Below are 121,896 nucleotides of genomic sequence, written 5' to 3'. Positions count from 1 at the left end.
CAACGATATGCGTAACTATATCAATAATGATGACAACAATATATATCGTCGATAATAACCGCGATATAAATCGCATGAATATTGACAAAATCCGGCGTTCGATATATCACACATTGAGACAACACAAAGTGATTGATACCTGCTGATATTGCATCGTCGAATTTCAAAGTAACAAGCAATCTGATTAAAATTCGATGTAGGTATGAGGCTCCAAAATCGACATATTTAAACTAAAATAAAAAAATTAAAAAAATTGAGCCGAATACCTACTCCGGATTTTAATCAGATTGAGTAACAAGGTGTCTATGTGGGCTTCTCTGTGACGGTGTTCACTTGCATCCAAATTGCACAATACTTTCATAGATCACTCTTCGTTTTGTTAAAATAATATAATGTTGGTGTTAATACACGCACCGCAACAACCTGGAGTCATTAATCGTAATTTGAACAAGGAAAGTTGCCGCCAAATTATTGTAACGTTATTATCTCTTTATACACCAACGTAATCAGTTATCATGGCAACGTGTTGAATCAGGCATCAAATCAAACCTCGCATCAAATGGTATAGTCAGTGCCAGGCGCGGAGAGTGTTCGACATAGGTTCCATGATGCTACGTATACAACGCGTGTAAATCACATTCACATAAAATTTGAACGCGCTCTTTGTCAAATATTTGCCTGTACTGGTTCACATTTGAGCTCGGAAATAACGCCCGACACTGCGACATGAGGCGATAAGTTATAATCATGTAGCCCACAGTGTGATATGGCAATATATTGCAGTCAGTGCTCAACAGCTTGAAGTTAAATTATCGAGTTAAAATTTATCAAAAGTTACGAGATCAAGTTGAACATTGAGATTTTTTTTTTTAAAATTGTGCACTATATTCTCGTGCAATATTATGAAAATGCCATTTTATTTTTTTCCTCAAATTAGAACGATTAAAATTAAAATTAGTTGAATTTGTGATCAGTCTTAGACTATATATATATATATATATATATATATATATATATATATATATATATATATATATATATATATATATATATATATATATATATATATATATATATATATATATATATATATATAAGAGTATATATATATATAATATATATATATATATATATATTATGTATAATATATTGAAATTGTGCCCTTTACCGTGAAGGGCATGCTATCAACATTTCTATTTCCGTTATTTTGCATGCGTGTCTCTTGAGATTCGGTAGTTTTTCTGTTTCAACAAACACAAAACATTCACCATATATTGAAAACAGAATATATATATATATATAGATTGATCTATGTCAATATTGACGGTATATGTATAGTTATCACGTTGCTAGGGGGATCCATAACTGATACCCCGTTAACATACCCAGACGAGTAAGATAACTAGTCATCTAGCGGCTGGATGATTACCCCCTTTGACGAATAATATATTTTGCAACAATCGACTTAATTTCATATTGTGTCATCATTTCCAGCAGTTGAACGATTCATTATAAAATTCATAACTCCTGACAGTCGTCTGAGTCACTGCTGCAACAGGTTCACATGTACTACTATACTGAGTGGGTGAACATATGAAGTCAGGCACGCAGAATATATTAAACCTATTCACACTTGTCTGTTTTGGCGCGTTTTGCTCTCAGTGCAGCAAAGGCATTCCTTTCATCTTTATGAATATTTATACATTTCAATGGCAGGTGAATTCAACCTGCACAGTGCATAAAAACGTCAAGTTCATGTAATTTCAGGGAACAGATGAACGCTGAGATATGATTTTGTTTGTTATGAGCGTGTTTTTGTCACTAGATTTGTTCTTAAATGGAACTATTCAGAATCTCCATTGGCTGAGATGAGATGAGATGAGATGAGATGAGAAGAGGTGAGATGAGATGAGATGAGATTCATCCATACACACATGAAATGAATTATTTGTTCTAACTATCGTTATAATTATGAATTAATTAATCAATTAATAATATTGAGCCAAGTATTCAACAGATTCTAGCTGGATTTAATGTAACCACAGTGTGGGTATATTTACTAACTATTATCACGCTAGCACAGTAAAATTGAGGGTAGTTACCATTCAAAGTCTGTCTATAGTTAGAAGGAATTCCAGCAACAGCAAAAGCAGCAACAGCAACGATCACAACAACATTTCAACATCAGCAGCAACATTAACAGAAATTTATTGTCGTGAAGGAATATATAACGATTAGATGGGATCGGCACAGCCAGACATAGCTAATACAGAATTTCTTTATATATATACAATCTTGTGATTAGAAGTAAATTACGTCGCCCCTACTGCGATGACGTTGTCAATTGTATTTAAAGATCCCCAAGATCAGCCGGAAATCTCTAAGCAATTTCGATGTTAATTCACCCATCAAAATAGCCAATCACGCGTGCCCATTCGTTCAGCTTAATTTCTAGAAATACTGCGTCGAGCGATCCCGTTTCGGCTCTGGGCAATTCGTGGCGCTGTTTAATATCAAGACTGTGAAGACTGGACACCCACGCCTCCACCTTTTCTGTTTCAGTCCCGTACTGGCAGTCGAGAACCCGTAGACAAAGTGGAGCTAATGTGGGCATGTGCTCGTCGCAAGCAACGGTCGATTGATATGTGGAGAAATGTCTGCACGGTGACACCGCTGTATTTTCCAAAGGTAAGGAATCATGAATTTATCAAAATTCACTTGTCGTCACTTCGTGTATTCCTTCAATGTGGAACTAGGCTACAACAACACCAATATATTCATGCACAAACGGCTCGCGGAATACTGAGGGAATAATCGACTGATTGCGTCTTACTTTCGATTCCGAGCGAACGTACTTTTTATTGTATTACAATTATAGCAGCAGCGGCAGTGTCAGGTTGGTTAAAACGTCATTCTGTTTTTTAGCTTTAAAGAAATACATCTGTGTTAACGGACATCGCAAATCGAACATATGAGTTAATGGGAAATTTAGATTTCTGCTGGTACACGTGAATAAATTGCTTCTTCACGCCCTGTACGGATGACGGTCGATATATTGAAATTACAAACACACAAAATTAATCAGTGAACCTTTGATATTTTATTGTGTTCGATATTATAATATTCGTGATGATTTATCATCGTATTCATTTTTTAGGCAATGAAGAATAATTCTACAGAATATATTTTTTTATTAGTAGTAGTACTAGTATATTGACTTGTAAGGCTACACACGCAATGTTCGACTCAATGTTGACGTAGTCAATAACGGGGCTTAGTGTGTCTGATTTGTATTTTAAAAACGGATTCTTTGGTTAATAGGATCACTATGATCTGGCGGCTTTTGCAGTATAACCCCATCTTCTTAGTATTAACCGATGAAATGTGTTGTATCGTGTATATTAGTATCCTCGATTTGTGACGTGCTGACTGCATTTACTATTTTAATTGTATAAATGCAATTTGATACATGTTTTAGCTCTACATGTATAATGGTATTACTTGAAGACATTACATTCACCATTCAAACCCACTTGATAAATAAAACGAATAGTTCATGTTACTGTGATCAGAGTGAGAAAAAAAACGTGGCCAGACAGTGGTATCGTCAACACCAATGTACTACGATAGGTAAAATGAAAACGCAATGTTTCGGCTCGGATCCTTTACTGATCAGTCTAATTTCACAAATTACTCAGTCGAGGCGGTGTGTGTTCACTTTAATGTTCGATTTCAGACTATGAACGATATTGTTCGGTCATCGGAAAGTACATCCGCGTCGTATGTGACAGTTCTTGGATTGCATGGACCATAATGCAATTCGAAATTATAGTGCATTATATGGGGTGGTTATGTCAGGTTGCATGAGCTGACGCGCTTTGTGATTGGCGGAGTTGTCTTCGATTCGATAACTTATCCCATAACTCACTATGATTTGGAATTGTGATATGGTCTCATCTTATTGGCTGGGGAATCGAAGAAATTATTCAGGTCTCGATTTCATTGGTTGTCAAGGTAACAACGCAAAATGTGCTTTTAATAATTGACTACACATTATTGGTCATGTTATTATCAAGCATTATTTTATTTTTTTCTTCAAATATGCTTTTCATGATATAAATTTGAGATGTTGTCCAGAGTTCAATATTTAATTCCAATATATAACAAACTTCATATTTTATCTGTTTGTTTCGATCGAGGTTGAAAAGATATATATAAATATTAGCATCTTTATGTTAGCGGGGTGAGAGTGAGAGTGCTCAGTTGTTTTCTTCTCGTTATGTTTACAAACATGGCCACCTTTCCCTACTCATTTGACCGCAATGTTTTGTGGGTAACTACGGGTTGTCCAATACCACAAGGGTTTCCACAAAAAAGAGGCATTTCGCTATCGTACGCACGTGAGTGTAATTCATCGCGACTGTTTGTATAAAACTACAAACAGAGTTGACAAGAAATTATAAATTGAATTTCAGAATAAACCCCATCACTGTTTTATTTTATCAACAACAAAAAGTCAATAGGAAGTATATATTTCTGGCAAAAATAAACAAAGACTTTTTATAAAATACTTGATTGTGCACACTGCATGGTTGTTGTTGTTCTCGGTGGGAGGTTTAATTATGTTTAAATATTTTTAATTAATCTACATTTTGAATTTGATTACAAATCATGCTTACTAAGTAGTGTCGGATATCATGTTAAAGTGGGAGGGTCGTCACCTGCGCACGCGCGGGAATTGAGTCCCAAGCGACGATAACAACGCACGCTAAAAACGCAAAGGCTCATGGGTGGACGCTTGTTCGTAAACAATGACACGCTATGGCCATCTGACGCATGCACAGGTGACGACTCCTCCGCTTTAATATTACTTCGTCTTAGACTACCCGATTTACTGTCACGTGGCAACGGTGCTCTCTGAGGGAATTGTGTGTGTTTCTTCCTTCCCATTTGGAACAAGTTCGTAATCTGCTTCTGGATCTACTGTTGCGATATCGAAAGAATCATAGTTTCGTTAAAGATCTTCGCGTTGAAATGTGGCGTGTACTCTCGTGTAATAAGGAAATCTAAACTATGATGAGACCATCTCTCTGCTCAGTATGCGATTGTATCTGTGGCTGTAATAGGTATCTGTGGCTGTAATGTATATCTGTGGCTGTAATAATACCCAATCTCGCCCTCCAGCAGTATTCGTGCATATTTTTCAAACTAATTATTTCCGGGTATGTTAATGCCTGGCCTTTGAAATATACATGTCCTTATAATAAAAACAATAACTGTTGTCAGATGCGACATGCGACTTAAAACAGTCGCCTTACTAAACTTAGAGGGTGGTGGTCGTCGCGCAGCGCGTGTTCGAATTTCATGTAAATAAACAATGTATTTTACACGCGTTGTATACGTCGCTATGAGTCCCATATCGAACAGGACGCGGCACGACGACTGCCGCCCTTTAAGATTAACTGGACTGTGTTTTCTGTTTTTATAAATATGGTTCATTTTCGTAATCATGTCATGGGGGGGGGGGGTTCAAACTTTCAAATCGACAGACTAAGTTAATGATTTTTTTTATATCATACAAAAACTGAATTGAATAAAATTTTCAACGGGGGAGGGGGGTTCTTGGGGTCTAGATCCGCCACTGCATGTGTTGGATCTGGATGTAGTTGTCATGAATGAAGTATCGGCGATGTATACCGTCACGGTTCTTCTAGTAACCGTGATACCGTATGCTTATAACACTCAAATCCATACTCATTTACTATATTCTTTAAGTAGGCAATTCAACCGGCATGTACATTGTCATACGTTAAATGATGTGCCAGGATTACGAGCTCATTGCGATGATTGCCCACATTATCCTTCTCATAAACAGTTATCGGTCACCACATGGCCATTACTGTGACGAAAACCGAAAACAAACAATCGCAAATCCGCGTTGAAGCACTTTTGCGACGTCTATGATTGATGAAATTGTATTTGTCCTCGAATGTGGGGTTTCGCTGATTGGTTAGGTATTATCGACGGATGGCCAATGCCGCGGAGCCAATTGTTGAGTCGTTATTTGTGGATATTTGTATAGCGCCACAGTCATTGTGCGCTGAGCTCGAGCATTCGAATTTCGTGAAAACAAGCAATTTGTTTTACACGCGCTGTGTACGTGGCATGGCACCCGTTTCGTACGCAACGCGTCACGACGAACGACCACTGCCCTAGTGTGTTTTGGTCACAGGCTGCACGTCAACTCACGGAAAAGCTCCTAGAGTAAGCACGCAACACGTTTCAACACGTTTATTTACAAATCATTGCATGATTCAAATGTGGATGTGGTACCCCACCCCCAGCCTTCGAGTTGTAGTGAGCTGACAGGCCTACGTAGTAAGTAAAATCTGTTGACGTACCAACATTCTGCAGAGCTCCGGCGTGTGTTTCTGTCTGCACATTTGTTATGCGATGCAGTATCGCGGTGTTTGCACTTTCTGGTCACTCGGGCGTTATATCAACATTATAACGGCCGTCGTCATTTATTTCAGTTTATTCTTGCATAATTATATCACACGCTCTAGTTATTTCGTAATGGAATAATAACTTTCAGTAGAACCTAGCTGCATTATTGGTGATTTAAAGCGGGAGGGTCTTCACCTGCGCACGCGCGGGAATTGAGTCCCCAGTGACGATAACAACGCACGCTAAAAACGCAAAGGCTCATGGGTGGACGCTTGTTTGTAAACAATGACACGCTATGGCCATCTGACGCATGCACAGGTGACGACTCCCCAGCTTTAACGCTGCTTTTCGACAATACCACACATCACGCTATATTTTAATTTGGAATAGAACCGACGAGATCTCGTTAGAAAAATAACGAGAGCCGCGAGACTGCTAATGCTTTACAATCATCGCGTCAACTGTTTCCCCGACCTATAATCATGGTATCTGGGGGTCACGTGACATTGCTCTCGCTTAGGCCGACATTTCGGCAGCCGTTTGCGAATAAGGGATAGCACAGATCACACGTGTTGTCTTCGTGAACTCCCGTTCGGCATCGTTTACGATAAAATACTTTATTTTAGCTGGAATTAATTTTCATTGAATAGACTTTCTGGTTGTTTTGTGTGGAATTCATTTTCACTGATTTTTGACGAGTTGAATGTAAAATATATGAACAACGATATATTCGCTGGATTTTATTTTCACTGAATCATTCCTTCAGCAAAAATAGCGAAAATTAATTCCGATCAAAAATAAAGTATCCTACAGTAGTTGATGCTATGAGTTAAGTGTCGTACACACTCAACCGGTCTCTATGTTATTTAGGAGGCAACGTTCTGCAAATTCCATCGACAGTCTAGGCTAAGTGAAGGCTCATTTTTTCCCAATCATGAACAAAAACGCTATGTATACTACGGTTACTATAGTAACCGTATGTAAACATAATAGTAACAAATGCACGCACTGTTGCGAATCGTCTTATTAGTCAATCCACGCCGCAGTCACAATTACACACGCTGGGGGCGTGCTGCTTTATTAGTAGAATGCTCTGGAGTTCACGCATAATCCAAGCGTTATTGAACTACTTAATGGATAATATATCGTCATGAATCCTAACTGTGGATTCCCATGAGTTATGAACAGGATTTTCAACAAATTTTAAATTTAAACGTTCCACGTCCTCAGCTGGCTGATCATGCAATGTTAGTTGCGCGTGTGTGTGAAAGGGGCGTAGTCATGTGTAAATGATGAGTATTTGGGGAGCAGTTGGCTACGGGAATTTGATCAATCTGTGCGGGTCGATTGTGGGATGCACTTTACATTAAAATTGAACATATTTTCCTCTGATATAAATATATAACATACAACACAACTGTGTGACCTTTCCACGTACCGTTCAAAATACCATTGCGCAAAAATCAGTCAGCGGAATTGTAATTAAGTTTTTACGTTCTCGGACCGTTAGAAGCACGAAGCATTTCGTTGATTTGAGTAAATTACTGCACAATTGCGGTGGCTGAGGTCAAATCTCGGAGAATCTGTAACCTAATTACGCAAATCGGTACGCGTGTGTATCTAGCAAACATGGTGCTGACCGCGTTAAACACAATTTACAATTAGCGTAAATTGCCAGGTAACGCGATACGATATAGTGCCTCGGGCATGTTACTTTTTTTTCTTTCTTTTTTTTTCATTTACGCTAATCACAGTGAGCCAAATCTCGAGGGATTACCAACGCCCCAAATCTCATTAGCAAAACCAGTTATATATTGCGAACAAGTACGCTCATCGAAACATCTAAGCGTCTTTTATCCCCTCATGCAACCTAATGAGAATCTTATTTTCTCTGCGCCAACGACACACCGGGGCTGTTTTTCTTAGTAACGCATGCTGATTGGGGTTGGATAAGAATCATTAAACTATCAAATGCATCAACTATTTTTTCTTGAAATCACGTTCTGAACATATGTAGAAAAGTGAAGATTACACCAAATCGCGCCCTCTGTCGACGAAGCGCTTCCGTGACGTAAACATGTCGCAGATGAGTGGCAGCAATGCTGTTCAACATATTGAACCTTTTAGAAACACTATTTTACGTTGCGTCGCCAGAGGGCGCGATTCATGAGGCAGGGATGACGTAGCATTGACATGCCCATTTAGATTCTGTAATTAAATACGTAGTCTAAAAATATGCGGCTTACTTTATATATATTTAAGGGACAATAAAATAACTATATGAATAACTTTATTTTTAGTATTTTACAAACTTTGGTCCATGTTGCACTATATATAGTATTCTGTCATATGAACTACGCAAATAGACCATTTTCCGTACACTGCGAGAATCACGCGTTATGCGTGAAATCGAACGTAAAAACAGGACAAACAAAGGTCATAGCGTCGTAGTCGCGTCAAACATCGCGTGGGATTCGACAAACGCGAAAGTATTTCGGGGACATTTCCATGCTTAATAATGTGCTGTCCACATTTGATGATAGGCAATTTCGATCAAGTAAGGGTATTCGGAAGCAATATTCCTCTGTCGAAGATCGGCCGGTCAATGTAAGCTGCGAAATAAAGAAATTCTAGTTCAAAATCAAATCGTTCGATTTTTGCGGCAGACGTTCGACGCGCGTCTTTCATGCATCTCGCGAGATCTCGCAATTGTTCGGAAAATCACCTATTGGAGTATACTTGCAATTAAAAGTACCTACCAATAACGCAAAACGCATGTTCACTTGCGTACTTCACACCCTCGTTCCCAGTTTCATAGTTAATATATCGATTATTCTACTAAATATGATCGTTTATGCATATTTCGTTATTTACTTTTGTTCAGGGCTATGTTAGAACGCCAGACATAGTAATCATTTAAAACATGTCCGTCTAATTCAATAAGCAAACAATTTTGCATTGGATTTGCCGTAATCAATCTCGTTCCAGTAAGTTAGTAGTATTGTGGAGTAAACATGCGGTGACGCTAAAATCCGGAGAACAACATTTTTTTATGTATCCTGGCATCAAATGTTACTTCACTGACTCTTAATTAAAAAAAAAAAAAAAAAAAACGTTCAAAGGAAACAATTAATTAGCTTACATCAACGCTTAACCATCTGACTTACCGTGACGTTTCAAGGAACTTATTTGAAATATATTTATTTTAAGAGTGATACATGTAAACCAAAAGAAACACATATCATGTTTTATTTGCCCTTTTCCTTGGCATTTCTCGTATTCTGAATTAATAGCGAAAGCAAAACGCGTTCCATGGTTGTATATTTTGTTTATGCTGACATGAATATACTGGCAAATGCGTCATATGCTATCAATCTTATCAGGCCGTATTTATCTATAATTAGTCATATTTTAGTATAATTGTTATAATATTATCTCTAGTTCGGGTGGTGAAAGTCGCCGCGGCTGCGAATGATTTCGGTGACTGGAAGCCGTCGTAAATGTAAGTATAGCAAAAACATCAAAATCTATCTGTAAATGCATCCATCATAATTCCCCCACAGTCGTCATAGAAGGTTCGGATAGCGTTTACCATAACTACAAACTCTTACTAAACATAGAACTGACGTAATCTTAGGACACGGCACAGCACGTAAATGGGGACAATCTGAGCAGACGGTAAAGACACTTTCAGCGGCAACTGCGTTGCTTTTCTGTCACTGACCTTTCACTGATTTGTCGTGAATCCCAGGGAACTTGAGTATATTGTAGAATATTCCTTGCGGAATTATTTCAACACCAAGATAGTCATAAATACGTATGTCGCTATTTTTGTTTTCGTTTTCTCATTTGTTTGTTTCGAAACGAACGTCTTGATGAATAATTAATCACATGACGTAATGCCTACTGACGTCAGTTGATGTAAATAGACAGTTCATTTTACATGCGCTGTAATCTTAGAACACATGGCGTTACCCACACCATTATTACATGATTTATATTCAATTTCATCATGGTAATCTTGCAATATGAAATGATACTTTTCGGAGAGCCGACGTCTATCTGAAAATAGTCGAACACTCCTACTGATTAGTTACGCCCCGAAGAACAGAACTCTTCTGTTGAAGGAATGCTCACAGTTCCACTGGCAAGTAAGCTATCCTCCGGGAGAACGATTAATCAATCCATGCAACGCTAATCTCGATTAAATCGTTCAATAATTGCTAATCTCATAATATATAGTGCCCATTAATGTTGCGGATCACTGTCTGTAGAACTCATTTCTTCATTCACTTGCTCGCACACCCACACTGGTAGTACTCATGCGTTCGCTCGCTCGCCCTAGTTCGTCCACACGTTATTTTTCGCCACTGTTCATTCATTCATTCATTCATTCATTCATTCATTCATTCATTCATTCATTCATTCATTCATTCATTCATTCATTCATTCATTCATTCATTGGGTGTATTGACCACAGTTTGTTCTATATTACTAGGCGGCTGACCCTACATTCACATATGCTTTTGTCACGTTCTACATAAAAGCCACCAATTGGAAACCGCAATTGTATCGAGGGTATAGTAAGAATACGATAATACCTTACTGACCTTCTCATGCAAACTGAATTCCAAAACTCATTTATTATTTAATATTATCAGTAGTGGCTTATACTTTTACAAAAGCCGATGAAATGAACTACAATTATGGTACAAGAAGGAAGTTAGATGATGTATAAAATTGAAATTACGGATCTTGTTATCAAAAAGGTCTTCAATTCGATCTTTTTTGATCGGCTTAAAGCTAACACTACACATTGTTCCTGTAGAGACCGTGCTACCTACAACATTAAGTTATTAAATTTAGTTTTCCGGAAAACATGTTGGGTCGACGTTAAATTCCTGTCACAAAAAACATACAATCCTAATGCATCTTAACCTAGTAGCCAGATGCATTCAACAACAACAGTGCATAAAATATACATCACACATATCGTTTTTAGAACAAAGATTCGTGGGTAGGCTGTTACACAGCTTAAAGGGCGGTAATCGTATCGCAGTGTGTGTTCAAATTCCATGTATACAAACAATGTATTTTACACGCGTTGTGTACGTCGCTATGAGTCCCACATCGAGCAGAACGCGGCGCGACGACCGCCCTATAAAGCGCTATAGTTGTCGCGTATCTCTACGCGTGTTGTATACGTCCCAAGTCTAACACGGCGCAAATCGACGACTATCGCCCTTTAAGGCATGAATACAACATATCTCATCCTTAAATACAAATAGGTCTGGTACATTCAACGTTCGTAGTGTGGATTTATTGTGAAAAAAATTATTCAATGGAAATACTACAAGCTTTTGTTCTATAATCGTAGTGTACATATGTTTTAAACAAGTCAAACTGCCATTCGATAAACCTGTGCGTTCGGAAGTTAAATAGTTTTAAACACAATTTAACTAAAAACGGACATTTTCAACCCATTTTCGATACCGCTAGCAACCACAATAAATGCATCATACAGGCTATGTGTTTGAAAACAAGACATAATGTTAATGCCGGAAGAACCTGAAAAAAGACCATTTTAACATTATTAAAGCGAGAGGGTCGTCACCTGCGCACGCGCGAGAATTGAGTCCCAAACGATGATAACAACAAATGATAAAACACAAAGGCTAATTGGTATTCGCTTGTTTGTAAACAATGACACGTTATGGCCATATCACGCATGCGTAGGTGACGACTCCCCTGCTTTAAATATATCGAAATCGACTTTTTCTAGTGGGTGCGCGTTAACCGGTTACCAGATTGACATAGAACACAACACATTGCTCAGCGCGTGGTGTCCGTGTGGTTGATTTAACTGAAAGCATTCATGCACTTATCTTCTACGTGACTACTACTGCTATTACTTCGTTAAGCGCACATGCCTGAAATTCGAATTTCTCGAATTCAATTGGCGTGTCAGGGAGACACTTCGGTAATTTGTTTTATTACATCCTGTATGGTGTTTATCATTGCATGGTATACTACTACCTGTCACGCTTTAATAAGGAAACACACTTGAATAAAGCCCAATACTGACATAGTCGCCTTAATTATATTTGAGAAAGATCTGTTAGTGAACAACTCACCGCGTATTACATAATTACCATCTTGAAATATGTAGTTGTTATAAGTGGATTTCACCTTGGACATTATCATACCCTTAAGACTCATGGTGACGGCCGTGTTGGATAAGAAAACAGTTGGATTACCACGAGTACGATGGTGCAGACTGAATAAAAAATCATGATGACCCCCTAAGTAGGCACTATGTTTTTAATGCGAACAACCATAGCACATTTTTGTTTGTTTACCAAATCTAATTTAAGGTCAATTATTAATAAATCTCTATACGTTTGTATGAAAGCCAATTTACTACCCCTCATGTAGTACCCCCACGTTCCCAAATATGAAACAACACATGTACAGAAACAGTATGGCAATTCTCGAGTCCCCCCCCACAAAGTGCACCAAAAGCCAACACAAAAATCAAATTTGTAATGAGATCAAAACACCTGACCGTGATAATTGAATCGTATGATGATGATAAATAGGTTTAGAAATCCCAACAGTGTTTGAAAGCCAAGAACATTCGCAGATTATATCAACTTGAAGACATATAAATAACCGCTTTTAAAATCACGTTTTGTGGAAATTCAGAAGTCACATCTATCAATGAAACACACTTGTATAACATTGCGAGTATGGTGATTAAAATTGAAGTAAAAGAAACGTGTGTTATGAAAAGTCGAAGAATTCGTACGCTAGGTGTAAACATAAACTAAGCCGTGTATATGTTGTCATCGTATATAGTACAGAACGACGAAAAACGTGAGCGATGTAAGTTCGTACAGTTACATGAACACCGATATCACCTTGTTCACGTTTTTCAAGTAAACTGAATTATACCGAAATAACTCTCCGAAGGTTTTCCTAATGACCAGTCACCGTCTCATTTCCGTCGGCATTCTTTGATGTCTTATTTCCTAGCTCGTTTCGTATACTTGTTCTATAAATAGACACGATGGCAAGCGAGTTTGTTAATTGAATAACGGCGGTGTAACATTGCTGTTACAAATAAAACCTGCATGAACGCATTATAGTGGCGGGGATTGGGGAGGCAAATCACCGTGAACGATTGGATAACATACCAGTAAACAATGTAATTGAGTGACGAATATTTTTTTCTGCAGCATTAGTCTCAATATTCAGTGCTTTGTAATCGCAACGGTCAGAGTAAGGGATCAACCATTATGCATCGCCAGGGAGGTCTGGGGCCTGTTGGACGTCTTGGCCAAAATATCCCAGCAGTTCAGTAATCTGTATCGCCCCCATGAACAGCAATGTAGATGGGCAATAGCACACGCACGTGTACAAAATCCAATATGTTACGATGAAGCTATAAAAATTGCATTATTTGTATTAAATTACCACAAGCCAATTTACGAAATTAATCCAAAATGAAAAAAATCATATTCAAATAATAAAATAGTAGTGCTCATATTCGCGTTCACCTCTATTTGTACCATACTTTCCAGAAGAGCTGTTCAAATTCCGGCTCTATGGCGTTTTTACACTATATACTGCATATATCACAGGGAGCCCAGGAACTATGATCAACTGTACGCACTCCCTATGAGCGGGGGGGGGGTATCGGCTGGTATCTAGTGTAAGAATTGGACAAGGGATGAAGGCTCCAGCCAGCTCACATTTTTTAAACTCGAAAAAACAGACGAAAAAAATAAAAAAATAAAATCTAAAAAAAATACCACGTTGAAGAATATTAGTTGCTCTTCGAATTTCGCCAAAGCCTTACCTACATTTACCGATATCTGCAGAATAAATCAAGAAAACTACACAAATTGACTCCAATTAGGAATTTCTACCGGTAAACCCGATCGCATGGCACAGTTGGAAGCGTGGCCTGTTCAGTATTTGTCAACAACCAATCACAAGACTGGTTACGAACCACATCGAGGTCACGACTCGGTTAGCCTTGCCCTCAGCGACCGACCGAAAAATATGAGATATCGGGTCGCGGTTTTTTTTTAAGGCCCAAATATCAAAAACTCACCATTTTAAGCAGTAAAAAAAGTGTTTCCTCTAAAAATTAACAATCCCGGACCGTTGTTCGATCCCCAGGGTCCCCGGGGGATAAGTGGCGACTTTGAACCTCGCGTTGATCTGTATTTCTTTCAACAACAAAAAAGTCCGACCGACCCAATTTGTTGGCCTTATATTGTGTCGTATACATAAACAAAATAAAAAAAGGACACCTCGTTCTCGTCGAATGATTTAACAGTATATACACTAACAATGTATTATATAACATGGTAACGCGGCTGAAGCATTTTGACCAAATAACATTCGTATTTTTTATTTGACCCCAAAATAAATGGTTGAATTGCCTGTTGTGTTATATATGAATGATGTATGCCACAATTATTATTCCGTATAGTTTTAATATCTTATGTTGCGCTCCAATACTGTAAAACCATTTATTTTCACTAACATTTAATTTGAATATTTTGAGCATATTCATTGTGTTTTAATTTGTCAACTTGAAGCAAACAATGATTTCCATTGTTATTCTACATGTTCATGTAGATTTAAGTTAGCAGATTTTACTTATCAGCGAAATTGAAACCCAGTGAATAATTAATGCATTTACAGTACTTCAGAATTAATAACCCTAGATATGTAATTCCAATTATAAATACCTTGTTTAAAGGGTCGATCATTTGAAACAATTTAATTCCTCGGTTCTCTCAATGGACTCTGCGACAATGCCCTAAAAGTTATAACTAGTCTGAAACAAAGAAACTGCATTTCTTCATGTCACGCTGATAAGGATGTTATTGATTTGAAATGCGCTACAAAATTGAGCTCCACCACAGCAAAAAAAAAATGGTCTGACCACTCTCTGAGTTGCACTTGACACGGTTGTTTGTGTGTAGCTTATGGAGTCGTTATCCATACAAGCAAACACTCTCAGTTAATCAATTAACAACTCTGAAATGTGTTGATTGCAGATTGAAGTACTCCGAAGTTTCGCTGAGCTTACAAAGTGATTAAATACTTCGGTATTTAATGTTTTGAGAAAAGGGTAATTTGTACGTATACGTGTAGCTTGTGGCAATTAAAGCGGGAGGGTCGTCACCTGCACACGCGCGAATTGAGTCCCAAGCGACGATAACAACACACGCTAAAAACGCAAAGGCTCATGGGTAGACACTTGTTTGTAAACAATGACACGCTATGGCCATCTGGCGCATGCGCAGTGACGATTCCCCGCTTTAAACGAAAGTGTTTTTTTTTACACTGATACCACACATTCCTGTATTCGAGCAACTGATTTAAGCACGGTGTATTGAAAAAAAAAGAAAAGAAACTCAAAGGGTTTCAGGTCGTTCATCAGTTCATGACAAGTTTGTTGAGGCTAATTTTAGTACATCTGGGGAAAATGCAATAAGTTAATTTGTTGTTGCGCTAATTAAAAAAAGACGTATACCCAAACCTATTGACATTGAAACCCATTGGGAGCACTTACATATACAAATACGAGGCCTGGTTATAATAATACAGGTCCTCGTGATACTAATACGAGATCTCAGGAAAACAATGCAATATATCGAATCATATTCACACACAAGATGTCGTATTAATTTATTTTAATGTTTTTAAATGATAGATAGTCCAACTTACAAAATAGCGCTGTATGGTCGTTAGGCGGATGCTTTTTTGACGTAAGTATATCTGCCTGATTATTTTGATAACAGCAAGGCTTTTATATACAATGCTATATACTGATAGTCGAAAGAAAAGAAAAAACGTTTTGCTTGACGTATACGAGAGATCGCTGAGTGATCTGACAGGAATACGAAACGCGCAAACCATTACACATATCGCATTTGCAGATATACTATCAGTAATGAACTATAGACCATGTATTCTTGTCCAATTAATGTCTAGACACCGTGGCGCTCTTACCTTTGAAGTAGACAGCTTATGTCATAAGAAACCCCATCGGCACCGCTGTATATCAAATTTCCTTCAAGTTTGGGACTTTAACGGATATTGGTAAAATACAGATATTAAAAATGAGCGCGTATAGCATTAACTGTGTTGGTTAACGTATAAGAGTATCATCACGATGTTGTTGATTACAATACGGGTATGGGTCACGCATCGATGTCCAAAGCTTCCCTTTACCCTTTTTAACGCCATATTTTCTCCTATCAAAATCAGGAAGCAATATATTGAACATATTTTTATAATTTCTCTGTTATTTTTGACCCGCTCTAAGAATGTTAGTTGCAAATTTAGGCTATTAAATCAGACCTGGATCGGTTCAAGACCTATTTCTATGTATTAAATGGTCGTCAAATTAGCATATAACTTCAAATTCGAAAACATTAGCTCGCTGAACTCAACCAGATTGCTGCAGGGAGATATTAATATAGGATATAAGTATGACCGCCAGCCTATATTTGTATTGATATGGCAAATAGCAGAGCATGATTGTGTTACCTCTCTAGACAGAATAAGAACATCTTAGAGATGCTTCATTTTGTCTCAGTCTACTTTATCAACAATGGCGATGCGTTTTCCATGGTGCCGATAAAGTAATGTAATCTAAAAGCCATCTAACAATGTAGTTTGCGTTGGGGAAGGTCTTTTCGTTTTTAAGTTTGTCTGTCGCACGCGAAAGTAAATTGGGGATATACTAAAGAACACATATATTTTATTAAAAGTATTTTTGTTTCTATTATTATATTTTATTAATATGTTTTATCAGACAAAAAACAACAACAAACAAACTCTGAAGTGAACATTTACTCGAATGCAAATGTCCTCTTAATTGTTATGAGCATGCGCATACTATATTTCATTATGTGCTATTGAAAACGTCATATGTCACGGTAATTACAAACCAGGTATATATCAAAAAGTACGCATATAATTATTCAAACATCGATGGGACTAAACAAAGGCGTTCACGTACTGGAAAGTCACTGTATTTTATCCTTTGATTTTCCATGGTGCTCATCGAACGCGCCGAGATGCAATTCAAACGAGATAAATTGCCAGAAAATGAATTCCCTCGATTATTTGTGTATAACTGTGTATGGTACATCTCCGGTAATGTATTGAAAAGGAACTTATATAGAAATATAATTACACTGCACGGTAAATACTAGTATTATTGATTGAAATGTCACATGCTCTCCAGTGTATGAACACTGTTACTTTTGACATAATATCATGGCCTGGAAGCGAACAAAATAAAGCGCAACCCTCGTATCCGATGGAAAGTGGCAGTTTTTTGAAGACATGCACATGGCCAATAAGGGGCAATAGGTAGAGAATGTTTACTCGTGCTCTTTGACATTTTGATATCTTGACAAATTCGAAGAAAACATACCATTATACCGAGGCAAATGGTAATTACGTTGGCAGGTAATCTTCTTTGAGGTTGTAGTAACCCGTGGTGGCGTCCCGTGAGGATCTTTCCCTTAATAACAGCGCGTTGCAGGGGGTGGCGAATCATACTTATTAACGGGGACGCAACAAACTGCGACAAGTTCGATAAAGCCATTTCAAATTTGGAATGGATTCCGTAATTAAAATACGAATGCAATGGTGATCCTTATCCCCCAGCGTTGGCGTATTAATTACTATATTGAAATTGAGTTTGTATCTCTTGGCAACTTGGAACTGTATCTGTGTGCCGACTACTGAACAATTCATTGAAATATTGATCAAACCACGGATGTCAATTTTTTAAAGTTACTGGTGAAACCTGGTCGCTCTCGGCGACTTGAGATTAATCAACACTATAATTGAGTCCGAGTCGGACTATTGCATATATGTTTTCTTTTATAAGGGTGGAAAAAAAACATCGTGTTTTTTTGTGTTTATATATTTTAAAGTTGAAAAAAATGTTATTTATTAACTTGCATCAGAAATCATTCCTATAGATTTTTGAGGCGCATTGGGACGACCGGGGTTTGAGTTTGTACAAACTGTGAATGATGAATTTTCTCTGATTACAATAAAAATCACGAGTATTTAAAGCTATTCTATGAGTCCGTGAAACGAGAATCAGTGTGCGTGGTAATTGCATGTTGTATACAGTCTATTAACCAGAAGGAGCGAAAATATACATTATTTTTTACCTTGTCCAATCTATCAACAATTGCGTAATTAGTGTGAGTACGTGATTTGAAATGTGATTGACGTCATGCAGCTGGGGTATGGCGAGGTACGTAACGTTCACATAATGACAGTTATTAGACATCGTGGAGAGTGTAACAAAAAAAAGGTAAATATGTCAATATTCTTTGCATAAGATTTAAATTATATCACAATTACGTTACCTGGGCGGTAACTGTGTATTTGTAAATACCATAATTACGAATGTTATCGTCATCCATGGTCTACTGAACTGGGGTGTTTCATTTATACCCTATAATCTCTAGCGATCTCACTCTCGAGAAAGCAATATACCTCAAGAAAAAAGCGCATGCAACTTTGAAGTTTTAGTGCGTACCATCAACGTAACACGCATGCGCATTAGCGTAACTCATTAAAATACTGGTTTGTGCATAACCAATACAGACGTTGTCAGCTAACGGTAATCACGCTATATAAATTAAAAAAAACACAAAAACGTCTCAAAGTTATCTACCGTACTCAACCGCGTTAGCGCCCAGGGGCCTCAACTCAGAAAATCACGATTTTTTAGGGGTGGGCGCATACCCGAGTACCCCCCTCGAAAAAGAGTGCAAATGAAAATGTTGATTCATCATGTGACAGATTGAGATGGATATTACGTCTTTGAGGGAAAATCAAATTACGAAATTAGTTGCGTCGTCATTGATTTTTACAATGAAGAAACAGAAACATGATCACAATATATATATATATATATATATATATATATATATATATATATATATATATATATATATATATATATATGTATAATATATTGAAATTGTGTCCTTTACCGTGAAGGGCATGCTATCAACATTTCTATTTCCGTTATTTTGCATGCGTGTCTCTTGAGATTCGGTAGTTTTTCTGTTTCAACAAACACAAAACATTCACGGTATATTGAAAACAGAATCCCCAGCGCACACTCCTCTCTCTCGTCCGGATAATCGATAACACTACATCCAATTTGAAATTATATAGCAGTTGGAAATTGTCTTTGTGCGAATGATGAACCAATTTATTTATTTTATTAATATACGTGTGATTTTGAACAATGTTATTGTGTTAGTCACAGTACGGATTTGTTATATCTTGCTTAAGACGCACAAGTTACACGCCCATATTGAACACGAAACGGTGCGATGACTGTGGTGAAGTCAAAAGTCAAACTTGAAAACTAAATAGTTAAACTAAAGTGAGTTATCATGTTATTATTCCTGGAAAAGCGTGATGATATCACACCGACTTGATATTCAAAACGTGCTAAATAAGAAACCCATTTAACGGTGAGGAAATAAGTGTTGAGTTATTTACATATTAACCAGGAATGATGGCATTTGCATTGAGTGACATACTTTCTAACCAAGGTGTATGAATGAAAATGGCAAAATTCCCCGTGTAGACGTCGTTCTTCCTTGTCTCATAGTACTTCTCAACTAATAAAATATCACCTGTCTACCTGCGGGAATTTTACACTGCATGCCTTATAGTGTCAGTTGTTGTCTGGATATGTGTGCCGGTGTCGATTGCCCCCCCCCCTCGTGGAATTTGCAATTATGGGAGTTGGCGACTATAATGTCACCACATTTCCTTGACTTTTACAATGTGGATTTATTTTATGCTGATAAATCCAGAAATGAAAAGAAAGTCACTGAACTAGTTTCCCCCACTTAAAATGTGCCAAACAGCCATGACAATTTGCAATATTCGATTTTTTTGCTTATCTTTTTTTAATATTTTCTGATTATTGAATTTAGTAACTTTATTTTTTGTTGAACTTCGAGAGAACTTGTGATCAAACACCGCACGCATTTTTAAAAAAACCGTTCACCCTTCTTCTGCTTTCATGAATATAAATTACATTGTTAAAACTGCCTCAAAACACATTGGAGGAAATGAATGTTCGGAAAGTAGTCTAAATTTACATGTCAGCCACACGTCGGAGAGAGAAGAGAGAAGAACCATTTTACATCTTGGGGGGGGGGGGGTAGTTAGATGTGCAGGGAATAGACCTACATACGTCAAGTTGCTTTAAAACGACAACAGGGAAAAATACGAACACATCACGTTGTAACAAATGAAAGAAGACTCCACTAATCAGACTCATTCTAGGCTCCCTCAAATTAGCCCCCCCCCACTAACTAGAACACTGACAAATTCGACTATTTGACTAACGAGGTTGCAAATTCCGTCAATATTTGAATATTATGTGCCATCGTCATGAGAAGTATTTCCCTTACCCTACAACGATTATTTTCTTGTATACGTCATACTAGTACACACACAATAGCTTCGATTAACATATATAATCGCGTTATTAGTGGCGCGACGACTACCGCCCTTCAACGCATGCAGTTACATCATTGTTTCCGAAGGTTTTATAAGTGTGATTAGAACTTGCGTCTGTGTTCAAAATCGACCATTTCCGGTACGCAGCATTTAATACGGCTTTTGCGCTACGATAAGACAACACATAACTTACGATTATTTTCACTACGTACAGTCCCAAAACGCATCATAAAAACATTGATTTTGCTTTGCATTATTTAGTTGTTATCACACTAAGTTATTTATGTGGAAATATGTTGTCATGGAAACGCGCAAATTCGTTTACACGATGCTTGTGTCGTTTATTTTTTCTATAGAACTTGTACTGCATTACTGGAAACACTAGTTATTGTTCATGCTCTGAGTAGACAGGCTGCAAAACAACATCATAACATTTCCCTGAAAAGGTGTCGTTTTATTTTGTGCCTTCATATACAAAATCCAGATGACCATTGAACTAATTATAAGGGCGCCCTGTTTCGAGGCGCACCAAATCAGATCTCACTGCTTAAGATACGCAATTAGCCTATGCGATCCCGCACGGTGTCGTGTAGAAGCCTATAGGTCGAAGACACGGGGCCGTGCGATTCGGACGATGGTGACACGATTGGGCTGGAATTGTTGTTTTATTTGCTATGACGAGATATATTTACATTTTTGTTTTGTTGCCATTTTACAACAAGTGAATACATGTAGGTCCCTTTCCTGTCTCTCGTGCCCCTCCACGATTTATACTGAAACTTCAATAAATACTTTTCTGGCACGCGACCATCAATAAAATTCCTGTCGGCATTTTCGTTAAATCAACCCCTGCTTTTGCTTGTATAGTCGATCGTTGTCTACAATATACTATTAGTCAAATCTTTAAATATTCAATCTTCATTGACTGATTGACGCCTACATATCAATGCGATGCCCATGCTTTCTAAGTTGAAAGACCCCCGCCGGTGTAACTCATCACGTCATAGAAACCTTTCGTCACTAGAGGGCGCATTTTATCTGAAGACCATGTAATTCACAAGTAACCCGTCACTTTTATTCGTGTAACTTTCTTCATGACAAAATTGGATGCTTGTTTTTTTGGACTCCGAATTTTTGTTATTCCTATTTTTGTCCAGGGTAAGCGCGATCAAGATCACATTAAAGCAGATGCGTTAACAACACTTGCTAAAGACTCAAAGGCCCATATGTAGACTCTAGTTTGAAAACAACGACACGCTATAGCCGCCTGCCGCATGCGCAGACGACGACTCCTCCCACTTAAAACTAATTAATATACATGTATATGACGTCAAACATTGAATTTGATATAAACCACTGTTGTGTACTTGGATTATAAAGATTGTATAAATATGGGAATACAATTTGAACCAAGTCCACAAGTCCACATGTACGAGGGTTCGGTGGCGCCCCTTATTCAGCTATAATTCATCAAGTAATAATATGATCAAATTCTAGTCATTTCAAGAAAAGCCCCCTCACCCGAAACAGAGTTGAAGTCTTATTTTTTTTATGAGGAATTAGTTGGCCGCTATGCGCATTCGCGTTATCGTAACCCCTGGGCAAAGACATCCCAAGTAAAAATCTCACCTCTCAAGGACAGAGACAGAATAATATGATTAATAAAACGCCTTGCCAAAGGGTGGTGGCAGGGGCTTATGTCATCACATGACACTTTCTGGGATAATTTGATTTTGAAAGTGAATAATGGGGATTTCTTCAATGATCTCAATTATTGATGGTCGAATTTTCGTAAACTATATATGCTGTGATATCCTTGAATCGATCATGTACGCTCTGGGCATATTAATCGCATCTTCTGAAGGATATTATCGAAGCTCACGCACGTAAACAACAGTTTAAAGGGCGACGGTCGTCGTGCCGCGTCCTGTTCGATATGGGACTCATAGCGACGTATACAAATACGTGTAAAATACATTGTTTATTTACATGAAATTCGAACACGCGCTGCGCGACGACCACGGCGCTTTAAGTATGTAAGCAAGCAGCTCAAAAAATCTACTAACGATTCACAAAATAGTGATTATTTTGTTGTAACAGTGTGTCAAAGAGGTCGCTTATCACGTTACCAAACCTATTCAAATATTTAACACCGCTGAAAAACATCGAGAAACACATTCGCTGTAAAGTGCGAACATTTCAAATGACATGGACATTTCTGCAACTGAATAACAACCACGTAGATAACACCCATTTTAAAACATAAACTTGGCATGTTTGCCATTTTAACACATTTGTAATGTTACAGTAGCTCATAGGGAAATTTCGGGGATTACTCGCTTCTACAGTGTAGGGATACCATAAGACCTTATAACGGAACACTGAAGTCATTCACACACCCATGTAGTCAGACACAGTCAGTTTCTGGAGTTGAGCTTCCGAATCGATGTTCTTTAATATTAAGACACGTGAGACACCCCTTGCTAGGTTATCGTAACAATCCGTCAAGACCTGTACCTGGTATGACGTCCCAACGTCCCCCCTAATTCCCTTTCCCCCCTCCCCATTTAAGCGTTGGCGAGAAGTCAGTTCACACCTGCTGGCACATGAATTCACACTACGTGGACAAATTGTAACGCAGGAACAAAGAAATTTGAGTCGGCGTGAGTTCCCACGCCTGCTTCCGTTTTCGCAGTGTGGTGTTATAAAATGCCAGCATGAAGCAAACATGACATATTTTTTAAAACCTGTTCTACTTGTGCTGGAGTACCGAGATGCTGAAGCGGGGGAGTAGTCACCTGCTTATGCGTCAGAAGGCCATGGCATGTCATTGTTTACAAACAAGCGACTACCCATGAGCCTTCGCGTTTTTAGCGTGCGTTGTTATCGTCGCTTGGGACTCAATTCCCGCGCGTGCGCAGGTGACGACCCTGCCGCTTTTAGAAACGAAACACGATTTTCAGAGTGTATTAATTCTGCTGTCCTGTATATAGTGCGTACTACTGCATATATAATGATACTACTATTGTACTTTTGGGCCAGTTGCCTAGAGTATGGAATAAACGTATTATTATAATGTTGATCGGTCGTCGCATGATTCTCCGAAGGACGCCACCATCAACGTAGATAGTAACCATATATCCAATACTGGCAAAACAGAAGACATTTAATGCGATTCCACTTAATTTATAGAATCGTTCATTTTTTTCACGGGAAACTGAAATGTTATAGTTGTAATATACTTCTAATTAAGGAATAGCATTTTTGAAAAATCAACAAATATTAGTTGATGGTTTTGGATGTCTTAATGATGCAAAAGGTAATTGCCCATTCACTACTGTCGCTAAATGTCGCCCTGGTGCACGAATCGCGCAACAATCCGTGACCAATCATGACGGAAGTCTGTAATGCGAAAAATAATAATTCAACCTTCAGAAGGAATTCCCCAGAAGCATTCTAGTGTGCACTCGGGGGTAAAATCGAATAACGAGTCAGTATTACGTCGCAATGATTCGACTTGTATCATATCAGTGTTATATCTAGTTGCAGTACATTCTGGCACGATGCTCAACCGAGAACCTGTCACAGTGAATCACGTCAGTCGCGCGAGAATATGTCATATCTGTCGGGGGGAAAATACTGCTAGTCGAAGAGACTAGAATTATTATAGAAGTTCTGCCCGAGCGGCGTTTAATAAATTAGCGTCACGCGTATATATTATTAAAAGGTGTTCAAATTTTGTGTTAATTAAATCTTTATTTTACACTAGTTTTACATACGTTGCGAGGGACCCATCTTCGAAGAGAACGCACTGAAAAGCCGTTCTTTTTTGTTTTTAAATGATGGCCGTGGTAACAGTGGCGAACAACGCTTTCAAGTGTGTGCACTTCTACGCAGTTTCCGAATGGTTCGTTTCCCCTGGCGCCGACTATAGAAACACGCAAATATTATCTGCCCATGCCCAACGGGTATGTGCTAAAATAGAGGAACAGCGCGCTGTGTGAGATGCATTTGCGTCAGGACGCCCACGTATGCCGACACAAACGGCACTTCGGTTGTCGAACGAAAATAGAATGTGCAAAGAAAGTGGCGGGTAATGTCCGTATCTTGCGGTCCGCCGTTTATTTGTAACATAACACATCCTCTGTATGATTGTTGAATGAATGGGAATTCTATCTCCCTCCCCCCACACCCTGGGGATAAGAACTGTTTAACGGGTGTTTTACCCGCTGTCTTATTACCGCGCCGGCGTTATTATAAGAATCTTTAAGAACGAGTGCTCTGTTTCTGTCTGTCTATCGTCTGTCTGTTTATTATGACATTCAATTGTCGAAACATTAACTTTTCATTTAAAGTGGGAGGGTCGTCACCTGCGCACGCGCGGGAATTGAGTCCCCTGCGATGGTAACAACACACGCTAAAACGCAAAGGTTCATGGGTAGACGCTTGTTTGTCAACAATGACACGCTATGGCCATCTGACGCATTTAATAACCCCTCCCCCGCTTTAATTGAGTTCAGTTTGAAGGGGCTCGAATAGTTTGAGCGAAACATTTACCACATCTGTAGGAGTTTAGAGCGCAAAAGTCATCGTGAGGCGTTTTGGTGTCACCTCGAGGGTACCCTCCGAAAATCAAAGCATATAGAATAGGATAGGACATTATAGGATATTTTATTTGGAAAATACACAAAAACAATGCTTGGGTAAAGTCCATTATAAGAAACATAAAATAACACAACTAATCTAAAATAATTTTAGAATCTGAAATACAATTCTCCAGTTAGCAGGATTCAGTAATGTTGAGTGAGTCAAAATACAAATAAAGTAATATGCTTTTTGTTATGCAAATTAGGTTGTACAAAACCCATTCAGAATTTGTACCTTTCAAGTAAAGCTATCCAACTACGACCAGAATATTCCGTATCCACCTGTCTTTTTCCAGAAAAACATAAAACATTGAAATTTCAGTAGGGGTATGAATAATTCTGTTTTTAACTGTATACATGTATATGTAGATTAGAAACACCATTGTTCCCCAGGCTCCCGGCCACAAGTGCAAGCAGTTACAAATACAGGGAGTAGAACGTCACTCGCGAACGAGGATATAATCACACGGTGTAATATTATCTCTGTATTTGTAACTTCCTGATTCGATGGTGCTGGCTCAATTATTTGCTTCACAATAGCAGATTTTTTATTCGATTAAAGATTTTACCAAACCCTTTTAAAGAAAACGAGCTTTGGCTATCTTCTGCCATCGGATCAGTGCCGATTCCTTTTTATAGCCAAAATCCCATTAAAACTTATCTTTTATGGTAGCTGAACGAATTTGCGTCTGTAATTAAAGCCTACTAACGAGGAAAATAGACGGAAGGCCAAATGTCGAACCGCCATTGTTATTAGTAATAGGACTGTGAGACGAGTACTTTGGTGTCTCCTGAGACGCCTAAAATCAACGCGGTTTCTTGTTTCGGTCATTTATGGTGTATTTTTCGCCATCAAGTCTTCTAGCTTGCTTTCTAATCAGCTGTATGATCTAGTGCGTGCTGTACTGGTTGTCCACGCCGACATAGCATAGAGCGAATGTCAGAGATAATTTTGAAGTTTACTCATAGCAGGGACGTATGATATGCTCAGAGATAGTGACTCTAGATTTAGTATCATTTCCAAAGTTTTTCATGGACGTCCACGTATCATCGGGGGGGGGGGGTAACGCATTATGAAGATATACTGCCTTTATTGGCGATTTCCGTGAAAGTCACCGGGCATCACGTAAACTAGGAATAAACATGCAAATTTCTAGTATTAGTATTCCAAACAGACCGTGAACTGGTAAATGTTTACTGTATGGGTCTGTTTATTCTGAGTTCACCTTAAGCCCCTTATATATCTTGGTAGTCATATCTATAATTAATAACCTCTATTTATAGAAATATGCTGAAAAATGCACACACGACGACAATATGAAGGCGATGAGTCCTACAGCTTTGTCACAAATGATCGTACATGGCCGCAAGTGTTTGACAGATAACTACCAGAAACAGTCGATGTTTGTTTGTTTTTCCACATGTTGACACACATTTTGCTCAAGATACAGTCCAATAGGTAATTATGTCCCAAGAATTGCTTCAAAATAAACAAGAGACAATATATAGAAAACTACAGAGAATTATAAATACAATGAACAAAAATATTGCAGGGAACAATAATCATTCAAAGCTACAATAAAATAATGCCGTATCGTCTGCGCACATTGTACGCTTTTCAAGCACCGCTCGCGCATGTATTAATGTTGAACTGCACTCATGTTGAAAGGCCTCAGATGACAATCAACATGAAAGCTTCGTGGAAGTTCCGTTTAAGATGGGCATTCAAGTTCGTTAAATCCTTCATATGTCCTGAGAGTGCATAGAAATATTAGAAGTAATCATCAAAATGCTGTCACTCAGTACCATGAAATCGATACGACGAACATACACCAATTTAAGTAGGATAGGTGCTCTCCCCGAGGAAAACGGGGCACAGTGGCAATGCTGGTTTATGGGTCAAAAAAGTAATATTTTCAGAAGCAAATATTATGCTTTGCTTATAATATTAGACAATAATGTCCCAAATAAAATAATGTTATCAAATAATAGTTTATTGCCGTCGTACGCCTCAACCGATTCCAATTCTCTGTATCGAATGGAACCGGGAATGCAATGCTATACCAGAATTCAATGTGCCCAATTCACCCAATCTTGCGCAACTTTTGCAAGTAAATTAGTTTCATCACAAGGTAGTTCAGGAAGTTGTTATCTGCTTGAGGTGTAAAATATTGCTGCAAATCACGCGTGATTACATGATTGGCCCGGGTTTGGATAGTAAGTGTAAGTGTAAGACTATCTGCATCGTCGAACGTCGAGCAGGTCGATAACCATCTAGCTTGGACCGTATGTACGTACTTAACTTGCGTCTGTCGAGAAGTGCAATTGGCAAGTTCTATTGGCAATAAATCACTATAAAAACAGCCCGAGTGGTTGTAACTGTTCTGTCGTCCATATGGAAGTGAAGCGGAGGCCATGCATGATATATCGATTATGAAAACAAAAACGTATATATTTCCTCAGAAATGATAAAAACGCTACAGGGTAAACACTATTTTAATAAACATACACTGCGTGCGTGACGCTCGCGCCGATGCCAAATCGTCGAGATACACATGACGGGGCGTATTATTATCGCCCACCGACTGGGCACTGTACAGAGATCGCGAAACCCTGTCCACGTCGATTCACGCTACACGAGTTTTCATTTGGGCATAGGATCTCCAATCTTTCTACACAGATGGAGAAACTCAGTGAAAGTAATGATGCAGGATTAATAACAGTACATATTAAAATGTAAACTCATACAATGTGTGGAGATCCGAGATCTCGTTGGGAGAGAGAGCGCCACGAGACTTGTTTTGCCTTTCAAACAGGGCCTCCTCTCCACGTCATCGCGACCACTGTTCCAAATACCATGTTCAAAAAGGATCACTAGACGGAACATCAAACGCAATAGCGAGATAAAATAGGAAACTATTTAAAAGGGACTCGGAGAGTTCAATCCTCTATTATTTGAGATTTTTGTAGTGTTTGTAGAGTAAGACAATTATTAAATTTTCAGTGGACTTTCATTCTGTGTTCAATGCCCATTGGCCGTTTATTTACAGTTCATTGTGAATTCCTTCGAATTCTCATTTATTCTGGGGTTTTTTATGGTCGTTCAGTGTTCATGATCTTAATTGGTTCAATAGTCATTGATTTTTCATCCAATGCTCAATGTTCATTGACCATTCACTCAATGTTCTGTCATTCAGTACTCAATGTTCATTGTTTTTTATTCAGAGCACAATACTCATTGATCATTTATTTACTCAACACTGTTAATGGATCAATCGGTTAGTGCTCAGTGTTAATTCATTCATTCACTATTCATTGGCCATTCGTTCATTCAGGAACATTCATGTTAATCAATAGTTTATTCACTGTTCAATAATTCTCAGTCATTTACTGTTCCATTTTCATTTGTCATATAGTGTCATTTAATTGATCAATTGGTTAGCGCTCAGTATTCGTTCATTCATTCACTATTCATTGGCCATTCATTCATGAACATTCATGTTTATCAATGGTTCATTCACTGTTCACTATCTTCAGTCATTCACTGTTACATTTTTCATTTGTCATTTAGTGATCACATTATTAATTGGTCGTAATGTAACCGTCTAATGTTCATTGAACATTCATTTAGTGTTCAATATTCATAAGTTAGTGTTCAATGTTCATTCATTCATATTAACTAGTAATTTGAGTGTTTAGTGTTCATTCATTCAATTTGCACTGTTACTTGCCCAATCATTCCGTGTTTTATGTGCACTAGTCATTAGATAATATTGATTGGAAACAGGAACTTGGGACTACATTTACAGACTCTGGTTTACAGAGTTACAGACTCCGATAGATAGAGGCGATATTGATAATACTATTGAATGCATTGGCGATATTTTAAAATATGCCGGGTCAGATATGAAAGTGCAATTTAAACCTCGTATTGTCAAAAATATTTATGCGCCATGGTTTGACGATGAATGTAAAGAATTAAAATTTATCAAATACAAATTTCGTGATTCCAATAGCCAGTTAGATCTTGATGAGTATAAAAAAATGCAAACGTGATTTCAGGTCAGTGTGAAAATTAATGAAATATTTGTATCAAGATCATTTAAAAAATATTTTTTTAGCGGACGGGAAAGACAATAAAACCCTATGGGACAATATCAGATCATTACGTGGGAAAGGAGGGAAAGATGATATTTCGGCAGATGAGTGGGTTAATTACTTTCGTAACTTATTTCAGTCTAATCTATCAGAATTAGTGACCACAGGGCATAATTTGGATGATGACTTAATAGACTCCTCTATAAACATGCCCATCACTGAAGCGGAAATTCGAGCTGCCATTCAAAACTAAAACCCCCCAAAACACCGAGGATGGATGGGATACCTAGTGAATTTCTTAAAACAACAGAAAATATTTTGATGCCATATCTTGTTGAGCTTTTTAACTTGATTTTTGATTCTGGAAAATACCCACCGGTTGGTCAATTGGGGTTATCGTACCTATACACAAAAGTGGAGACATCCGCAATGTGAATAATTATCGAGGTATCACATTATTGGATAACTTTAATAAAGTGTTCACTATTGTAATGAATGAACGACTTGTTTATTGGGCGGAAGTGGATAATAAGTTGTCGGGATCATGTCAAGCTAGGTTCAGGGAGGATTTTTTCCACCATGAATAATGTTTTCTCGCTGTGGCAGAATTTATTGTGTTTTTGTGGATTTCGCAAAAGCGTTTGACACTGTTGCCGGACGGTCAGTAAATGACTAACTTAAGAGCTGGACTGTAGTGTTCATTCTTAAGAAAGAAAGATTATAATGAGTTCGTATTTACTACCGTTAAAATATTGTTATAAATTTACGTTCATTTGCTGTTTCATTAAAACGTAATTTTGATATATTTTTGTATTTAGTGACATTCGTTTGTCTATTGTGTGAGAGTTGTTGACGCGTTTGCGTCGTTTAGAATCCTTCGTATAAATCCGCGCCAGTAAAACGGCCCGTATCGAAACCCGGATTAAATCGAATAGGTTTTCTTTTGAGCCAGACGCGCGAAAAATAACAGAACTAAAGACTTTTTTTCATATTAAGGTATAAGGTAAGGCAAGCTCGGGCGCTTCCGCCACACGACCTCGGGCCGCAAAAGCCGTATCAAGTCCATAAAGAATCACTTGGTTTTGCAGCATATTCTGAAATATCGCAGCACTAAAATCAGCATGAACTGAAGGCCGTGGTCACCAAATCAGACAAAGAAGGAAGGAGCAGGTGGTGTTTAAAGACAAATACACGGCAGGATATATGCGCACTGTGAAGTATTGAGGTGACATATATTTCACGTGGCTCGATGAGAACAACCATCAGCATAGCATTACTCATCGAACACGTGTAGTGGTTGCCAGGTTACGTATGAATGTTAATCTAGTAGATTATTGTCATAACTTGCAACATGTGTTATTTTTAAATATACATTCAATTAACTGTCTTAAAAATAAACCATTTTAAAAACAATATTTCCGTTTATCGGAACGAGCACTCGACCAATATCCGCAGTCAAATAGACGAATATGGTCATAGGCAATGATTTGGCATGGTTCTACCGTTTGATCATGAAATTGGTGAGGCGATCACGAACTGCTGTATACTCGGCCCAGTCTCCTACCGCCGCGTTGCTGTAACACATTGAGCCCTTGTTATTTATTATTTGTGTTCTCTTTAATGATAAAAATAACTTTGAGGGCAGTATAACAACAAAGAACGGCAACTGTATCCTCGGGGGCGGAACTACGTCACAAGACGTTCCACGTTGCTTAGACGCGCACCACTGTGTACCACGTATTTCTAAGAGCTCTGCGCGCGCTGCTGAGGAGAAATTCGAGAATTCGAGAAAACAACAGGAACTCAACTTTGAAGTACAATCCTGAACAATCAAACTTATATGCGTTACACACGCAGGGGTAATCTTGTCACACTGTTCAGGGGAGTCTCAACAACCATCCCAAAGTACCTTTTTCTGAGAGTTTTCGGCCTTTGTTTTCACCGTGATGGTTGCCATGCGGTGAAAATGCCCGGATGTCCACCCCCGAGAATACACAAGACAACATACAATTACAAGCTAGTAACGCTATAGTGTTCGTAATCGCAGAAAATACGTACATTACTTTGTATTCACGGAGACATTCTTGGCAACAGCGATGCTTATTATAGTTGCCCAATAATGGAAATTCTAATGCGCATGCGTTTTGGATTACCTGTCCGTACAGGTTCGGGCGCATGCGCATTCACTTTCTGCATTATTTATCTAGAGAATACTGCTACTAGTATATGCTTCAGCTGTCAAGACTTGTTCCAATTAACGACATTGCCTCATAATGTCATGGTCGAAATTGGGGAAACCTGACAAGTTCGAATTTTTGACCGGGAAAACATGACACAAATCAGTGCATGAATATAGAAATATGATAGGCGCTGATTGCCATCCGAATGCAGTTATTGTTTTTTTCCAGCAGTGTCCCTATCTTATATGGTTTCCATATATTGAGAGCCTTCATGCTTATTCTTGAATTAAATATACTTAATTGATATGATATGCACATTAAAAGAATTGATTACCATGGAAACTACTAAGTTGCCAAAGAATGTTCAAATAAAATATATTTCACGCAAGAGTAAGTTTACACATATCATCATTTGATGTTAACATGAGTTATTTTAATAAGTTTCAAAATTATTTTTCAATTTTAAAGGTTACTTGGCTAATAAAGTTACTTACCCGGCACTAGAATATTATTTATTCCTGTGACCTATGACATGTTTAGAAACTTCTAATAATAACCACTTCAGAAAATCAAGTACAAGTCCCCAAACATTGTCCTGATCGCAGTTGCACGTTATTTGTAAAATCCTGCTGCCTAGAGATCAAACCAACTACATAATCTTGTGATTAAGGAGTTGAAAGCGAGTCTGTTCACTATTAATACCATTACCCAAATACTACTTTGCATAAATGTATAGTCAATGCGCAAATACTTACAAGGGTGTGACTGATTGGCTACCCAACCATAACACCTAACATTCAGACCAATCAGAGAGCAGTTTGTTTGTCGACATGATTTTTTCGACGTATCAAATTCTGCCTTGCATTGTACGCACGTTCGTTAGTAACGTATATTCACCAATGCATTGTGGGATATGCTGTACCGCTGCAGTTGGTACAACTCGCTCAGTACTGTAAAAGGGTTAATTATTCACTGGGTTTTAATTTTGCTTTTTTCGCTGACTGGAATATGCGCTAAATTAAAACCCAGTGAATATGTAAAATTTAGCATGGAACACATTATCTAAATGATAAAACGGTGAATTTAAGGTAGCGAGAAGGTTTTGTGACGTTTTTAAATAAAACATTCTCTGTCTGTTGTCTCGTTCAGAACAGTAATTTAGGTTATATATATCAAAAGACTAAGTATAGAGGTGCAAGTTCGCACAAACTGGACAGACATTGTTTACATAATTATCACGTGACATCAAAAATGGCGGACCTTGTAAAAATGACTAAGTACGCGATTGCGAAAGCACACTGCGGAATTTCCTGGTGAAATTTAAGTTATGCATTGTCCGTAATCAAGTCCATTGAAATGCGTCTCCGATAATCAAAAGACCTATTATTCCGATTTCTATGCAGGTTTGTTTTTTTGTCCCCAAATTATTTCATACTTGGCACGTTTAACAGACTATTATTCTGTGACAAAGCATTTTCTTTAAAAACCCAGACATATTTCGCACCATCATTATCTTTTGAACGATAACTGCGAGTTTGAATGTCCTAGTCCGAACGCACTTGATTTGGCGGCGGTCCCAATGAGTCGTTCTCGATCAAAACTTCAACTCGAGAAAAACGCGAAAAACAGTTTTGGTTAATAAAACACTGTAGATTTGCTGCATTATTATAAATATACACTAAAAATGACCAAACATATTAACCACTGATATCATAGAACTCATAAAGAGTGTCAGATAATGAATAATTTCAAACTCGAGCGTGAAAAATGAAGAAAACTGCTGGCATTTGAGTCCGTACTCCAGGAACGTTCGGGTTTTCCATTGTTATGCAAACGAACAACGAGGGATAATCCTCTGACAAACATTACTGTCCCACTGTACACGCTGACAGTTTACAAACAAGCTAATCCTTCAAGTGTCTCAGATAAGACATCTAATAAAACGGTTTTCATGGTGAAACAAAATGGCCGATGTTTTAAAAAAAATTGCTGTGTCAGAGTGCGACACTGAGTGGCAGATTTTTCTTTGCCTCGTCTGTCAACGCTTTCTTTCCTTTCTTCGCCATTGCGTTAGAAAAAAAATGTATTAGTAAAATAGAATATTGACTTGGAAAATAAAACGATTTAAAAGAAAGTTGTGCAAAGTTACAGTACTCCTTTCGCACAACCTCCCGCCCGCTTCCGCTTTCCAATCACCTTTTTCTCTCGCTTTTGCGACCGCTTGTTGAATTCAACCGGACAATTTCCGCTTTTTTTTCGACCGAGCAAACCCCGAAATATCACCGCCCACCTGCTCGTTCGCGCGCATTTAAAATTCGGACTAACAGAATAATTTCCGAGGTTCACATTGTCTTATAATTGTCTTTCTGGTTTTTATAGATGTTGAACAGCTGACAAAAGTTCAAATACTTTTTGTTTTATCTATATATAATTATATGCACGCAACCTGACCCTTTGACCTCGATTTGGCTTGGACTGAATATTTTATTTTAAACAATATTCTGACGTGAAATACAAAATGTATTTCAACACAAGTACGACATGGTTGTCTGGGGTTTCTTTCCTGATTGTTGAGTCTTTGCAATGTGTTTTGTATAATTATTGTTGTTTTCCCCCGATGCTGAAGGACCGTAAAGCTAAATGGCAGTTACATGCATGGGCTGAGTGAAAGAAAATATTTCTAAGCCTAAAATAAAACCTAATATTACACCTCTTTGTGTATTTGTTAATTTTACATATGTTTGTCATGACAGTATGTTTGTAAATATCTAGAAAAATCTCGTCTTTCGTTGATAATTTCGATTGTTTGTTTGGAATGTCGATCCCCATTGGTTTCTCCATACTGAGTTTATGAAGGGCGTCGATCAACACCGTGACAATCAGCCGAGAGAAGACAAACATTGACCGTAATTCATGGAGATCATGTCCGTAATTTGTGGGCTGAAACCCCAAATAATTAATCAAGTATTATTATTTTAATATATATTTTATTTTACATCGCAAAACTAAACCATGCCCAAAACAGAGCTAGAGTTGTTCGCGGTGAAACAACCGCATTGAAGACGATGCAACTTCAACTAGCCATTTCTTACCTTGAAATAAAAAAAAATAAAAATTCGAAGAGCATCGGGGAAAATATTAAGAATCATCCTTATCAATCGCTTGCTTTATTTTATTCGAATCCATGAAATTCACGATTTTTTTTACATTTGTTGGCAACTTCCGCGCTAAAAAAGATTGAAAATGTGGGTGTGGTTATTTTGCAAAGTCCTGTTGATAATACGGACAAATATGGTTCTGTGACCCAGTTCGTGCTCCGATCAGGTGACTCTCAGCCAATCAATGATGTTGTAACAAAGCATATTTGACGCTCATTGAAGGGTCGTCGTACAATCCAATCACCGGCGTCGATTCACATAGTTGTTTGTGCTGCGACAGGCTTCAAAATTATTCGCTGAAAAACATATATTTTGACAAACTGATGGAATTTGACCTTAGTTCAAAAAGAAAATACTAGGCTAAGATACATTAGAGCTCACGCGAATCAGTTTTCTCTGCAAGTTGTGAAATAAAGTAAACCAGAGGAGCGTCGATGATTTTCAGCCCTGAAGGACTTTGAATTGTTCATCGACTGGCCACCAAATAGTTATGGCTATAACTAAATTTGACACGTTTTTCTTTTAAGCCCAATAAATTATTCATACATGTCAAGCTCTGTTCGATTTTTTCAGGGCATGTGGCCGTTTTTAGTCGAAAATATTTTTTGTGGGAACACTTTTGCGGTACGTATACGGTATAGACCGAGCTCATTCAATGATCGTGACTTAATTTTAAAAATTGAATGTCAAATTTACCAGACGTGGACCGATGTGGATTCGATATAGTTATTTTTGGAATTAATCACTAACATTTCCTCGTTTCTCTGCTCTGTCAAAAGGAGTTACCTAGGCTTTTTTCACGTAACTGTCTCATTAAAATTAAAATAAAAATATTACATCTAGAACAAGCACCCAAAACACGTAACAAGAGGTCCCAGTTCAGTTGCTTTCACGATACAAGTGTAATACAGCTATTAGATTTGAGGTGTCGTTCAGAATGTAATAATAGTTAATACTAGTTGTATGTTCACACTTCACTATCAAAACCACCATTTCGACCACTCATGTGCCAGTGATCAGTGTTTGGGCGAGCGGTCAATGTTTTCAATGAGCGAGCGAGCGAAAAAAAAAACGCGATTAAAATGCGGTCGGTTTCCGGTCGGACAAGACCGCGTGGTCGGAAATTAAGCGATAAGCGGTCGATGTAAAAGCGGAAGGTTGGGCGAAATGAGTACTGTATGACCATGTTTCTCCGACGAAGTCTCGACTGACAATAATGCTGACAATGGACGTTAGATAAACACGCATTGTTTGCAACTGGAAGCTTATCACCCGTTATATCAGAATCGTCAACAACAGAGTATACAGATAAGATTTTATCATTTAATTCCTTCCAAAGATAAACACTATGCAAATATCCACGAAACGGCAGTTGTAGTCTTTTCTGCTAGTGTTTTAAAACACTAATTTGAGCAACGTTATTTCGCAATTTCGATCTTTTGTAAACCTGGGGTGATGTATCAAGGTCTAAAGTAACCGTTTTATCAATTTTTGAAAAATCAAGAAAAAAGTGAAAATTTCCCTTCTCGCTACCTTAAAACCCACTGAATATGCCTGGAATGGTAAATCAGGGAAATTTAAACCCAGTGAAAATTTGTCATTTTACAGTATGTGGGAATAGAGGTCACTGTGATTTCGAGGTGAGAGCAAAGTAGTTTTCTTTCAACCGGTAGCATTACGGCAAATAGCTAACGAGTTGAGAAGCTACTAGTATTTAGTAGATACAAGTCATTGTCAATGACACGTCCCCGTTCCGTTCATATTTGAGTGACATATACATTCAAAGCAGATCATGACCGAAATGCACCTGCATATGTACAACACATTGTGCTAAATCTGAACAAAATCCATCCATGCATGACTGAGATCCGGTTCTGGAATTGTGAAAATATGTGATTTTGATGCATTTTCGGCCATAAAATGGCCATCATTCCGCTATTGTTAAGCAGATCATGAAACAAATGCACATACATATTTGTGACATGATGTACCTTGTGTGTGTGAAGTTTGAACTCGATCAATCCAAGCATGTCTCAGATACGGATCCAGAACTGAATTCTTTAAAACAAAATGGCCGCCAGTCGGCCATTTCGAACCCGATCCAAAAAAAAAATGACGTGCATCAAGGTCCTATTATGTTTAATGTATGTACCAAATTTGAACTAAATCCGTCCATGCATAACTGAGATACGGGTCCGGAATGGTGAAAATGTGCGATTTTGATGCATTTTCGGCCTTAAAATGGCCGCTATTCGGCTATCGTTAATGAGATCATGAAACAAATGCACATACATATTTGTGACATGATGTACCTTGTGTGTGTGAAGTTTGAACTTGATCAATCCAGACATGTCTCGGATACGGATCCAGAACTGAATTCTTTAAAACAAAATGGCCACCAGTCGGCTATTTCGAACTTGATCCGAAAAAAAAAATGACGTGCATCAAGGTCCTATTATGTTTAATGTATGTACCAAATTTGAATGAAATCCGTCCATGCATAACTGAGATCCGGGTCCGGAATGGTGAAAATGTGCGATTTCAATGCATTTTCGGCCTTAAAGCGGCCGCCATTTGGCTATCGTTAATGAGATCATGAAACAAATGCACATACATATTTGTGACATGATGTACCTTGTGTGTGTGAAGTTTGAACTCGATCAATCCAAGCATGTCTCAGATACGGATCCAGAACTGAATTCTTTAAAACAAAATGGCCGCCAGTCGGCCATTTCGAACCCGATCCAACAAAAAAAAAGACGTGCATCAAGGTCCTATTATGTTTAATGTATGTACCAAATTTGAACAAAATCCGTCCATGCATAACTGAGATCCGGGTCCGGAATGGTGAAAATGTGCGATTTCAATGCATTTTCGGCCTTAAAGCGGCCGCCATTTGGCTATCGTTAATGAGATCATGAAACAAATGCACATACATATTTGTGACATGATGTACCTTGTGTGTGTGAAGTTTGAACTCGATCAATCCAAGCATGTCTCAGATACGGATCCAGAACTGAATTCTTTAAAACAAAATGGCCGCCAGTCGGCCATTTCGAACCCGATCCAAAAAAAAAATGACGTGCATCAAGGTCCTATTATGTTTAATGTATGTACCAAATTTGAACAAAATCCGTCCATGCATAACTGAGATCCGGGTCCGGAATGGTGAAAATGTGCGATTTTGATGCATTTTCGGCCTTAAAATGGCCGCTATTCGGCTATCGTTAATCGGATCATGAAAAAAATGCATGTGCATATGTCCCATATAAGGTGTGATGTATGAGTGAAGTTTGAACTTAATCGGTCCATGCATGTTCGAGATACAGGTGATCACGGACGCACGGACGCACGGACGCACGGACGCACGGACGCACACAGGGCAAAACATAAGTCCCCGTTTTCGGACTGCGTCCGAACGGGGACTAATAAGCGTTAATCCTTTACGTGAAAAGATAATTCAACGCGTGGCTCTGTTCAGGTACGAGACACATCTCAGGTTCAACTTTGCGACTGTAAACTCGTTGACCTCGTCTCCATTCGAAGTCTATTTCTATCGCACGTTACATGTGTGAATATGAATAAAAACATGTGATGTTTTTGTTAGATGCTGTATATTGAACTTGAAAACATGGGGTTAATATTACATTTATTATTTTGTATTTGATATAAGACTAATGGACTTAATTACTGTTGCAGTAAGACAGTCAGTTCAAAGTGTGCAACATAAAAAGAAGACCACTAGTGACATACAGATAATAAAAACAAAACTTATAGTCAGGATAGTCACTGGATGAAATATGTGATTCTTATGTGCAGATAGTTTAATTAATTTAACACCACCAGTATGACTATTAAGCACGATACATTTGGATACAGTGTTGATCATTTTAAAAATACGATTTAGCAACAAAAATAAAAATAATATAAATAAATAAAATAAAATTTGCGCTGAGTCGCAAACGTAAACCAATTCAGAGCACGCAGTCCCTCACTATACGTCCCCATTCTGCGCTACCTAAAGACGATATGCGGTGCTCGACACTGGACACGATCCAACTCTTATTCTTGCTGAATAGTATTGACATTCCAGACTGACAGGCCATAATCTAAAATTGGAATTACTAGCAAGACAAAAAAGTGCATTAGCCAAGAGACCTTTTGCCATGCTCAATATAAACCCAGCAATTCCTTCGGTTTATCTCAGACTACTAATAACGTTCGGTTTATCTCAGACAACTAATACAGTAGTATTAGTAGTCTGAGGGTTTATGCAGCACATGACCGAATATTTGTTGGATGAAAAGTTATCTAATAAGCATGTGCGTTGATTTCCATACGTAAAATAACAATCACTGCAGAATCGTATTAGAATTCTAATTCTCATCGAACGAATAATACAGCGTACTACAAAATCAAGACTTTTTAGTGTACTATTTTAAAGCGGGGGAGTCGTCACCTGCGCATGCGTCAGATGGCCATAGCGTGTCATTGTTTACAAATAAGCGTCTACCCATGAGCCTCTGCGTTTTAGCGTACGTAGTTATCGTCGCTTGGGACTCAATTCCCGCGCGTGTGCAGGTGACGACCCTCCCGCTTTAAATGAAAAGTTAATGTTTCGTCAATTTAATGTCATGATAAACAGACAGACTTAAATATTCTTATAATAACGCGGTAAGACAGCGGGTGATACACCCGTGTGTGTTGTTATCGTCGCTTGGGAGTCAATTCCCGCTTTAATTCAAAGACAAAGACAAAACTAATTCTTTGTTCATTACAGCGTCCCAAAAGTTGTGATAACCCCCCCCCTTCTGATTGGATTTTCCTCCATCTGATTTTTTTTTTTTGGCCAATTTCTACCAAAATTACATATTCTTTTAGTTTCCCAATCTCTGTCTGTTGGTATGACAAAACTGTCATACGTGCAGCTCGTATGTTTCAACACTCGTCTAAAGTTATGAATATGCAATGTACATACAAGCAGCCCAGATCAGTTGCAAACAATCTTTATATCAAGGCAGTTTTCAAAAACAGTAAGACGTGCCTAGGATAGTTTAGAGTAAATTTTTTTAAACACAGATATTTAAATTTGCATTTGAACTAAATTCATGCATTTTTATATAATTCATTTTCGTTATTTTGTATAGTTGTGTGTGTATTTTTTTGAGGGTCGTGTCATGAATTTGTTTTCGCGTATCTGTTAACCGACTTTTTTTTTTTTTTTTTTTAATTTGTTTTTTTTATTCACATATATTCCCACAAAAGTACATTACTTCAAAATAATCTTACATGTCAAAAAGATATACATAAAGGTAATTAACAGCATAAAATGAAGCAATATTAGAAAAAGAAAAAGAGAAGGGGGATAGGTGGGGAAAAATGGTTGGGGGAGGGGCTGTTGTTGTTAGTGTGTGTATGAGGGAGGGGTTCATCTGTTTTCTTTTATTAACTGTTGAATTTCATTAATTTACAATGACTACATGTTAAATAAACTTATAAAATTAACTTACAAATATCCTTCAATCACTTGCAGCACTTTGCTCCATTTCGTTTCAAACTTTTTTTCAGTTAAAACACATTTTTCAATGTTAATTTGGTTTCTAATTTTACTTATAAAATAGGCTATTGTTGGGCTATAACCAGTAAACCTGCTACAATACAAGACATATTTACCAATTAGTAACAACAAATTTAAAAGGGATCTGTTTTCCAGTACTCCGAAGATAATACTTGAACATGTGATTAATTTTGTGTTATCATCAGAGATCTTTTTCCAGAACTCGTCAAACGAATTCCAAAATCTTTGTGCAGTTGAACAATACCAGAACAAATGTTCTAAATTTTCCTCATTTTGACAATATTTACACATACTATCTGTTCTTAAGTTATTTTTGTGTAAGAATAAATTTGTTGTTACAATACTATGCAAAATTTTGAACTGAAAAATTCTCATTTTTTCTTCACCTGTTACCTTATAAGGTAACTCCCAAATTGCCTTCCATTTTCCTGCTATGTTCCGCCCATAAATCATTGACCCATATTTAGTTTCTGAGCTTGGGGGTTCAAATTTACTTTTTGTCAGTATTTTATAGAAATCTTTTGTTTTACCCTTTCCATAATCAATTGTATTTTGAACATTTTGTCCAGTTACATGCACATGGTCATTAGATTTCAAAAGCTTTTTCCATTTTGATGGAATTGTCGAAATAATACCTGTATATGTTATAAAATTCACAGCAATATTATATTTTTCAGTAAACTGATGGCACTTTAGAAATTTACCGTTATTATCTAACAAATTACCGATGTACCTTACTCCACTGATGTGCCATTTACTGTAATATACAGAGCTCCCATTTATCAAAATATATTTATTATTCCAAATTGTTTGCGTTAACCGACCGACTTAATTAACTGATTATTAGCGAATTGCTGTGTTATGTCTGTCATCGTGTAGGCCTACATGTATTTGAAGTTTTGAACGGAACTTGGCTCAGTGGTTTGGAACTCATTACAAGATACCGTCGCTATTCTGACATCCGTAGTTATTAATGTAGTGAACGATTAATCAAAAGATATGACGTATTCAGTACTTAGTGTGATTGGCTTTATGATTGAAGGTTACGCCCTAGAGTCTTTTTACTGCATTGTAATTGGTCAGAGTTTTGAAAATGAATAAAGAGAGTTTGAGTTGGTCTTGGCGAATACTCCACGATAGACGCAGAAGAAGAGAGAGTGCAGTCGAGAGTCCAGTCCAGGGGCGAGCCTTGAGGCAGTCCAGTTTTGGGCTAGTCTTGGTTCAGCCTTGTGAGAGTCTTGGGGACTTTTCCCCAGGGCGCTGTGTCTTATAGAGTGCTCGATTGACCGACTAAGACGAGAGCTGAAACGTATTTCGTTGTGTGTGTCTTATTTGACTGTAAAGTATAAGTGACTTTCCCGATCCCGTACCTCAAGGGGACGAGATATAGAGACGAGACGAGTTTCCCCCCTGGCAAGTGTGGAGACCCCGAGAGAGTAGAAGATTTTACCCTCTGATAGTCGTACGATAAATGAAAAAATAAATGTTAAAAATGTTATTCTTGTAAAATAAAGGTTATTATTATACATCTGTCACCGTAACGCCATAAGTTACAGCGTGCCGTAATTTTGCGGTACTTTACGGGGTATTTTCATCCTACCATATAAGGAAATGCGAACTCCAAATATGGAATGATTACCCGCGTAAGCGTCCTCTAATAATAATAAAAACAAACATGGCTGCCACCAGGGTTTGACCGGACTCCACACAAAGTATTAGCTGATTTAGTTCTAAACTTTTTGGATTCCGGAATTCCCATGATGTATCCTTGGAAGGAAAAGATGTATAATAATAAGGTTATTGCGAGAATACCTCAAAGTATGCACTCAGACAGTAAGCCGTGGATCCGAGTCGATCTCCGCTTCGCGTCGGTCGATACTCAACTTGAAGCTGTACTGTCTTCGTGCACATTTTGAGGTATTCTCGTAATAACATCATATTATTAGTATTTTTATTAATCATAATACAATTTCGTTATCAACATGAAAGAATCTCGAACAACGATATTAAAAAACCTAAAAAAAAGAAACGTGTTTTTAGGCATATTGCATCTTTACTTTAATCATTGTCAGTCAACTTTTTAAAACCAAAACAACTTACTAGTAAACACGTATGCTCATTCACTCGTTCTTGAATAATTTTCAATGAGTGTATTGATTGTAAAAATGTTTTATATTAAAAACCTAAACAAAAATACAAACAAACAACCCAAGTCATATTCAACCACAAAGACAGATTAAGACAAAATCGTAAATACAATAACACGAAATGTGATATTTTTAACATAATAAATCTGGTATTTCTGTAATTTATAATTTAAAAAAAAAAGTGTCTCTGGTTCCCACCTCTTCCGCCTGAATATTAATGAGAATGCATGCCTTGATGACGCTTGATGACGTTTCACTTGAAGACATAGGTATGATATGAAAACGAATACCCGTGAGTGTGGTCAGCTGGACCACTGGGACTTGTGAAGGCGTCGGCATGGAAAACTTTCTTATCTGCAAATAAATTTTTCATCTATTTATTTTTCTCGTGTCACACGTTTCTTAATCTTCTTGTATGTTAATGGCATATATAGTTATATTTTTACGAAAATGTCTCTGCTACAACGCGATCGTGTGCTTGACGTTGATTGGTCGATGCGTTATAGTGATACAACCATATTGACGCTGCAGATCGGTGTCGCTTGTATGAGCTTCTGAAAACATGTTTTTGTATTCAGCACGCAGTGAGTCCCACTGCCCGTTAATTTAAAATAGTTTCTGGTGTTTCATTTTAGAATGAAGTCATCATGTTTAGATGTCTTGATTAGAATAACATTTTATCCGAAAATACATTGCGTGAGATAATGTTATTGTGGTGAAATGATCCACATGACACACTGAAAATGGTTTGAAAAAACGTTCTGTTCACGTATATTCTAGGGAGCGAACATCCGGGCATTTTCACAGTTTTCCAACCACAGGAGGTGGAAACAACGGTCGAAAACTCATTAAAAATGTGCTTCGGGCGAGTTGTTGAGGCACTCCCAAACAGCCTGAGTGTAACTCCTATATGTGCAACACATATACTCAGGATTGTCTCATAGTCACGGTTGAGGTTAAGGTTGTGCTGTTTTCTCGACTTCAGCCGTTTTCACCGGCTCTTCGACCGGCGTTCTACAGCAGCTCGCGCAGAGCCCATGAAAATGCATGGTACAGTGGTGCGCGTTTTTGCCACGTGGAACGTTCTGTGAAGTAGTTCCGCCTGAGATAATCTAATGTTTTGATAACTCTGAGGAGACTGCACTTTTCTAAAGTCAATCGTGCACATTCTAATCTAATTAACAGAGCATCTCAGATTTAGGGCGTAAAACGTTTTATTGAACTGATTAAAGTGACCGGATGACTTAAATATAACTGGGTTAACCGGCAGGGACTTGTAGTTCGAACAACTTCGAATATGCAAATGAGTCATAAGCAAATCTGCTTTGTGCAGTAATGATGAGTGGAACCCGAAGTATTTAATATGTTATGACTCACTTTTGATGATGGTTAATTTTACAGTATTTACATTAATTTCGCGACCATATTCAAATTCTCTCTTGAACGATCTGCATTTTGTCCTGTGACCTAAAAAAAGAAAGAAGGAAATTCGATTTAAGCTGCGATAAGCGTCACGGTCCGCGCATTTAACGCAATAGGCGAGATCTCGCAGTGACAGAAAAATGATCTAATGACTGAAAGTGTAAGTATGCAAACAAACCCATCAAAATAGCTATTGTGTGTGGTAACGACAGCCAGCACAAAGTTGCCCTTAGGCTGACCCCACTCTTATCTGTCAACGAACAGATGGCATAAATGGTACAGTACAGTGAGCATAACATCAGATAAAAAGTGTTCACAATAATTATTTCCATGATTTAATATTTTATAGACAAAAATCAAAATCGTTTCAAAAATAAATAAATAAATAATAATAACGCTCTCTATACTCTCGCCGCAACAAAGACATTCCTTCATTTTTATAAACATTGATAACTTTAATGGCAGTTGAATCACAATGCGCAACGACGTATGATTTGAAAATGTTCCTGTGTTATTCAACCGGCCAATAGAAACCTCTTGTTTCAGTTTGAATTGTGAAATTATATAGATGAAAGAATGCTTTTGTTGCGCTAAGAGTATCATATAAATATAAAAATGAATATATCTATATATAATGACGTCATAAAATGTCATATTTATTCACATATCACCTTTTTTCACGAGTGCTGGTCATAAGGTCATTTCGAATAAAATTAAAAATATTGTACTACTGCGCATGTTACTGCGCATATATACGTTGCATATAATGAAAACCTATTATTATACTGGAAACTCACTAAATTATTTGTAATTTTTCTAAATGTTTTAACAAATATTAGAATTCTGACAGATAACACTCTATGACTTTTTCATCCCACTGTCACTGAACTAAAATTGAGATATAAATATACAAAAAAAAATGCAATCTCACCATGGAACCCGGTGTAATGCCAATTTTGATCATATTCTATGACACTTTGAACTCTTGTATCTCGAAAAATTGTCTGGCGAACCCATAATATTGAAAGTATAACAAACATGATATATAATCTTGAATTCAGCTCGAATTTGACGTTTCCCCGAAAAAAACAACAGCAAAGCGGTTGTTTTTGTTCGTAACTATAGTGGCACTAGCATATCCCAGGAGAATAATAATCGGGGTTTGCTGAACTTTAAACTTCATCATGCAAACGCCCCCTATAGTTAAATTTTCTATCCCACAATCCTTTGCAAAATCCAATATGGAGTTAAGACATTTCTTCCTATACATTATCTTTGGATTGATATGAGCGAACACGAACGATGACCGCCTCCTTCAGCGGTTTGGGTAAGCCAAACGTTCATGTATGACTATTCAAAATAGGACAATTGTGTGCTCACCTTGAAGCGACAGCAGACCCAGTTTTTTTTTTAACGTCGCGTATAGTTCGGGCAGTGCATTATGGGTGATCAACACAAGCCTGATGATAGTAGAATTTTGATGACAATTACATTTTTGTGGATATCAAATCCAAAAGACGTGAAATCACGAAATTATTGGCTAAAAGTGAATGTACGCTTTATGGAGTTACATTTCTGTGTGTGTTTTGTGTTTATTAAAAATGATCGATTAAACTTGTATGTGGATGTGTTGCTGAAAATGCTTAGTTATATTTGTTCATTCACTGGTCGTCTATTCGTTGTCATTTATTTTGCTGTGATGTAACGTCTTGTTTTTTTTTCGCTTCTATCCGCTCCTGGATTGGTCCAACATCATATTGAAGTTACAGCCTTACTTACGCCCTTGGTATTTTCCAATCACAACGCGGCAATTTCATATGCAAATGAACTATTTATATTATCGCGCCGTCGCCGTGGTGTGTTGTGTGCATTATGTAAATAAGGGTATAACGGCAGTCGACTCAGAGTGAATGTACATAGCTCACGAGAAGCATACGGTGACGCTGGATATTTTTCATTATACAGATTGAACAAATGCGCTGATTTTGATTCACAGCAGAAGCCTCTGCCAACGATTCTCGGGCCAGGTTTGTGCTTGATAAGCCACGGATACGAAGCACCGATCGCGTTTGCTAGTACGGAATTCGATGTAACGCGACCGGTGTTTCGTGTATGGCTGCACGCAGCCGGTATTCTCATCACGCCTCGCCGTTGCACAGATAAAGCGCCCATCCTGATCTAATCCGTTTCTTATGTTTTTTTTAACGTACAGATCAAACGCACTATTGGCGGGGATGAAGACTGTTCGGGCTTCCCTGAACACATGGCCGTCACATCGAGTGGTATTGCAAGCATGTGGCGGTGAGCAGTGATGTTTCCGGAATCTCATCGTCAAACAGGTGAGGGGTGTTATTCTCTGCGATATTATTTCATGACGGTTGGTGCTTTATATCATTCTAAAAAAGGAAACTTCCTGATCCCGATCCGCCAACGTTATCATAATTTTGCATATAACAATGTTACTTGTAAATGTACGCTAATCCTACGTGAATAGTATTTAATAATGTAGACTACTGTTAACGCCACTGGCAAAAAATCATGACAAGGACATTGCATGGTCATTGCAAGGTGAAACAAAAATGGTACAAAGCGATATGTTTATTTATTAATGCTTGTCATTTTTACAGTGCGTAAATTACGACATGCACACATTGTCTTAACGGCGTTTAATTGACTTGACAAGGTGGTGGTGGTGGTGGTGGTGGTGGGGGGGGGGGTCATGCGTTCACGTATCTGAGACATTTGTTTCTCAACCAAATTCATGTAACACATACCGCCTCGTTGTTTCATTGGAAGAAATCATAACATTTATAAATGATTTACGATTTGGAACATATAACTACATCGTTTCAGATCGCATTCAGTGTATACATTAATAATGTAATATTCCATATTATAATACAACATGAATACAATAGAAAAATTGAGTAATAATTTAATTCCAGTTTGTCGGAATTTGATGTATATGCCCCATACTTATAACTCATTAACAAACTCTAATTCTGAGGCTTGCGCCGATCAAAATGTAGTACACGGGTGTCGTAAGATTGACCCTATATTAGATAAAAAGACACGCGCAAAGAAGTTTGAAACGTGAAATTTAAATCTTCGCCGGGGGTTTAATTTAGGAAGTTTCAAATTTCTGGAATTAAGTTTAACGATTCATGAAGATGAGTCATATTAACCGAATTAACGGAAACTAATCAAGAACGATGTCTAAAATACAGAATTCTCGTTTCTTTGGTATTGGTACTGCTCCCAACGACGTTACAAGGGATTGAGGCAGCTATAGCGCGAAGCCCGGTAAACAACTAAATTCGCGTGCTATCTGCGGCGCATTTTCGCAGGAGTCTCTGTGGACTCGACGTTGAACCGACGTTGACCTTGCCGATGTAATTAGATTGCCTGTCTATCAGTGTGCTTGTGTGTACATGTTTATTAAAACGATTTCTACGCCAGAAATTATGGTTTCGACGGAGCTCCGTTGTAACAAAACTGCGTAAATTAATTGGCAACAACAATGAGATTATAGCATTACTAGTATATGCGGCGTGACATCAAATTCTATCTACAACGTGTCCGGGGCAACGTGTTTCTTGTGATTCCCAGTTGTGTGATTATTCGCTCTATTTCTCAAAATATTTGTACTGTTGAGTGGGATTGGTATACATCACTTCATCATTACAACATCGATACCATAGAAAGATCTATGTAATCATCACAATATCTATGTAATCTCCATGATGGGCACATCTGAATCGCAGGAACTAAGTACGACTTATTTGAAAGAACGGAGCGACGTGGTTGGTCCTTTTTTCGGTTGCGTTGATGACTTCCAGTAGACCGACTCAACCCTGGAGTCCACGGACAAGCAAAGTGATTATTTGAAATTGACATTATGACAGCGTCGAATGAGGCTTTACTTGTGATGGTCTTGTGAATTTTGATTGGTCTGTCTGTGTGAATCATTCGAATCCAATAATACGCATCATTAGAGTAGTATCAATACAAGCTGCGTCCCCATAGAGACGCATCACGTGATGGCGGTTTTTGACCTATAATATTATACATTCAACAGGCAACTTGTTTTTGTTTGATATGCTTCATGGCATTCTGGTAAATATACTGGATTGCGTTGACTCGTGAGACCATGTTTTCATTCCCCATAACAAGAATATTGCATGAAAGAACGACCAGTAATGAGATATACTCATACGTTCACAATTGACCATTTTCCGTTCACTGCGAGAATCACGCGATATGCGTGAAATTAAACGTAAAAACAGGACAAACAAAGGTCATAGCGTCGTAGTGGCGTCAAACATCGCGTGGGATTCGACAAACGCGAAAGTATTTTGGGGGGCATTTCCATGCTTAATAATGTGCTGTCCACATTTGATGATAGGCATTTTCGATTAAATAAGGGTATTCGGAAGCAATATTCCTCTGTCGAAGATCGGCCGGTCGATGTGAGCTACGAAATAAAGAAATTCGAGTTCAAAATCAAATCGTTCGATTTTTGCGGCAGACGTTCGACGCGCGTCTTTCATGCATCTCGCGAGATCTCGCAGTTGAACGGAAAATCACTTATCGGACGAAGTTCAAAACGGGGACTTATGTTTTTTTTAGTTAAATCAGTGTATGTGTGTATGCGCGCGCGTGCGTGCGTCTGGAGCTATATCTCGGATAGCCCTGAACTAACTCTCTTCAAACCTCGCACATACATAATACCAGAGGTACATTACTTGGGGTTTGCAACTCGCATAGTACTGTATGGTGACATCATGTCAAGATCCCATTCAAGTCTCTTCTCGTAGATAGCGAGACTGAGGCTACGACCTTCTGACATGACGCATATCAATGTTCAAGGTTTGTAATGAAAAAAATAAATTTTTCTTGTCACTATCATAGTGAAAAATGTAATACATCGAAAATGTACAGAAAATATAGTTCTCGTAATCCGTCATATCGTGGGCAGCTATTTTGATCCACCTGGACATCCCAGTATCCTAGTTACCTCGGGCATGCGCATTCGCATTTTTTCTGAGTTGGAACGTTTATGCGAGAGCGAGATTGTGACGGGATCTTGGTATCATGTCACCGTAGTTACAAACCCCAAGTAATGTACCTCTGATAATACCTTATTTGATTCGGTCAAACATGGCTGACTGTTTTGTCATATCCGAAACAAGATCTCGGGCATGTGGAAGGTTTTACCACTATTGATGCACGTCACTTTGTTTGTGAATTCAACTGCAGAGGCCAGATATTTCTCTAAACGTACCGGTATTAACTTAAGCAAATAACACCGAATAAACGGCAAGGTAAAGACTACGTCTAATTATAGTAAATACGTACTGCGTGCGTGACTCGAACCGGCGCTCGCGTTCGGTATTAACTTAAACATGCGACATTGAATCATTATTAAATGTAGCCGTCGTCAAGCACAGAAGTCGCTTAGAGACCAATGATGTATGTTGTTGCTGGTAGTGTAGATTAAATCAAAGACATTAAAAAATGTCTTTGATTAAATCAGTAGTTGTTTAACAACGACCTGGTTTCAAAAGCAACACAAAGTAACTTAAGGTTAGAACACTACTCAAAGTTTGAATAATGTGATTTTCTTTATTTATGTAATATTTTATAAGAAGACGAAGAAAAACATAAAATATGGGGTCACCAAACTCAAAATTGATGTACTAGATATAATGCAAATTGGCGGTTTTGTCTTTGTTAAGGCAAGTTGCCAATATTTTGTTTTGTGATACATAGTACAAAAAGTGTTTGGAGGTTCATGTACCGAACTATCAAACAGTTAAAATCATATTAGTGCTGTTAGTTGACAAATTGCGTTTCGCAGTTTCGCAGTTGTTATGCGAAGCCATCATGATTGATAACAAGTGTGAGCATAATATTTGACTGACAGTTGAACAAAAAAAACGTCCCCATACTACTAACTGATTAATTAAAGCGGGATCGTCTACTGCGCACGCGCGAAAATCGAGCCCCAACGAAGATAACAACGCGCGCTAAAGCGCAAAAGCTAAACAACACGCTATAGTCGTCTTCCGCATGCGCAGGTGACGACTTTCCCGCTTTAACAATATAGATAGATACACGCGTTATATCGTCACTGCTATATTTGCTTTAAAATATGCGTTCTAGTAGCTTCTAATTTAAAAGCTGCCAAAACTTGAATCGGAATGAATTGTACTGTAATAGTATCTTTGTTTATATAATAAAAAGTAATTGCAATATGCAAATTCGCTATTTAGCATATATAATATGTAAAAAAAAGATAATATATGAAATCCGGATTTAACGTATGGTTGTTAATTTAATTAAGTGTCACTCTCCTGATTTTTTTTTAAATGTATAAAATTGTACTCTTTGGCTGCGTACATTCAAGAAATTATCTGCCTTTTTTCATGAACAATATTGGATATCTGTACAACTTTATACCAGAAGGCGTCAAATTATATATATTCCATCTAAAAAAATATTGATATTTGAGAATATTGCATAAAAAATATTTGCTTCAACTTGAAAATGTTGGCGAGAAAAGAAAGCAAAAAGGTTTAAAAGGCTCTGTTACTTGGCGGAGGAAACGGAAAGTGAGTTCTTCAAATAGCTTTTTAGCATGTGTCCCAAGTGTTTACTGTTTTGAGCTAAAGCCGCGTTCCCCGCCAAAACGCGCTTGAGTCAAAAGGGTCAGATTTATGACTGTGAACCACATTAAAAACACGGTCGTGTGGTAAATTAATGGCGAGGGAAAATCCATATTTGTGATTGCTTGAACTAAATCTCGCTTTCAATAGTTGAGTAACCCCTAGCAACACAAATGCAGCGAATCTTCCCTAGAGAGAACGAAGAGAGATCCTTTGTGACTGATTTTATGTAAAACAATATGCCACGAGCGTGAAGTGAAACCTTTCGACTCGACGTTGTTGCGTTACTCAGTTTTTCCCGCGCAGTGTGTTACCGTATTTGATAATTGGCTCTTGTGCGAGAACAAAGCACTATCGCGGGATCTCGTGTGAATTGCGTGGTTCAGGAAACTCGCTATGTATGTTGTCGCTTGGTTACTGGAAGTTGTCACCACTCATCCCTACAGTCAGTCAGTCACATTCTTAGCGAAAAAACAAACAAACAAACATTTCATATATATTACATATGTAAATATATTAAAATAGTCCACTTGCGGAAAGGGAAATGTACTCACTAAAAATACACACATTACATTAACGTTATTTCCACTCGGGTGGCATTTGTTCGCTGTGTACCGTCGTCAGGGAGACTATACATGATTGAGACAGAGATGATGGCGATGACGACTGTCTTGTGTGCGCCAGGAGGCATGGGACAGTTTCTAGTCTTCTATCTACAGAGAGAACAGATCTTCTAGATTAGGAAACAGACACGCGAAATTGACATCTATTCCGTTTTCTTTACATCCCGTGAGAAATACATTACTAATGCATTGTCCTTACGCCTACAATACGTCAAACGAACAAAGCGAGACAGGAACAGCTCATTCAACATCCATGATGCGATTAGAACACAATTTGAAAAGCGCCAGCGACTTTTCACCACGTTGAATTAATATACGTATGAAATTATTCACAGTGTTTTGCAAAGAGTCAATTACGAGTTCCAACCTTGGAGCAATGATGGCGGCGAATCGAAAAAAAAGTATTGCAATTGACCAAATGATAGAATTATAAAAGCAGTTTTGAATTTAACATCCTCTTTAGGGTAAACACGTGACAAAGCGAGGTTTGCATTTCAATTCCGATTGCCAGCAGTCCTCACGCGGCGATTGACTGCCCCATCAAACTGTTTTTTTTTTTTCCACTGTGTGAAATTGACTTTTGTTGATTTTTATTAATGTGCTAAGGTTCCATCGATCGAAAGATATATATTTGAAGGCAATTTTTATTCTTGTAAAGTGCGCTTTATCATAGATCTTACAATACAAGTATGAGGTTTTATTTGAAATAGAAAAAAAAACGTGTTGACAAACGTGGATAGGCGTAACGACTGGAGATAGTAGAAAGTAGGATAGTAAAAATAAAGTAGAGATTTTTTGAAGTTTATCGACAGTTTACGATCTGAGTTTTCAGTATCGTGATATATTACGAAAAAATATAACAAGTGTCAGCAAGTTTATGTGTGTTTAGCTTCCTAATGTTTAATATAACGATTGCAAATCAATAAATTATGGGATATGCTATTGTCAATACGTAATACACAAAACAATAAAACTGTAATATGAAATAGACAAGTTTTGAGTTCCGTCGTAACCTTGGAAACTTGCACGTTTTGGTGTAAAAGCCTCTTAATTTCGTCTGCGTAGGGGATTGGCTTTGCCGCGTAAACGATTGATAGCTCATCGGAACGCCAGGAACTCGGGAAACCAGCGAACAAGTTGTGTGAGCTGGAAATCACCCCCCTCCTCCCCCTCCCCATTCTCGCACGGAAGCCGACTGATGGCGCTATAACTATAAATTCGTCTATAGGATTACACATATCTAATCCGTATTTACGACGATACGAAAATGTACTCGCCCGGGGAACGGTTTGTGTTGTTTTAGTTTTGATCAAATTAAACTTTTAAATTAAAAAAATAATAATAGGTAAGGAATTTGCGTCAATACTACTGATCATTCTTGATCATTATTCAGCTGTGTTTTCGGATGTCAAGTTTCTGCTACAAACTGAAAGCAAAATCCGTATTGACACATTTATGTACAATATGGTCATTATGCCGTGTTTGAAGCTATGAAGTTACCGAAATCACTCTGGCTAAATCCTAATTGTCTTAAAGCAGGAGAATCGTCGCCTGCGCAGGCGCGGGAATTGAGTCCCAAGCGACGATAACAACACACGCTAAAAACGCAAAGGTGCATGGGTAGACGCTTGTTTGTAAACAATGACACGCCATGGCCATCTGACGTATGCGCAGGTGACGACTCCCCCCCTTTTAAATACAAATAAATATAATGTGCTTCGAAATACTTTCCTGTATAATTTGTAAAATTTAAGACCCGCGCTCAATACTCTCTATTTCGGGCGCCTTTTGGGGACGGATAGTCTGGCGTAGTGAGATGCGCACCTGCCTTCATTAGCGTTGCGCTTGGTTGTGATGTACGATATCGCGTATTGCGCATGTACATTTTGTATTATGTTCGTAATGTGCTTGTACGTAAATCACCGCCATCTTTCTTTGTGCCTTTTTTTCACGCAATTGTAATCCCCCAATGTTTCCACTGTGCATTCGGAATAAGTACTATTGTTTTATAAAATTGCCAAACTTACTATATTCCACTGACTGATATTTGATATACGACTCCTAGTCATGTGACCAATTCTTCATGCCATTCGTTTATGAATCTACACCTGTATCTTTGGTTCTAAGCAGATTAATAATACAACTAAACATTGTACAAACGAATCTGTAAACGTCACACTTAATACAAATGAATTTTGTAAACGCAACACTTAGTGCAAACGAATGATGCAAAGACGCAGGACTTGGTGCAAAATGTAGCGTTTACAATCATTAACACATGTGATTACGTGCGCTGATTTCTTTCAATCCCTTTGCTGTCACCAATTCGTCATTGAATTTTCAAATACGACTGACAAATTTCAAAACGCAACGGAACATAAACAGATCGCCGTGCCGGATATTGCTTTCGATTTGTCACTGTTTGCGTATTGCAAATTAGGATTAACAAGTCGCGCAATGACTGAAATGAATGGTGATTAGCGTCAACATAACGCCTATTTTCCTTCCCAGAGATCCTTGCGGCCAGAAGACCGAATGTATTCTCGGGGGCGGACATCCGGGCATTTTCACCGCCTGGCAACCATCACGGTGAAAACAAAGGCCGAAAACTTTCAGAAAATTTGACAATCGCCATAGTTCGGTTACATCATTTGAATTTTTGCATGTATTTTAAGTAGCATTTGAAAACCACATTGTCCCGCGCTACATTTAAATATTTTTAAATAACTCCAATTGAATGAAGGTCTTGATCATTATTTTAATGTAGAAAATGTTAGTAGAGGTTGTTTGTGAAACCATGGTCATTCCATTGTTTCAAACAAGCTTTAGCACCTTCATTGTATATAGTTTTATTCATAGTCTCATGTCACGAGCGCAATGTATTCAACCCCAGTACACTATGCGGCGATGAATAATTCATTAAAATAGGTTGTAAGTCGAGAAAAAAACATGATATTATAATCCGGAAAATTCAATAAGTCAGTTGACTCTGCTTTCTAAAATATCCGACCTTTCATGCTTTGTTATTGACATGCAGGTAATTGACATCGCTGCGTGACAACTCAATGTTTATGTTGTCGTTACACACCCATTTCCGACCGATAAGTAAAAAAAGTGCACACTTATCCAAGAGTTTGCGTTCTAATCCACGACATCTGTATTTTTTTCTAAAACTGACTCCGCATGTCCCAGTCAGTGATTAATAGATGTTTCAATAACGGTTAGTTGTTACGAGTCTAAGTTACATGCGAATCCATCGCTCATTAAAGAAGTCCCACTAAATTACACATTGTGTATATACAGAGATAATTGCAGATAAGTTTGAATGGACTTTTATTAACTTGCCGAATATTAATTCGCAAATTTATACGCAAAATAATTAAGGTCTTTTGACATTTCTTCATTGAATTGGAGAATTACATTTTTAAAAATATTTTGCTGGCTAATATAACTATTACTACTTCCACAAGGTCGCGTATTGCTGATACGATCTACCTCCATATTGAGACTCCCTCCCCCCTGTGGACATCAAATAACAAAATAGTGGCCACCAGACTATTGACAGGAAAATACAATTGCTCAATATTAACCTCGAATAGAATGAAAGCCGCCTTTATTTGATAAGCTATGTTTCCATGGCAACTGACTGTGTGTACTTGCGGGCTAAGTTTGAAAATAATGTCCCACAAGGCGTCTATCACTTTTGATAAAAATGATGTTACTAAGCATTGAACGAATGACTGAACATACTATCTATGCTATGATCGATATGCTACACCAGTGACTCTTTTTTGTTTAAATGTGTGTTCACAATTATCGTATATTAGTCTATAATTTTATAACGAGATGTAACAGGAAACATTTAACCTTTGTATGTTTTCGCAAGGTCATCGAACTAGCGGGTCGTACATAATTATAATGCTGGCTCGCATGATTACGGGGATTTTTGAACGTCGTGCCGTATCGTCCTGACAACCATTTACAGAAAAACCGAACAACCACGATTAGAAATTTAGATTATTTTTTTTTTGAAACACTTACAGTATTGACATGACCATGCCATACCATTTTTAAATGTTGAAGTTTCACTCATCTTAATGTATTTTATTTTTCGACGTGAACACGTTTTCAGTCACGGCATGGTTCTATGTACCTGGCTGCGTTATAGTATTCACAGCAATAACTTCCGACGCTGTGATCATCTATGGAACCTGCGCACAAATCTAGTTTCTAACTAACTTTTTCCAGTTGTTCAGAAATTTTCAATATCGCCAAAAATCACCATACTGATGCTATATTTGTGAAATTAAATGTTTTAATAAACATTCTAACAAGAAACAAATGGTTACATAGATCATGGGAGTACTAGTAGTACGTACGACAAAACAAAACTAACCGTTCAGTAGGGTGATTTTTTAACTTTGGTGTCAGATTCCAACGCGCGGGTCAAAGGGCAAATGGTTTATACAACCCACAAAAATGCACATGACGCAAAGGTGTGCCAGTTTCAAGTAATTTATCGCGGTAAACGGTAATCAGAAAACTTTAAAGAAAAAAAAAACACCCCTTGAATAAAATTTACAAAAACACACCCTATTACATAGTATATTACTAGTATATTTAAAGGGCGGCAGTCGTCGCGCCGCGTCCTGTTCGATATGGGACTCATAGCGACGTATACAACGCGTGTAAAGTGCATTGTTTATTTACATGAAATTCGAACACGCGCTGCGCGACGACCATCGCGCTTCAATCCTCGGGGGCGGACATCCGGGCATTTTCACCGCCTGGCAACCTGCGGCGGTGAAAACAAAGGCCCAAAACTCGCAGAAAACGGTACTTTGAGATGATTGTTGAGACTCCTCTGAACAGTGTAACAAGATTAGCACTACGTGTGTAACATATATAAATTTGGCTGTTCGGGATTACTTCAAAGTTGAGTTTGATGATGGACAATTTCGATTAAGTGAGGGTATTCGAAAGCAATATTCCTCTGTCGAAGATCGGCCGGTCGATATGAGTTACGAAATAAAGACATTCGAGTTCAAAATCAAATCGTTCGACTTTTGCGGCAGACGTTCGACGCGCGTCTTTCATGCATCTCACGAGATCTCGCAATTGTACGGAAAATCACCTATTTGATGGTCACTTAAACATAACTCACGCAGATATGCAGTGCATATAAACTAGTTCAAAATCCTTACCCAATATGAAACATAATTTATACTGTTTATAGACCCCTTGGGTGCCACGCACACGCGTTGATAAGTCCCTATACTAGTGACACCCCCGGGATCAGTAAAAACGGGAGAGTGTCAACGGTGTCAACGCTTAACGTATGGGACAGATCAAAAGTGTCATAATACGGCCGTCAGAACACGGCAAGTTCGCATAGCTGTGCAGTCGTTACCTGCGCGTGTGGCAGATAGCCAGCAGTACAAGTGCACAGTGTCATACAATAAGTTACGATCGCGGGAACTGCTAAACGACTTTGACAGTGATGAACAGTTCGTGGACAGCATAAGTGACTGTTTTCTTTAGACAGTATGAATGACGTATGTTTCGCTTAGTAGGCCCAGTGGGAGCGCTGTTCCACCCTGTCGACGTGCGTTAATCGTTTAATTAAACGCAAGAGCGTCCATATACCCGGGGCATTTTGCGCTGTCTCGCTGCTAATGGAAGTATCCATCAACAATCACTTTACATTGACACAGGTGCACATAGTAATCAGTTTCAACGATTATTTTAACATTATAGTGCCGCGTGGAAGAGACATTATATGAGTGGCAGGAGTTTCCGCAGTGACGCTGAACTAGATGTTTTACGGCTCAAGCGGAATGATATGATATGATTATACAATTCAAAACTTTAGTATAAAATCAAGAACCAAGGATATTGATTATTCGCTTTCATTCTCAGTGTTTCTTGAGTGTAAAGCGTCCTAGTCATCATGCTGCGTCCGACACGGGTAAATTATACGCGTGTAAGTACATTGTTTGCACGAAACCCGAACGCGCTATGCAGCGTGTGTGGCATTTTAACAACTAACCTGGCGACAAACTAACTAATTCATTCATTTACTCGATCTATTTCAAGTCATATCTAGGTAATAATGCACCACAATCCAATAAATCAGGTTAGAATCCCCGGGATTTCCTCGCGCATAAAGCTGCGCAATAACGTTTCCATGGAGACACCGTCATATGCGCGCTAGTTTCTCTGGGTTGTTTGAAGTCTCCGCAATGCCTCTTTGTTGGACGTCAGGAAAGACTAGCTTTAGCAATTTTACTGAAAGAGAAATCGATCATAACGTGGCATGACGTATGGTTTCTTGAAATAACTACTACATTGCAAACGTATGGCTACTAAGTCAGTGTACTCACGTGACTGTCTTTAATCGGTTATACCAGAGGTACATTACTTGGGGTTTGCAACTCGCATAGTACTGTATTGTGACATCATGTCAAGATCCCATTCAAGTCTCATCTCGTAGTTAGCGAGACTGATGCTACTACCTTCTGACATGACATAGGCGGTTTGTAATAAAACAATAAAACATGTATTACCACATTCATAGTTAAAAAATGTAATACATCGAAAATTTACAGAAAATATAGTTATTGTAATCCGTCATATCGTGAGCAGCTATTTTGATCCACCTAGACATCCCAGTATCCTAGTTACCTCGGGCATGCGCATTCGATTTTTTCTGGTATAACCAGAGGTACATTATACTGAGGTTTGCAACAACGGTGACATGATACCAAGATCCCATCACAATCTCGCTCTCGCATAAGCGTTCCAACTCAGAAAAAATGTGATCATGTGATGGCAAGAACCGATGAATAGACCTTATTTGTAAACGGCCGCCTAGATCTCGGTGAGAGCGAGATAGCCGCTTGATCGCGATTTGTTTTTGCTCCCAAAATGGTCTTTCATTCTCCATAGGGTTATTGCGTGCACTGGTCTTCTTGGTATTTGAAATAGTCGGCGCAGTCGGGAATGGAGCTATATTATGGAGGCGAGTCTCGCAGTTCTCTCGCTCTCAAGGCATATCCTAAACTTTAAAAGTATGAAATTTAATGTTATTTAAATTTATAAAATATCGCATACTGATGTTAAGTCTTATATAAAAACACTCTGTCACGTCAATATGCTTTTAATATACAAATGTGTGTGATTTATTTAGTATGCTATCAACTTAGGAAGTGTTTTTAGATCCAATTTTGGAGTTTATATGTCAAAATCGTGTAATTATTCGCTCGAAATTCGGCAGCCATCACGTATGTGATTCAACTGAAATTTGCATAAAATGAGGGCTATATAAGTAATTGTGATTTGTTCCATTCCACTTGTCCGGCTCTCTGCCAATCAGCTTGGCGTAGTATGAAGCACGTGAAATAAGACTGGCCTGTCATTGAAATGACACATAGCGCAAAGACGGTATTGATAACGCATCCTCAGACTCGCAGGTAGATGCAATGGCCACGCTATTATGTCCATGGTTGTATTTATTCTCACAACAATAAGTCAAATAGGTGATTGGTCGTCTTGAAACCGTAATATTCAAAAGAAGATGGTAATTGAAAGAAAAAATAACAATTTTGAAATTATTAAGCTTTTCAAAGTCAGGGCTTAATACAATTTAGGTATATTCTAAATTCGTCATCAAGTTGCAACACGGAACACACCGCGTGACTAAGAGTATAACAGGTTCAATGTCACCTTTTACACTATAGAGTTTTTTTTTTTTATTATTTTCCGATCGGTCACTCACAATTAATGAACGATTTGAAAGCCTTTGGCGGTATGATCGATTGTCGACTATTTGGCCTTTTTCAGGCGTACAAGTGTTTTAACCCCTCTATGTCGTTCAATCGCTAATAGCACTTTTATGTGACGACCCCCAGTGGCTAGATGTTCGGTTTGAAGTGTAACACTTCATTCCTTACATACGACAATGCCTTGAAGCTTGTTTTCGTAATACAGCGTCGCGGCCCATGTGTCCAACTTTATAGTGTACATTTTTTGAAGGCATGAATTTGTTTTATTTGACATTTATAACATATTTACTCTGGAAGATTTCGCGTTTCATTCAATTCTAAAAAAAAGAAGCCATTTGGAAACGCCCATTGCCCATAATTCCTTTGGCCTATTTGCGGCCGTGCATACTAAACGCGTGGTCTAGTGGTTTTCGGCCAGCATTTGAATTCTACAAAACATTCATAAATATTCATAAAACAAATTCATACCTTCTTGCATAATATTTATATAATATCTTTCAGTGTGTGTTTTGATCCGTCGTGGCATTATCTGCTAGCCAAACTTTAGTGACGGTACTATATTTGTAAAATTCGAAATATGTTCAAACTTTTAAGATCTGTGTACCGCGAATATCGGTCATGGGTGAGGCGTGCATGCAGAAACATTGAAACAAGGGGAGATGATGACTTGGAATTATGAACATCGAGTTTTTGCGAAACCACGTCCGAATTGCAACCCGGTGTTCAGTTAGCAGGACTTCGAGATACGGGCAACATACATTTTTTTATTTTGTTGGAAGTCCACACTTAGTAACTTGGCAAAAGTGGGTATATTTCCTAAAATATGGGTGTGATCATTTGTGTAACTCGATATTTTTGTAACTCAGCGTCTCAAGTAAAGGTCGTTCTATCGACGTTCGTCCAGTTTTCCAGTCAATGAAAGCTTCCCAGCTGTTTTCAGTGGGATTTCAAGGGTAAATATTTCATAAACGTTAATGCCGAAGTGAAATATACAGTAGTCTATAGTCTATACTCTGATATAAACATCAGCCTAGATACGATTATTGTAATATCACGTTTAGACGTAGATTTCATTAGATTGATGGAAATGCCGTAGTCGGAAGGCGTCGTTTTCACTTCTCACGTCACTCCTTGGAGCCCCCTCGGTTTAACTACCCCATATTTGCGGTCCCACAATGATAACTATTAAAGCGGGGGGGGGGGGGGGTCGTCACCTGCGCGCGCGCGGGAATTGAGACCCAAGCGACGATAACAACACACGCTAAAACGCAAAGGCTCATGGGTAGACGCTTGTTTGTAAACAATGACACGATATGGCCATCTGACGCATGCGCAGGTGACGACTCCCCCGCTTTAATGTTTGTTCTGCCTACATTCTTAAGAGTTCTACTTTGGAAAGGTCCCTCTAAATTGGGCGAGTTTTCTCATCACTTAGGCTTCTCGTGTGATATTTCACACAATTACGAGGAGCAATTACTGCCGCTTATAGAAGATTGATCTAGCGCGAGATAATCTTATCCCTCGCTTAAAACGAGAGCTGCCAATAAAGTCTTGAGGCTCCCGGCAATTCGCACGTGAGTTATGTTATTGCCGGTGCACGCAGATTGCCGCGCTGAACGCGAGTTAGGATTCAGCCTCCTGGCTATTCAGTTGAAATGTCAAATAATGCTCGTACAACGCCGACGAATCGGTATTCACCGGGCGTAATAATATTGCGTCGGGCCTCAATGAGTCTGTTTGTCGTGATATTGTTTTTAAGGTCGATATTTCTCCGTTTTATATCCGACTGGCATTTTCCACCCTGTTCCTGTTTTCTATCTACTGGTGTATCCAGCATTTATACGGAAATATTAGAGTCAACGCGAAGCTCTTTACAACTTATTGTGTTTCCACATCGGCTAACCGACACTAACACGTACCTAACTGCACCGACGACGACTGTGGCGCGTTAATGAACGACCACAACTGTATGGTCACCGACAATTTCAAGGTCATTGTGCTCAGAGTCTCCTAAATGAGAGATTTTTACGTTCTCGTAAAACGTAAAGGCTATTTTATAATTGAGTTTCAACAATACAAATACATGCTGACATATACAATAAAACCTAGTTATCAATATTACTTTGTTGTATTTTTTGTTTCTGACTGGTCCGATTATAGTCATAGCACTGAGTTATCAAATTAAATGTATGGCAGTTTGCCTACATCGGTAAACCTGCAGACCGCCTATAATTTTAGTGATTCATTCGTCCGACTACAACGATTGTTGCTATAAACCCATGCAAATAATCGACGCTATCTAATTGAGAACGGGCGAGGCCACTAGACTTTTAAATCGTGTCCCATTCTTTTCAGTCATGGCTACACAGATAAGGGGGACAATGAACGCGATTAAAACAATATTATTTCGAATACAGTTTAGAATATACACAACTATAAATTAAGGCCGCAATGAGGCTCGCTTTAAGATAGTATGGTACTCGTGATTTTTTCACACGTGCGCATACTCAAATGGCGCGCCATGTCCTGTTCCAGTCGGGGACTCATAGCGACACTAGTACACAACGTAAAATATATTCGAACACGCGCTGCGCGACGACCACCGCCCTTTAAGCGCATATAGCAGTGACACTATTTCGAGTTAGTCTACAATTAATTGTTTTATTATTAGTCAACGATGTGGGATTTTTTTTCGGTTCACTGTCAATCTGATTTTTTTTAGGAAAACTGTAAAATAATATGCATAAAATGTAATTTTAGCAGCGGTTTCCATAGATAAAAAACTCAATAACAACTTTATCAATTTGTTATGTTAATCTTTCTAGACATCAAAAGTACCCTGTGAGACACTATATATCTTTGTTTTCAACCATATGTGCACCGAGCAAACTTTTGAGATATTGAAATATATATTTTTGCTATAGTAAAAAATGTGAAAATACCCTGAAAAGGACAAATCATGCCACTTTCAATTTTCTACATAGATTTCCCCCAAACGGCACGGTGACCCCATATTTTTAGTCCATTTCTATTTCTGACATATCAAATACGTAAAAGTGAAGAAAATGACAATATGTTTACATTTATGTTGCGTTCTAACCTCATGGGGACAAAATGAAACACCACTTGGAACGACACAGACAAGTCTCATAGCCGCCTTGTACTCAAAAAGATCCCGGCGACCACTCACATGCCAGGTAAACCACGTGACGCATGTTGGGTTAGTAATATGTTACGGGATGGATAAGTAAGGATAACTTTACATAATGTATTATTACATCAGACCACTGTCTCTATAGAAGGGCTGTGATCAAACGAAGTCTTTTTTGACATTACCAGCCAACAGGCCGGGTCACAAGTGGACTTTTCATAAACTACTCTAGAACAATATGGTAGTTGTAGATATTGTGTCAACAATTGAAACACACCCATACATAGCCAGCTCGCGAGAAGGCTCGCGTCGTGTCATTTTCAGTACGGCAAATCTGTTTCAAACAGAGAGGGATGCCCTTATGTATGGGACTCGTATACATGTAATACAACTGGGAGTACTAGTATTACGGGGCGAGGTCAGTGACTCGAATAAACGAAATAATAACCTATTAAGCCTAATATTTAGTCAAATTGCTTGGTGAATTGTGGCGGGAAGCGCTGCAGGCGTTGAATAAAAAAATGTAGTAATTTCTATTTTAGAATTACGTCAAATTAAATCAGTGTTGTACAATGAGCGTTTCACGGTTGCGTTGGTCGCGACCTCCTTTTCTCTCTATCGGTGTGTTCCATTTCCCCGTAATGTAATTTACCATGTTCTCCGTCTTCCATTATTGTTCAATTATTTTCCAGTGGTTGATATTACGCCGCATTTGTTCCTGTGTTTTGTTTTGTGGTTTTGCCACTGGTGGCGCTGTTCAAATTTAACAGAACTCGCGCGATCTCGACGCAATACACATTTAGAAGTCTTGCCTTTACTGATGCTCACACTATGCATACTGATCTAACGAATCAGATATCGATATTATTATTTTATTTTTCAATACAGAGATCGATGCAATCCTCGGGGGCGGAGCTACGTCACAGATGTTCCACGTTGCTAAGACGCGCACCACTGTACCATGCAGTTCTATGGGCTCTGGGCGCGCTGCTGTGGAACGCCGGTGGAGCCGGTGAAAATTCGAGAAAACAACACAAACTCAACTTTGAAGTAATCCTGAACAACCGAATTTATATATGTTACACACGTAGGGCTAATCTTGTTACACTGTTCGGGGGAGTCTCAACAACCATCCCAAAGTACCGTTTCGGGCCTTTGTTTTCACCGAGATGGTTGCCAGGCGGTGAAAATGCCCGGATGTCCGCCCCGAGGATACACTTTTCCAATTTTCCAACACTTTCCAAGTCACGCCCTCTAGCAATGAATCACTGTGTGACGTCATCTTGGTGCAATCAGTGCCGTTCGGGTGTACGGCATCGTTCAACATTTACAATATAGCAAATTAACATTTGAGAACGCAGTGTCTGCTAATTGCGTGTTATTTCTCATTTATATTTTCACCATTTTGTAAAATGTTGTGAAAGTGCGAAAAAAAACGTGATTATGGTTACGTGTTTTACTTATAGCCTATTTCAGTAATGACGTTAAACTAATCATAATCGTGATCGTGCGAATCGAATGCACACAGTTCTTCTTCTCAAGCTCCCGTGGGAACAATAAGTCGTTCACTCGAGACTAAAACAATTTGAAAAGATGGATAAAACGTCTCAAAAAGAACACTCTGATATCGTAAGAATATATAAAATCGGTTTATTATGACGATGGGACAATACATCCCCGCTTATTTATAACGATGTGTATTTGTCTCCATTTGATGGTATAAACATGTTTTGTATAATACCTCATCCTTTAGTTGCGTCAAGTACTTTCGATGGTTCATAAATCTTCGTTTGCACATTTAATATAATTTAACGGCGTTTTCTGCCTGGTTTCAGTGCTCCGTCGGCAGCTTTAAACGCCGCACAAATGTCAAAAAAAAAAAAAAAAAAAAAAAAAAAAACATCATTATTTGTTTTATGTTGGCATCGACGCTGTCACGTGTACACGGTGCGATGTTGATATTAAAGATACAGTTACTCAACATGACATGTCATGTTTAGCGTAAATACTCAATGTGAATCTACTCACAACAAGAGTGTGCCTAATTGGATACCTAATCCGAACTCCTAACAGCCTAGTCAGACCAATCAGCGAGCTGCTTGTTTGTTGTCAGGGTTTTCCGACTTGTTAAATTCTGCCTTGTATATAGATACTTCGACTCAACTGTAATTTTCAGGTTTTTCAAAATTGTAAATAATCTACTCAATTATACGGTACTAAATGCTACTTTTTCAATTTTTTTACATTGTCGTCTACGAGGAATTTAATTATAGTATGACACATGAATCATATAGAATTCCTTTATAAGGAATACAGAAACAGGAACAGAATGTTTCCTTTTTGGATGGTTAGGAAAGTAAGTTATTAACCTATCAAAACCTTCAATAAAGAGCGGCTGTCAATTCACCAATTTTATCTGACGTAGTTAATGATGTGACGTTTCCCGTGAATGTCAGTAACTCACCTACTTTTACATTACGCGATAGAGGTCCATTCCACGTGTTACATCTGTAATTTAGATTATATAGACTATCACTTTGTCATCGTTAGATGACGTCACAAAAACCACGTAACAAAATATTCTATTTCGATTGGCCGTTGTAAATATCACGTGACAAAAATCAATAAACAAATGGCAACCTGGCATTGGTCAGTTACCGTTAGGTGACGTCGCCTAACCAATGTATTACATTTCGATTGGCTGTTGCAATATCACGTGATTAAGATTAAAAGAGCAGCCAGCCATTGGTCGAGATACCCTTAAGGGGAGGAATCGGAAAACCAATCGAGGAGATACCCTACCCGAGGATCCCCACGCACGAAGGACGTCCCCGAGACCTTACCTCTGTTTTTACTGTTCTGGCGTTTTACAATTATGAACTAAAACGAACTAACTCTACTTATTGATCTGATCTTTGTCTTCGAGTGAGTCAGTTGATCCCAAACTTTACTTCTCACATTTGCCAAGCGAGAAATTCCCCAACTTATGATCCGAACCAGGTCGATATATTACTTTCCTTTCCCCAAAAACTGAAACTATTCCCCGACTTCGAACTACGACCGGTTACAACTTTATGCCCCTCTACAACAATCTATTACAATGTTCGGAAATTGACATCGTAAACATGTATGCAGCATGAAATCATCCAAATGCGCCGCGTTACAAATATGCACGTATGTAGAGTATGCTGTATATTACACAGGCAACATTTGATTGGGAAACAAATACCTATGTGATTTGGGATATATAAACTACCGTACCACGTGGTCAATTACTGGTATTTCAATCTTCCGTTCACTATCCACTTTTAAAGTTCGTTTTCTCCCTCCTGACAAAGTGAGGCTTCTTGGCAGAACACTAAGACCGATTATTATTGCTTTCGGAAATGTGAAATACGCGAAACTAATGGAATCCATAACGGCATGACATATCACTAAAGTCTCCATGCAAGGCATACTAATGTACTCGTATGTGAGTAGTATCCCTGAACAGTCACCTCCAGGCACCTGTGTGGCAGATCACCAAGCCACCGAGATCGCGTCATAAGTTTGCTGTTTCCTTGGAAACGTACACTCTTACCGTTTTAATATCATCTTTTGAGAGCCACTTTTTATGATGTTATTGCAACAGTTGAGCGTGTATAATTTGTACCGTTTCTATTTTTGGAATGATGACGTCGTGACATTATAATAGCATTTTAGTCTTTTACTGTGAGTACATTGATAATTAAAAAATGTCAGCCTTATAATTCGTCGGTAGCGATCAAGTTGAAAGTATTTCTCGATTCGTGTTGCTGTTATTGCTCAGGAATGGTTTAATGTCAAATATTTGACGAATCCTTATTATTAATATAAATTAAAAGAAATAGTACGTGCCTTGGCATCAGCTTTAGGATATACAGTATTCTTACCCGACCCTTTATCATAGTCCAAATGCCAAAACACATTAATCTTAAGTCCTAAATTTCATATCTCAAATCGCTTTTTAGGGAATCCAAATGCTCGCCAATGGTCTCGTTGCCCAATGTTAATGATGCGTGGAACGACTCCTTTCTACGTCACAGAGTGATCTCTGACTTATCTCAGTCGCTCTCCGTTCGCCGATCATTAGTCTCGATTTGCAATAAATACTAAGAGATAGACATTGGGTCAACCTGGATGTAAATAACACCAGCTCCAATATGTGCGTGATGCATGCCGGGAAACACTGAACATAGATAAATCCACGACGTTCTCTTTGATATTAAAAGCACTCCCCGCTCCCCGCTTGGAATAAATTCAATTAAAAGCATGGATCAATGATAATACATGAAATGATTAATTTTTCCCAATTTATCGAAGTAATTATAAAAACAGTCATACAGTGGAGACATTCAACATGTTGACGCGAGGGAAGCTGTTCATCGTAAACGACGTCCCTATTTACGGCAACTGGTGCGTTGCCTCATTTTGGCAAGACTCGCATTGGACATAATTCTCCTCGAGCCTGGATCTCACTGAAATATAGCTCAACTAACTAATTATTGTGAAAAAAAATGATGGATGGTTTACTATGGATTACTATGAAAACTGTTTCAGTTTTTTAAGTTTTACTTCAAAAAATACATTTTGTGGTGGGTAAAAATAATCGAATATTTTAAATAATTATGTAACACTTTTCAACAAAAATTGTAATAATCTTTTTGTCTCGAATTATTGAGCATATTTATCAGTTTATTTGATAAAGCTTCTTTATATAAACGTCAGGGTGTGATTTATCATAAAATACAAACGACATAACTGCAATATGCTATCCTCGGGGGCGGAGCTACGTCACGGACGTTCTACGTTGCTAAGACGCGCATCGCTGTACCACGTATTTCTATGGGCTCTGTGCGCGCTGCTGTGGAACGCCGGTGGAGCCGGTGAAAACTCGAGCAAACAACACAAACTCAACTTTGAAGTAATCCTGAACAACCAAATTTATATATGTTACACACGTAGGGCTAATCTTGTTACACTGTTCAGGAGACTCTCAACAACCATCGCAAAGTACCGTTTTCTGCGAGTTGTTGGTCTTTGTTTTCACCGCGAGGGCTGCCAGGCGGTAGAAAATGCCCGGATGTCCGCCCCCGAGAATAGAGAAACACCCATAACTGTCGAAAAGATATTAGATTACTTGCCATGTGCCAGACTAGGTTTATGTACAGAATAAGTCATTCGAATCGCGACAAAGCCATGCAGACGGATTTCAAGATCGCATACTGAAATTAGACGCAGTGCATTTTGAAAGAGGCATCTTAATTACGAAAATTATCTCTCATTGAAACTTGTAATAATAATAATAATAATAATCCGAACTACTAGCTCCTCTGTTGTGCTTTTCTTTGTTTAATCATTTGAAACGCTGCCAGGCATGTAAAGCAAGACGTGCACTGTTTATGACTCCCTGGTCGGATTTCAAGATATTTTGGCAAGCGAAGTCTATTTTTAGTAACTGTTTAAGCGTCAGGCTTTTTTTTATTAAAGAGCTGACTAAAATAATGTTTAAAAATAGATCTTTCTGTCTGCGTAAGTATAATGGGTTTATTTTAAGTAATGCGTATGAAAGCTATATTAGGGGTCATCCGATATGCGTTGCCAGTACAATTCTGCTGGCCTCGGTGGGACTACTCATTCAAGAGAAATTCAGACACGAGACTTAAAACCAGGTAGGGGTTTTAGGATGCGTGCTGTTAAGAGGGTGCCCGATCCGCCGCATGACACACTGTACAAAAGTATGTTGCTCCACTTTTTAAAATGATGTTAGAACTGTTACGTAACTTCCGGGGTAAAAATTATGATTTATGAACCCCTAATGCATTGACGCTGCAGGCCGGCGTCTTCTACACCGATTTGTGCTGGGACAGCGCTTCCGGTGACGACACAACGCCCCTAATGATAATAACAATGTCCGCCATTTTTATTTTGTGGCTTCACGCCTAAAAAGATTGTGTGTACATTTGCCCAGACTACTATAGAATATGGTAGTCTGAACTATTTGCTAAGATTTACTCGACAAATATTGGCAAAATACAAAACCATATATACTCAGATTGCGTATTGGTTTATCCCAAACTGCATGTACACTGACAGTATAAAAGTAACAACTACATGTATACTATACTATACTATACTATACTACATGCATCCGGGCATTTTCACCGCCTACAATCATCGAGATGAAAATAGTAAAGGATGACAATTCCCGGAAAACGGTACTTTGGGATGGTTGTTGAGACTCCCCTGAACAGTGTAACAAGAATACCCCTACACGTGTAACATAAATAAATGTCATTGCTCGGGTTTACGTCGTAGTTGAGTTCGTGCTGTTCCTTCTTGTAATACCCGTGCACATTAATTAAGTACTAGTACTTTAAATTCCAGTGAACGTGGAAGTAATCATGTAATGTAATATTCAGTTGAACTGTTACAAACTCTGAGCCGGGAAACGGTCAGGTAGAATGAAATGATTTTCTATCTCCACTCTGTGTAGTGCTAGCGGTTTGGTTCGGTTCCTTCTATCAACGTGTGTTTTTTGTATATTTATAAATATACCAGTTTCCCCTGTAAATTTCCCTAGTATATTTTATCGGTGCAGATTGCTCCATTGCGATGTATACGTGTCATCGGACATATATCGATCACGTGCCGCAACGACTCTGCATTTCCACTTTGTATTTTGACACCTCTCGCTAATTATTATCATCATTGAAAATGATGAAATCAAGTGGTTTGGCAACAAATCTTGAAAGTATTGGTGCACTTGACAAAAATCAAAGTCATGGTGTATACTAGTAATCGTCAAATATAACACAATTGCCGTTGTTGTAATCACTCAAGACCATTGACTACTAATATATATTGGGAGGCGCGTCTAAATTCGACATACAAATTCTGTTGGGTAAAATTTTCCTGAACCATACGCAACCCTCAACCCCATACGATCTCCCCCAGGGATAAGTTTCTTACGGAGCGTGGAATGCACGTGACAGTTTCGTCCCGGTATTTGGGCGCGCCAAGCTTTATGAGCCACGTTCAGCGGCGCTGTGAACTATAGTCCGTTGTACTAGTTTGCGTTTTGCGCGCGTGAGTGTGCGCAGCGTGTCGTTGGCAAGAACCGGTCGTTCACACTAAAGATAAAATATTGGCTTTGTTCGCCGCTGAGGTGTGTAAACACACATGTATGTGTTACTGTGAAAACAACATGCGGGAAACGTTGTCACAGCAGCTCGTGAACTATTCACGGCTGATCACTGAGCGACATTTCCATCTCGATATTTCTTATCATACAGTCCATTGACACATTAAAATACGGATCTTTAGAATTAAAGCGCGGTAGTTGTCGCGCAGCGCGTGTTCGAATTTCATGTAAATAAACAATGTATTTTACACGCGTTGTATACGTCGCTATGAGTCCCATATCGAACAGGACGCGGCACGACGACTGCCGCTCTTTAACAAATCGTTACTTGGTAGTACATGTATCAGCACGTTCAACTTCTTGATAACATCATTGTAATTAAGTTGTCCAAAGGAGTTCTATATCGGCTATATACAGTTTTGCTCCTGTCTCCCTATCCATGCACGACGCACACGCGCGACCGTCACGCTAGATCAAAAACTACCATAAAATCACTTAATCGTTTCAGTATATCGTGCACGAGTTGCTCGTTAAATATACTGTATGTGACGAGCTGTACAGAGAAAGAAATATCAGTTGTTGATGAGAGAACGTGTTTTCTCTTTGTCTGAGTATCATGTGATGTTTATTTGTTGGTGAAAGTGCCAAAATGCATTTGTTTAAGCCAGAAATAAAATAAAAATAACAGTCGGACTCTTTTTAATAATTATTGTATGCTTTTATTTACAATTACCTGGTCATTATAGTGGAATACTCTCTTAGAAATTTGGAAAACTTCAAAACATGAATGTGTTTTTTTCACGCCATTTCATCTCGTAATGACATCTCGGAAATTCTGCGATGCTGTTCAAACGATCTAGTTCAGATTGGGATCATACTCGCAATACATCAGCATGTACCATTCATTGTTCCGCGTGTCGTTAATTTCATCTGTCAGACACGTGTGTTGGGGTGATCGATATCGCAAACGTGCACACGCTCTTGTTTATTTATCAAAGTTGACGGCAATTCATAATTTTGTGAAAAATTCTGTAATCTCACTAGATCACGCGCGTGTCGTAGTTTATGACGCGATACGGAAAATCGATTTTTTTTTATACTTTTGGTGACAACTTGAGCCGCAATTTATACAAGTAAGCAATGGTATGTATGGGAAGGCGGGGAGGATAGCAAATTACGTTGATTAACAGAAATAGCGATTTGTTGCTAAAGGTGGTAAGACATTTTTCCGAACTGGAAACTCCTGGATAGTAACCCCCTTCGGGATAAGTACTAATTCCATATAAATAAACAATGTATTTTACACGCGTTGTATACGTCTCTATGAGTCCCACTATAAAACGAGACTGTGGCGCTTTAAACTTGCCATGTGCGCGCATGCGTGGAAACACATTATATTCTAAGTCTCTTAGTATTTGTTCATAGCATGTATTCTTTGGTGATACAGGTCTGTAAAACCATGGCTAATTATAGGGACTCGTGTGTATTTGTGTTTTATAATATCTAAGGCAATTAACTGAAGAAAACTGTCATATAGCCAGATTGTCAGTTTCTTTTCTTCAAGTGTATGATCGAGGCTTTTTCAATGGCATGTGATGCGCTCCGAGAGACAGATGGAAGACATATAAATAGAGGGAAGGGGGTCACTGTCGTTCTTGCCAAATTACATCTTGGCATATATGTTAGTGTTAAACAAGGGTTTAATGGGGTCGCGTCTACTCTTCAAATGCGAATTGAATTAGAGCAGAGCATCGCCCACTCCTTTCCAAACCACCCTTGGATTTATGCCATCTATCCCAAGGGGACAATACAATGAGATCATTTCTGCCAATGAAAACGTACAATGGTTGTGTTTTGATATGTACATTTGTATAAACACTTTATTAATACCTTGCACTGTAACATGCGATAGTATATACATTTTGTTTTGATCAGGTAGGACTCTGATCCCATCTGAAACCTACCGTCAGTGACTGCATCATTTGAAACAGGGTTTGATGCGCTTATTTTGTGCGCGATCTTACATATGCGCTACATATACAATTTAGTTGCGGTTCGACTTGTCGTCAAGCTGAACACAGCCAGGCCATTGATACTATTGGAGTCGAGTCGAGTCGGTCGGGTAGGATTTGATATCCCCATCATAGTTTGGCGTTTTAAATCTAATAAAAACAGAACTGAACATGGATAAATGTTTAAGCGGCTCTATAAAGATTGAATGTTCCGATATACTATGTCACTCCACCATTCCCGAGTCGACGACCTCGAAATTACGGATTTACACAAAAATATGACATATAGTACACATATATTGTTCATAAATATAATAATATGAATATTTTAATTATCCATGCTTACGTGTATGTTTTATACGTCGGCGCGTAAAATGGGGTTGATGCATGGCTTGTCTAAATCGTTGAGATTTAATTGCCGTATATACCTATCAGGCTCAGACAATAGACGCCCGGGCAGAATTGAACTGGAAAAGGGGCGAGCTTGACGCTTCTTAGAAACTTCGATTTCAAGCCATAAAGCCAATAAATTGGACTCTAAACAACGACTGTTGTGTTTCGTTGTTGATTTATTTCATCTTAGATGTTTTCCAGGAATTGATGAATCCCAGGAGACACGTCTCGCAATGAATACGTCACTGTGACGTAAATATGTACATATTCGTCCGGGACGGTTGTCTCCTCAGTCATTACCATGGACACGCTATGATAATGGATCACGTGATGTAGATTGTGTATCGCGTTCCCATAGCATTGAGATAGTGAATAGCTCGGTGGTGGATGATTTATGGCGAGACAACGTGTGACGTCTCCGATCGCGAGTCATGTGAACCCTTGCGTCACGTCTGGTGGGACCTATCAGCGCAAAATCGGTGACGATGAGCTTGGAGACTATCCCATATAATAGTAGTAGGTGGTGTGAGTTTCTGTTCTCACAGTCTCTGCCAAGTGTTATTTGGTGCAGCGGTGAACTTTAATTAACACAGATCGGTTCTGAACTGCATTCTACGAAAACTGTACCGCACTACACCGCGACCCAGGCAAACTATTAGTTGCAGCGATCCCTTTAGTTTGGTAAGTGTGGGATGCTTTTCCGATCTTTATATTACATCAGAAGTGCGGTTTTATTTGGCGGTTGTTTCTATTTTTATAAAATGTTTGCGTTGAACATGTGCGCGTTGTTTATACCCGAGAGTTCAACGATTCCTATTTCAGGTGTTTCAGCGCAGTGTGATCTATAATCGCCGAAGGTGCCAGCGTCGAGCGCTATTGTTTCATTTCCCATTTTCTGAAATTGCTGAACGTACGTTTTTTGTTTGTTTTTTTTGCATGCAAAATAATTTAAACACGCGCGATCCGATAAAAACATCCCTGCTTACCATCGCCATCCACTTATTGTTTGCATTACATATTAATATTTTGTTTACCACCTTAAGCATCCACCTGATTATAAAAATGGAAAGATTTATTGACAAAAGCAGTTCCATTTAGAGTAAATTTATAAAACGCCAGTCATGGTATATTAGGTGAGGGCACGTGATAAAAGCCTGTCCAAAAAAAGAAGACAGAGAGGTTACATCAGTCCAATTTGAGCGACGTGAATGACGTCGCTGCTGGAGGTTCTGGTGCTCTGATATTCCATGGCAAAATGCATGTCATTATGATACTATTCATCTTGCCCTAGAATTAATACATAGAGAAATATTTACCGATGCACAGTTTTGCATAATAACACAAGTACCTCTCCTTGATTCTCTCAAACCAAACGCGATTGCTAACTCACAAATATCGCGGTTCCTTTCCTGGAATACTGACAAGGAGACCGTGGACACCCTTCATCGTAATTATACTCGGCCTTCAGTTCAACTTCAGCTCGCCTTGAACGTATGGCATCATTGGCACTTGAGCGCGTGAACGGACACCACCGTTCTGTTAACATTCTGACAACCTCGTCAACGAGAGCCACAGTCGTCGGGACGCGTTGTGTCCGCGAATTGTTTATTTCACCAGTGATAGAAATATGTCGTTCTCAGAATATGTAAGCTTGTCTCTGTATGTCATTCACATTCACGTATAATGTACATCGGCGGCGACACGAAATTTTACATGGGGGGGGGGATCTGCTCCAACCTTGCGCTGAAGGCGCGATCTTACTAGGGGGTCCGGGGGCATGCTCCCCCTTAAAAAATGCGGAAACCTTGATCCTCTGAAATGCTATTTCCTGCATTTTGAGGGGCAAATTTTGCTGACACAAAGAGTTTCAGCTTTATTTTGAAAGGGGCGACTGCCCCCTCTGCCATCCCCGCCCCTGTGCCGCCGCCACTGATGTAATCATCATACGTAATGTGTCTGCCAACTAAATTTACGTAATCGCTCATACCGTTGATGGCTAGTAAAGAGCGCGGACTTTTTTTTAAGTTGTAGCATAAGTAATTGGCTTCGTTAACACGGAATACGTAAGACATTTAGACATTCTTGAATATGTTCGGATTTGAAGGGCTATAGGGGAAACCAGTGTGGAGGACTGCTTGAATGGTCGTCAGTCTCGATTGACTATTCGATATGAATACACAATTACGACACTGGTCTTAGAGTAGACCATTATTTGTTGGGTGGGTTTGAATTGCCCCTCCTCCCCAATATAATATATTCTGCAACATAGACATATATGGTGCACCAAACAAGTTTAATCAGAAAAAAATGATACAGCCCCGGTGATGAACACCTTTAACAGACATGAAGATCACGGTTGACTCCAAAACAGTGTAAATACATATCCGGGCTATGTCTTCCTACTGAAAGGGGTGAATTAAAAAAAAAAATTGTGGATTTCGCGAGATACACGGAACATGACCAAATGCATGCATGTACATAAACCCCACTAAAATACTACGCTTCAGAAATATTTACAACCCATAAACAAAACAAACTGTTCGGTGCTCTGCGCCCTCTACCGAATGCGCATGGTATTATCGCTGGTGGGCGCAGTTCACAACACCTCTCAAGCTAGTTCATTATTGACCAGTAAGGCAAACTTCATAGTTGGAGGATGAGAACAAAATGTTATTTTCTTCTTATAACCGTACAATGAGCTCGTAGTGTGCATTTAGAGTGATTTCTTCCGTACATGTACCTGAACGAGTGGAGGCATGTCACGTATCATGTAAATAGATTATTTCGGGCATCTACAAACATGATGATCTGACACATCGTTGAATCGAATGTTAGCGCATGGTGAACCATCTATTTTGCGTGTCATCTGACTCGCGCAAAATGGCAGATAAATTTAGAAACAAAATAATCTGATACGTTTAATCTCCACTAGTTTGGTTCGAGACATGATAGAACACTAGTGAGACAAATAATAAAATAAATTAAACACCTGTCACCCTCAGAAAATTGTTTCAAACCTGCAAGTGAGTACACAGGTGCGTAGCACACCCTGCTATTGACCAATTGCAGTGTTTACCAGGTGGTGATGTATTTCTGCGTCCCATTGTCTTGATTGCATCATCTGTGATGTCAACAACAACCACTACGCATGCGTTTTAAGTAATTTACTAGAAGATTCCAAGTTTAGTATAAATGTTGTTTTCTTGCCTTAGCGCAGCGTCGACAGATACAAGACACGGCTGCATTGTCACGACGAGTTCAATGACCTGATATTGTGATGGACGATTTCATTCCTTTGAGGGGTTCGTTGTGTGGTAGCCTGACATGTAGACATGAGTGGCATTCTCGCCGGCCGAACGGCATCAGACCCCACTGTATTGGGTTTGGAGCACCACGGAGGGCGCAAATCACACGGCCTTGTCAGGCTAGTTGTGTGGTTGATAGCATTTCTAAAGCTGTGTGTTGTACGGCCGCGAATAGCATCACCTGACGTGATTAGATCTACACGTCGCTTTGATTGAAACTTCTGTACACCCCCACATTATAATTGTATAACCCAGACTGCTGAATAAACCAATTTATCATGAATGTGTTATTAGACTATAATGATTTCAAATGAAATGTATGTTTGTTTAAAATCGAATCCGAAACCGGGGACCTACTGACCTCGTCCAATTAGTCGCGGTACTCTCCGCTGTATGATGTCATGTTATGTCACGCACAGCGAGCCTTCCCGCATACCCAGGTTTAATGGTACGTCACGTCACGATGGGAGAAAATTCGTATACATCCGATAATGGTGACGTGAAGTCGCGTTGTATTTATTGCGTATTAATCAATCACATCCTATAAATCCGAACGAAGTTTGGTTTCAGCACTCTGACAGTCGCTCAACAACTTGGGCTGTGGTTTCAACATACGCCGTGTTGACGATCACGCACTCCTGAAATATCTTATTTAGCGATGTACCGTTGTTTTGGTTGACTACTTGAAAATCAAATTCCTAAAATCCTAATAATCGGCATATAGTGAAGCTGCTCAGCGGTTCGTGCGTATCCCGTGTATCAAGTAATATAAACGTCACGGTACTGCTGTGCACTGTACTCGCTCATTTACTTTCAAAAGGTCGTAGTTGTTTTGATGATATTCAGTTTGAGAAATGTATTATGTAATTGGTGATGATGTATTTACTGTTTTTTTCAATTTTTTGGCATGTTTTTCAAATGTATCAGTGACCCTACGATTCTACGCGATTCTCCGACCTACGCGATATTGTTGATTTCACACGATTAAGGCGCGGTGGTCGTCGCGCAGCGCGTGTTCGAATTTCATGTAAATAAACAATGTATTTTACACGCGTTGTATACGTCGCTATGAGTCCCATATCGAACAGGACGCGGCACGACGACTGCCGCCCCTTTAAGGCGACACTGTATGTTTCGCATAGAAATGCATGTAGCTGTACATGATGATACGTGTGTGAGTAAAATTTCACCAGCCGTATTCCCTTTTCCGACCATTCCGATTTAAGGATCATTGTTTCTTATTGAAGCCACGTTAGTGGTGTACGTATTCGAAATCCTGACTGCTCGCGGAGTGTCCGTGGAGTGCCCGAGGTGTGCCCGTGGTGTGCCCGTGGTGTGCCCGTGGAGTGCCCGTGGTGTGTCCGTGGTGTGCCCGTGGTGGGCCCGTGGTGTGTCCGTGGAGTGCCCGTGGTGTGCCCGTGGTGTACCCGTGGAGTGCCCGTGGTGTGTCCGTGGAGTGCCCGTGGTGTGTCCGTGGTGTGCCCGTGGTGTGCCCGTGGAGTGCCCGTGGTGTGTCCGTGGAGTGCCCGTGGTGTGCCCGTGGTGTGCCCGTGGTGTGTCCGTGGAGTGCCCGTAATATCGGCAACTACAGAATGTTTGTAATTAATTATACGCTTGTTTTGGGTAGCATTTTAATGAAGATATTATGCAATTCATGTCACGTGGCCACATGATGCGATTTCCTTCCTCAAATATATAAATTACGTCGATAATTGTTGAGTTGATTTTTGGGGTTTCTAAGAAGATGTTATGCAACAAAATGTCGCAATTCGTGTCACGTGCTCACATAATGCGATTTTCTTCCTCAAATATATAAATTATGTCGGTAATTGTAGAGTTGAATTTTTATTTTCGTGTAGATTGGTTATTATTTCTGTGAACAGCTTCACTGGAGAAGCAGAATATATGCTGTGAAGGCAAATCCAGTGTTTGCATAAACACGTCTCTTGATAATAACTTGCGGCTGTGTCTCTCAGTACAAAGTCTAACCACATTCCCTCTGGAGGGACTGTGTACTAACGTTGCTACTCAACATGAATAAAACACTAAGATAAAGACTTTCCGTTTTCGACGTTGTGAAATTCTTTCGTTTTTTGAGAAGTAAAAACTGAGAACCCCGATTTTGGCAAGATAATTCATTTTATATACGTTATTAAGAATAATTCATAACAAAATGTACTCCCTATGCACCTATAAATAATTACTGATTACACAAGAAAAAAAGATTATTTGCTATATTCTCTATGTGTTTGCCTTTTATTGGTCTTGCATTATGACTGAGAGAAGCTGAATGAAATTAAAAACTATGTAGTGTGTTCAACAACTCGTGTACGAACAATAACTTTAATAAATATGATTTTACTTGATAAAAATACTGTATTTTTCTGTATAAAAACGAAAGAATTTCACAATGTCGAAAACGGAATGTCTTTTACGCCGCAGTGTTATTAATGGTTTGTCCCTTAATGTGACTGTCTTGACCTCCCGGGAGAAATGGATACCACAGATCAACAATGCTTGAGCACTTGCGATTGTGGCGATTGACGTCACATACAGATGTGTTTATTGTTCAACACGAGTTTTTTTTGTTAGACAACTTTTTACAGGCACCTCACGACATCAAGAAACCGTGTTCCCATAACAGATACACAAGACTGTTGTACTAGTAGTAGCCATATTCCACCCAGCTGACTTATTTGAACAAGACTATACAAATTCGTATATTTATGTCTTAATACTGCAATATTATCTTTCAATATTTTATTTCCGAGGGTGAAATGAGAGAATCCCTCCTCCATAAAAACAGTGTCGGCGTTTCTCCGTGTGTGTCCAATTTGATTGTTTGCATTCGCTCTCAATGGCTGCCTGTCTTCGAGTGCTTACCGAGACCTCACGGCTAAGACCACCGTGGTCGTTAACAAAATCGTTGGTGCTACTTGATTCCTCGCGTAAGCTATATTGATGTAGTTCACTACTTGGGGGAACCGAGAAGTATTTTGTATAAAATTGTACCGTTACACCCTTGAGCCTAAACTGAAATCAGGATAATAAAATTATCCACTTAGAGGAGACTGTTTAAACAATGCACACCCAAAACGCCCTGCTACCCCCGGATTTCAAATAGTCTAGTCCTAATAAATTTAGGACCATAGTACTTTACATGGTCGCACCCCGAGAAGGGGGTGTTCCAGCTTGGTATACTATGTATACCAATATAACGTATCTCAAAAGCGCGTATCAAAAGGCATTTTAATACTCACGGAAAAGAGAAACCACATACCGTATAATAATAAACGAACCGTGCGATTGGTGACGTATTTATCATTTATCACATGCTCGCAAATCTACGACAGACACTGTGGTCGTCATAACTATCGGTCCGAGACGGCAGTTTCGACTAACTGAAATCGTAATAATTGACGTCATCGAGAAACGCTGTTGGCTGCGATCATGATAATCAACCCAATTTACTGATCGACTCCGTCGTCCGCACATCGGACGAGTCGCTTTGTCGACTTTAAACGGATGGGTTGGGTGGTATCGGGAATTTCGTATATCCAATTAGATCAATCTGGCGATGCGGTGCCGTACTTGTGCCGCCTTAGGATGCCGGATTCTAGTTGTCGCCTGTTATATCCTTCATATCACGGCGCCGCAGTATACATACATTTCTCAAGAAAACACAAGATAGAAATTAACATATATCCACACGACGAGGAGATTTTGAATCCAACAACGCAATATCAAATAGGCATCAAACACATGCCACAGACTCAATAACACCAGCACTAGGCCCGCACTAAAAGACCAGGACCAACAGCGTTGATAACTTGAACACACTAGTCGAATTCGAATTGTTGTCGTTTGTTTGCCTACCATGTGTGACCCTATTCAGTAACTGCGAAGACCACACAAAAGGATTGACATAGTACGCACTGGCCACACACATTGAATCTGGTAGTATACTGCCGCATTACTGACCACCCACTTGTATTTTTTTATTTCATGCAGGTCTAATCTGAAGCCCACCTAGGAAAGAAAGTAATCACGTGATTATACATTTAACGACCCCGGAGAAAGAACAAACCACCCGGAACTTGGCAAGAGGAAGACTTAAACGAATACATGTACGGAACTCGCCCAGAGAGGGCGAACTTTCTTTTTTTGAATTTGGATTTCGGGATAACTTGCACAGCCTGAAATATTACAGCCATGAAAATGGAGAATAAAAAATGTACCTCGCCGGGTATGATAGAACCGATACAAACGGAAGGCAACGCACTTCTTAAAGGGGTGTGGCTCGGCAGGCTCCGACTTACTCGGCTTTTGATTGAAGGAGGAACGGACATCAACGGTACGAACGACGAGGGCCAGACAGCGCTGATGATATCGTGTATGTCAAAGCATAAAGACGCACAAAGCGTCAGCAGAGCTAAAATGGTGAAATATTTGCTAGAAAACAAGGCAAAGGTCAACACGCGAGATAAACACGGTAAAACTGCGCTTATGTACGCTTGTATCGAAAAGGCTGGATACGAGGTCGTGAAGACTTTACTAGATTACGACGCTGATCCCCGGATAGAGGACAAATTCGACGCCTCCGCTCTCGTGTATTCCGTCGATTCTGGCGATTCGAAAGTTCTAAAATTGTTAGTTGATGCATGTAAGGCGAAGGGGAAAGAAGTTATCATCATTACAACGAATAACAATAAACATAAACGAGAAACCAAACAATACCTTGACGTACCGTCCACACTTTCTTGCAGTCCACCGTTTTATAAGTGTGCTACTCCGTCAGATATCGACATTCGCGCGTCCACAGCAACGCCAAGTCCGTACGCGAGCGGTTCATCCGGTGACGAAGCAGGCGATGTCGTGTTCAAGTTTCCAATGCCATCACGTGATCTCCCGAGAGCCGACGACAATTTCTCGAATCGATGGAGCGGAGCCTTTTTGAAAAGCAGCAATCCAGACTTGCTTTCGCCTACACATGAGGGCGGTAAAAACGGCAGTTCGTCTCCCGACTCCGGCTCAACAATTTTGGAAGAACGTCGCGCTCAGCTCAGAGCTACATTGGAAAACTACCAAGGCGATGCACAGGCTCTCGCCTATGCCCGCTCCAGAGGGCGCCGGGGATCCTTGGGACCCGTAAACTCCGCTGCTCACCTCTTATCCAACGGTTTGAGTCAGGAAATCGCCGTGACGACACATACACAAATCTCGATTCCTCAAGTGAAAAAAGAATCCAGCAGCCCACCTTCGTCACCACCACAACGCCGCCGTCTAACAAGGAGGCAAAGCATGGATGCTATACCGACGTCAGGCCTCTTGCAGGCACACCAAAACACAATTAAGTCGCTTTCTGCCCCGCCAACTCGCGATGATCGACACAGTGGCTCGGCTGAAGTACTAGGCGACAAGAAGACAGGGCACGGACGGTTCAGTCGGAGGGGTTCATTGCCAAGTATGCCCCCGCCACTGCTCAAACGTCAAACAATACACAACATAAATGTACCACAAAGTTTAAGACAGCAGACAGTGACAGAACAAGATAACGATGCAAAAAGCCTCAGTGGCAGCAGACATCGCCTAATTACGTCACCGCCCTGCAGCAACCAAAATTCCGCCGAAAGTCTAACGCCGACTTCTCCGTCTAATCGCCGGCGCTCACCGAGAGGCGCACTGCTTGAGCGACGCGGATCGGGAACACTGTTATTGGACGAACTTTCGCAAACGAGACAGAGTATGTTTCCCCCATTGAACATCAATCCAAATCCGCCATTACCTGAAATTGGAACTATTTCTGACTCCTACACCAAGAGAGTTTCTTCACCGAAACGGGACGGGGTCAATAACAGGCATTCGACAAAACCTGCGTTACTACGACGTCAGTCTTTCGATGCCGACCATCTCAAACAACTTTCCACGTATATAGATACTCGAGCGAATATACTGTGCTCGCCGAGCGAACTCGTCGACTCCGACGAGTCAGACAATTAAACGTTACTGACGTTGGTGGCGCTCCAATGTTCACGTATAACAAACAAACAAACAAACATTTACATTTTCGATTTAATTTAACAAAATCGATTTTTCTAAAAGTACACCATCTTTGGTTATAATATAACAATACTATAGTTACCAATATGCGTGTTTTTCTCAGCGTGTCTGTATTTACTGAAGAGCCCTACCATCGCGAAGAAACAAAGCAACTAAAAAGTTAACCGTTGATGGCGCTTGCTGGTGAATCTGTGAAATGTTACGCTTATACCAATCACATAACTATACATATATATTTATCATCCAAATATTATATTTACACGCATAAATCTGTTTATATCGTAATGGGGCAAATTTACGGTCCCCAAAATTACCTCTGGCGGGGTTGGTCAAATATTGTGATATTTCCGGCGAACCAAATAAGGACATTCGACGACAGTGGCAATCCGCAGCGTTTACAACAGGCACGTGGATGTTGTACGTGATTTCCAGACCGAGAACTAAATACTGATGAAAACGTAATTTTTTAGTCGCGTTTTTAGAACAAGGATGAGGTTAAATTTGTGCGACTGTAAAGTGAAGTATTTGATGGTATGAATATGCGTGAATTGAATTGTGGGAGTATTTGGTCGAATTGATTCTTACTGTGGACGACAGGTATTCTGAACATAAATGAATTCAAAGTGGTGGGTGCCACGCCGTACAACACTATTTACAAGTGTTGAATCTGTATTTTTGGCAAACAATCATCAATCATATGTTGTATGGGATGTTAGAAGTTCACAGGAGTAGGAAAAATTATATTTATAAAAAAAATGTTTTATCTACCTCCCTCCTGTATAATGGACTGCAAACACCAGTGTACAATGCCAATGCCCTTTGTGCAATGGAAATACGTAATTATTCATGAACGTTATTGATAAACGGGGCATCCCATTCTGTTATTGGGTGGCGAAGGCCATTGGCAAGGAGAACAGTCAATTATATATTTTGTATTTTTTTAAATATATTTTTCCTACTTTCTGTACTTGAACGCAACGGTAACGTAAGTGAAATCATAGTCGCGCTATAAATTCGGGGCGGCTAATGAATATACAGAAAACAACTCAATTTGGTGATGATGTCACGTGAAAACTCAATCACAGCAGAATCTACGGAACTGCTCGGTAATGTTCGGCTATTTACGAGAAACTCCTGAGGCGGACGTCTTAGGAATACCGTAGCTGTTACAGGTGTTATATTATGCATATTACTTCGCGTATCGAAGGCGTCAAACACACTTTCGTCGATTATTACGACTTTAACAAGATTTAATTGTTTGTTGCTCCTTGATTTAATGAAACTGGAACATGCAATCAATCAATTTGGAAAGCTAGGCAATCGCTTTAAGTCGAAAACGATGATCAATAATGGCAATTGACGCTTAGTATACTTCTCGCAGTTCTCGCGCGAATTCTCACCAGTGACTTCAACAGTCTTGCGACCCGATAAAGCATTATACATTTTGAAATACAACGTTATGAGATATTTACCAAGAAGTGACTGCGTACCATTTCCCGCCAAGTAATTTTTGTGTGAATATTTCCATACTTGTATTTTCGTCTGCGTTTTTTGTTATAGTTAATTCATATTATATCAGTGTCAATTTTTAATTTAATTCTTGTTACGACATCTCAAATAGAATTCTGTCAAACGCCGACAATCATGATTGAAATTTGCATATTGTGTATTTATTGAGTACAGTTTTGTGTTTATGGTAGAATCATTCATATTAAGTTGACTTGAATCTGTAATTTTTTTAAATATATTTCTATTTTGAGAAGAAACAAACGTTTATCAATTACATCATCTTATTCAAAATGAGTATGTTCGCTGTCGTCTGTCGTTTCAAACTGTTACATTGTTAACTTTTTAATGTGATCAAGAGTATATATTTTATGTGTACAAATGTTGTCGCTTTTATTTGGAGGGAATTTTGTCTCTACTAACGTACAAGACAAAAAAATAACACATCACTACGGTGCTTTCAAGTTCAACATTTTTTTTTGAAAGTGTGAAAAGTTCAACTACTGTCACAGTTGTTCATAGGGTGTGGCTGCTGACTCATTTTTTATAAATGTTTGATCGATTTTTATATAAAAGTTTTTTTATATATATCTGAGTACATAACGTGGGAATATTTACTGAGGATCACGAGATTTCAGCATGGTACGTGATATATTGAGAGGGCAAGGTAACTGTCACGTGATCGCGGGTATTTTCATCATCATTGTTTTTTTTTTCATTTTGGATATTGAAATATAAATTGTTTAAATTGGTGGCATGAGTATTTTTAGTATCCAATGTTTACTTGTTACTGTACACACACATTGAATCTTTCGACAACGAGATGGCGTACCACGCACTGAAATACGAGATCGAAGCGCTTACACATTTGCGTACAAGTTTGTTATTTGGTGTAAAAAAATGACAACACTGAGTACAAAAACATGTAACACGAATGAACATACATGAATTTCTTCTATTCAAATAATGTAAAAAGTTATAATTTATATAAGTGTGCGTGCATTTGATGTGCGCCTTTTTGTTTTCCTGTGTCCCAACTGAGTTTTGTTGTAATCGTGTATGTGATGCATTTGAGAATATATAAATAAACACCCAACTAACTTTAAAACAATTTTGTTTGGTGTATTTTATTGCTCGTGATACAGCACAGTGTTCGAATTCCGTGTGAGAAATATGCATTTTACATGCTTGCGCGGAAATTGAACGGACGACTGTGACACTATGCAAAGTGCTGATAAAACTGCCTTATCTCGTATAACCATGGAAACTAGCCTCTCACGATGTGCTTCCATCCCCATCAGTATCATCTGATAAATACTAAAATGCCACGTGTCAGCGAAACAGAAATCCCATCTGACATGGAATAAGTGAACGTTCCAGCGATTCTTTTACCATTTACAATCCATCAGTCACCATCATTCATTTTGCGCCCTCAGACAACAGGGACGTAACACCGTTGCATATTCACTGGATGAGGGCGCACATCGCCTGAGTACCTATCCTGCCAGGTGGGTGGAATAACTTGCCAAAATAACATACATACAGGCTCGTTCGAAGCTGGTGACCGTCCTCTAAATAACCAAATTTACACCGAGTAAAATCGATTCAGGAGTTTTATTTGCAGTTCAAATATTGCAGGTACTATAACAGGCCTATGGAAGATAACTGTCTAACTTAAAGATTATAATAAAAAAAACTGAAGTACTGTATAATGAGCGGTTGTTGGTGTTTATAACTTACGTTTAGGAGTAATGGTCACTGACCATTGTAGTATCTGCCACCTTGGATCACAGGGTCATTTGATTTTTCATTGTTTAGCCTTGGAATCTTTTTCGGAATAAAGAGTTCGTTCACTCCAATAACACACGAACATGATAGGTTAAGTTATGTGCGCTCCACGAGCAAAGTTATAGGCAGAATCCCATAGCCGACTGATTAAAACAAACCTACCAATGAATGCATATACTATGATAAATTTTATAATACATTCACACACAGGTTTCTGACAAAAACTCCACCCCCTAAAGTTACACTAGCCAATTGTATATTTTAACCTCAGACTACTTATTCAACTGTAGTCTGAGTTTTAACATTGCACCAATCCCATTCTCCGTCGCCTAAACTATTTTATCACTTTTTATCACTAAGCTAGGTAGTCGCCAGGGAACGTCCCACTCGTTGCGGCTCTCTGTGGCTCCCTAGGTCGAGAAGACTGCAAGGGAGAGTGCACTAATCATAGACACTTTTACTGACATTATTAATAGCACATGATTTCATCCATGGATGTTACATTGGCATCATAAATGGACGTGTTATTAACGCATCGTATCATCGGAACACAGTCAGTTATGATCAATGCAAATACTAGTAAATACGTTTTTTTTCAAAATTTTAAGAAATCAGGAAAAATAACAATCACAACCAATCTATCCATTTTTGCAATAAATTTTACTCCTTGGCATTATAAAAATCTTGACTTTGTATTTTAGTAGATGACGAACATTGTGTCCATATTACATAAGGTTTTTTTTTCTACGGGTTTCCGTGGAGAACATATTAATCCATATTTCACAATGTAGCGAGATAGGCTGAAATAAATCATGTTATTACGAATGATGGGTGATTTTGGTTGTCTTGAATTATTTCAAAAACCTGGGTTTTAAAAGTTGACAACAAATGCTTTTTTTTCTCTACAATTGGAATCTATAGAATTGCTCTAAAATAAGGATTATGAAAAATATTAAAACAAGTTTCTTAAAATACATCACTGTAACGAAATGCTTGTATAGAATATACCCAATGAACATCGTCGTGCAATTTATGACCAAATTTCTCAAAGTAGGCTTCTATTTTAATGAGGTTCAAGCAAACTTAATTTTTGTTATAAAATTGTTGTTATTGTCATATACTATTCAAAAGTTATTATTAATATGAATTACAACATTGTTGGTATAATTCTAAAAAAATACATATATTCTAGTCAGATTCCAGAGTGATATTATTTTTGCCCATATTACACGACAAAAGATTCTTTCCCATGATCACCGTGACGTCATTCATTATTAAAATATTCCAGAAGAACATGGCGCTATGGAGAGATAGAGCAACTGTTACCATGTTCGCACGTGTGCCAAAAAGCGGGTTTAGACGCAAGTTTGATAGTGAAGCCGGCGTTGAAACACGTATGGTCACGATAGGCCGGCTCCACGCCGATTTAGCTTAAGCCGTCCTAAAATGGTAAGTCTCGACCGACACCCGTTTTAGCCGCTGTGATGAGGGGGGGTCATGGTTCATGCATGTCTGCATAATATTGTCCGGGATTTTTTACACGAGAGGGAAGTCCAAAATGTTTAATAATGGAATAATCGCGATTATCACGCACCAAGCATTGTAATGACAGGGGAAGTGCGCCCTCACACAAGGACAAAAATATCCCGTATCATGCTCGGCCCAGTGCGACCGGCTTTTGTCAATCGGAACATTTTAAATTACGTCGTGCGTTTGAGGTCACGCTGTAGTAAAATTGTGGTTATTATTTTAATTCACTACATTCTCAAATAAAAGTTAGTTCTGTGCAGTTGGGCTGGATAGGCTATCATTCGAACGACCGTGGCGGACTCGTCTAAAGTAGATCTCTTACTGTGGTAAAAATATAAATATTTCAGAAAAAATCACACATTATGGCTATGAGGTGCGATAAACATAAAACATCTAAGTTGGCAATCGTATACTTAATATATATAATAATTACAAATGATTTATATTTCTAAACTACATTCTATATAAATATATCGTGTTCATTGCTTATGCATTGCGTTCTTGGAGACGCGCGCGTGCGTGTGTGTGTGAATAAATGCGGAAACCGCGCGCACCTGAAACGCGCTTCACCAGTGTTCCAAAACTTCAACTTTCCACGCGAACCGTTATTATATTCGCGATGCTGCATTTTCGGGCCATTTTTTAAAAACAATGCCGTCAACTACCATTGCTTATAATGTGCATTGATACGATCTAAAAGGGATATGTGGACACTGCGGTTGTTGTGCATCTTTTTCGGTGAGTATTGTCAAACGGGAATAACCAAGTGACGTACTAGAACGTCCAGCGTTCGTCGTGGTAGTTGCGATAATGTCACCAACATGTACGTTGAATATTGTAAATATACCTGTTAAATTTCTTGCTATGGATCCCGATGACCGCGACTGTGTGCGTCTGCTTCACTATCACACGAACCACCCACCCCACCCATACACAGGCTAGACCCTAAAGCACTATATTCTAGTACCTAATGCACCATCAAACGTAAACCTCAAACATGCACCCCACCTAACCTCGGCCATTATGTGGCAAGTATGGGGTTAATTCTGGGACATCGATACTCATAGCAGCCCCGAGGCTAAGGATATTTCGCGATAAAGAAGCTGTCAAAAATAACAACGGGGTGACACATCGGACAAGGTCATGTGAGTGCCTTGATTTGCTGAAGTTTCTGGAACGAAAATGAAGACAAGAAGATCAAGGGTAAAAATAGAGGGGGTGGGTGGTAAAGGAAATGAACATGTGAGTAAGTCACCTTTTGTTTGCCCCAGGGTGGGAAACTGTACACTTGTCCCCACATAACCCGAGATAGAGTAGTCGGTGTGATGTATATTACATGGAAGCTATGTATTTAGCATGTAATACCATTATGTAATACTGACATCTACGTTCAGTTTGAGAAATAAAGTTACCCAGTGGTCACTGGTGGACAAGACAACATGGCGTCAAAATCATTATTTTACATGGTGTCAGAAGTTGACGGATAAAATGGCACTCTCGAACATACAATTGAAACCCCCAGTGTCCCTTAGCCTGGATGGCAACGTCGCACAGAACTGGAAGGAGTTCTGACGGAGCTGGGAATTGTTCTCTCTAGCAGCAGAACTGAATAAAAAAGACGAGACAGTACAAGTCGCCACATTCCTCCATGTTGCTGGGATCGCAGCGCAACAGGTATTTGAAACATTTCAGTTTACTGACGCCGATGATAAGAAGAAAATCGAGCCAGTCATAAACAAATTCGCTGGTTATTGCGAACCAAAGAAGAATATCACAGTAACTCGTTACTTATTTAACACAAGACATCAAAAGATAAACGAAACGTTCACGGACTATTTGACTGCATTGCGCACATTGTTAAAAGACTGTAGCCTTCCCCCGGATTTGGCGAACGAATTTTTAAGAGATCGTATCGTTTGTGGAATCAGAAATGAGAAGGTGAGAGAAAGATTGCTCAGAACTGACGACTTGACCTTGCAAAAAGCAATCGACGCATGCAAAATAGCAGAAATATCCGTTGATCAGATGAAATCTCTTTCACTAAATGATACCACCAGCTCAATGGACGTGCATGAAATGAAAACGTCAGAAAGAAGTCAGTCTCGTTGGAGGTCAAATTATAAGCCTGGAAATAAATTTAGATCTGATAAAAATCAGTGTCGCAACTGTCCATATGAACATGAAGTGGATAAGTGCCCCGCACAGGGCAAAACTTGTCGGAAATGTGGTAAACCCAACCATTTTGCCAGTAAATGTCGTAGCAATGGGCGTTACAACTTCGGTACTCAACGAACACAACAGTCAACAAAAAGTTCTCGAAGCTCTAGAAACAAGTATTTAAACAGACCACAGTCAGTGAAAGCCATCGCTACATGTGAGGATACCAGTGATGAAGATTCACTTCCATTCACCATAGATGACATAACAAGTGTACAAACTTTAGAAACTGAAGCTGGACAACAAGCAAAAGACTGGTCACAAAGTTGTGACATTTTAGGTACATGTATAGATTTTAAATTAGATAGTGGGTCACAGGTTGATATTATCCCAGAGTCAATATATATATCATTACCAAACCATGCTAAGAAAATACGGCCCACTACTATCACTTTGAGGTCCTATAGCAATCATATTATCAAGCCTGTTGGGCAGGTAAAGTTAGAAGTGAAGGTGAATAGATCTGATACAAATGGCAAAGTTATAAGTAGCCAACCTATTCCTATTACATTTCAAGTTGTCAAAGATACCACTGTACCAATTCTTGGCAGAGATACATGTGAAAATATTGGTCTTTTGAAAAGGGTGTTTACAATACAATCAAGCATTGCTGTTCAGAAAGAGAATGTTACTTCATCTGATAGTATGACAAATAATAATATAAATATGCCTCAATCTAACACTAAATCAAGTCCCCTAGTAGGTCACAAAGCAAGCAAGGAGGCACGAGTATTACTTGGACACAACAAGGATCTGTTTGAAGGGTTAGGGTGTTTGCAAAACCGTGAATATGATATTCGGGTTGACTCCACTGTTCCCCCAGTGCAGCTGCCACCACGCCAGATACCCCACAAAATACGGTATAAGGTTAAAACTGAGTTGGAATGAATGGTTAAACTGGATGTAATTGAACCAGTCACTGAACCTACTGAATGGGTTAGTCAGATTACCACAGTCATAAAAAAAATGGCCAAGTTCGTGTGTGTCTTGATCCGCGAGAATTAAATAAAGCGATTTGTCGTCAGCACTATCCAACTACCGTGCTGGAAGACATAGTAACAAGAATGCCAAACGCTAAGGTATTCTCAAAATTTGATGCGACCTCAGGATATTGGCAACTCAGGTTGAGTGAAAAGAGTTCTAAATTGACTACATTTAACACACCCTGGGGGAGATACAAATTCAAAAGGATGCCATTTGGAATTAGTTCAGCAGGGGAAATTTGGCAGAGAGCAATGGTTGAGGAATTCGGCAGTCTTGAAGGGTTTGAAGTTATAGTAGCCGACATGTTGTATGGAGATAGTAATGTACAACATGACAAATGTCTTGCCCAATTTCTGAGAAGGGTACAAAGATCTGGGTTAAAGTTCAATGGTCCAAAATGCGAGATAGGTGTAGAGGAAGTTGAGTTTTCAGGTCACCTGCTAACAAGTAATGGACTGAAACCTAGTCCAGGTAGAATTAGAGCTCTTACAGAAATGCCTAAACCTCGAAACAAATCAGATCTCCAAACGTTTCTGGGTATCATGGTATACCTTTCTCAATTTATGCCAAACCTGTCTGCACTCACAGCACCGCTACGTGAGCTACTTGGTAAAGGCATAGAGTGGACGTTCAGTTTGAGAAATAAAGTTACCCCGTGGTCACTGGTGGACAAGACAACATGGCGGCAAAATCATTATTTTACAGTCGGGGCTTACTGGCACATAACCTGGATAACGGCTGTTCAGTCACAGTCTCCTGTGTTAAACGAAAAACACCCAACCGGCCCCTTCGAGCCCGTGCTCATTACATTGAAAAAAGTGTTTCTATTGCACACGGGTCGGTATTAAAACCACGATCACTGAACATGTCTGGTTGATGCTGTACCCATTATTGGCGACATACCCATGTATAAGTTTTTTCAGCTAAATATCTAGAAAAGATCTTCAAAAAATCCTTTTCCATAGGCCGTGTGGGAGGGGATCTAATTTGTTCGTACACCTAGTTTTACACTAGCCATAATGTATGCTCCACTGACTACAAAAAGCTGGTGCTATGGGGACAATATTTGTGATATATTGCAATATTAAAATTATGAGGTTTTCCTAGGCCGTCGTCTCATTTTTTTTTCTTGATCTTTGCAGGTTGTTTACTGATCGACAAGTCGAATGGACAAGGTAAAGTAACTACTATTGGGGTTATTTATTTGCATTTCTTAAGGCACCATATATAGCTATCCTCGAGGGCGGAGCTACGTCACAGACGTTCTACGTTGCTAAGACGCGCACCACTGTACCACGTATTTCTACGGGCTTTGTGCGCGCTACTGTGGAACGCCGGTGGAGCCGGTGAAAACTCGAGAAAACAACACAAACTCAACTTTGAAGTAATCCTGAACAACCAAATTTATATATGTTACACACGTGGGGCTAATCTTGTTACACTGTTCAGGGGACTCTCAACAGCCATCGCAAAGTACCGTTTTCTGTGATTTTTTGGTCTTTGTTTTCACCGCGAGGGTTGCCAGGCGGTAGAAAATGCCCGGATGTCCGCCCCCGAGGATATATGGACTTCCTCCCCATGTCGAACACGTAGGATTCCGAGGTTTTAGTCATGCTTCACATTAAGCAGAACAGCGTCCCCTAAAAGATCTACCCCGTGGCGTTTTGTTCGACCAAAAAGGACACGTATACATGCAAACGTTTCTGCTCGTTCCCACGTAATGTCCAACTCCAAATTGCTAATTATTGATCTTTATATATCCACCAGAGCTTCGAAAGTCGACTGTGATTTTCCTCAGGGCTGTTCTGTCTGATTTTGACATTTACGTTTCGACGGATAGTTGGTGCACAATATTAAAAACATCGTCGCACCAACTTGAAGTATTTTCTTAATTAAGTAAACACATTATTGTGTATCAAAAACAATACGTTTGTTGTGGAAAATATAATTTTTAAAACATGAAATGCACAAAATTTTATTGAATTTACAAAACAGACATTTTATATTAAAACTCTCATCCGCTTACATCACAAACAAAACGACGGCTTTTGCACATTGTTTTAGCGCTGTCAGTATTCTCACTTTCGGGTTTGTCATCGTGTGTATGTACATGTGTACAGCGGTAGCGAACATGGCGAACACCTTTGCTGTGTGCATGACAGCAAAAGCTGGATCAACTATTAAATTTTAAATTAAGTTCAAAAAAAAAATCCTACCAACCGACCCAATTTTTCAATTTTCCGACTTGAGAGCCGCGGGCAACATAAGTTTTTTTTTTTGGCCTTATTGAGAAAGTTGGTCATGAATTGCATAACAATGATCACTGGTTTATTATGTAAAATTATACAGCTATTGTCACATGACACAATAAAATATCCATCTTTTGTGTGAAACAGTCACGTATTTTGAGAAACTTTTAAACCGCTATTTTTAGAACATTCTTCGACAGATTTTTCAAAAATCACTATTTTTAGAACATTTTTTGACACTTTTTTAGAACAATTCTTGACAGATTTTTGAAATAATTCAGGACAACAAAAAGTACTCCACCATTTACTATATATGATTTTCCAGCCTAAGTCATCAGTCTACAATTTGAGATATCGCATATCTCTGCCATATGAATGACAAAGGTGTCATCATACTATTCACTAAAAAAAATACAACCAACATTTTTTCGGAAATTCGGCTGGTCAACACAAATTCATTAATTTAATATTGCCCGGGAGTACAAGTTATTGCAAAATGAACAAATACTGGGTATTTGCATGCATGAGTAGACTTTCACCTTAAAGTATATTCATTTATTGTTCTATTAAAAGCTATGTGGGGAGAGTGGCAGTTTTGGGCTGCTTGTACAAGAGAATGCAGCTCCCCGTCTGGTATGTCGAGACGATCCAGGGCGTGTTATCGAAGGCATTCACAAGGTAACAGCGTGGTCTCTGTGAATAGCTGTCGAGTACTGGGAGGAAGTGCGGACGAGAACAAACCTTGTTACAACACTGCGTGTCACGGAAGTGGTAAGTTTAACAACTTAATTCAAAATGTTTGCAAAGTCTCGTGGATCGTCTACTTTAGAAGAAGGCAAGGAGGTGCTCAATCAAAAAAACGTGCTGGACTATCGCATCAATAGACCATTTTCCGTTCACTGCGAGATCCGCGTTATGCGTAAATCGAATGTCGAATAGCGTCGTAGATACGTCAAAACATCGTGTGGGATTCGACAAACGCAAGAGTACTTACTGGGTATTTCTACGCCTAATAAAGTGCCATGCAGATTTGATGAAGGTTAATTTTGATAAAGTAACGCAGCATTTCGACAGTGAACAATAAAATAAATGAAATCGTTTGATGTTTGTGGTCCGCGCCTTACACGCATTACGCGAGATCTCGCAGTGAACGCAAAATCACCTATTGCCCACTGGCAGATTCATGGATTCGCAACAGTTTCAAATTATTGGTCACATATACTGTAAATTCGAGTCAATACAAAGCTACTTATTAAAATATTGTGTCTGATTGGCTATCCAATTCTAACACCAAATAGTCAGACCAATCAGAGAGAAGCTTGTATGCTGACAGTTTTTTCGGCGTATCAAATGGCGATTTGCGATAAATTGTCCGAACTTTATTTTCATACTTTGCCATTTTATTCCACGAAGTTAGGGGGTGCATCGTCTCCAGTAAGTAAGTTTTTAACCTCTTTCCAGAACCCCTTCAAATTTGAATGTTATTTATGCGCGGGCCACTTTGGTATGATGTGAACCGCTCTTCCGAAACAAACAAGAAAGAGTAATTTATCAGAATAACGGATGTGGACGTGACTCATTTGCATACTGACTGCTCAAATTGAGTCACCATTGCAGATAATCATAACACAACGCCCGCAGCGCGACAAATTGTCCTCAAAAAACGAAGAGGAAAAGCACGATAATTATAAACTTGTTTGCAGTATAACTATTGTGATATTGTGTTCTTTTTTTATCAGGAAACTATCTCGATACATGGGGGGAGTGGGACAGTTGGCGGCAATGCAATCTAAAGGGTCTGTGTGGATCAGGCACTACTTTCCGTAGTCGAACTTGTCCGCAGCGAGATATTATAGACCCTAGAACGCAACAGGTAGTAGGCCGTTCAAGATGTCCCGGGTCGGCTAATACCATCGATATGGAAAACAAGGACTGTGAAGTTCCTTGTGCGGGTACGTACGTTTTTTTCTCAATGGCCTAAAATCATCGCTGTGTTTATAGTTAAAATGCGCACTCATTCTATTGCCGCACTCACATATTATATAATTTTATCCCGTTTCACCTCGTGATGAACTAATGTTCTTTTTCTTTTCCATTTTTGCCTTTTTGTAACACAGAAGCTCCAAATCCAGGTAAGATGTATTTTTTAATATGTAGCAGGTAATGCTTGGCGAGCGAGCGCAGCCGAGCAGATTACTAAAAATAGAACTGATGTAAGCATAGAAGTCGAAGCGCGTGAACTGTGAAGATCGAGGTATTAGTTCACGCGTGAGTTGAGCGGGATTCAAGATCGTGCCACGCACCATTCGTGTTTCAACTATTCATAGTAAAATTATCTTCAGTCCGTTGCCAGAAAACGATTGCCTTATCATTGAACAACATTCTGAAAACTTTGTATCATGAATGCGTTGTTTCGCTTGGCATAATTTGTAAAACAACAAACAACTTAAATGGCGGCGCCCATTCACCGGAGTTGCACCATTTTCAAACTTTTAGGGTATATAGATTTCTTCCATATTCTTCTATATACTAATATACACATGTTAGAGTTCGCTATAATTCTCTATTAAAACTGTCAGACAATCGCAATTATTACTTTACTCAACCATGTGATATTCGGGTATAAATAGTAGTCACTATATGCATGCAGTGCGCGGTCTATATTCGGGTAATTTAATTTACACGCGGGACCCATGTCGACTACGACCAGGTGAGACAACTGTGTCGCTTTACGGGTAATTTTCTTATAGTCGAATATTTGCTATCGGCACAGCCACCGAATAACTTTTTTTTTCATAGTCATGAATTTCAATGATAGTTGAATTATCCAGCCAATCAACGAGCGCAGTGCACAATGATGTCATTTTGATGGTTTCAATGTTATTCCACGGGTCAATAGAAAACATTCGTTCAATTTGAAATTCACAATTTATAAATGAAATGGATTTGTCGTGTCGATAACGTTGCCTCACTTAGTTTTATATTGCAACGAACAGACAAGTATGGCGGTTGGAGTGAGTGGGGCTCGTGGGCTTGTGATCAAGATTGTGTGGAAGGTGTCATGGCAACTAGGAAGAGAGCGTGCGACAATCCTTTACCATTGGTAGGCTATACGTGTCCGGGGTTAGGCGAAGAAACTCAAGGATGCGAAGGAACATGTTATAAAGGTATCTGTCTATTCTTCATAATGTCATTTTGTGACGTATTTATCACGCAATGTCAACAATATTTTCCATATCACAATATATTACTATTTCACACAATACAAATACAGCACAACATCAATATATCGCAACATATCGCAAGATACTAATATGGCGATATACCACATAATACAACATATCACAACGTCGTATTTGTATCACGTCATCGAACAACAGTTCCAATGAATCGCAGGATCTCACATGCGTGTGCTTGAATCATAACACACACTCCCTCATGCTTGTGTCGAACTATTTTTTTAGTTCTGCTTCCGATCGCAAAGGCTCTCCGCCGCGCGTCAACGACGATAGTCCCCAATAGCATACACTGTTGTTTTGCACTTCTTTGCAGAATGGGGCGAATGGACCCCGTTTACGCAGTGCACAAAGACTTGTGACCAGCCTCAGCGAGAGAAGAAAAGGGAGTGCTTAGGTTACGGATTGCCGTGTATTGGTGATAGTATTAGAGTAGCGAACTGCATGGACCCATCAAGGCATACATTATGCCCTCCAAGTAAGGTTGAATTATTATCCATCCTTAAGGAAAGTCCAAATTGCCCTCCCCTGGAATACTCTAGATCTCCGGGGATGGGAACATTCTTTTAGATGTGTCGTCCGAACTTAGCATGATCCTTTCTTTGTGTAGACTTCTTATCTCCCAATTTGGCCGATGTCAGTATGGGAACAGTGCGCCACTACGGTATAACCATATTCAGGCAGTTCCCAATAACATTTGTTTTTGTTTTTCTCTCTTGCCTGTAGGGGACGGCGGTTGGAGTGTTTGGACCTTCTGGCAGCCATGCACTGTCACCTGCGACAATGGAGTTCAGAAACGGAAACGGCAATGTACAAACCCGGCACCTGCTGGAGTTGGTGCAGGTAAGGTCAAATCACACCGACAAATCAAACCACTGCTACCACTCAACTCAGCAAAGTACTTCGGGGTCCCAATAAAAAAAATCACTCCTTCTATAAGGCGCCATCTAGCGATTATTGTAAAGGTGTATATGCTCTTCCTATGTTGCTTATGGTGTATTTATTACTTCAAGTTATTTACAAATAACCATTTATAGTGTTGTCCCAGGTGCTGTACCATTCTTCACAATGCATATTAAAAAGCAGGGGAGTCGTCACCTGCGCAGGCGTCCGATGGCCATAGCGTGTCATTGTTTACAAACAAGCATCTACCCATGTGCATTTGCGTTTTAGCATGTGTTGTTATCGTCGCTTGGTACTCAATTTCCGCGTATGCGCAAGTGACGACCCTCCCGCTTTAAGCAACACGGCAGATTAACCCAGTGTGACAGGCAGTAAGTAGCATTTTGTTTCCACGGTAAAACCCATATGTCGTTTACAAGTCATGTATTCACACGAATTTACGTTTCCTTTCCGACAGACTGCGTAGGACGGGACACGATAACTCGACCCTGCACGACGCGTGTCCCGTGTCCAGTAAACGGCACCTGGACGCAGTGGCAAGATTGGCAAGACTGCACTGCCACGTGCGGGGTCGAGGGTACAGGTCATAGGTCACGGACGTGTACTCCGCCGCAACATGGGGGACTCGACTGTCAAGGGCAAGCAGAAGAGAGTGGGAATTGTATATTGGAAGACTGTCCGTTGCCGACTCTCCCGCCTGGTAGGAATCAATAGACAGCTAAGCATTCAATGCATTATGGGAAAACAACTATGACTGGATCAGTAGACCTACAATGCAAATAACCGCCCTTTCTTTGAATCACTTTTTCAATTTCTGACAACAGATATTATGATGTCACACTTTACCCACAATCCTTTGCTGAAGAATCAAGATGGCGGACTACATAAATTGATGACAAGTTAAATGTCTAGAGAATGAAAAGTGATATACAAAAACTGTAAATTGCATTTGCCGAGCTCTTTTATCTGGGAGTATTATGTTGTTAGCCTTGACTTTCCCTTTAAGGCATGCCATAAATCGTAAAGTGACGAAAATGTATTTCACGTTGTTTTTTTTGGAATCTATTCATTGGAAATACAGTGTACTATAATTACATATGAATAGTAACAAATAAATGAAAAGCTATAATAAATTGTGATTTTACCACGAAATCACTAAATTTAAAATACAACAGAATGAATGAATAAATGACATAACTTGGTATGATCGTGTGAAAAGCGATTTTTTTTTTGGCGAATGTTGGTATGGGATCATCTAAACACGGTATATCACTAGGCCGGGTCACTAGGTCACCCAGCCCACTGGGTTATATTCTGAAGGATTCTCGTTATTTATGATGTCAATCAATTTTTTTTCTTTAGATGTGAAATCGATGCTCACAGAAAATCTTGAAGGTCAGTGTCAAATTTAATTTATCGTGTGTTGAGTGGAATATGATGTTTTAAAAAACACAGCATGTAATTCATGCGATGGATTTCATACGCCATACGTAATACATTTTTTATAGCACACAACATTGTTGGCTACACGATTTTTTTTAGTTCAATAGCTGCACTAACTCCTCACTTGTTTACTAGCTTCGCCATCAGTATGTATTTCCGCACGATGCCCAGCCTGAAACTACGGGCATGCACATTTGCGTTCTGTACATTTTCCAATATATACGCATGCGCAGAAATGAACATTACACCATCATTAACTGCAACTAGAGGTCAGTCACACTTAAAATATTCGAATATCCCGAAGTTTACTATCTCACCATCGAACATGGTTTGTTTGCGTGGTTCTTGCAAACGCCATTGGAGTGATTTTCATAACCTGAGTGTTATATTAAGGTAGAAGCCTAGTCAAAATTTTTGACAAAATTGGTCATAAATCGCATGACAATGTTCATTAGTTTATTATGTACAATCATGAAGCTAATGTTCCATGGTATAATGAAATAGCATTATTTCGTGTGTTACAGTTATGCTTTTTGAGAAACGTGTTCCAATATTTCTTAAAAATTGCTATTTTTAGAACAATTCCATAGAACATAATGTTAAAGAAAAAATGGATTTTTTGACACTTTTTAAAACCCAGATTTTTTTAATAATTCAGAACAACAAAAGGTACTCCATCATTAACAATATATGATTTTTTCAGTCTATGTCACCAGGCTAGATTTTGAGATATTGCATAATATCTCTGCCATAGGAACCTGTGGTAAAAGTGTTATAATAGTGTCAAAATGGCGACTTTCCACTAAAATACAACCATTAATTTCTCGAAAAAAAGGCTGGTGACCCCCAACTTTTTTTAGGTCAATATCCTTATATTGCCTTGGAGTACAATTTATTGCAAAATGAATAAATTCTGGGTTTTTGACTCCCATGTGCGAAGCACAAAATGGGAGTCTTTGCAGTTAGTGTGTCTGTATGTGTGTATGTGTGTATGTGTGTGTGTATGTGTGTATGTGTGTCCGACTGTTCCACTGCTATCTCAAGAACCATACATCGGTTTTTGATGAAACTTGGTGCATAGATGCTCTGGGCCAATGCGCAGATTTGATTAGGTTTTGGTAAAAATCCATGCTCGTTAATTACCTAATTTGCATGATAATTAGCTAATTTTTAGCTGTTCTATGACTGTTCCACTGATATCTAAAGAACCACTCATTGGATTTTGATGAAACTTGGTACATAGATGCTCTGAACATATGCGCAGATTTGATTAATTTTTGGTAAAAATCTGTGCATATTAATTACCTAATTTGCATGATAATTAGCTATTTTTTTAGTGGTTCCATGACTGTTCCACTGATATCTAAACAACCACTCATTGGATTTTGATGAAACTTGGTACATAGATGCTCTGAACTAATGCTAGGTTTTGATTAGTTTTTGGTAATAATCCGTGGATACTAATTACCTAATTTGCATAATGATTAGTCAATTTTCGGTTTTTTCACTGATATCTCGAGTACTAATCATCACATTTCAATGAAACTTGGTACATAGATGTCATACGACACTGCACAGACCTGATAGTTTTTATGGTAATATCAGTACATATTAATTACCTAATTTGCATAATTAATTAATTTTCAGCATTTGATATAAGTAGTTAGCATTACATTTCAATGAAACTTGGTACTTACATACTCAAGGACTATGCAGAGATTGATTGTTTTCGATAAATATTTGTGCATATTAATCACCTAATTTGCATAATTAGTTAATTTTCAGCTTTTCCACGGGTATTTCAAGTACTAATCATCGCATTTCAATGAAACTTGGTACATAGATCCTTGAGGACTATGCAGAGACCTGATTAGTTTTAGGGTAAATAATTGTGCATATTAATTACCTAATTTGCATAATTAATTTTCAGCTTTTCTACTGATATCTAAAGTACTAATCATCACATTTCAATGAATCTAGAATTATGCAGACCCAATTAGTTTCCAGTAAATATTTGTGCATATTAATCACCTAATTTGCATAATTAACCAACTTTCACACTGATATCTCAGGTACTAAACATCACATATCAATGAATGTACATGGATGCTGTAGGACAATAGACAGACCTGAATAATTGTGGGTTAAAATCTGTACATATTAATTACCTAATTTGCATAATTAACCAATTATAAGCTTTCACACTGATATCTAAAGTACCGTAAAAACTCCAAAATTTCGACCGGTTTTAAATAATTGGTGTTAGAAATGTGACGTGTTTTTAGAGTCAAAATTAAGGTGCATTTTCGGACGGTCGAATTTTTCAGAATAGAAATCAGCAAATGAAAAAATTGGGATGATAGACAGTGTGCTTCATTAGTTTTTAAAAAATGCAATGTCCGTCAATTGACGTAAACTTCCTCATGTTTCACGGTAAAAGCAAAGGTCGTGGCCGAGTTGTAACTCAAAATCTAAACAAAGTCATCAATCAGTGAGTATTATGACAAGCAAAACAAAACATCAAGACGCGGAGAAGAGGTCAGCACAAAACTAATAGGTCAAAAGACAAAGCTGTCTCGCACTACCTAGGAAAACTTGCGAATGTTCGAAGTACAGGTACCCATTGGACAAAAGATACATGGAAGTTTAGTAAACTATCTCCTCGACCCAGTGCAATGTATCCGGTTAGAATCAAAGCTCACGTGTCCCTTATTTGAGGGACCAAATTCTGCCGTAAATTCGCCCTTGGATTAAAAAATAAAATGGGATTTAAGAAAATAAAATGGGACTTTTAAGGTGTATTTTGGCGTCATTTTTCAGACATTTCAATCAATCCTGCCAGCTAAAATAGAGTAAGTTTTACCGTAGTCATTGACGTCTGTCTATTCAAGAGTACACGTGTATGATTTTTATCGTGACTAGCGTGAGCGGGTAAGCTTCCTTTCGAGAATGAGCTGTTATCACTGTGAACAATGTTAAATTATTCTTCAGATGACCAGTTTATTTTTTAAAAACAACTAATTTTTTTATTTAAAAAAAATCATGCCGTTTTCGCATCAAAATCCAAGCCAAAATATCGTACTACAACATCAATCTCTTCCACATTGCGTTCAATAACATTAACATATTTAAATAAGCTATGGTAATTTGAACACGTTGGCATCATCCAGCTTTTTGATTGGTTAATTAGCGATTTGACCTAAGAGAACATGGCGGATATCCTACAGCATCAAACGTTTATACGAGACCGGAATCATTCGCTTACGATGAAACTAAGTTGACTTTTATTTGTATTTCATAACCATACAACAAATTTATTTTGTGTATATTATTATAATCACTACTGAGTACAGTAATAATCAACAATTCAGAAACGCAGCATGCCGAGATTTTTATGTTCGTTTTTATTTGAAACTTCGTTTATTTAGAATATATTTTCGTTACCAATAAAATAAAAATCTCTCAGTCAATCAGAAACCCGGATTCATGCCTTCGAGGAAGGTCCCGTTTGAACGCTCACATCGTTTTTTTTTTCGTTTGGGGGAAAACTAAAACTGGTTGCAATTTTCGAATAAGAATGAGTCGGCAATTTTTAGTGGAGTCGAAAATTTGGAGGTAAATAAAACACCGAAACCTGGCAAACAAATAGGCGATCGAATTTTTAGAGGGGTCGAAATTTTGGAGTTTTCACGGTACTAATTATTCCATTTCAATGAAACTTAGTACAAAGATGCTCTAGGACAATGTACAAACCTAATTAGTTGGGGGTAAAAATCTGTTCATATTAATTCCCTAATAAGCATAATAATTCATAATTTTTTGGTTCTAATCACATTTCAATTAAACTTGGAGACATAGATTTTCTGTTACATTGCGCAGACCTCATTAGTTTTACACTCAAATCTGGTCATATTAATTTTCTGATTTGCATAATTAGTTTTCAGCTAAGTAATTTCGAATTATATTTAATGTGTCTCCAATACTCTCAGCACATGGGAGTTCTTTCTAAGCTTTCTTTGATTTAATTTATGAGTAGGCTTCTACCTTAAGATATTATTTTACCACGTGACTGGCTTTTATCCAATCAGCTTGGCGTACTGAACTATGAGAGATGACATTGTTACTACTATTATTTCCCCCACTTTCTTCAGCCTTTATTTGAATATTATTCTGTTGTTATAGAAATTGAAAACCGCATTGAAACGACTGAAGGACAGGTTGTCAGTATGCCGTGCGATAAGATGGAAGATATACAAAACGTATACCCAGAAGCCCTCACAAGCTGGGAAAAAAACGATGAGCCAATCACAGTGGATGGTACTAAAATATGGCTAGATCGGGGAGCACTCAGTGAGTTCAGTCTCTCATAATATCATTATTACAACAACGCCACTAACGCCCGATTGCTTAAATGTTATCCGAGGAGAAAATTGCAATAGGATGTGACTGAACGGTGGAATTTTTTTTCGGTTAATTCATTTAATTACTTGTTACACTTTATTAGTCCAACTCATCCTAGATTATTGGGCATTACATTGGGCGTGGACAAGTACGTACTCGTAACAAGAAGTAAATAACATTACATCACTTTTGTGGACCGCATTTCCGACAAGTATGACGTCATATTTATTGTTATTATTTATAATGATGTTTTTGGGTTATTATTTCAATCTTATTTATCACTCTCATTGAAAATTATGAATGCTATATTTTTTATTATTTTTTTTTTATTTGCAGCGTTTAAGAGTGTGCACGCAGAAGACAGTGGCGTATACATATGTAGATTAGATTTTGGTGGCGCCGACACCGTGGTGGCAACGTTCTACTCTCTAGCAGGTGTGCCTTTAATTTTGTCTTGCAAGGAAAACTGTCATACTCATTTCATATGGTCGTAGAGGGCGTTCAAACTGTATTGTCTGCCACAGTTTCGAGTTCCCTGATTGCTACAGGCGAGAGCATGTGCTACAGATTTATGTGCATGATTTACCTCACGTTTCCACAATTTGAATAGATCACTTGTATTTTGTCACCCGAAAATGTATGGATGTTGCAAATGTACAGTTGCCAATACGTTTTAGACTAGATTATGCAAATCAACATACTGTGCATGAATGTCAAACACATTTTCCCTTTTACGGATATTTTAATTTAACATGGACGCTGACAATACAGAATAAATTGGCAAGCAACCAAAGCTATTATAGTTTTAATATCTGCTTAAACTGTACATTCCTGTAAGTGAAACAATGTACATCGACCCGTCCCCCATAGAGATAGTACCTCCGTAAAACCAAAAAAACATGCAACATATTGAAAGTTACAGTTATTCGCAATAAAACCGCGTCAAAATTGTTTTTTTTAAAGATCAACGAACATTATCGAGTATTTGAGAACAGTGATGCATGATAGGATTTCAGGACTGCCAAGGAAATATCGTCCATCACTGATCGGCAACTGTTATGTTTGAATCCAAAATATTATTTTTTCCGATGAATCATACACTTTTATTAGAATCAAAATCAGGTTTAAAATTACTCCAATCCACGTTGCCAGCAAGATTTAGATGATTCAGTCACGTGATTTACTCAGACTGATAACTGATCAGTATGCAATCGCTCCGACCTCGCCTGTCACGTGGTCGATTTTTAAAATACATCAGGCTACCACTGAAAAGTTAGTTATTCCTGTTACTGCATCTTCAGGATAATTAGGTCTGACCAGTGAGGATGCCAAATTGGAAAATAACCGTCAGCCAGAGAGAAGATTTGGAATTAGCATCAGTCTTCACACACAATACGGGTCAAAAATTTAATCAAAAAAGTATAATCACACGAGAAAAGGACATATATTCCTGCCTGAAAATGAACTAGCCAAATGCACTTGGCTAACGGTGAAGAAACGCAGCGTAACACACGGAAATCGAAAACAATGATACTTTACACATATTTGTTTTAACTTTGCCCACCGGCCTCCTCTCTGTTCACTTCCAGTGTCATCAAATCTACCTGCTATCACTGTCCGTGAGGGCGCTGATCTCGAGTTAATCTGTAATGGAAAAGTGCTGGGACTACTTTTCCGCGGATGCGTTCAGACTTGGATTAAAAACGGTGAAGTCTTCAAGAACTTCGGCTCAATTGAACCTCAGGTTGTAAGTTCTTTCATATTTATCAGTGTTTATTCGAACTCGTGGGAAATAATGTGGAATGTTATGCAGATCTGTACAGAATTAATTATTGTACCATGTTCTGTGGCGAGGGAACAGAGTGGAAACTATTGACAGGGGAAGCCATCAAGCCACCACTATACAGTGGGTGTGGATACTAGTGATTCACAAAAAGAGTCGTCCGAGAATCTCTTTACTCTCCATTGCTCCATATCACATCCCCCAGCAGTCTAGTCCAATTGTACACAGAAAGAAAACAAAATGGAGGGAAGGATCAAATGTCAGTTGAGGGAGATAATACTGCAATTGATGAGGTTGCTCTATGTATGAATAAATGTTATTTATTAAAAGCGAGAGGGCCGTCACCTACGTACGCGCAGGAATTGAGTCTCAAGCGATGATAACAACACAAGCTAAAATGCAAAGGCTCATGGGTAGACGCTTGTAAACAATGACACGCTATGGCCATTTGACACATGCGCAGGTGACGACTTCCACGCATTAAACCACTGTTCATTTGCCACACATTCCTTTCAAAAACAGCTGACTTATGCACGTTGTTTGCCCCATAGGTTAACGTTGAGTTCATCCCAAATGTAAGCAAAGAACTTGAAGGTCACTGGACCTGTCTCATACAACACGACGCAACGAACCGGAAGTGGGTTACGAACGCGGTGAATGTAAAAGGTACAGATCTACATTAATTCGTAGTTTGAACGAAAATTGGGAAAGTTGCCGATTATTAATCATTTCAATTATTAAACACAATTCATTCAGAGAAAGTTGCCGATTATTAATCATTTCAATTATTAAACACAATTCATTCAGAGAAAGTTGGCGATTATTAATCATTTCAATTATTAAACACAATTCATTCAGAGAAAGTTGCCGATTATTAATCATTTCAATTATTAAACACAATTCATTCAGAGAAAGTTGCCGATTATTAATCATTTCAATTATTAAACACAATTCATTCAGAGAAAGTTGGCGATTATTAATCATTTCAATTATTAAACACAATTCATTCAGAGAAAGTTGGCGATTATTAATCATTTCAATTATTAAACACAATTCATTCAGAGAAAGTTGGCGATTATTAATCATTTCAATTATTAAACACAATTCATTCAGAGAAAGTTGGCGATTATTAATCATTTCAATTATTAAACACAATTCATTCAGAGAAAGTTGGCGATTATTAATCATTTCAATTATTAAACACAATTCATTCAGAGAAAGTTGGCGATTATTAATCATTTCAATTATTAAACACAATTCATTCAGAGAAAGTTGGCGATTATTAATCATTTCAATTATTAAACACAATTCATTCAGAGAAAGTTGGCGATTATTAATCATTTCAATTATTAAACACAATTCATTCAGAGAAAGTTGGCGATTATTAATCATTTCAATTATTAAACACAATTCATTCAGAGAAAGTTGGCGATTATTAATCATTTCAATTATTAAACACAATTCATTCAGAGAAAGTTGGCGATTATTAATCATTTCAATTATTAAACACAATTCATTCAGAGAAAGTTGGCGATTATTAATCATTTCAATTATTAAACACAATTCATTCAGAGAAAGTTGGCGATTATTAATCATTTCAATTATTAAACACAATTCATTCAGAGAAAGTTGGCGATTATTAATCATTTCAATTATTAAACACAATTCATTCAGAGAAAGTTGCCGATTATTAATCATTTCAATTATTAAACACAATTCATTCAGAGAAAGTTGGCGATTATTAATCATTTCAATTATTAAACACAATTCATTCAGAGAAAGTTGGCGATTATTAATCATTTCAATTATTAAACACAATTCATTCAGAGAAAGTTGCCGATTATTAATCATTTCAATTATTAAACACAATTCATTCAGAGAAAGTTGGCGATTTAACAATTTTACAATGGAAGAAATGGAAAAAATGCATTGAATCTGTTTCTAGTAAAGGGCCATGCCTTCATCCATGTTCAGCTGAGTTGGCACTCCCATGGTGCATCACGCTTCTTTGTTTTGAAACAAGACGAGATGATATGCGAAAAGTGAAAACAATTCCAAAAAACACAATAGCGTACGGTATTGTTCAACTTTAGGTGTTATTTGCAATGTGTATTTAATTGTAGTCACGGTAGCAGCGTAATACACGCAATCTGAGACAGACAGGACTGAGACAACTAGGCGGTGTACTCGTCATACAAGTTAAAAATGAATATAGATGTCCGATATTGCGCATGCTCATTGTCGTGATTGCTTTTCGTTATGCCTGTTTTATTGAGTTAAAAAAATACATGCTGATCACTTTTTTAATGTTTATTTTATTTTTCAGTTTTGCCGCCGAAAGGTAAGGAGGAGTCTCACTGTCTGAATTTGTACTGTCTTCATTAACACGTGTAAAAGACGCGACTGTTATATTTACTGGGCAGTGCACATGTGCTGTGACCTAACCACCCAGTGCTGGTAGCTCATAACTGGCAGCTGAATTTCTGACAAATAACGATTGATGATAAGTGTCTGGTAGAAAACAGTGCATTATGGGAAGTAGCACCCCCTAGTGATTGAGTGATTCTGTAACGTCAAAATGACGTATGATTGAGATATGTTGTTCAAATCGACAACAGATAATGTTCTTGATGAACGACTACATATCAAAACGATATCGACGTTTTGAACCATGGCAACTAGCCTGGCCAAGTCATGGCCAGAGGGCAATCATCCAAGCATTTTCGTTGCTTGGCAACCTCATCCGGTAAAAACAACGGTTGAAAACTCACAAAACCTTACTTTGAGGTAGTTGTTGAGATTCTCTCGAACAATGTTCAGTAGACAAAAATATATTTTTTTCCATTTTCGAAACATCTCCGTGAAGCACGGACATATATCGTAAATTATACGGTGAAGTACTATGGTGTGGTGGAATCGCCAAACGTAATACAGAAATACAATGGCCAAAATAAAGTACTGTCACCGACCTTGTGGTTTGGTTCTTTACCCCAAAATACGCAATGTAAATAATGTATAGATATATTTGTATTGATGCTTATTAGTGTTCTGATTAGCATTGGCTTTAGGCTGGTTAAAGTGTTGGGGCCCACTATAACGTCTAGCCTCAAAAAACCTTTCAGCCAGGTCCCCCATTTCATTAATGTCCTTGGGTACATGCTCAAACAAAAACATGATTAACTCTTGATTACATGTAGCCAAATACTGTTCACGTAGAAATAGATCTCTCAAAGATTCATATGTTTTCTCAACCCCGGCCATTTCTATCCATCTATCTAAAAAGTTACCCAACTTAACTATGAATTGCTTAGATGTTTCAGGACCCTTAGGCTTCCACTGTCTAAACTTCTTTCTAAATCCCTCACTAGCTAAGTCGTATGCTTTTAACAAAGCCAATTTCATAACCTCATAATTGCTTGACTGGTCTTTGGGAAGGGTCCTGCAAACCGTTAGAGCCTTTCCCGAAAGCAAAGCCCCCAAGATAATTCCCCACATACCAGTTGGCCAATGATGGGCAGTTGCAAAAATCTCGAATCTTTCTAAGTAAGCATCTAAGTCATCTCCCTCTTTAAATGGAATCGTACTGGGAACCTTGGCGATACCTTCACTATATCTATAGTGAACACCCATGTCTTCTTCCCAATGTTCCCCTTTCGATAGTTTCAACTTGTCTAACTCAAACTGATGCTCTTGTTCTCGTGCCTCTCTCTCGCTCTGTGCATCTTTATAAGCTAATTTCTTTTCCTCCAAAGCCACAGTTTCCAACTCAATCACTTTTCTTTCAAGGGCGTAGTTATTTTTCTCTTTTGCTAATTCTTGTTCTTTCCTTACTACATCCAGTTCTAACTGCTTTAATGTCTTGGTTAATTCTAATTTACTATGCCTTTCCTCTCGCTCAGCTTTTTCCCTTTCCCGTTTCTCATTTATCCACTCGTTTCTTCTTTTATAAAGTCAGTTGAATCATTATCTTCTTGTCCTAATTGTTTAACTCTAGTCAAATCAAAATCCATATTAACTATTAAAGGGATAAGTAGGTTACGGGTGCTCATTACCCCTCTAGTTCTCACAACTGGCAATACAGGTTTTTCAAAAGGAATGGTCACTTTAATTGAGTGATGCCATCCCACCGCTGCCACCAAAATGTCACAAGGTAAATTATACGGTGAAGTACTATGGTGTGGTGGAATCGTCAAATGTAATACAGAAATACAATGGCCAAAATAAAGTACTGTCACCGACCTTGTGGTTGGGTTCTTTATAATAGAATAATCTCAAATAATGTTTGTAATGCAAATCATCAAGTTAGACCACAAATAATTAATTACATTATCATTTAAACGCAAATAACCATGGTTAATGCCCTAAACAACATAATCTGAAAATACAAGTAAATAACGTTTTACGCTGTCACTTGTAGACTGTTAACATCAGTCACTGTACCATAACGACGAACGCAGTAACGTAGAAATAACAGTGCAACGTCAGAGGCTACTTTTGTAGTTGACTCAGTTCCATGCACAGTGTTCGTTGAATCACACGATTTAATGTCTTGATGGTGGTTTGACAATCTCCTAAGTATTTTGTCTTGATGACGGTTTGACAAACAAGTTGCAGCACGGCTATGGAGACTCGGCGACTTCACCATGTAGAATACTATAGTTGGTAGAAGCACATGTAGTTGACCATGGGGTTTCCAACCCAAAGTATCAGGAACTGGCAACAAACTTCTCAAGATGTTAACTGTGACAGGCAGCAGGGAGAAGTGATCCCTTTGTTTCACGCCATGTGACAAGTTAACTTATTTAGGAATGTTTCATTTTCGGATGGGTTAGTCACACCCATCAAAGTGTCAAATACAGCGCCATCTCTGGCCAAACTAATTAAACCTAATTAAACAGTAAAAATGTACACTCCAGCAATTAAAGTGTATTAACCGAGAAATGACCCTGTGACACACACAGTAATGGAAATATTGCTTGATAGAGCCTGTCCTTGATATTTTTATTTTCATGTTAGTAAGATAATGGAATAACTTTTTAAAATTATGTTTTCGGGTGATAAAGTCACCCGGTTACTTTAAACGGTTTAATAACAGGTTTTTTCCCCTAAATCTGAAAGAAATTTTCGATTAATTAAATTAAAACATGCATGATTTACGCTAGGAAAGTTCAAAGTTATCCAGGTATTAGATTATACAATAAATTACTAACTTTATAAACTTACTAGAACCTTAGTGTCCTATGGGTGTTAGACGCGGAGAATCGAATCCCTTCAAGCCAGAAATAGTATTGAAATATTTACCAGAAAACGATGAAAGATGAACGGAGAACGGAAATCAATTTGAGTGAAATCAGTGTTTAAAGTGAGAGAGTCGTCACCTGCGCATGCATCAGATTGCCATAGCGTGTCATTGTTTACAAACAAGCGTCTACCCATGAGCCTTTGCGTTTTTAGCGTGTGTTGTTATCGTCACTTGGGACTCAATTCCCGCGCGTGCCCAGGTGACGACCCTCCCGCTTTAATATTTCTTTCCTAACTATGTTCGTAAACGGAACGCTGTTTTTCTTAGTTTTAGTGTATCATGTGCGAAATCTTACTACAGTAACATTACCTTGCACAACATAGTCTGTGCTAAAATTGTTCGTATTTACGTTTCCATGGAAGTCAGACATTAGTAAATAGTTTGGTTGTCACAAACATTTTTTTTCCTACTTTTTGTAGTACGTTTTTAGGTAAAACAGCTGCAACAAAATTAAGGCAAAGGTACTATTCCGTGAAATGTAAAAAAACTATGGGAAAGAGATTGTGTATTTCTGTGGGCTCTGGGCGAGCTTCTGTCACAGTGGAACGCCGGTCGAAGAGCCGGTGATAAAGCTGAGAAAACAGCACTAACTCAACTTTGTGACAACTTGAACCCCGAACAACCACGTTTATATATATTGCACTTGTAGAGGTAGCCTTGTTACACTGTTCGACCGTTGTTCTCATCAGTCCCGGTTGTGGTTGATGTTCGCTCCCGAGAATAAGGACAAGGAACGTCATAGGAAAATATGGCGTCAGTTTGCCAAAAAAAATATCATGATACAATCACCACGCCTTAATAATTGCCCAATCATTCCGTTTATTAGGTTACCATGATAAATTGTTGGAAGAAGCTCAAGCCAACCCGAAGGTCGCAGCAGGTATAGGGGGCGCTGTTGCTTTTTTCATCAGCGTCATGTGCTGCCTATGTTGCTTCCTGCGCAAGTAAGTACATTATATACGCGTATGTCAAAGTATACTTGTACTGACGTGGTAATGTGACATAAGGTCACACAGTCCGTCAATTTTAACCAGTGAGCAGCGGGTTAACTGTACTTACTTCAAAACCCCGTTTCAAGATCAATTTTCGATATTAAATACTAGACTAGAGTTTTGAGTTATAGCGCCACCAGTCAGCTTTCGTGCGAGAATAGAGGGGGGGTGATTTCTAGCTCGCACACTTTGTTCGCTGGTTCCTCTTGTTCATGGCGTTCTAATGAGCTATCAAACGTTTACGCGGCGAATTCAGCCCCAGCCTTTTTTTTCAACAATAATTCAAACAACCAACTGGTTTTTTCAGGAAAAAGAAATCAAGCGAAAAAGGTGGAGAAACTGTGGAGGCTGATAAAGGCTATATAAAGGTGGACGATGACGATGACAGTCACTACGACGACGAATCGGACTACGATTCATACTATAGTTGAGATTTGGGCAATGGTTATGTATGTATAAAGCGGGAGAGTAGTCACCTGCACATGCGTCAAATGACCATAGCGTGTCATTGTTTACAAACAAGCGTCTGCCCGTGAGCTTTTGTGTTTTTAGCATGTGTTGTTATCGTCGCTTGGAACTCAACCCCTCCCGCTTTAAGAAATAAATCACCGCGACAGCCGGGTATACCACGTGTTAATGCGCAAGTACAACGTGTTGTATCACTATACTGCTATAAGGTTATTCATGATGTGTCAGAATTACACTCAAAATGAAGTTCGTATAATATGAGGTTGTTACGAGGATACCTCAAAGTATGCACGAAGACAGTACAGCAGTAGTAGTTTGACCAACGCGCAGCGCAGGTCCATGCGACAGCGTACTGTATGAGTGCATACTTTGATGTATCCTCGTAATAACCTTATTATTATACATCTTTTTCTTCAAAGGATGCATCATGGGGAATGCCGAAATCCAAAAAGTTTAGAATTAGCGAACTTCTTTGTGTGGAGTCCTGTCAAACCCTGGTGGCAGCCATGTTTGTTTTTGTTATTAGAGGACGCTTGAGCACGTAATCATTCCATATTTGGAATTCGCATTTCCTAATATGATAGGAGGAAAATACCCTGTAAAATACCGCAAAATTACGTAACTTATGGAGTTACGGTGACAGATGTATAATAATTTACAATAATTTCAATCAATTATCTATCTAATTCAATTTGCACTCTGAGATCATTTATGTTGCTTTATTTTGGGGTCTTGGGCATAGTATGTAATATTTTTAGATTTAAAGTGAGATAATTGTGTCGGTTTTTACATGAACTTCATGTCAACATAAAATCAAAATCAAGTAAAGATAAATATATCGTGTGCATGTCGTGGCTTACAAGATCTGCTGCTTAAGATTTGTTGTATTGGTTGAATGGGCGGTGGTCGAAGTACATGTTGTCGATGCGGCGTATTCTTGGAGGCGGAGCTACGTCACCAGACGTTCCATGTTGCGAAGACGCGCACTACTGTGCTGAGCATTTCTATGGGCTCTGCGCGCGCTGGTGAGGAACGCGGAACGCCGAGCGAAAAGCCGGTGAAAATAGCTAACTTCGAGAACTTAAACAGCACAAAATCAACTTAAAGTTATCCCTGACAACTAAATTTATATATGCTGGATACGCAAGGGTAATCTTTTTACACTGTTAAGGGGAGTTTCAACAACCATCCTAAAGTGTCGTTTTCTCAGAGTTTTCGGCCTTTGTTTTCACTGTGATGGTTGCAAGGCGGTGAAAATGCCCGGATGTTCGATGTGCGCGTGTAATTGACCCGGGACTGCATGCCCACTACGATTCATGTCGCTGGTGTGGCCAGTACACGAAGGCTGAGATGTGTAAACCTAATCTCCACTCGCTGTGTGTCACCTGACGAGACAATAGACCAATTGTGACTGATGGATGAAAATTGATGAACATGAATTGATGGATGTTTTAGTACTTACAGTAAATTATATACAATTTACTAGTAAATGATACAATTTACTAGTGAATTTTACAATTTACTAGTGATATAATAAAATATTGGTATCCACGATTAGTGCATTTCGCAGTTGTAATTTGAAGTAATTCAAAATACAGTCATATATAATCCTGATTCCAGACAGCTAACAAACTAAACGAATAGTCTCGCGTTATATTCTTGTGGTGGCGCTGTTTCATTCCTGCCGTCAAGAGAATATTGAAAGGCACGTGTTTCCGTGATTTCCGCTATTACTTTTTTCCATTACCAATAATCGATTTTCAGTTGATCTGAGTCAAATGTGACCGTGTACGACGAACAAGCTTAAATTCATCATATTTGTCTTTCTCCGACGTGTACTTGTACTATGTTCCAAATTACTATAAGAAATATTTGAAACTGACGGAGGCGAGAGCTTGGTGCTCTAAATTTAGAATGAAATAACAAATCAAGGTTTCGAGACAATTAGTAACTAAAACGCAATGTTCTCAATGGATTATCGAAAGAAACAAATCCATTGGCAAGTGTAATGTACCTCGCCTGGATTTTACCAATCCTTGCATCACTTCCCAGTCCTTGTATACGTGCGCGTAACTCACGAGTGATCCCGAATAATCTTGTGTAAGTCAAATTTTATAGATAGTTTTTGATTATATTAAAATGGAAATACAAAGACGTGCTCTCACAAAATAGTGTCCCATACCGGTTCGAGTTACACGTGCAATTCGTGTTTACTTTGTTTAATATAGTATTTCCGTACCATGTCGTGTATTTGGTGTTATATTTCTGCGCTTTACTTCCCATGCTAGCAGTAACTTTTAATGTACATTTACTTCTCAGACATGTTTACTGTTATTGAGACTGCAAGTAAGGTTAGTAAACACAGAATAAACGGAATGGTAAATACTAAATTAAAGTCAACATGTACTGGGTGCGTGACTCCAAACAACGCTCGCGTACGACACCTAATCGCTTAAGCTTCACGTCACGGCACGGCACTCCCAAATGTGGCTTATAACCGATATTATTGAGTGCAGAGAGCGTGAAACCCATCCTCGCCACGCAAATAAGGTTACTTGTTTTGCGTCATTACCCGTATATCCAGATCGGGGGTTGGTGTGTTGTCCTAATATGTTTGACTACGTAGCTTCTCCTGTGTTTTTTTTTGTGGTAGCAGGAATAGAAGATTATCACGTTTTCAGGAGATGAATGCATATACTCATTTGCTTAAATAATTCTTTGCCCCGTCGCAATCGCCAGGTCATTCGTTCAAATTTGCTTTTCACGAAAATCTGATTTGTGGTACGCTACTGCGATTGGAGTATGTTACGCGCATGTAACAACCATAAAAGTGGCGTTAACATTAATGACGTTACGCTAATATGACGTAGCTGTGCGTGTGACCGTGTACATACCGAATCTCACGGCTGATCTGTCACCTCAAAAAAAACATGTAATATATGTAATTTTCAAAATCAATTGATTTGCGTATACATGGACAGGAAAGTTAGTACCTTCGTGTGTTCGTCGTGTAGTTAACTATACGCCCCCGCAGTCCCATAAAGTGCTTCGTTTGTTTTTCATACACGGTTAGGTAAGTCGGCAATACAAAGCACGAACACTAACAAATATGTTTTGGTGATCAAATCCGCGAAACATGAAAAAAAACATAAACATGAGATATACTTCCTTCCTATTCGAAGCGCACTATAATGAAACATGATAAAAAGTGTGCTTAAGCCTCCTTAGTATTTATATCGTCACTTGATAGACTAAGAAACGGTATCATCATCCTCGAATTCAAGACTAATTCCAAGAATTTGCAGGCATTTTAACTTCTACTCAAATTATACTTATTTTTGAATTCCTCTCTGATTTACTTTAAGTACTTTTAAGTATTTTTTTTAAAGTACCATCGAGTGCTATTATTGTGATTATCGTGCAGAATATCCAGCTGAAGTATCTATGGCGACCATACTAATTAGTGATCGGTGGGCAATGTGTAGATTTCGGGTTCAGTTATCACCGGTAAACAATCGCCGATGACGTCAAAGGCGTGTCATCTAGCGAGTGTTATCTTGTGACGAGAGATCTCCGAGTTCAGACTTTATTTTAACTATTGTTATATAGTATCACCTGTCGAGAAGTGGTGTCGCGCTGATAGAGCTTAGAGCTTATGTTCACATCGAATATTGACGCTCGTGTCACTTTCACCTTTTCCAAAACGAACAAAAGACTATGATCACTAAAAAATTAAATTTTGATACTGGTCATCCGAAATGTCAGCTGCGTTGACCCAAACTGTATAGGGGATACAGGATGTTAGTGGTTAGGGGGAGGGGCAACCTTACACTGACGTAATCTCTGCTTTGTAATGTGAGATACGCGAGTATGAGTAACGTCGTGTGTACGCATCCTCTTAAATCCATAATTGTTGTAGATTTTGTGTGAGTTCGTCACTGTGTCGAGGTTATACAGAAGAAAACAAGCTTCTTTCTGTCACGATGATGGATGACGACGGAAACTAAAAAACTAAAACACCATTAGCAGTATTTGTCATGACGCTTCAACAGAGGCCCTGTAGCCTGACGACTTCCGCTTAAAAATACTCGAAGGTTTGATAGATACGCGTGGTTTTCACACGTGGTATACAGTGCTGGGATAGAAATCGTTCGTTTTGCAGTAGCCGGATTCACCACGCATTCGAATACCTAAAATGTTGAAAATGTTGCAGTGTTTCGAAATTACAATTTTTCTTCCTGTCCACTGAAATCCACTATAAACCTTGGACGAAAATGGCCGCCGAGATTTCGTTGAGAGAGAGACACGAGACTTGTTTTCACCCTCATGTAGCGTTTCCATTTTCTCCTATCATCGTCACGTGGCTCTCTCGCTTTAAACGAGATCTCGGCGGCGGTAGTTCGCTGACATAAAAAAATTGCCCATTAAAAAATTGTTGTATAATCATAATTATTGATTTACATATATTAATATTTAAAGGTATGGTTAATAATTCATAAAGTGGCAACAAATGCATTGTTTATCTAATTGGTGTAAATGTACTAGTATTGCCTACAACACAATGATTTAGGATAATACATAGGATGAGTAAAAGAAACAGTCTGTGCATGCATGGTTTGACGTACCATTCATTCATTATATACCAGAAATAGCATGCATTCGTGACCGAGCTCACTATCGTGATATCGTATGTATCGTATGCACCATCACACGTTGTGTGCGCCGCGCGTGTACGCGATTGTGTCGCTTTTACTAATGTTAATACGGCGAACATGATCAACCGTCGCATCTTACCACGCCAGCCTGCAGTGCAGTAACGCGACGCTTACTAGTGCTTTGACTTGTATTGCTCAGGTCACTACTACGCCACCCTATATTACAGTTATGATTGTAATAAAAACAAACACAGATATAAGAATTTGACTTTCTGTTTTAATTGTCATTGTTTTGATATATTAATGGTTCCAGGAATTAAAGTACATGTATATGGCTCGTTTAATAGCCGCCATGGCTTCGTCAATTTAAATCTGCCGACACGCACTTGAAATGAGTTCTGTAATGGGGGAAATCGTTAAAACATGGACCTAATTAGGAAAAAAACGATTTACGGATCCGGGTGACATAAAAATGGGAATAAGTCAACCGTTATACAAAGAAGTGGATTGTAAAATGTCTGATCCATTTGTTCATCAAATGCTTGAAATTGACATACAGAAATTAATATGTAATGAGGAAAAAAAATGGTAAGATAGTTCAATTGCATAAATAAATCTGACATAATGTCCAAATAAAACTAAGAAAGTGTATTAAAAGATAAACAATGCAAACAAAATTAGAAAATAACGTAAAAAAGATACAGAGTGTTTAAACAATGGAAATATAAACAGTACACACAAAATCTGAATATGAAAATGTTAACTAAAACAACAAATTCAAATGTTAAAGAATTAAAATATACTGAATTTTGCGAATGCGCATATACATACTGGTACGTATCATTAATTGATAACACAAGCGGATTTGCACCACTTAAAGGAAAGCTCATGCTCAATCATACGGTCATTCTAAAATAATTAAAGCGAGAGAGTCGTCACCTGCACATGCGTCAGGTGGCCATAGCGTGTCATTTTTATAAACAAGCGCCTACCCATGAGCTTTTTCGTTTTTTGCGTGTATTGTTATCGTCGCTTGGGACTCAATTCCCGCGCGTGCGCAGGTGACGACACTCCCACTTTAAATGACATGAGTAAAAGTGAAAGAGTCGTTGCCACTGACTGTACCGTCATAGTATGCCGTGTTCTTTTGTGTCAAACAAATAATACTATTATGTACAAACTTGGATTTTCAATTTTGCATGTTACGGATGAGGATGGACTAATTTAAAGCGGGAGAGTCGTCACCTGCGCATGCGTCAGGCGGTCATAGCGTGTCATTGTTTACAAAAAAAGCGTCTACTCATGAGCCTTTGCGTTTTTAGCGTGTGTTGTTATCATCGCTTGGGACCCTACCGCTTTAACAAAAATTCATCGCGATTACTAGTATTTGGAATACTTACCAGACAGCTTACTCGTATCGGTTGTATTGACCAATCAGTGAGAGTGTTCATACCAACAATCTTCTGCGAGTTAGGGGTGCTTAGCTAGTAGTGACAAGCCTCATATTTACATACTCCGCTAATTGCTTTTTACAAGAACAAAAAAATAAAACACTAGAATGTCTAGTAACATTACATGACTTGCGGACATGGCACCTACTTGTCACGTACGATATCAAAGCTGGCGCAGCGCTGAAGTGAGAAAATCTATTATAACATGGTGATAACGTCTAATCGGAGCGTCAAGATCGACGTCACTAGACTGTTGTGATCTTTTGATTTTATGAACCGTAGACAGAGAACGCGATAAACACTGACGACCGTGACACGTTTGTTATTACGCGCTAAGGAGAAAAGCAACGATTTACATTTTTGTTTTTATAATTATACATATTTGAATTTAAATGTCGATTTCATTGGATTCTTTTAACAATACTGTTGAAATATCCGGATTTCAATCTATCATCATGTTTAGCTAATCATTACAGCTTCCTGGGCTAATCCAGCTTTTGAGCTTTCTTACGCAAAACGACAGCGTGAATTAATATCTAATTAATTAATTAATTAATTAATTAAATAATTGTTGCAAAGAGAATATAACAGTACCATTTGTTTGTGTTTTTCTTCGGCTACGCAAACACAACTCCGTGAATATCAAGGCCACCGATAAAAAAATAAATTTGCTCAAACTTCTCCATTTTTTTCAAAGATTTTGATCAATTGCTTTAGGCAATTTTTAAGTAATAATGCAAAAATGAAATATCTCTATACATCGGAAGCCCGACTGGATTCCATACTGAGACGATATTTATATGTGATGACGTTACTTCAGCTCAAACATTACGGGCGGAAAGTTCTATTTTTGATAGCAAATTATATATTTAACTATCTACATGTACAACGAGTTGGGTTAATATATGATCGCAGACGAGATACGGTGTATTATAATGATTATACTAGTCACAACTATACGCGCGATTCACGAGAAAATTGACGTATATACAAAAGGTATAATACAGTTCGAGTATACAACCCGTGATATGAATGATTGATGATACACATACCAAATATTTTATGTTTGCTTTGAATTGGTTTATATTGAGGGTATCGGTCCTTTGGATACTGGTCGTTTGAGTGTCATATGTAATATAAGGAACCCCATCTTTTGGTTCGCTGCGCACGCATAGTATTAAAGTATTTGAAGCCAAATCACTAAAAAATCCGGTCTGTAAGAAAAAATATTTTTCGGGCAATACGAGCTGTTTATAAGTTGTATCAGAAGGTTGCTACGTATTCGCATACTAGACGTAAAGGGACGGCCCAATGGCAAGATTTCCACAAAAGTGAACAGTCAAACTTCTGTTTATTTTCCGTGATTGTAGTTCAAGTTATTGCTGTATGTTGAACATAGAAAGCGTTTATCTGCATTGTTCGTCACGGATCACCCATAAAGTTATCATTCTGTTGTTTACCAGATCTCACAATATACCGCGCAGTTAGCGGTTCAGTTTCAAGTTTAACCTTTTTACGAATGGTTACTGACAAAGTCGCGCGACTTCGGCAACGCGCCAAACTGTTTTGAATACCATAGTTACGTCCGGGAGTAACGTGGGTTGGTAGAACAGTACACGCAATGACGATAAACAAATCTCGTGGTTCTCTCGCTTCTAATGAGATCTCTGCGGCCATAAGGTTTCTGTAAACCCTTCCTCCCCGGCACAACACTGCAGAAAAATAAGCGTGCCTGGAATGATTTGTTTTGTTCGGATACTGCATAACAGTTATATGATGTGTGTATCTTGCTATGCATGCCAAAACATGTATACACTAGTATCTTTGATTAACATTAGTAGCGTTCACACACAGCTCCTTAGCACGGGCTTAGAGGTATTAATACTTTAGCCCGTGCTAAGAAAACAAGCGTGAACGCTTAGCATGGACTATTATCATAATATATTTATAAGCATGTCACATAGTTCAACAAATCCTATCAAATTTCTCGACCTTGACCCCCCAACTTGAAAAATGATCATAAAATGAATCGACGACATCTTGTTACGCCGAACTCTCAGACATGTAGTCGGTCGGCCGTGTGATATTTTATAATCGTGTCAGGGACCCCGAACGATGTCGTTTAAAGTTATCATCTCCATATCTATCTGGCTCATAAAATTGTTATCATCCTAAAATTTCATTTATTCTTTAAAGAAAATCATATTAAAATTGTATGTATTGGTCACGGTCATGGCTACGCTATTGTCACGGGAATGGTGTGAATACCTGTAAGAAATAGACGATAAGTGTGGCTGAACAAAAGTTTCGACGTAGTTAATGAACTGTTTTAATTAGTAAAATTTGCTAGTCTATAAGTTTAATATATCGCCCTGGGGAAAATGTAGTCTGCGTCACCTTTAGTACATGTAGTAAGCAATAGTAGTTTGTGTAACATTTTCATTTTATTCGTTTCTAATTCTTTGAACCGTATATCATGTATTGGCAACAAAATTGCTGAAACAAATTATGAAGATTTATTTTGTGAAAGGCGACAAGTGTCAATATATTTGTTAATGTCGTGATATATATAGTTTTACATACTGGTATGAAGTTTACCATGAACTGTCTCGCAAGTATAATGTCCAGTCGTTGGTATAATGAACTCCACACATTACTGATACTTACCAATATTTGAAAAAAAACTTGAACATGAAATATCGAGAGAGAAAAAAAAAACATTAACCATGATGCATCTTTATCGGAAGCGTTCTAGACAATATTAAGCACGCATGCGTAAACTGAACACGATGGTAAAAGGGATTCTGCAAAGTCATTGGTCACCATTCTACTAACTGTCTGTATCGTATTTCAAGAGCTCAATGAAAGAATCTTTATTTTTTTCAGTTATAATATTATGTTTTAAATAAATAAACCGGCTGCAGAATAATATACATTTACATTGAATATACAAAAAAATAAGGGACTAGTTGTCAGAACACAAGACTTTGATCGCCAGCATATTTTAGAAACCGCAGCGTTTCATTCTCGCTAGAAAATGCCACGAAACTAATCAATTGAAAATATTATTTTCTCCACATTAAAGCACGGAAATCTTGGCTTCTTTTTTTAACGACTTCAACGTGGGAAATGGTAATTATAGATTTCTTAAAGCCAAAATACAACAACAGTTTTGCTGAAAAGTCTCTTGCACGGAGCTCCGTAAAATATTTTAAATACACGTCAAATGTTTTCTTAAATATTATCGCCAGTTTTAATTCCTTTCCCGGTATAGGATTTCTCCCATGTATCGATTTTCATAAAAAATCCGCCAAAGGGAATTTTCTTTGCAATGAAACAAAGGCGAAATTGAAAATTCAAGACGAATTGCCAATCCTAGTTAATTTCATTCATAAAAACATGATTATGTTTCTCTTCTGGGTGCTACACGCTGTTTCAAAGATAAAAAAAACAAACAAACATATTCGCAAGGGTGAAATTAATACGTGAAATGAACAGCATGTCAGCTCGTAATCACCCTAATGTTCACTCTACCTGTACAATTTCATAGAAGACATACAAATATCATTGTTGCGACGACTAAATTGATTTTTTTCAAATTGACAGTTGAATATATCCATTCGTTCCACGTTGTTCGTTTCGAATCGTGTTTTCGCGCCGGAATAGACCCTTTCGCACCACGTGATCGTCTATGTATATTTCGTGCTCACAACAATTGAATCTCGCAGTTACTTTCCATGTGTGTTACATTTCGGTGACAAGCTTAATCGTGATGTTTCTATTTCCTATTACAGCACGTATTTCTTTCTTTGTATTTGAAATGCACCACATTCATGTTAAGCGTCTCGTTGCTCATAATACATCACTAGAGAACGAGGCACACTTCCAATCAATCTCCCCAGGCAGAGTTCTATTACGAATATATCTCTGCCACCACGCGATCTTATGGTTGTCGTTGATTGGTCGATGCGTCACAGTGGTACTACTTTCAAAGACGCGCACCAAAACATTGCAATGCAGGTGTTCGATTTTCGAACCTAACGAAAGCGTGCGCGTTGTTTGTAGATTCTGGCTGTTTTCACAGTGAGAAGCTCATATTTTTACTTTCCTTGGCACAAACGGAGTGGCAATAGAACGTGTTCGCTGTCAATACCACGAAGTGCTTTCCTTTCTTCATATGTCTTCGCCTAGCGATCGACAGGGCCGTCAGCTTGATGAACCGAGTAACACCTTAGTAACCGTTATTCCGCGATGAAATTATTTTCTTTTGTAAATTATAACTATTTCACCGTTTTCAGTGTGTTTACGAAAAAATCATTATCAGCTATCGACGAAATATTTTAAAACTTGTTTTCCAGTAGGAATAAATCAACGATAATAACGATAATGATACGCGTAGTAAAAGTCTTGTGGTGTTTCACCACAAAATGGCGGTGTGTGGTGGCAGAGATACTTTCGGTGATCTAACCGCAAGGAACTCTGGGAAGGAGAATGACTTCCAATGTCACAATGTATATACTGTATTACAACGAGGCACACTTCCGGCGTCGCAATCTCTGAACTGCATTACAGCGAGGCACACTTCCGGTGTTGCAATCTCTATATTGTGTTACAACTAGGTGCACTTCCGGTGTCGCAATCTCAATGTTGTAATCCTCGGGGGCGGAGCTACGTCACAAGACGTTCCACGTTGCTACGACCATGGAAGGTAGTCCGTTAGTACCTTCCGAGCTACGACGCGCACCACTGTACATGCATTTCTATGGGCTCTGTGCGCGCTGCTGTGGAATGCCGGTCGAGCCGGTGAAAATTCGAGAAAACAACACAAACTCAACTTTGAAGTATCCCGAACAACCAAATTTATATATGTTACACACGTAGGGCTAATCTTGTTACACTGTTCAGGGGAGTCTCAACAATCATCGCAAAATACCGTTTTCTGCGAGTTTTGGGCCTTTGTTTTCATCGCCTCCGGTTGTCAGGCGGTGAAAATGCCCGGATGTCCGCCCCCGAGGATAGAGCGAGGTACACTTCCGGTGTCGCAACATCTAGACTGCATTACAACGAAGCGCACTTCCGGTACCGGTGTCCCAGTCACTAAACTGCATTAGCAGCTATGGTACCCCAAGACTAGTTCATAGGAATGAAAGGAAAAAACATCTTCATAATAATAAATGCACTGCCTTGATCTGAAAAAGATGCAACAGTAGGATACGGCGGTGGTGCTGTGACGTAATGATTGGGTATGGTGGTGGTGCTGTGACGTAATGATTGGATACGGCGGTGGTGTTGTGACGCAGTGATTGGATACGGCGGTGGTGCTGCGACGTAATGATTGTATACGGCGGTGGTGTTGTGACGCAGTCATTGGATACGGCGGTGGTGCTGCGACGTAATGATTGGATACGGCGGTGGTGTTGTGACGCAGTGATTGGATACGGCGGTGGTTCTGCGACGTAATGATTGGGCATGGTGGTGGTGCTGTGACGTAATGATATGATACGGCAGTGGTGTTGTGACGCAGTCATTGGATACGGCGGTGGTACTACGACGTAATGATTGGATACGGCGGTGGTGTTGTGACGCAGTGATTGGATACGG

General features: G+C 38.7%; 1 protein-coding gene and 3 long non-coding RNA genes across 5 annotated transcripts; 3 read left to right on the top strand and 1 right to left on the bottom strand.

Moving 5' to 3' along the window:
* Window positions 1-2,588: 2,588 nt before the first annotated feature.
* LOC100374050 (ankyrin repeat domain-containing protein 34C-like) lies at window positions 2,589-84,004 on the top strand. The gene is made up of 3 exons (XM_078005920.2): window positions 2,589-2,688; window positions 46,442-46,568; window positions 79,339-84,004. Exon 3 carries the CDS (start codon window positions 79,540-79,542, stop codon window positions 81,325-81,327), a length of 1,788 nt encoding a protein of 595 aa, XP_077862046.1. The 5' UTR covers window positions 2,589-2,688; window positions 46,442-46,568; window positions 79,339-79,539; the 3' UTR covers window positions 81,328-84,004.
* On the bottom strand, window positions 51,386-80,431 carry LOC144343208 (uncharacterized). 2 transcript variants are annotated; one of them, XR_013418910.2, is made up of 2 exons: window positions 80,065-80,431; window positions 51,386-51,610 (listed from the first exon to the last, which is right to left on the bottom strand). It is a non-coding gene; the product is annotated as an uncharacterized LOC144343208 (long non-coding RNA). The 2 variants fall into 2 exon arrangements; XR_014928049.1 differs by having other exon boundaries at window positions 80,075-80,431.
* A 12,409-nt stretch (window positions 84,005-96,413) lies between the features above and the next one.
* Window positions 96,414-101,537, top strand: LOC144343207 (uncharacterized). Its single transcript, XR_013418909.1, has 3 exons — window positions 96,414-96,500; window positions 97,163-97,195; window positions 101,426-101,537. It is a non-coding gene; the product is annotated as an uncharacterized LOC144343207 (long non-coding RNA).
* A 2,523-nt stretch (window positions 101,538-104,060) lies between these two features.
* Window positions 104,061-109,677, top strand: LOC144343206 (uncharacterized). Its single transcript, XR_013418908.1, has 3 exons — window positions 104,061-104,093; window positions 105,754-105,768; window positions 109,556-109,677. It is a non-coding gene; the product is annotated as an uncharacterized LOC144343206 (long non-coding RNA).
* Window positions 109,678-121,896: the final 12,219 nt, after the last annotated feature.

Source organism: Saccoglossus kowalevskii, chromosome 21, assembly GCF_978046115.1.
Source record: "Saccoglossus kowalevskii chromosome 21, keSacKowa6.1, whole genome shotgun sequence".
NCBI classification, from domain to species: domain Eukaryota; kingdom Metazoa; phylum Hemichordata; class Enteropneusta; family Harrimaniidae; genus Saccoglossus; species Saccoglossus kowalevskii.
Note: the sequence above shows the minus strand (reverse complement) of the source record. Positions and strands in the feature narration are given on the sequence as shown.

Coding starts and splice junctions, on each gene's coding strand:
- LOC100374050 (XM_078005920.2), top strand. CDS start 79,540: ATGAAAATGGAGAATAAAAAATGTACCTCGCCGGGTATGATAGAACCG.